Source organism: Acomys russatus, chromosome 13 (assembly GCF_903995435.1).
Source record: "Acomys russatus chromosome 13, mAcoRus1.1, whole genome shotgun sequence".
Lineage (NCBI taxonomy): Eukaryota > Metazoa > Chordata > Mammalia > Rodentia > Muridae > Acomys > Acomys russatus.
Genome location: NC_067149.1, coordinates 50,930,013 through 51,066,031, shown reverse-complemented (window position 1 = coordinate 51,066,031; position 136,019 = coordinate 50,930,013). Strand labels below are relative to the sequence as shown.

Genomic DNA, 136,019 nt, shown 5'->3' with positions numbered 1-136,019 from the left:
GAGAAATTGTGTCTGGAAATAAACAAACAAACAAAAGGCCCGGCATGGTGGCACACGCCTTTAATCCCAGCACTCAGGAGGCAGAGGCAGGCGGATCGCTGTGAGTTCAAGGACAGCCTGGTCTACAACATGAGACTAGGACAGTCAGGGCTACAAAGAGAAACTGTCTCAAAAAACCAAAAATAAATAAAAATAAATTAAAAAGTATTGGTGGGCTGGAGAGATGGCTCAGCTGTTAAGAGCACTGACTGCTCTTCCAGAGGTCCTGAGTTCAATTCCCAGCAACCACATGGTGGCTCACAACCATCCACAATGAGATCTGGTGCCCTCTTCTGGTATGCAGGTATACTGTTTACATAATAAATAAATAAATATTAAAAAAAAAAAAAAAAAAGGTATTGGTGTGCTCCAAAGCAGTTTCCATCAGTCTTGACCAAGAGGCACATTAAGAGCACTTTAGCGTTCCTGTGAGAGAAGAGCCAGGAAGGCACCAAGGCTGTGCTTCCCAACCTTCCTAATGCTGAGACCCTTTAACACACTTCCTCCTGTTACGGTGACCCAGCCATAAAATTATTGCATTGCTATTTCATAACTGTAATTTTGCTACTGTTATGAATTGCAATGTAAGTATCTGCTATGCAGGATATCTGATTTGTGACCCCAAAGGTGTCATAACCGCTACCCCAAGGGCTGAACTTCCCCAGCGGCTTCCTGTGTGAAAGCCTCCTTACTAAGCCACGGTGCACTCACTACAAAAGACACAATTGCTTACCCAGGACCACCAAGAGGTAGACAGTTGACAAGATAGGGTCTTAGAGCCCCACCTCCCTCATGTGCAAAAACCACAGGAGCCACATTCCCATCCCTGACTGGTACTCAATTTGCATGTGTGTTAGGATGAATATAACTTAATCTTTGCCATTTTTTTTTTTCCTTTTAGACAGAGTCTCATAAAGCCTGAGCTGGCACCAAACTTGCGGTGTAGTTGAGGTTGACCTTGAGCTTTTGCTCCATGCCCCCAAAATACTAGGATTACATCCTCAGCTCTATCTTTACTTTTTACATTTTATTTTACTCTTTTTTTTTTTTTTTTTTTCTTCTAAAGATATAGTCTGACTATGCTGCCTGAACTGGCTGGCCTGAGTTCCAGGGTTTCCAGGCTCTCTCTGTCTCAGGTGGGAATATAAGCATCTCCCACCACACCCATCTCTAATATCAAATTTATTTATTTATTTATTTGGTTTTTCTATGTGTAGCCTTGGCTATCCTGGAACTCACTAGGCAAGGCTAGCTTCGAACTCATAGAGATCTGCTTGCCTCTGCCTCCAAAGTGCCCAGCAAGGTATTATTATTATTATTATTATTATTATTATTATTATTATTATTAATAGTAGTAGTAGTAATAATTTTGGGATTTTTTTTTTTGAGACAGGCTTTCTCTGCATAGCCTTAGCTGTCCTGGAACTCACTCTGTAGACCAGGCTTGTCTTGAACTCAGAGATCTGTCTGCCTCTGCCTCCTGAGGGATGGGATTAAAGGTGTGTGCCACCACTGCTCAGCTTTCCTTATTTTTTTTTATGTTTGTGAATGTTTTGCTTAAATGTATGGATGTGTATCATATATGTGCATGGTCCCTTGGAAGCCAGAAGAAGACATGAGAGCCCATAGAACTAGGTAACAGAGGTTATGAGCAGCCGTGGGGGTGGTGCTAACTGAACCTAGGTCCTCTGCAAGACCTAAGTTTTGTGTTTTCCTATACAGGATTTCTCTGTGTACTTCTGGCTGTCCTGGAATAGAATCTCTCAGTGTAGCCCTATCTGGTCTGGAGCTCACTGTGTATGTAGACCAGGCCGACCTCAAATTCATAAAGAGGTCCTATGTCTGCATTCTGAGTGCTGGGATGGAAGGATGCACCCAGCTCTCCATGTCCTTGTTGTTACTGTGTTAATTACATGTGTCTGTGTACGGGTTTGTGCATAGAGTACAGTGCCTGAGGAGGCCGGAATCCAGGATCCCCCAGAGCTGGAGCTACAGACACTATGGGCCACTTGATGGGTGCTGGGAACCAAACTTGCATTCTCGGGAGGAGCAGCAAGTGCTCTTAACTGCCGAGCCATCTCTCTAGCTCCTCATACTAATTTTTTAAAAAGTGTATTTATTTAGTCATTTTATTTATTAAGTATAGTGTTTTGCCTGGAAATATGCCTGCAGGCCAGAAGAGGACACCAGCTCTCATTACAGATGATTGTGAGCCACTATGTGGTTGCTGGGAATTGAACTCAGGAACTTTAGAAGAGCAAGCAGTGCTCTTAACTTCTGAGCCATCTCTCCAGCCCTACTTATATCAATTTTAAGAGTAGAAGGCCAGGAAGTGGTGGTGCACACCTTTAATCCCAGCACTTGGGAGGCAGAGGCAGGTGAATTGCTGTGAGTGTGAGGCCAGCCTGGTCTACAAAGCAAGTCCAGGACAGTCAAGGCTACACAGAGAAACTTTGTCTCAAAATAAATAAATAAATAAAATAAATTTAAAAAAAGAAAAAAAAAAAAGAGTATAACTCTGTCATTAATATATAATTCTCCCAACAATTCATTCCCAGAAATAGAAAATTTTCCTATGTCAAACTCATGAAACAGTACTGCCTGCTTCACCCGTTCCCCAGCCTCTGGTACCCTCTTCTCTACTTTCTGTCTCTGACTTGTCTGTTCTGGATGCCTCATGGTAGTAGAGTGATACAGTGCTTGCCCAGTGTCTGGCTCATTTCGCTTAGCATCCTGTTTCCGTGGCCTTTCTCCAATCCATCCTTCCCCTCATCCATCCATCTTGTAGTGCGTGATAGGATCTTTTTTTCAGTGCTGGTAAGGGGTGGAACCCAGGGCCTTATAAACCCTCAGCATACCCACAGGTGAGGGTGCACACCTGCAATCTAGCCCCTGGAAGCTGAGGCAGGAGGAACAGGACTTCAGGGTCATCTCAGGTACATAGAAGTTCGAGGCCCGCCTGAACTACTACTTGAGAACCTGTCTCAAGTAGACACTCAAAAGCTGAGCTTGCTCTCTTCCACTAGATACAAACCCAGCCTGCGTGACGGAATGTGCACCGCACATTTCTCTCATCAGTCACCTGCAAGTGGGCATGGGTTATCTCTACATTTGACTGCTGGCTAATATTGTTGAACAGAGGTACCTAGAAAGGATCTCTGGGAAAGTAGCTGTCTTTGGTTCTGAGGTGTTATCTCCAAGATACTAACCTAGGGCTGGAGGGATGGCTCAGCAGTTAAGAATACTGGCTGTTCTTCCAGAGGTCTTTGGTTCAATTCCCAGCATCCACATGGCAGCTCACAACCATCTATAACTGTAGTCCCATGGGATCCTGTGCCCTCTTCTGGTGTGCAGATATACACTCAGACAAAACATCCATATACATAAACAAAACACTAAACTAAGTCTTTTCTAAAGGGGCGGGTGCAATGGCTCAACGGATGAAAGAAGCTGTCCCCAGGCCTGAGCACCTGAGTTGGATTCCAGGGTCTCATAACGTGGCAGGAGAGAACCAACTCTTTTTTTTTTTTTTTTTTTTTTTTAAGATTTATTTATTTATTATTGTATATACAATGCTCTGCCTGCGTGTATGCCTGCACTCCAGAAGAGGGCATTAGATCACATTATAGATGGTTGTGAGTCACCATATGGTTGCTGGGAATTGAACTCAGGACCTCTGGAAAGAGCAGTCAGTGCTCTTAACCTCTGAGCCATCTCTCCAACCCCTGAGAACCAACTCTTGAGAGATGTCATCTGATACATGTGTGTCTAGAGACTCATGCATGCCTGTCTGTATTCGTATGCAAAATAAAAGTTATATATTAAAAGGCACTATTGAAATTCTTGCATTGGGATTGTGGCTGTGGCTCAGTGATAAACTACTTGTCTACTTTGTCAAGACCCTGGTTTTTGTTTTTGTTTTTTGAGACAGGATTTCTCTGGGTAGCCTTGGATGTCCTGTATTCACTTTGTAGACCAGGCTGGCCTTGAACTCACAGCGATCTGCCTGCCTCTGACTCCCAAGTGCTGGGATTAAAGGCATGCACCACCATGCTTGGCTTAAGACCCTGGGTTTTATCTCCAGCATTTCAATAAATAAATTAGCTCATGGAGCTAAGTCCTAAGGCTGGCTATATCAAGGTATGGGGCCTTTTTTGGTTCTCCCTCCAGAAACCAACTTCTCAATATTTGTAGGAAGCATAGTAAAAAAGTTAAAAGGGAATAAATATTTTCTTTATAAAGTACCAACTTTGATAATGAAAATGCTAGCCAGTCATGAAGGTGAACGCCTTCAATCCCAGCAATTGGAAGGCAGAGGCAGACAATCTCTGTGAGTTCGAGGCCAGCTTCGTCTTCAAAGGGAGTCCAGGACAGCTCTTTTACACAGAGAAACACTGTCTCAAACAAACAAACAAAAAAAATGGATCGCTGTGAGTTCAAGGCCAGCCTGGTCTACAAAGTGAGTCCAGGACAGCCAAGACTACACAGAGAAACATTGTCTCAAGAAAAAAAAACCCAACCAACCAAACAAAGAAACAAAACCAGAAAGTGTTGCCTCAGCATGACACCCGTAATAGCTATGGGCCACAGTACCCCAGCCATGCTATGCCTGTAGTCTCTAATCCTTCCCGTAGTTCTTTGAGTAGGTGTTTGTCTTCATTGTTATGGGAAAGAAAACAAAAGCACAGGAGCTGGTCCCTGAGGAATGAAGGCAGCACCCAAATCTAGGACTGCCCAGGTCCAAAGTGCACAGCGTGCATTGCAGTTCCAGACAGGAATCAGCAGGAGGGTTTGTGGATGGGCGCTGTGTACAGCACCTGCTTTCTTATAATTGCCCGTATGCTATCTATGCCCATGGGTAACCTGTTTCATTTCCTCATTTGTTCAATTTCAGTAACTCACTTCCTTTTTAATGGTCCCAGACTAGAATGCTAGTAGCATACACCCATCTCTCTTACACACACACACACACACACACACACACACACACACACACACACAGAGTTGATGCCTTCCACAGTTTATCCTCTAAGTACTTAAGCACTCAAGCGAGGGATACTAGTGCATTCCTGAAGTCCTAGCTACTCAGGAGGCTACAGTAGGAGGAGCCCAGGACTGAGGGCCAGCCTGAGCCAAAAGGGACGCCTGGGCTTAAAAAGAAAAGCCATTTAGCTTACTGCTTTTAAGTGCTTTTAACCCATCAGCTGTTCTGCTTATTTCCCTCAACTACATGGTAAAGCCCTATGGTGAGGATCACATTGTTAGACTGTACTTCAGCCCCTGCACTTTAGGTCTCCTGAGTGAATCTCTCTGACCACTTGGAAGGAAAATGGTTCCCACCCAACAAATGATTAACCCATTCTTAGGGCTACTGTAACCACCTAACCATTTACCACACTTCTGCCTCTGCTCCATTACTGATCTTGAACAGGCCATATGGAAAACTCTTGCATTACAGTTTCAGTAAATGGGGCTGGAGAGACGGCAGCTGAGAGCTAGCACGCTCTTGCAGAGGACCAGAGTTCACATCCCAGCACTGATGTCAGGTGGCCCACAACCTGGAATCAAGCTCCAGGGACTCCAATATTTCTGGTCCCCTCAGGCACCTGCACATCCCCGCATACAGACAGATATATGTATGTACATTATTTTTTAAAATTGGTAGGGTCAGAGAGATAGCTCAGGAATTAAGAGTACTGGCTTTTCTTCCAAGGGACCAAGGTTCAATTCCCAAAGCCCAGATGGCACTCACAATGGTCTGTAAGTCCAGTTCCAAGAGATCTGACACCCTCACACAGATATACATGCAAGCAAAATACCAGTGCACATAAAATAAAAAATAAATACATTATAAAAAATTAATAAGTTGGGTATGGCAGCACATGCCTTTAATCCCAGAACTAGGGAGGCAGAGGAAGGCTGTGAATTCAAAGCCAACCTGGTCTACAAAGGGAGTCCAGGACAGAAAACTTTGTCTCAAAAACAATAACAACAGATTAATAAAAATATTTTTCAAAATTTGTTTTTGAGAACACTTTATAGGTAAAACAACAAGATCTTAAAATTTTTAACCATTGCTTGTAAAATCAGTAACTCCTTGCAATTAAGAAGAACATTCTAGACACTGAATGAGTGCAGGAATGCATTCTTTTCCAAGAATTCCAAGTCTTTCTGCTAAAACAAGTCACAAGGTTTAAGCAGACAAACATGGATTCTTCGAGCAGATGCAGGGAGGGGAATCGCTATGCCCAGGAAGGAGCCGGTGAGGCGGAGGGTGATGTTGCGAAGGATAGGAAGGTTCTGGTGTGGAGAGAAGATGAAAGCAGAATTTTGGCCTTTTCCCCTGGAAAAGGAAATGGCAATGCTCTCACTACCCATTCCAAGGAGACGTTCCTGGGCTTTTTTTCCACAGAGGAGCCTGTTTGTGAAAAAGCTGCCGCTTTCCAGCAGACAGAAAGGCCAAGCTGCCAGGCCCCTTACCCCGTTTCTCTCTTTCCCTGAGCTCTGGGCTCCTGGCTCCAGAGCTGCATGGGCACAGTGCCAGGCCAGATGGCAAAGATGGGGAAAACTGCCAAAAAGGAGGCAAACTGTAAGTGAAAAGAGGGGTGTAGGTGTGGGGGAGAGGTAGCACAGACCCTCTCCCCAACTCCTGTCTTGAAGAAGAGGCCAGGTTGTGGGGCAGATGGAAAAAACAAGTCAAGTAGCTGCTGTCTCCAAAAAGAAGGAACAGTGGTGTTTCATTTCACCAGCTAAGAGGAGGGCGGTGGAGGCCTACATAGGCCTAGTAACATGGACACGGGTGTCGCATAGGCACACCATGACACACATATTCATGCACAGACACATGGAGGCATGCATACATTAGCATACAAATCAGTGTCTGTGTACACATGGCTCCACATGCAGAGTCATATGGGCCAGAGGAGGGAGGAGAAGCCCGGGCTCCTGCCTTAGGGAAAAAAATCTTGCACAGATGCACATAGAACCAGCTTCCTTCATAAGCACATGCTCATACAGACATATGCAAAAAATATCCCACAGGCACGGAGAGCCAAAGAAACCACAATCAACATAGAGGAACCTGAAGTGCAATGGTCTCCGCCTCCCCAACCCTCACATTGCCCGCTGTTCAAATCACGGCGGCAGCAGCGGACCCATTGCTCAAGGTGTTTCTTTCTTGAAGTTTCTGCGTGCACATCTGGGGCCCGTGTGTTCCTTACCTCCTCGGGACCTCCGGAACCTGTCAGGTTGCCCTCTGAGCTGGGCTGGGCGCTGCTCTTAGCTGAGATAAGGGAGGGGGCAGGGCCACTTTTCTGCCACAGGCAGGAAGTAAGAACTAAAAGTGGGGCAGGAGGCTAACTAAAGATTCTGTCCCTGAACACAGCTTCTTGTGCTGTGCCGGGGGTGGGGGGGATGGGGGGTGGTTCGTGGGGAGGAAGGGGGTTGGGGGTAGGGGGAGGGTGTGGGGGGGAGCCACTGCCCCCAGCATGTAGCCAACAACGTAGAAGATGGCTGTGGACGAAGGACTTGCAGCAAGAAAGACAGGAAGCACAGCGCCTGCCCACCACTGTCTCTCTGTCCCCACCACCTTGCCCCTCTCACGTATGCAACAAATGCCTTGCTCTGTGCTTCCCTTTGCCAAGTCACATCTTCCTGCCCTATCCACATGGCCAAAATTCAGGTCTTTGCTAGGTAGATGCTTTTCCTCTGCTTCTGTCCCAGCAATGCTGGGCACGTGCCCCTCTCCCCTCACCTGGGTTACAATGCAAAAGCGACATCACACCCATTTGTGAAGCTCCCCACAGGGGCCCTGGGTATTCTGAGAACCATGCCTTACTTAGACTTGCTAGTTCAGCCCCAGCCTCAGGTTGAGCTGGTATTCACTTGTAATGCCAGCACTTGGCAGGCAGAAAGTGGAAAGAGCACCCCAAGTTTCAGGCCTGGTCTACACACCCAAGTCCAGCCCATCCAGGGAAATTCTATGGGGATAAACAAAACAAAACAAACAACACAACAACAACAACAAAACAAAACCCAGGATGGTGGTGCACACTTTTCTACATAGTAAGTTCAGGGCAACAGAATTACATGATAAAACTTTCTCTAGCAACAAAACTAAACAAAAAGGTGTGTTCCAGAACTTTCCTGTGCACGGATTGATCCTGCCAGTCAGCTTCCCCTGAGATGGAGGGCCAAGGGAAAGAGGGGGAAGGTCTGGGCTCTGGGAAATCCAGAGTGAGGTCACCTAGCCTTGAGGGAGATGGAGTCACCTGAAAGAGACTAGAAGCCACCTATGCCCCAGGTGGCAAAGATAATCATTCTGCAGTTTCATGCCCAGGTACCCTGGCTCATCACTGGGGTCCAACATCACCCTCCGCCTTACTGGTTCCTTCCTGGGCACAGTGATTTCCCTCCCTGCATCTGCCTCACTCTCTTCAGTGGCTTATCCCCTCTCCTCACCCCTCTTTCTTCTTTCTTTCTTTCTTTCTTTCTTTCTTTCTTTCTTTCTTTCTTTCTTTCTTTCTCCTGGAGATAGGGTTTCACCACAGATCTCTTGTCATGACTTGGAAGTCGTGACAATTCTCCTGCCTCGGGGCTCCAGGAAGGCTGAGAAATGTGCTCATCCCTCATAATGCTTTTCTGGGAAAGACAGAAAGTTACAGGTGTCCCGTCACTCATTAATTAGTTTGCGGGATGTGCAGATGACAGCTTACCCATCTCTCCTTCCACCCTAACCCTTCCAAAGCTGGAAAAACAGGAAACAGTTCCAACCAAGGCAAGTCGGTCGCTGCCATGGGCTCAGCTGAGCTGTACCCTGCCTGTCTTACCCTTGCTTCAGGCTTGACAGGTCCTGCCCCTTCTGGATAATCTCCTGGAGCCTTCTAGGCTGGGTGACCTTACTCTGAACTCCCACCATACCCCTGGCCTCAGAGGCCCACACCCTTTTATTTTTGGTGTTGGGAGTGAACAGCAGGGCCTCGTCCACACCCGACCAGCACTTTCCTCTCAGCTACACCGATATTCCCAATAGTTGTCCCCTTTTCTGCTGTCTCCTCCTTGGCTTTATTTTTATTATTAGAGTGCCCCTGGACATAAGAGATCTCTGTGTCAGTGGGATAAATACTTGGGGGTGAGCAGTGTGGGGGAGAAACTCATGCCCCAGACAGCACAGCCTGGGCTGGCCTCTGGTGTCTCTAGCAGTTTGGGAAGTGAGGTTTACTGTCCCGCTCACTTGCCTCCTCCATTTTCCCCAGGGCTACGAATTCAGCTTCCTATAAGCAAGGAGTAGAAGTCCGTGCGAGTCCTTTTCTTGTCATTGAGCCCCCATAACCATAGGCAGTGGGCAGGCAGTAGCCTGCACCAGTATGGCACAGGTCCCAGACAACCTTCCACAGGTTCTCACATAGGCACAATAGCTTCATTTCCTCCCTTGTAAGCTACTCATGAGCCACATTCTGTCAAAGCCACGAGGACAGAGAGATCACGCAATCCAACACCCTTCTGTTACTGATAACCATTTCAGGTTTGGGCAGTGCTTCCTAGAGACCCATTAAAATACACCTGGAAGGGCCGGGGGTAGCTCAGCGGTAGATAGCTTACTAGCAGTCACAAGGCCCTGGGTTTAATATCTAGCCCAGCAAAACCAAAACCAAAACTAAAAACAACAAAACAAAACAAAAAACTCAATAGATCTGAGCATCGCAGCAAGCACACATGTGCAGTTTCTGCTCTCAGGGAAGCTGAAGGGACGGGGAAAACGTAATTGAGACCTCATTCCCCCCCAAGTGTCAGAAGACTGGGGTGCAGCTCAGTCGGTAGACTGCTTGCCTAGCATGCTCTGGGCTCAGCCTCCAGCACTTGCATAAAGCTGGTGTGGTGGTCTATGCCTGTTTTCCCAGGACTCCAGAGGGAGAGGGCTCAGGAGTCCAAGGTCCTCCTTGGCTACATACAGATTTTGAGGTCAGCCTAGGGTACATGCAGAAAAAAAAATGGGTACTCAGTGGTAGGGCAAGTGCTTAGCATATACAGTGTCCCATCCCTGGCACCAATAACCAAATAAAACATACTTTGGTGACCTGGGAAAGGCATCTCTCCCAGTAAGCTCATTAGTCAACATTAATCAGATCATCCGTGTCAGGACCTGGCCATGGAGGATGAGTGGGTATGAGGGGAGCCCTCCTTGGGGAGTTCAGGGTCAGCATGAAAGCAGGAGCCTAAAGATTTAGGGGATGTCCCTAAGGCAGCCCACAGTGTGGCTTCAGCCTTTCAGGTGTGTCAGGCACGTTGGCTGCCTCTTCAGGGTCTGTGGGGAAAGAGCTATCCACACGGGACAGCCCTGTTTGCCTTTTCGCTTCATCCAAAAGGGTTTCCCAGAGTCTACAGCCCACCCACATTCTCCACCCTCATCAATGTCCCCCACACTTCTGGTGGTGGGGCCCCACTTGTCACCCCCCCTCCCATACCTGGGTTCTGTTGCTCTTCCTCTGCCGTTGCCCCAAGCCTGCGTCCACTGCCACTCTGGGCCGGGCTGAACTGTGCTGGTAGGACCTGCTCCTGGGCGGGCCTGACACACCCACCTCTGCCAGATCTCAGTACATCCCTCCCAGCTCTGTGCACTCACCCAACCCCACAGAGTCAGAGGAGAAAAGCCTTGAGGACCCGACACCTTCACAAACAGGCCTGAGAAGCCAAGTCCTAAGCGCTGGTGAAAACCCCAACACTAAACTCTTAGTCACCCAACTCCCCATTGATGGCTCACAGACTTGCAGTTTCCGGGAACTCTGGGTGGCACACCCCCACCGATGCCTGATGACTAACCCTCCCCCCCCCCAACCCCACCCCCAGTGCTGGTCTCACCTGTCTCCTCCCTGCCTCTTCCTCTCTCGGTCAGCTAGGTGGTTTAGCCTATGTGGCTCGTGGTTGAATCCTTCCCTGCCTGGGGCCCATGGGTTTGCCAAGTGTTTTCCGCTCCTTGCCCGCCTGCCAGTACACACCCAGTTCCTCCATCAAAGCAGTTCTCTGGCTGGATGCTTTCTCTCTTCTTCCTCTGTCTCCCACAGGCTGGGAGCTCCTGGAGGCAGGGAGCCTGTGGCTGTCCGTTGTGTGCACCTTTGGGCTGAACAAAGCTTTTCCATACATGTTAGGAGACTGTTTGGTGGTAGCTATTGTGGTTAAGTGAGTTCAGCCAACACTGGGGAAAATGCAGCACTAACACTCTGCTGAACCATAAGCCTTGGGTTCCTCACTCCTGATGACTGAAGGTGTATGATGCTGCTCTCTCCTGGTTGTGTTTTCTCCTTTGTGAGGATTGAGTCTAGGATCTCCTGTGCATGTTAAGCAAGCTCTCTAGCACCAAGCTACACCCCGGGGCTACTGTTTAGGGCGTGCTTCAACTTTTTTTTTTCCTTTGAGACAGGTCTCATTATGTATCTGCCTAGCTTAGAACTCACTATGTACACCAGGTTGGCCTCAGACTCACAGAGACCCTCCTGCCTCTGCTTACTGAGTGTTAGCATTAAAGGCGTATGCCACCATGACTGGCAGTCTCTTGTGTTTTTTTTTTTTTTTTTAAAGAATATTTTTGTTCTTTTGGTTTTTAGAGACAGGGTTTCTCTGTGTAGTCTTGGTTGTCCTGGAACTCAGTCTGCTGACCAGGCTGCTCTCGAACTCACAGAGATCCACCTGCCTCTGCCTCCCTGAGTGCTGGGATCACAGGTGCGCACCACCATGCCCGGCTAAGAGTGTTTCTACTTAGGTTTGAACCCTGGACCTCCAGACCTAAGATCTGCTGCTTTTACCAACTGAGCCACCTGAGGTGTGTCTTCTTCTTCTTCTTCTTCTTCTTCTTCTTCTTCTTCTTCTTCTTCTTCTTCTTCTTTCTTGTTCTTCTTCTTCTTCTTTCTTCTTCTTTGTCTTCTTCTTCTTCTTTCTTGTTCTTGTTCTCGTTCTTTTTTTTTTTTTTTCGAGACAGGGTTTCTCTATGTAGCCTTGGCTGTCCTGGACTTGTTTTGTAGACCAGGCTGGCCTCAAACTCACAGTGATCCTCCTGCCTCTGCCTCCTGAGTGCTGGGATTAAAGGCATATGCCACCATGCCCAGCTCACTTGAGGCTTCTTAAAGAAAACTTTATGCTACAGAAAACCACAATTGATCACAATGCAAAGGCCAACTGAGGCTGGCATATCCTACAGTACACCCCCTTCACCTATGGTTCAGGGAACATCTCTGAAGAGGAGCAGAAAGACTATAGAAACGAGAAGAACAGGAAGTCTAGTGTGAGAATCTGTCTTCTAGAAATGACAGGAAGTTGCACTTAGGGTATATCAGCAGTTTTGGCTGCTTAGATAAGACCTGAACACCACCTGAGGTCATGCGTGCTGATGGAAGGGAGAAGGCTCACCAGGGTCCCACCCTAGACAAAGAACTGCTGGCCACTAATGACTGCTCAGAGAGGGAGAACTAGTCTTTCCCAGGGACAAGGCCCTTAATTATGTAACTGCTACCTAATAAATGGTCAGCCCTGAAACTACATATACAAGCAACACTAAATGGACTCGGCAGGTGGTAGTGATCTTTGTCCGTGTGTGTGTGTGTGTGTGTGTGTGTGTGTGTGTGTGTGTGTATGTATGTGTGTGTGTAACAATAAGTCAAAGAAAAGAGGTCATTAATTTGAGAAGTGAGGAGGAAACATGGGAGGAATTGGAGAGAGAAACAAGGAAGGGGATAAATTTTATATATATATAATACAGAAATCCATCTGCATGTGTGCCTGCACTCTAGAAGAGGGCACCAGATCTTATTATAGATGGTTGTGAGCCACCATGTGGTTGCTGGGAATTAAACTCAGGACCTTTCGAAGAGCAGCCAGTGCTCATAACCTCTGAGCCATCTCTCCAGCCTCAAGTAATTATATTTTAATTAAAATAAAAATATTAGCTGGGCGTGGTGGCGCACGCCTTTAATCCCAGCGCTCGGGAGGCAGAGGCAGGCGGATCACTGTGAGTTCGAGGCCAGCCTGGTCTACAAAGTGAATCCAGGACAGCCAAGGCTACACAGAGAGACCCTGTCTCGAAAAACCAAAATAAATAAATAAATAAATAAATAAATAAATAAATAAATAAATTGAAGCCGGGCGTGGTGGTGCACGCCTTTAATCCCAGCACTCGGGAGGCAGAGGCAGGCGGATCGCTGTGAGTTCAAGGCCAGCCTGGTCTACAAAGTGAGTCCGGGACAGTCAAGGCTACACAGAGAAACCCTGTCTCAAAAAACCATAAAAAATAAATAAATTGAAAATATTTTTATATGTGTTTGAGAGTGTCTGTGTCGAAGACTCATGCAGGTACTTGGGAGGGCTGGACGATTGTGAAGGCAATTAGACCTTCTGGCACTGGAGTCACAGATGGCTGTGAGCCACCAGCCATGAGTGCTGGGAACCAAATCTAGGTCTTCTGTAAGAACAAGAAGTGTCTGTAACCACTGAACCTTCTCTCCATCTATCTGATTTTTTGGGGGGAGCGGTTGGCTTTTTGAGACATGATCTATTATATAGCTCTGGCTATCCTGGAGCCTGCTATGTAGACCAGGCTGAGCTGGAACTCACACTCACACAGATGTATCTGTTTCTGTCTCCCCAGTGCTAGATTAAGATGAGCATCAGTACATGCAGACTTTTTTTTTTTTTTTTTTAAGACAGGGTCTCAAGCCTGATGATGGTAGTGCACACCTTTAACCCCAGCACGTGGAGAGGCAGAGGCAGGCGGATCTGTGAATTTGAGGCCAGCCTGGTCTACAGAGTGAATTCTAGGATAGAGAAACTCTGTCTCAAAAAAATGAAGAAATAAATAAATAAATAATAAAATTTAAAAACCCAAAACAAAAACAATAATGACCAAAGACAGGGTCACATGTAGCCCAAGCTTGTTTTATCTCTACCTCTCAAGTGCTGGGATTACCCGCATATGTCACCACACGGGTTTTATTTATGAAGATGCGTGTGTGTGATGTGTGCACGCTGCATGTGTGCGCGATCTGTGTCAGCACTGTGGCATCAGTTCTTTCCTTCCAGCTTTTACATGGGTTCTGGGGTTTCAACTTAAGCCACTAGGCCCACTCATCAAACGCTTTTATTTGCTAAGCAATCTCTCTGACACACCCCCTCAAACTACCCCCTTCTTTTAGAGTCAGGGTCTCATATAGCCCAAGTCGACTTCAAAATATACAGCCAAAGATGACCCCAACTCTATCCTCGAGTCTCCACTTCCTTTGCGTGCTGGGATTAAAGGCATGCGCCACCACGCCTGATTGAATCCAGGGCCCTGTCCATGCTGGGGCAAGCATGCTACCAAGTGAGCCACCCCTTCCCCCACTACTGTTTTGTTTTAGTTAAAATGCTGTTAATAACAGTTAGCCTCCAGAAGACACTGCAGTTTCCCCAGCTGTACTACTGTTTTGTGAGCATCCAAATTACTCAAGGCCGGCGCCACAGTGACACTTCAAGGTGCTTCATCATTGAGACCATCTGACAAAGCAGCCATTGTCAGGGACTTCTGGGCTCCAGGATGCAGTTTTTTTTTTTTTTTTTTTTTTTTTAGTTTCCTCCCTCCTAAGAGAGGGAAGTGTAAGCTACGTCACACTTTCTGGGGTTGACACAATCTTGAGGCTTTGGCTGTGAAAATCCCAGAGCTTCAGAGATGAAGGTCCTCATGCCCTCAAGGTCCTTCCAACCCGTCGAGGACCCCAGCCACAGCCCTCTCAGTGCAACTCCGTGACCTCTCAGGCCTGCTGTGGGGATGTTTTCCTCAGTGTTGCAGGCGGAGCTCTGACACTGGCAGCCTGGAGGTCGATTCCTAGGGAGGGAGGTGGCAGTGCTGAGGAGCACAGGGATATCCTGCTAAACAGAGCAAATGGGCTGAAGATCAACATTTTATTTGGAGGCATCTTCAAGGCACATGGAGCTTCCATCATGGACCCCCTCCACCCCGGACTGCTGTCCCAACCCAAAGAAAATTTGAGTAGGAGCCAGATAAGAGATCTTGGAAGCCACCCAGCAGGTGTAGTGTAAGAGCGGTGGAGACAGTGGAAAGACAGGGCTGGGGTGGGGACAGCACGCACCCCGGTTCATCCAAACCGTCCTAGAGCCAAAGTGCTGAACTCTTGGTTCCAGCGAAGTATAATCTCCTCGCTTTTAGCCGGGCTCAGCACGTTGTAATTCTCATTCAACATACATCTGACGCGAGACACCTAGGGAAGGATGGCAGATACAGGACTGTGGGGGTGAGGGGGTGGCAGAACCAGGGGGCAGAAAGGAATGTGGATGGGGTTTCAATAAGCCAAGCTCCTTTCAGATGGAGGACTAGCCTCCGAGAGGAAGTACTTTACTCTATCTAGGCTGCCTGGGTGGCCAGACTGAAGCTCAGAGTCCAGTTTTCGGGCCAGCTGAGGTTCTCCCTCTGGGTCCTCAGGGCCCACCCCTCCCTATCTGTCTGAGCCTGCCCTGCTCATGCCTGCACCGAGAGGGCCTGGCTCACTCTTAGGCTAGGAAAAAGAGGAGGCTGTGTGGAGCCTCTGCCTCAGAGATGCTGACAGGGAACTGTTCCCACACCCTGGCTTCTGGAAGAGAAGGGCACGGAACAGACCTTCCCAGGGGCACTACGGAGCTGGTCGGAGGGTGAGGGCTGGGTGGGGTCTCACCTTTCGGTTCTGGTTTTTCATCAGGCATTGTTGGCTTTTGAAGGAACAGTAGTTCGGGTACTGGACATAGTCTGTGTCACAAATCTATACCAGGAGAGCCAAGGAGAGTGGCAGAGCATCAAAATCCTGACAGGACACTGGTCTCTAGATTAAGGCTAGTGATGGCCTGCCCTGGATGGGACAGGGCCATACAGAAGCAAGCCTTACATAGCTGGGATGCACCCCAATGTGCTTCCTCTTGCTTTCTCCTACCTTCAGTCTTGGGTCCCTGGTGAGAACCAGGAGTTGTCTGCCCTATTGGTCAGCTTACTGCAGATGCAGAGGGAGGTGGGTAAGGAGGCAGCACATGAGCGGCCAAGGGCTTGCTTAGCACATATAGGCCCTTGGTACCATCCCTGGCACCACACAGATACACATAGACACACACACAGACACACACACATGCAAATACACATACACAGACACAAACTCACAGATACAAACAAATACATGTACACAGATATAAACACATACACAGATATTGATATTACTAATGTGGGAAAGCACTGGACAAGATGGGGAGAGGGCTTCAGGCAGAGCTAGGGAGGCAGGTTCCACAGGGCTGGGCATTATCTAGGCTTCCACTGTAGCAGTGAGCATAACTGCGGTGTGGCGTGGGCAGTGACCGCCAGGGCCGCAGCCATAACCCTCCATCTCCATCTCTTGCTCCCCAGGTTGGAGCTGTCTCACTGGGCAGCATTCCTACTGCTGTGTTGAATGTCATCTGCTTTACTGGGGGTGGGGGAGGGGAGGGTGTGTAGTGCTCTGTGGAAGAATGGCAGGAGAGGCCACCAAGGATGATGGAGTCTCAGGGCCAGGATCCCCAAGCCCAGGCTTATCCAGAAGAAGTACCTAGAAAGAACTGGGGGTGCCTGCGGAGGCTCTGACCTTTGTGGGGAGATCCCCATCCTGGAAGCTAAGAAACTCAGCCTTGAGCCAGTTGGAGACCCGGTCATCTTCACAGCCTTTCTTGGCGAGCCGGTTACACCAGAAGTCTGAACTGAGTCCTCCATACATATCCAGCCCAGCAAAGCGGCCTTTTTCTGGGAACCTTGCCTATGGAAAGGAGACATGTGAGAGGCACGGGCCACTCCACCCCCAGGCCCCTCCACTTTTTTTTGGATTTTTGAGACAGGGTTTCTTTGTGTAGCCTTGGCTGACCTGGACTCGCTGTGTAGACCAGGCTGGCCTAGAACTCACAGCGATCCACCTGCCTCTGCCTCCCGAGTGCTGGGCGTGCGCCACCATGCCCAGCTGCCCCTCAGCACTTCTGGTCACAGGCGTCCCAGCTGAGGTACCTGGTTGCCGGTGGATATGCTCTGGGCCGAGAGCAAGGGGCTGATGAAGGGTATCTTGTGCGACGCGTCACACCGCTGTCGCAGTATGTTGCCCTCAGTATGGCACTGCTCCAGCTTCAGGGAGCAGAATGCACAGAGGGGACAGGCAGCTGTGTGTCGACGTCCAAGATTGTCACAGACCTGGGACAGGAGTTTGAGTGAGAGGCTGAGTCTGGGTGGGGGAGGGGCTGCTCTTTCTCTTGCATCAGACCTCCAGATACAGCACGCTGGCTGACGGTTTTTTTTTTTTTGCCCTACAGCCTTTTGTGAGGCTTTCTTCCCCATTCTTTCTAAGAAGCCTTCAGGGACCTTCTCTCAGCTCTGTTGTGGCTTTTCAGCTCCTAGGTAATCTTCATCCGTAGACAGCACCCACATCTTTATTATGAGCTATGAGTTCTTCTGCAAGCTCTAAATTCTCCTTGCCGTGTTAGATGCCTAACTTGGGCGAAGGTAATCATCCTAGCTTAAGCAACCCCCAAAGGGATTAATTCTCTCGACTCCATTAACAGCAGTGCTCATATTTGCAGATAGGACAGTGTGGACCAGCAGAGGCAAGGGCGTCATAAAACCGAGACCTGCCTGAGGTACCTGGCAAGGCACTACCTAGAAAAACAATAAGCAGTCAGGGATTTACCCAGTTGGAAGGCAGGATGATCAGAAGTCCAAAATTCTCAAGTTCCAGGCCAGCTTGGGCCACACAAGTCCATTATTATTTATTTTATTTTATTTTTGGTTTTTCAAGACAAAGTTTCTTTGTGTACCCTTGGCTGTCCTGGACTCGCTTTGTAAACCAGGCTGGCCTCGAACTCATAGCGATCCACCTGCCTCTGCCTCCCAAGTGCTTTTTTTTTTTTTTTTTTTTTGAGACAGGATTTCTCTGTCTAGCCTTGCCTGTCCTAGACTCACTTTGTAGACCAGGCTGGTCTTCAACTCACAGCAATCCGCCTGCCTCTGCCTCCCAAGTGCTTTTTTTTTTTTCTTAAGATTTATTTTTTTTTAATTTATTTATTTATTATGTATACAGCATTCTGCCTGCAGGCCAGAAGAGATGATTGTGAGCCACCATGTGGTTGCTGGGAATTGAACTCATGACCTTTGGAAGAGCAGTCAGTGCTCTTAACCTCTGAGCCACCTCTCCAGCCCCTTTTAAGATTTATTTATTTATTTATTATGTATACAGTGTTCTGCCTGCATGTACACCTGCTTGCCAGAAGGGGGGGCACCAGATGTCATTATAGATGGTTGTGAGCCATCATGTGGTTGCTGGCATTTGAACTCAGGACCTCTGTTTTGTTTTATTTTTATTTTTTATTTTTTTATTTTTGTTTTGTTTTGTTTTTCGAGATAGGGTTTCTTTTGTAGTCCTGGCTGGCTGTCCTGGACTTGCTTTGTAGACCAGGCTGGCCTGGAAATCAGAGAGATCCATGTGCCTCTGCCTTCCGAGTGCTAGGATTAAAGGCATGTGCCACCACGCCCGGTTAACTCAAGACCTCTGGAAGAACAAGACAGTGCTCTTAACCTCCGAGCCATCTCTCCAGCCCCAGAAATCCATTCCTAAAAACCAAAATAAACAAATAAACCCCCAGCCAGGGGTGGTGGAGTCTGTCTTTAATCCTGGCACCCCGGAGGCATTGGCGAGTGGATCTGAGTTCCAGGCTAGCCTGATCTTATGTAGTGAGACACTGTGTCAAGACAGAAAACACCAAAGAAGCACAGCTAATCCCGTAAGTACTGACATGTAGTATCAGCACTTACTCAGAAAGTGAGGCTCCCTCCATGTGGCTAAAGATCATTGTGCAAAATTGGCCATGGATCCGGGTCTTTCTATCTCTCAGACCCATTCTCTATCCAGTGCCTAGTTCCAAACCCACCACCAGCCCTTGTAAGCTCTTCCACAGAGTGGAGTTCCCCATCTCCTGGCTGAGTGCCAGTCGTCCGAAGCACAATCAGAAAGATCTGGCCAAATGCACGTTCAGGGGATCCCACGCTCACCCAAAGTGCAGCCTGAAACAGGGCATGGGCTGCTTTTCAGCCCTTGCTTACCCTGCAGCGAGCGGCAGGCAGCGGGGGACAAGAGCATAGCCCCGGCCCCGCAACCTTCGTCAGTGTTCCCTTTCCTGCAGCATTAAATGCCTCGGAAGGCACCAGGGCTTTCCATACTGGTGCCTTATCTTTTTCACTCTGTCTTCTGCTACTACGCTCTCATTAAAAAATGGACTCTGTTCCCTTATGCAAGCATGCCACCCTGAGTCTCTGTGACCTCTGAACTTACATGTTTCTAAAAAACGTCTGTCTGCCACACCCTTTCATATATAATGCTGCCGACTCAGCGTCAAGCTCCTGCATCAGGCTCAAGCCCCTTCACGAACTTCCGGTTCTTCCAGTCACGGAACCTTTGTGTATACTAGTCTCTCTACCAAGAACCTCCAAGTGGGGCCCTTCTTCTGCCTTAAGTCCTTTCAGGTCTCAGTTTAAACTTGAGTTTCGCTAAGAGCATTCATTCTCTGGTCATTGCAATCATGGAGAGAGTTCTCGGAACTCTCTCCTTTCCTCCATCACAGTGGTCATCTCCTCACAAGGCTCAGCTCTGCTGCTTCTAACATCAGGTACCAAATCTGAGTGCCTCGGATTGAGCACACCCTAGCCTTGCTTTTTCTTTTCTTTCTCCTCAACTAGTTTCCAAGAAAGCAAGCATCGAATATACCGTTAGCATCATCTCAAGTGCCTATCAGGCAGTTGGTGCCCAGTCAGTGTTTGTTAAAGAAACAGATGAAGCCGGGCCATGGTGGCACACGCCTTTAATCTCAGCACTCGGGAGGCAGAGGCAGGCAAATTGTTGTGAGTTCCAGGCCAGCCTGGTCTACAAAGTGAGTCCAAGACAGCCAAGGCTAACACAGAGAGACCCTGTCTCAAAAAAACAAAACAAAACAAAACAAAACAAAAAAAAACCAAACCAAACCAAACCAAAAAAACAAAAAAACAAAAAAAAAGAAGAAAGAAAAGAAACGAAACAGATGAATACATGGTAGATTGGTGCCCCATGGTTGTTTGCTAAATTATACTGTTTCAAAAGCAAGGAACTGTGTGGGGTCGTGTGCACCTGTATACCCAACTACCAATATTGAGAGAGGACCACTTGTGCCCAGGAGCTCCACAGCAGCCTGTGCAACAGAGACCGTGGCTCAGACAATGACAACTGAGAAACACTTAAGAGTGTATCTTTCATTGGGAGGTGGTGGAGCACACCTTTAATCTCAGAAGTGGGGGGGAAGATGCAGGTGGATCTCTGCGAGTTCAAGGCCAGCCTGATCTACAGAGTAAGTTGCAGGACAGCCAGGGCTATGCAGAGAAACCCTGTCTCGAACAAACAAACAAACAAACAAACAGTACATCTTTCTGGGAATGGACTTGCTAAGTTGGAAGAAATGCTGAAACTGGAATCTTTACAGATCCCCTGAGATGCTGTGATGCTAGTCTTGATTGTCAACCTGGCTAGCTCCAGAATCAACTAAAAGGCGAGCTGCTGGGCATTCCTGGGAGGGACTTCCTTGGCCAGATTATCTGAAGTGGGAAGACCCACCCTAAATGCAGGATGGCAGCCCAGATAAAAGGGAGATGGAAGAAGGAAGCTTTGCTTTTTGCCTGCTTGCTTTCACTCTTGCTGGCAGGTCCATCTAATCTGGTGCCTGCCTTCCCTGATATTAGAACCTACTTTGGGATTCCCCACATCGACTGAAGACCAGCTGCTCTCTAAGGACCCTCCATGCTTCAGTACCTGACTGAGACTGTTGAGCCATCCAGCCCCGGGGCTTCTCTAGTGTGAGACAGCCATTGCTGGCTTACCCAGGCGGTATCATGTCACCCTATCTAATAAATCCCCTTTACTATGGTCATTCTTGGGTCTGTTCATCTAGAGAATTCTGGTACTGATTATGGTACCAGTCCCCTGGGTGACAGCTGCGACCTCATGGCAGGTGGCATTGTGGAAAGTAGTGTGTTTTCCTTATTTGAACAACTTATGGGCTTTCCTTTCTTGTACATAACGGTTCTGCTAAAATTATTGTGCTCAGACTTGCAGAATGCCTTATCCACCATCATGGTATTCCACACAGCAATTAAGTGGCCAGTTTGCCTATGCTCACAGAATTCACTGGTCTTACCATGTTCCCTGCCATCCTGAAACAGCTGGCTCAATGGAACGGTGGCATAAACTTTTTATCTTTAAAATTGTTTCATGTAGATGGATGTTCTGTGTGCATGCATGTCTGTTCATTACCTGAGTGCCTGGTGCTCTTGGAAGCAAGAAGAGTGTCAGATCCCGCCCTGGAACTAGAGTTACAGATGGTGTGAACCACCACATTGGGGTTTAGAATTAAACCTAGGTCCTTTGGAAGCAACCAGTACTCAACCTTGAGCGATCACTCCAGCCCTGGATTTGGCTTGTGTGTGTATGTGTGCGTGTGTGTGTGTGTGTGTGTGTGTGTGTGTGTGTGTGTGTGTGTGTTTTGATTGCATGTTTATCTGTGTGAGGGTGTCAGGTATTGGAGTTATAGATGGTTTGGAGCTGCCATGTGGGTGCAGGTGCTGGGAATTGAACCCAGGTCCTTTGGGAGAGCACTCAGTGCTCTTAACCACTAAGCCATCTCCTCGGCCCCCTTGGATTTGGCTTTTTAAAGATAGTTACAGGGCCAACCAGATGGGAGTAGCCTAGAGGGCTGGAGCAGTGCTTTCCAGAAGACTGTATATGCTCTGAATCGACCTCCAATACACAGTACTATTCCTCCTATAGCCAGGATTCATGGTCCAGGGACCTGGAGTGGGGAATGGTCGCATATATTTTGATGGTAATTAATAAAAAGCCATCCCACCTGGGCAAGGCAACTGAGATCAGTGTGGCTAAGGTTCCCCAGCTTAGAGAGGGACTGAGAGGATCCTGGGAAGGAGAAGAAAGACAGGGAGACCCGAGGAGGAAAGAGAGAAGAAGGCTACCATAGGTAAGATGGAAGAGAAGCACATGGCCAGCGTGGATGGAGATTTGGCCCAAATGAAGAACATTAGCAAGTATTTGGGATATGGATGGGAGGTAGCTTAATAGAAATTATTAGAAACAGATGACATGGGATTGGGGAAGGTATCCTATACCTGCCCCACTATGGGAAGTAGTTTAGGGGATTAATGTCTGCCCTGCCCCAGGTTAACTCAGGCTATTTTAAAATATGACAGGTGTCTGTGTCTTGTTTGATTGCTGGTGGGTATACTGAAGTAATAATAATTTAGGCCAGATAATAAACAATTGTTAGATTGCATTGGTTATTTTAAAAACAACAGGATGGGACCTCTAGTGACCCACTAGGAACAGTTTTTCCTTCCTGCCTCTTGGACTTCATGTTTTGCTTAGCCTAGAAGTTTGGGCTCCATGAGGGAGAGCACTCCTGTCAGTAGTCACAATAAACATCCCAACTGGATTCCTCCTTCACAATGGAGTTAAGGTTATGGCTGGAGTGTAGGAGCTCCTTTAGGGCAGTGGCTCTCACCCTTCCTAATGCTGCGACCCTTTAACAGAGTTCCTCATGTTGTGGTGACCCCAACCACAAGGGTTAGGGTTAGGGACACCACTAGTTCATAACTGTAGTTTTGTCAGTTACGAATCATAGCGTAAGTATCTGATATGTGACCCCCCCCCCCCCCCGGAGGAGTCAAGACCCACAGGTTGAGAAGTGCTGCTTTAAGGCATCTCTTGGTGTTACTATGCCCTGGGATTAAGAAGGACAATGGGAAAGTACAACCACCCAGTCCAGGCAGGACGAGAAAGGGTCCAGACCCTTCTGGGATAGAGGAATGGATTACCCCTCCAGGGAAAGCCCCGAGGCCTTCCGAGGAGCTGCTTCCTGAGGAGAGGAATTACAGGGTGACTAATACAAGAAGGTAGTTATAAATACCAGCTAAGGCCATGGGACCAGTCACAGAAGTAAGGATTGTAACTGACATGAGAGTTCCTGTCCTATTTTGTTAAGAACGTGTGTGTGTGTGTGTGTGTGTGTGTGTGTGTGTATTCACACAGATATTAAGCAGATATTTGTGTTTTCTTTCCTCTACTTATCATGTAACAGCCACTGAGGTAATCAGTGTTATATATTATCACACGTCAATATGTACTTTGCATAAATATATTATTATATGTAAATTATGGGACTCTAAAAAGCCTCAAGGGATTTTGACACCCATTTTTAAATAACGTGTTTAGTTATATATGGAGTAGTTGTTATCACATGTAGGCAGAATTACAGTCTTGCCATTAAGCATGACATAGAGAGCGGCTGTCGGTTGACAAGCTGTGAGTTTCTGGCGGTTAATCTTGGTTGTCAACGTGACTGGATTTCAAACCAACTATAAACAAGGCACTGGGAACCCCTGTGAGGGATTTTCTTCACCAGATGTTTGAAGGGGAGACTGACCCTAAGCGTGGGCAGCATCTCCCCAGATGAAAAGGGAAGAGGAAGGGGGAAGCCTTGCTTTTCGTCTGCTTGCCTTCGCTCTTGCTGTCTGCATCCCTTACTGGCACTATTACCAGCTTCTTCCGGCTTCCAGTGCAGGCTGAAGCCCAGCAGCAATCCAGGAATCTGCAATCCTTTGGGGCCAGTTGGGACTGCTTGGGGGCATCCAGCCTCCCAGATTTAGCAACCTCTCCAGTGTGAGGCAGCCACTGTTGGACTACGTAGACTGTTACCATGTAAGTAAAGCTAATGAATCCCCCTGTGATATAAATCCACTGTCAGTTCCGTCTTTCAAGAGAGCCCCAATACAAACGGTTTCTGTCATACATTGGTTTTGGGTACTGGGGATTGAATCTAGGGTCTTCTGAGTGCTAGGCAACTGTTCTACCACTGGCTTCATCCTCAACCCTCTGTTTACTTTGTCAAAGTCTTGAGTCTGGATCTAAGCTGAGCTCGTTCTGCTGCCCGTTCCACAGAGTGAACCCGAGACTCCTTTGCTTCAGCCTCCTAAGGAGCTGGGACTACAGTCTGCACCACCTGCTCAACAGGAAGCGGCTCTACGAACCTTCTGGAAAGAAAGAGGGCTGAGTGAGTCTAAGGCACAGCTAGGTACTGAAGGTGCTGAGCGGGCCTCAAGGGGATGGCTCACAGCCTAACAACTCAACTTGAAGAGTTGAAGGACCCATTCCAGACTAGGCCGTGAGCCTTCCTCTGCAGTAGGCTGGAGGTGTCCTTCCAAGGACTCTCCTCAACGGTGTCTCATGCTCTCCTTGCCCAGCCCCCTCACCCATGGCTCACACAGTTCCAGGCCCATGGGATGTCCAGTGGCATGTATCCATTAAATAGCATGGTGGACATACCGAATCCCCGAAGCCAAGGATCTCCTCCTCCATGTAGCTCCAGGCCTTGGCTGTGGGAGTCATGGTGCAGGTATTCTCCATAATGGAGTAGCATAGCACCATCAGGGTCTCCGTGTGGGGCAGCTGCAGGAGGCTGCAAGAAGACAGTACAGGCTAGTGGGGATGGGCTAGAGGGCGCGGCCGAGAGCCACACCTTCCGCTTCCCCTCCGCTCAGAGCCTCTCTTGGCCATACGCATTGAGCACGCCTACAAGAGGCCCTCCATCCTGGGCCTGAGAGGACCTTGGACCAACTGCCTACTTTTTACAAATGAGGAACTGAAGTCCAAAATGGAGAGACAGTGGCCGGAGAGATGGCCCAGTGGTTAAGAGCACTTGCTGCTCTTCCAGAAGACCCAAGTTTGGTCCCCAGGACCCACTCATGCAGCTCAGAACCACTCATTTACTGTAGTCCCAGGGGATACGACGCCCTCTTCTGGCCTACTCAGACACCTGCACACATGTATACACACACACACCTAAGTAAAAATAAAATAAATATTAAAGAACAACAACAACAAAACGGAGCAATAACTTTCTGAAGGCTTTAGTGCTAATCAAGACCAGAGATAAGACCAGAACCCAGGGTGGGACTTAAAACAAGGATGGGCACAGAACAGGAGGGGCCCGCCATTGCTAGCTGTGCCTGAAGCCTCAGCAGGTCTGAGTGGGTCTGGAGACCCAAGCTGGTAAGTGGGTTTTGCATTTCCAAAGAAGGCAGCCGGGATGGCAGGGCCCATGAGGAAGTCACAATTTCCTGTACCTGCCGGTGCTTTGGCTTCTCCAGGAATCATCGTATAGTTCGTTCATTTTGTCCATCTGTTGGGCTGAGCGAATGAGCTCCTGGATATTCTCCATCATCAGCGGAGCAGAGTCCACTTCCCGGACCCGGGGGGTAAAGGAGGAGGGGTTGGAAGACAGGGACTCAGATTGCAACTTGGGCTCAGAGTCTGACTGCAGGCTGGACACGGACTGCAGCCCCTCCTCTGTCCCTTGCCCCTCTTCCTGCTTTGCTTCCTCCTCTTCCTCCTCTTCTTCCTCCTCCTCCTCTTCCTCCTCTTCCTGCTCTTCTTGCTCCTGTTCTTCATCTTGCTTGCTCTCTTGCTCGTGCTTGTGCTGACCCCGTCCCAGCTTCTGGCTGCTCTGTTGCTCCTTGCCTCCCAGGGACAGGGACGACTGCAGCAACTCTTCCACGTTGTTGTTGAGCCTTTCGGGCCAAGACTGGAAGGCCTGGTGTTCGGTGGCTGCAGCAGGTTTAGGAGAGACCAGGAAAGAGAAGAGAAAGAAAGCATCAGACTTCCTTCTTCCGAAGAAACCATGTTTCTATATGCAGGGTGACGGTTCAGGACTGGACCCTCAGGAGCTGGGAGGTGGAGGCAGGAGGACCAGCAAAAGTCCAACCCTCTCAGCTACATACTAAGTTTGAGGCGGGAACTGCATGAGATCGGGGCTGGGGAGACAGCTCAGTTGGTAATGTGCTTGCCAAGTGTGGAGACCTGAGTTCAGCCATTAAAATCAACATAAAATCTGGGTATGGCAGCATGTGCTTCTAATCTCAGTGCTGAGAAGGTAAAGACAGGAGAATGCTGAGGACTTACTGGCTTGCCAGTGAGACTCAGCTTTCTTCCTATTAATTATTGTTATATATATATTTTTTGAGACAAGGTCTCGCTATGTAGTCTGGAATTCACTGAGTTCCCTTGGCTTCCCATGTGCTAGGCCCAAAAGCATGTACAGCATGCTCAGCAACTCTGAGGTTTTCTTTTTAATAATTTCTTTATTTTTATTTTATGTGCATTGGTGCTTTGCCTGCATGTATGTCTGTGGGTGTCAGCTTTTGGAGTTACAGACAGTTATGAACTGCCATGTGGGTACTGGGAATTGAACCCGGGTCCTCAGGAAGAACAGTTAGTCAGTGCTCCCAACCGCTGAGCCATCTCTCCAGCCCAGAGTTTTTCTTTTTTAATGTGTTTATCTTTTTTATGATTTGTTTATCTTTACTTATTGTATGTGCATTAGTGTTTTGCCTCATGTTTGTGTGAGGGCACTGGAGTTCCTGGCGCTGGGATTATAGACAGCTGTGAGCTGCCAAGTGGGTGCTGGGAACTGAACAGGAAGAACATCCAGAGCTCTTAACTGCTGCACCGTCTCTCTAGCCCCAGCTCCAAGCTTCTTGAAAGAGCCAGTCTCAAACTATAAGGTGGTCTAAGCTGGGCATAGGGGTACATGCCTTTAATCCCAGCATTCTGGAGAGAGAAGCAGATCTTTGTGAGTTCTACATAGTGAGGCCAGCTAGCACTTCATGGTTATGTACACACAACCAGTAAACTAATATAGCAGAGTGAAAGGACAACCCCCTTAATGAATGTGTCACCCTTCCACTTGCCTTACAAGTGTGCTTGCTCCCTAACTCCTAGAGCAAATGTTGCCTTTTATCCACCTCACCTGGAGAACACCATGTCCTCTAAGGAACTGGCAAATATTTCCTTCTATTTGAATAAGGGGACCCTAGGAACCAAACCCAGAGCCTCGCGCATGCTAAGTATATGCTCTACCATTGAGCTATACTCCCGTTCCAAATACTCTCTAAGGTGAAGATATTAATTTACAAAAGGCTCAGAGGGCTTTTCTTTTGTTTTCCTTTTTTTTAACATGGTATGAGATTTATTGTAGAAGCATGGGAAGAGAAAGAAGAGGGATGTCCCAGGGGGGAGGGAGAGAGCGAGTGAGAGAGAGAGAAAGAGAGAGAGAGAGGGAGGGGGGAGGAAGGGAGGGAGGGAGGTTTTCTTTTATGTGAATAGGTGTTTTGCCTGAATCTATGTCAGTGCACCATTCATGCACTGCCTGTGGAGGCCAGAAGAGGGCGCCGGATCTTCCAGGACTGGAGTTAAGGACTGTTGTGAAGGGTCATGTGAGGGCTCTCACCTATGGCCCGGGATGCCGAGGAGGTCATGGTCGTGGGAGGAACTGCTGCTGAGGACTCAACCTCCTTGAAAGTGTTGGGGGATAGGATGGCGACTGGCTGGGAGCACCGGACCCTCTGCAAGAAAAGAAGGGAAAAGGGAATGCCCTTTCCAAAGAGCAGCCACTCCTGCCCTAGCAGATGCCTCAGTTCCCTTCCAGGCAAGTCATAGCTCTCCAAACTCCTGGGCAGGGATGAAGAAGGAATGTAGTTCCTCTTGGGAGCTTCTAATTCTAAGTAAGGGCATTTGTGTGTTAGGCTACGGGCCTGCCTTCACTCTCTTCTGGCTGACTTGAAGGATAAAAAGCACAGAGCCTTTGAAAACAATGGAAGGGCACAGTGGCTTGGTCTTTCCACCCCTCTTGTACTCCGTATTCCTTTACCCACAGTAACAAGGGTTGTTCAGACAGTATGAGTGCCTGAGGTTAAGACTGTGCTTACCTTGGCAAACTGACAGGGAGCATCAACTAGGCATGGCCTTCTGGAGCCCTTCCTCAACTTCCCACTCCCACCACTTTACCTTGGCCCTGGACCACCAGACCCAACCTCTCTCACCTTGGCATAGTAGACGTGGTTGGAACAACGGTACTGTGCAAACTGGCAGAAGGACTCAAACCAGGAAGCATATGGGAGGTCAGAGCAGACAGCACCTGGGGAAGGACAGGCCCCACGGAGAGGGTGGTTACAGGAAAGCCAGGGCTCAGTCAAGGTCTCCAAGAGAATAGATTGTGGGGTGAGCTGCCAGCTCTACTTCCCCCTGACTCCCATATGAGCGCCAAGCTTTTGTCCTGAGCCTACGTGACCTCTGGCTCTCACCATCTGGTACCAATCCGTGGTTTTCATATTGGTCCAACTGGACAAGCGTGGGGTTCCGGCAGCCGTGGGTTGCCCGAAGGCGGCAGGTGGTCTCTGCCTTCCAGGTTGGGGTCAGCAGGGCAAAGAAGCGTTCATATTCAGAGGGTGAGAGAGGGCTGCCTGGAGTGGAGGCCGAAGTTAAATCCTCAGCTGGAAGAGGTGTTACAGGCGGGAGCCACACTGCAGGCAGGGGGATAGGATAAGACCTTAACCCGAACGCACTCAGTGCCCAGTGGTCACACCCAGACTAGGAGAAGACCCCCGCCTCCATGAACTAAGAACTGAGCGGGAGGCTTCTAGGGACAAGAGATAAAAGTCCAACCTCTCCCACGCCGGGAACTGGTCCAACTCGACCACCTGAGACAGCTGTCTCAGAACCCATAAAAAGAGCTCTCAGGAGGCGGGGACCCTCAAGCCCTTTGGGAGCATAAGGAAGTTCCAGGTAAGATCCACCCACATTTTCAGACCAGGGCAGCCTCCAAAAGGCCAAGTCTAGCCTCTCACCTTCCAGAAGCAGCAGAAGGAAGCTAGCAGCTAGTTTCATCATGGCCCGGGTAGATCCACCCGCGTTTTCACACCAAAGCGACCTCCAACGGGCTAAGCCTCTGAGAGCGTGGCTCTCGGGGCTGCTACCAAGGAGGCAGGAGGCGTGGCTGCTACGTCACACAGGTGAGGGCGGGGCCAGGCCAGGCCACGAGGTGAACTCAAGTGTGATGCGCCGGTTGCCTTGGACCGAAGTCAGAAGCCACAGGCTACAGCAGACCCTCCAATCCTTCTTCAACAGAGTAGGCCCTCTGTCGCTCGGTAATACTTCCTTTGGATTTATTTTTGCGCCGCCGGGAAATGAGCCTAGAGCCTCGCTTCTCCTACTGCAGAGCTATAACCCAAGCTCTGTCTATGTACTACTTCCTGCCACTTAACCCCAGACCCAGGAGGTGTGTACTATCACCCCATAAAGAACATGGGCTTAGTAAAGCAACTACCCGTCTGCGTGGAGACCTAGCTGTTGAGTATAAGCAGCACTATGGGCAGCAGAGCAAAAATGTCTGAAATAAAGGCAGGGATGAGGAGGAGCCAGGGTGGACACAGCTAATTAAAAGGAGGGCGGGTCGGCCAGGGTTGGCACACATGTAAAGACGGCTCAGTGGTCCAAGAGATACTGTTTCTAAGAGGGAGGTGACCAACACAGTTCGCTGGGGGATGGGAAGAAAATATCTGTCTTATATCTCGTTTGCTTTTTGTTTTGTTTTTGTTTTTGTGTTTCAAGACAGGGTTTTTCGATGTGCAGCCCTGGCTGTCCTGGAATTCTCTTTGTAGGCCAGGCTAGCTTCAAACTCAAGGAGATCAGCTTGCCTCTGCCTCCCAAGTACTGGGATTGAAGGCTCTATTTTGCTTTTAGAAGAAGAAATCAAGCTAATACTATTCACAGCACACACATGTAAAGCAAAGACATGATTTATTGGAATTAGGTGAAAGAGGTTTCGAGGACAGCAGCCGCACCATTACAAAGTTCTGAGTCCCCGATGCAGGGCGCCCCTCCAGGAGGACAAGTACCATTCTGGGTCTCGTGCCTTGTCCTACCTCTGGCAAGCCATCCTGCTGCCTCTCATCCAATTCAGAGGATGCAAAAAGGATGCTTAGCACATAAAAGGAAACAGTCTCTACAATAAACACAGCAGGCTAGCATGGATAGCTTTTATTCACCTACCCCAACTCCTTTTACATGGGAGTTCCCTGTGTTCCACCTAGCCCCTCTCCCATTCAAAGTCAGGATAAACCCCCAGGCCGCGGAGGAAGGGGTAACTACTCAACTAGGCTAGAGCCCAAATGATCTAGACCCCTCACCACAGGAAAAGGAGAGAATGGAGAGGACAGTTTCTCCTACCTAGCTCCCGGCGGGGGAGGGGGGCTGGGGGACTGGGAGAGCGCCCTACTCCACTGCCCCAGTCCTTAAATACAAAGCAAAGGGAATGACAAGGGCCCTCCCTCTGAAATACAGCACCAGCCTCACCACAGAGGCGAAAGGTCAGTGAGCGGGACTACTTCCTCTGAAGGACAGGGCGGAAGGAGAGCACATACCATCAGTGGCTGTGGCACCCTCCCTACTGGGGTTTGGCTGCAGCCTCAGCACCAGGAGTGGGGGAAAGGAGAAGGGATGACGGTACTGCACTGTCGGTATCTCCCTGGACCCCCAGTCCCCAGCGGGGGCATTCCTCTCTGTCCACTAGCCCAGGTCAGGGGGATTCAGAAGAAATCTGTGTCGGAATCCAAGGAAACCTATTTCTTCTTCCGTTCTTGGGAGCAGCGTGGGCAAAACCTAAAAACCGGCATAGAAGAAGCAGGGCAAGCGAAAAGTAAGTGAAGCCTGTGTGCTCTCCTCCATCCTCAGCTTTGGGACAGTCCCTGCAGCTCTTGGCACAGCTCTGTCACTTACCATTTCCCTCGAGGCTTGGTTGTCAGCCCCACACAGGCAAAGTGGAACCACTCGATGGAACACTGGAAAAGGAAGATGGAACACAACAGGCAGGGATCTGAGTAGGGTGGAGAGAAAGAGGACCACCTGTAGTTTCCTGAGAGGAGTCCCTCTAGTCCAGCCTTGGAAACTTCCCGAAGTCCCAAGACAAGCCAGTCCAGCTAGCATCCCCTTCTGCAGTCCCTCCTCCTCCTCGTAGGCCCCTCAGAGCTCCTCCCCCAATCCTGAGGCAAACAGTTCTCACATCTGGGTTGTCACAGCCGATCATCTCTCCATAGGAGACCTGGTGACAAAGGCAATATGTGGGTTCGTTGGGATCCACAGGCATATCCAACACATCAGAGGGGTGGACACTGCCAAAGGTCACTGAGGGCATCCCATAATCAGGGCTTCTGCATGCCAAGAGGAAGACAAATGTCATCGCAGGAAGGGAAGCTACAACCTGAGCTCTGAGGTGGCAGAAGATCACGGTGAGGAAAATGATCTGTGGCAGCGTCTCCTTCCAGCAGACACCAAAGTGACAGAGAGAGTTGCTGGCACAGAAGACAGGGGAAGTGGCAAGAGGCAGTGCTGGCTGGGAGGTGGGTGCCCTGATAGACTCACGTGCGCACAAGTTTTAACTTCTTCTGGGCAGCCTTGGGGGCCTCTTCGTCTGAGTTCTTCCCTTTGGAACGGGCTCGGGCAGCTTTTTTCTCCTTTTGGGTCCGGCCTTCTAGGAAGAAAGGGTAAGCCGGAAGGCAGAGACAAAGAGATAGGTTAAGTCCTCCTTGCTCCTGTTCCAGGCAGTGTTGCGCCCTCAGAGCTGGAGTTGGCCTCTTTCTTCTCCCTTGGAATCCTTGCCCGCATCGCACAGCCCCACCCCCCTCCTCACTCTTTTTGCCTTTGCTGGAAGAGCTGTCATAATCACTTGACTCGATCTGCTTCTCCTTCAGATCAGCCTCAAAACGGGCCAGGTCTGTGTCCAGCCGCCGAATGTGTTTGTCCACCTGTGGGGGACAGGAGGAAGGGAGAGGTACAAGGCTGGCTCTGACGAGAGCAAGCAGCAGAGGTGGACTGGTGGATCTCCCAGACCCCAAACAGATCCCACCACAGCAGCAGCAGGAGGGCTCTAGGACCCGGAGGGTTAGCTGGGAGCCGGGTGGGAAGGCTCGGACAGGGCCATACCATCTCATAGGTCTGCATGGCAAGCTGCACCTTGTCGTCACCAAACTCCTTGCACTTGCCATAGGCCTCCTGGATCTGTCTGAGAAGGGCCAGTTTCTCCTCGGAGCTCAGGCTGCGGGCGCTACTCATGTATTCAGTGGCCAACTTGTCAATTTCAGCCTTCAGGTCTACAACAGAGACAGAGGCCTGGGTCACAATGGCCCCTGGTGGCCAGGTGAAACACACTTCTTCTTCTTGTTCCATAGGCCATCAAAACCTTCCAACTGAAATGTACTGAACCTTCACAGGTATTGGGCTTTGTATTCAAGAAATGCAACATATTGAAATTATTTGGCCCTTTTTTTGGGTTTGCTTTGAAACAGTGTCAGGACGTAGCTCAGGCTGGCCTTGAACTTGGAATATCATCCTGCCTTGGATTCCCTAGTACTGGGATTATAAGCCTGGGCCACGGTGCCTGCTGAGACTGTCTTAAAGTGTCTTCAAGGTGCAGAAAACATGGCTGCCAGAGCTGGAAATGAAACTTACCACAAGGACATTGTGGGATTCTCTGTAGGACACATTACCATGAAGTACATTTCTTTTCGTTTGCTTTTCAAGACAGGGTTTCTCTGTATAGCCTTGCCTGTCCTGAACTCGCTTTATAGACCAGGCTGGCCTCAAACTCACAAAGATCCACCTGCCTCTGCCTCCTGAGTGCTGGGATTAAAGGCGTGTGCCACCATTGCCTGGCATGAAGTACATTTCTGATGACTCTTAAGATGCTTCTTTGCAGGGCTTGCTTGCTGCTTGCCTCATGAGTCTGGTCCCAAAGGCCACCTTGTTTCTTGGCCTAACAGCACTTCCAAAGAGCCCTGCCCTGAGTGCTGCAAACCAGGCTGTGTCACTCACTGGTGCTCTGGCCTCCAGGTTTCTCTCTCTTATTTTGAGATAGGGTCCTGCCCAGGCTGGCCTTGAATTTAATACTTCTGCCTAAGCCACCAGAAAGCTGGATCTGAATTATTATTAGAGACAGTTTCTCTGTGTAGCCTTGGCTGTCCTGTACTCTCTCTGTAGACCAGGCTGGCCTCCAACTTGCAGCAATCCACCTGCCTCTGCCTTCCAAGCACTGGGATTAAAGACGTGTGCCACCACTGCCCAACCTGAAATTTTAACATTAGGTCCTAATTCCTTCAAGGAATGCTGCTTCTGCATCCGTACTGTCCACCCTACTTTCTTCTGTTTTTTTTGAATACCAACTCTTGACTCTGTAGCTCAAGATGTCTTAGAACTTACTATGTAGGTCAGGCTGACCTCAAACAGAAGCAAATCCTCCTGCCTCGGCCTTCTGAATGTTGGGATTACAGGTGTGAGCCACCAGATCCAGCTTGCTCATCTTACTTTGCTCATTGGTTGTAACTTGCTTACAATTGTCATTTTCCCTTCTGTTTGCTCATGTTAGATACTGCTCAAATACATCACCACTAGAGAGCGGGTGATGACGTCCCACAACACAGGCTTGAAGGGGTCTACCCCCTAGCATTAGGTAGGGCTTCTACAAATGTCAATGGAAGGAGGGGAGATTGTAACACAGGTGATGGGAGCATTGGGAACATGCTATGCCATTTCCTATGGTATCCCAGGCCTTTAGAAGTGGGGAGGTATTCAATCCCACAATCTCCAGCTGGTCTCTGCACATAGAATCAAGAAATCCAGCTGATTCTAACCATCCGGCAGGCAGTTGTCAGAGGCAGATGTCCAGGGTGTTAGGTGATAATCATGTTCATGAAGACACGTAGCCAAAGCAACTTAAGACATGGCTTCACGTATCCCAGCCTGTTATGTCTTTGAACATGGCTACATAGAATGGCATGAAAGACTGACAGGTCTTCAGTGGGTATGGGAAACACCTTCAACATGAACCTTAAATCTGGAGCAGACCAACCCGAGCAGTCAATGCAGCCTTCCTCAGGCTTCAAGTGGAGAACTCTGGGTGGACAACTCAGCTGCGCGTCCAGGACTGAGATGGCACATGATGCAACTGTGAGTTCAGGAATACAATATGGCGCTCCTGATGTTTTTGTTTTCTTTCTTTTGCTTTTATTATTGGTTAGCTTTTCTGTTTGCTTGAGAAAAAGTCTCACACAGCCCAAGCAGACTGCAAACTAGGATATGCACCCGAGAATGAGCTTAGGGTTTTTTATTTGTTTGTTTTTCAAACGTTGCAGTTTTATTATGTAGCCCTTGCTGGTCTGGAACTCAAACTTACAAAGACCTACCTACCTTTGTGACCAGGCCCAGCCCTCCTTTCTTCTTTTTTTTTTAAAGATTTATTTATTTTATTTATTGCATATGAGTGCTTTATCTGCAGAAGAGGGTATCAGATTACATTATAGATGGTTGTGAGCCACCATGTGGTTGCTGGGAATTGAATTCAGGACCTCTGGAAGAGCAGGTGGTGCTCTTAACCTCTGAGCTATCTCTCCAGCCCCCCTCCTTTCTTCTTGAGAGTTAATCAGCAAAATTACTGGCAACTACAAGAACTAGTCTAAAGCCCCGTGTATTCTGTGATAACATAAACAATGCAGTGAGGTATAATTTGAGGTTTTCACACAAAGGCAACAAACAGAAACAGTAGAAATGTCTATGAGTTCTTGACTAAGGTACAAAAACCGTACCATGACTGAATCTTTGCTTATCTATTTTGTGCATACTTTGCATGTGGGTGGATGAATGTGTAAAACAGTTCAAAGGTGGCGGTCAGAGGACCAACTTCCAGGAAGTTCTCTTCGTCTACTCCTGGGAATCAAACTCAGGTCGTCAGGCTTGGCAGCAAACACCTTTACCCACCGAGCGGCTCAGCACCTCTGGATTCTTAAGGCATCCTCTCAAGGTTCCATTCCATGTGGAAAAGTCGAGACAGAGTTTATCTCAGTAGCCTTGGCTGTCCTGGACTCACTTTGTAGACCAAGCTGTCCTCGAAATTACAGAGATCCACCTGCCTCTGCCTCCCGAGTGCTGGGATTAAAGGTGTGCGCCACCACCTGGCCCACTATTATCTTTTAAAAAGTCTGTGAAAGTCAGGCTGGAGAGACGGCCCAGTGGTTAAGAGCACTTCCTGTTCTTGCAGAGGACCTGGTCTTGGATCCTAGCACCCACACAGTGGCTCCTAACCATCTTTAACTCCAGTTCCAGGAGAGCTGATACTGTCCTCTGATCTCTCTGTGCACCAGGCACACACATGATACACAGATATACATATAGGTAAAACATGCATACACATGCAAACACCCCAACATCAGCTGGTCCTCCAGATTAAAACAGATGGTGTGGTAACAGAAAGTACAAAAACAAATGGCCAACAAGAGCCTGTTATTCTGTACGTACCCTCTGTCCTTTGGTCTAGGTCCCTCATCAACTGAAAGTTTCTCTGTAATTCAAACGGGAGGTTTTCAATACCTGGGAAGAGAAGGGATTAGTTACTGGGCTATACAGAAGTCTCGGCACGTGCTTTACCATCAGCTGGCTACTGCCTGTATTTTAACTAACTTATTTTTATTTATTATTTATTATTTATTATTTTTGTGATGCTGGGGATGGAATCCATGGCTTTGAGTATGCTAGGCAAATATGCTCCCTCTGCCTTGTATCCCTAACCCTACAGGTGCTTTTTTAAAAAAAGTTTAAGCAGAGGTAAGCTGGCCACAGCAGGCATTCAAACACCATCCCTTTGTATCTTTCCCTAAACTGGCACTAGGAACAAACTCTTGTGAACTATTTTCTTCTAGGACCTCAAGCAGCTGGGAAATGACGTGAGAACCATTAAGTTTTAGAGAGGCTTCAGATGGTCCTGGCAAAGTAATAATAAACATTTTGTGAAATTAAAAAAATAAAAATAAAAAAGTTCAAGCTGGAAACAACAGGAGGAGGCAGGGGAACTAGGAACTCAAGGCAGCCTCAGCCACATAGGTAATTTGAAGCCAGCTGGGTTTCATAAGATATTGTTTTAAAAGGTAAAACAAGGGCTGGAGACATGGCTCAGAGGTTAAGAGCACTGACTGTTGAAGTCTTTAGTTCAATTCCAGCAACCACATGGTGGCTCACAACCATCTATAATGAGATCTGGTGCCCTCTTCTGGCATACAGGTGTACATGCAGGCAGAATACTATATACATAATAAATTTTTTTCTAAAGGCAAACAAAACAAAAACCAGATAAATAGACAAAAATAAAGTGCAGGGGCTGGAGAAATGCTCAATAGGAGCACTGGCTGCTCTTCCAGAGGACTAGAGTTTGGTTCTCAGTGCCCATGTTAAGTGGCTAACAAGTGGCTTTAACTCCAGCTCTTGTGGAAATACACTGCTTCTGAGTTGCAAGGGGACCTGCACCCACGCAAACACACACACAGACACCACCCCATAGACGTACAATTAGAAATTATTTTAAAAATCCTTTTTGTTTGTTTTTGTTTTTCGAGACAGGGTTTCTCTGTATAGCCTTGGCTGTCCTGGACTCACTTTGTAGACCAGGCTGGCCTCGAACTCACAGCAATCTGCCTGCCTCTGCCCCCCACCTCCAACTGCTGGGATTAAAGGTGTGCACCACCACACCTGGCTAAAAATCTTTTTCTAAGAAAGTGCAATTCAACCTTCAACAGTAGTAGTTCAGTTTTCCCTCATTTGACACTGGAGGTTTTCGTTTCTTTTGTTTTTGTTTTTTTCTTTTTCAGGGTCTCTGTAGCCCAGGCTGGCCTCAAACTTGCTTTGTAGCCAAGGATGACCAATGAATTTCTGATCCTTCTCAATCTACCTGCCAAGTGTTGAGACCTAATAATCCTGTGTCAATATGTCAGGTGTATGCAGTGTTGGGGATCAAACCAAGGGTCTTCTGAATGCTAGCTAGGCATCATCCTCTGAACTACAGCCCTGGCTCTGAAAGGATGGATTTATCTGTGACAGGACTCATCCACCCTTTCTCAAAAGAGAAGACTCACCTCTCTTTTTCTTTTCGTTTTTTGGAGACAGGGTTTTTCTGTGTAGCCTCAGCTACCTGGACTACCTTTGTAGACTAGGCTGGCCTCAAACTCAGTGATCTGTCTGCCTCTGCCTCCCTGAGTGCTGGGATTACAGGTGTGCGCCGCCTTGCCCGGCAAAGACTCAACTAACCTCTCTGTGCAACCACTCCATTCCTCTTCTGCTTTGGTGACCTTATTCTAGAAACTAGCTTTCCCTTTATTTTCAGCTTCTGCCCCCACTTCCGTCCTGGTTCCTTTAGTGATCCTCATGCACACCGTAGCTTTCCAGTCACCTACTGCTCTTCCTTCCTTGTCAGCTCACACAGCCAGGCCATCTTCCAGCTTCCTCAGCTCTGATCACACTTGCCAGGACTTCTGTCTTCCTCGGATCACTCACACTTTCCCTGCTCTCCTACTCGATTTCTGCTCATTCTTCAAAGGTCAGCTCAGAACCCGACTTTCCCAGACTCTGACAACTGTTTTATATAGACAGGCTGGCAAGGTGAACTAGCTAATATTTTCAGTATTTACCCAACCCCAACTAAACAATTAATATAGTTACCCCATGTCTGTCTTCCTAACCTTTCCCAGGATAGGTACATGTCTATCATTTTAAATTTCCCCCATGTTTAGAATTGCCTTGTATACAGAAAGTATCCAGTAAATACTTGAATAAACACATTATTAGTTAAGCTTCCACATAGAGTCTCTTTCCACACCTTAACCTCATTTTTATCCTTTTGCTGGTGAAGACTTAACCTCAGGCCCAGGGTCTTGCCCCTGCTAGGCAACTGCTCTACTGTCACCTCCTCAAAAAAAATTTTTTTTTGAGACAGGGTTTCTCTGTGTAGCCTTGACTGTCCTGGACTAGTTTTTGTAGACCGGGCTGGCCTCGAACTCACAGCGATCTGCCTGCCTCTGCCTCCCAAGTGCTGGGATTAAACTCAACTCAACTCAAACTTTAAAAAAAGTTTCTACTAAACCAGGCACTGTGCCACATGCTTATAATCACAGCACTGGAGAGACAGAAAAAGATTTCGGAGTTCAAGGTCATCCTCAGCTATGTATCAAGTTTGAGGTCAACTCGGGCTACATTAGTCACAAAACAAAAAAGGTGCTTCTGCTATTTGAACTTCTCAAGTCTGCCAACACCACGTCACTAGAGTTACCAACAGATTACCAAAGCAAATGACTCATCTTCCGCCCTACTCTAAAGAAAAGTCTGGAGCTGGGCTGTGGTGGCGCACGCCTTTAATCCCAGCACTCGGGAGGCAGAGGCAGGCGGATCACTGTGAGTTCGGGGCCAGCCTGGTCTACAAAGTGAGTCCAGGATGGCCAAGGCTATACAGAGAAACCCTGTCTCGAAAAACCAAAACAAAACAAAAAACAAACAAAAAAAACCCAAAAACAAACAAGCAAACAAAAAAGTCTGCAGCAGTTGGTACTATTGTCTCTTTCAAGCAGCTTCTTCCTAGTATTGTGAACACTAAATCATAGACCTTTTGGTAACTTCAACACTGAAGCCTTGTCCTTTACATGTTTTTTTCTTGAGATCATTGTCTTTTTTACTTTCCCACTCACTTTTCCCTGAATAATCTGTTACAGATTTTATGCCTAGTCTCTTTATTTGTTTGTTTTTCCAGACAGGAATTTTCTGTGTAGCCTTGGCTGTCCTGGACTAACTCTGTAGATCAGACTGGCCTCGAACTCAAAAGACCTAACTGCAACTACCTCTGCCTCCCTGAGTGCTGGGATTAAAGGCGAGCCACCACTGCCCAGCCTTATGCCTATTTCTAAGGCAAAGATGAAATATATTGCTACTACACCTGAGTCTCCAAGCTAGTAATGGTATAGTTTATTTTCCAAGCAAAAGAATTCACCTTAGATTTCCCTTCTTGCTCAATATATATATATATTTTTTTTTGAGACAGGGTTTCTCTGTGTAGCCTTGGCTGTCCTGAACTCACTTTGTACATGAGGCTGGCCTTGAACTCACAATGATCCACCTGCCACTACCTCCCCACTGCTGGAATTACAGGCATGTGCCACCGCACCCGGCTTCTTGACATGTATAAGATCTAAAATTTTCTGTCCTTCTCTAAGACCAGGTCTGCATTTCTGACTTGGATTGATACCATTATTTGATTACTTTCCTCTATTAAAACCAACACTCTAGTTTAAGTTTATTCTGGCATATAAAACTGTCTAATCTACCTCCAGCGTATTTCTCACTTGCCAGTCTCTCGACACATAAACACTTCATTTTATGAGGACTGGATTTGGTTCATGAAGTAAAGCGTTCCAGTTTATCGCTCCATTCCATCTACCCAGCTTCATGAGAAACCACTTTTGAGACATAAGTGCTAAAACGAAAATAGATGAACTATTTGCAGCTGCTCCAAATGGCAGTGAGGGGTAAGTACCTGCACAACAGAGGAGAGAAAAATCTACAGAGTCAGCAAATACCTTTCCTGCCTCCTCTATCCCTTCAAAACACAGCCCTGATCCCACGGGGCAGCCCTTCCCTCCTCTACAAGAGCGAGGTCTCTATTTCCACTGCCCCGCCCCCTCCTACTTCATCCTTGAATAAATCCTCCCACGGAATCCTTTCCCAACTGTGAGCTTTAGGCCACCAAGACCTCGCGGCCATAGATTCTGTTAACCGGGACCCTGCACACCACTCTATGACCCATGATCCCCTTCTCCAGTCGGCTCTTACTGTCCAGATAATGTTCCAAATACATCCCAGCAGCCATCTTGAAGCAAAACAAAGCAACTTCCGCTCCGCCCCGGAAGTGACTCAAACAAGACAGACGCTGGAACCATTCTTGGATTAGAGCCTTTCCGTACCTGAAAGAAACTTCCGCCCTTACTAATTTATCACCCTCAGACACATCCGCCCGACTTTGAACGTTTTTGAAGGGTTAGTCACGGTCGCCCACAGCGAAGCTGCTTCAGCTTGCTTCCGCCCTTAATTACTCTCCAGTTTGTTACTGAGACGACTCTGACGTCCCGCGAAGTCGCCATTTTGCATTCTCTAGCAAACTTTTTTCCCTCCAAAACAGAAACGTTTGGTAAATGGGGGAAAATTGTTCTGTCTAGAATTATATTCTGTAAATACCCGCTTTCAACAAGTAAGGAACCCAGCTGTTTTGCATATTATGAGTTTGGTCACCATCCAGCTGAAGCTGAATAGTATCCGAGGCCGATGCTTTTTTTAATAAGTTGTCAGGCTTTGCAAAACTTAACCCTTTGCATCTCTGTTCACGCAGTCTTGTAAATCACAGGGTTTCTTTTTTGTTTTTTGCTCTTTTGAGACAGGGTTTCTCTGTGTAGCCTTGGCTGTCCTAGACTCACTTTGTAGACCAGGCTGGCCTCGAACTCACAGCAATCCGCCTGCCTCTGCCTCCCGAGTGCTGGGATTAAAGGCGTGCGCCACCATGCCCGGCTCCACAGGGTTTCTTTTATGTAGCCCTGGCTGTCCTCGAACTCAAAGAGACCCAACTGCCTCTGCCTCGCAAGTGTGGGAGATGAAAGGAGTGCACCACGGGAGACCCCATGTTTTTTTGGTGGTGGTGGTTTTTGAACTCAAGTATGATGCTAACATAATCAGAACTGGGTCATCAAAGTTTATGATAGACATCAGCCTTCACCCTAGTCAAAAGTATATCACCCATTGTACAAAAGCAAGAGCCTGGCAGGTTACTATCTTAGGGAAACAGAACTCGAAGCACATTATGCGCACATTATGTGGCAGATGCTTGCAAATAGCTGTCAGCTCCAATTCATACACCTTTCATAGTAATTACAACACACAAGGCTTTTAAGATAAAACTTTAGCCCCCTTAGACCAGATACGTAAATAAGAGCCCAAGTTTACGACTGAGCAGATGCTAAAGTACAGCAGTAGAATGTGGACTCCATTCTATAAAACAAGAGCATGCTTTCGGCTACCGTAGTAGTCTCTGCCCACTCTTTTTACACACAGAATGGTAGTAGGCAACGTCATCACCCGGTAGGAGTGCGTAATGGTCAACCACAAAATGCTGACTCCCACACTTGTGACGAAGACAGTTGTCAGAGACTGTGTAGTCACTGACAGGAGGGAGCTAGCCAACAATGGCATACTGAGCTTCTGTCCTGATGCCTAGTCTCAAATGGGACGTATTTATCCACCTCACTAGGTAAGGACTGTCTATCAGTTCTCAGATGTGAGAACTTTGTCAGTTTTTCTAGCACTGTATGAAAGACTTAATCTTCATGAAGCAGTCTTGGGAATTGAATGGAATCCTTTCACAGGAGACTGAGAAGTCTTAGGGTTCTTCATCATGCTCTGTCCAGTCCAACTGTGTTCCACTGTTACATGCACATATCCATTCTATCATGGGAAGCTCCCTGCATGTTCTTCAGGACTAAACCTAGTAGCTGGGTATGGGTTCCACCACTGGAGACCTGTGGCCTTAGGCAATGCAGTCTAATCAAACTCGTATGTACACAATGCCCTCTAGATTCTGGACAAAAATAAAGGTGGCACGGGTAGTGCCGGCCCTTTCAAGCAGCCATCTGACCACTTCTGCCCCTTCTGAGTGCTAGGAGTAAAGGTGTGCATCACCATTGCTCAGCTCCATTTCGTTTTTCTTTTTTAATGGTGTGTGGAGAGCAAAAGGTAAAGAATATACTTGTTAAACGAAACCTTGTCCCACATGGAGAAAACCAAACTCCCGTGGCAGTATTTGTGCACAAATGTTCCTAAACTAAAAATGGCTTAAGGACTGTACCCATGGACTTAACACACAAGCGCTCGTTCTTCATACATTCCAGGCTAAGTTCTTAACGCTGTCCTGAAGTATCTCCCCAAATAAGACTTTTCCCAAGCTAGCTTACATCAGCAGCTCACTGCCTCTCATCCTTAAACATGAATTTATTTCTATACAATGTTCTAAAAACACCCCTTAGTTTGTACATAAGATTTTTTCATTTTTAAATTGCTTTATAACAACTGTATAATTCCTGATTATTGTAATTTTCTTTTCTCTTAAATTTGCCATGATTTTAAAAAATTAAAAGGCAAAATTAAAATGCCATGGCCAGAGGACAAGATGAAAAAAAAAAAAAAAAAAAGACAAAAACAAAACATCAATATGAAAATTCTCAGAGATAATGCATTTATAAACACAGAAATGGTTACAACAAAGATGGCCGTGATGAGCAGGTATATATATATATTTATATATATATATTTATATATAAATCCATGTCCGGCATCTGACCGTGGCACCTAGGGAGCTAAGTCCAGTCCTGCGTGTGCCCTGAATTCTCCCTTGTCTGCAATACCAAATTTGGGGCTTTGCAGAGAACACAGCCAACACAGCTCCCACAGCTCCTTGGACTAGGGTGGTGAGACTGAGAGTATATAGGCCCTTTGTTGGCAGAGAAGGAGGCTACAAGGAAAAATCATAACTCACTCTTAAGCCACCGTTGGTCACCTGGGGGAAATCTCTGGCACCTTGGTGACCATGCATCAGCTACCGCCCTTTTACATATAAAAAGATAGAATCAACACCCAATATGAATCGTGAGGCCTCGTGAGGGGAAGAGAATGGCTCACAGGGGTCAGGCCACGTGCAAAACCTGTTCTTCTACAGGTAAGCATAGAACAGAAGGCTGGCTACATTTAGACCTTCCTTCTGTTTTCTGGGAGGGCCAGCTACTAGTCTTCTATCAGCCCCAACTTTGAAGATGAGTAAGAGAAAGGTAAGCGCCCACACTGGACAAGATGTGAGGTCACAGCAGATCCTTCTCTCAAGCACCAAGCCCCAGTTTTAAAAGCTCTTCTTGGATGGGGGCTGTTGGATAACACTTATCAGCTCAGGTTTCCTTTGCCAATCAGGAGCAGCTGAGATTAAGGATGGTTATCTTGCGAAGGAAAGCCATGCCTGAGACCCAGGGAGCTGGAGACAGGACTTGTCAAGGATGAAGAGAACTTTCCCACCAAGAGTTGACAAAGGAGGGAGCAGAACTTCTCTCGTCTTTCCAGTGGATGGCAGTACGGATCTCTAAGAGCTGGCCAGGTGCTCCACCTGGATGGTGCTGGTGGTGACAGTGAGGCAGATGTCTTTATGATGCTCTGCCGTCTTATAGGGGGTCAGGTCAAAGGAACACTGGGGTGGAGGGTTTGGGTTGCTGTCCCCACCACCCCCACCCTGGGGAGCTGCCCCAGGGGACTGGAAGTGTGGTGGTTGTGGCGGTGGCTGCTGCTGCTGCTGTGAGGCTTGGGAAGCCTGGGCCTGGGCCTGGGCCTGGGCCTGGGCCTGAGCCTGAGCCTGGGCCTGGGCCTGGGCCTGGGCCACTGCCGCCGCTGCCGCCGCTGCTTGTACTTGTTGTTGAAGGTCAGGAGGGTTGTGTTTGCGCATGTGTTTCATTAGATATGTTTCCTGAGGGAGACGGTAAAAAGAAGTTAGAATGAAAGAAAGGGAAAAAGATGACCTGCAACTATCCCCTTAGGCCCTTACTCTCCAGTGTCTATTGATACAGGGATGTTCTGGAGTTGGGGAACAAGAAAAAGACCTTTAGAGGTCACTGGAGACACTGAGCTGGCAGAAGGAAAATTATTTTTTCTTTTTTTGGGGGGGTGGGTGGGTAAGTTGAAGACGGGGTTTCTCTGTGTAGCCTAGGCTATCCTGGACTTGCTTTGTAGACCAGGCTATACTCAAATTTAGTGATCTGACTGCTTCTGCCTCCCCAATGCTGGGATTACAGATGTACGCCACTGCACCTGGCTTGGAAGTTATTTTTCTAAGATCTCTGAGTGAAGCTGTTTTATATCCTTACTCTAGAATCTCATAGAAAATACCTGAAACCTTTCTCTCTCACCCAAGTTTGCCTTATATGTTTAGAATAAAGAGTCACTGCTTAAGGTGCTATTTATCTCTCAACACCGACTCCAACAGTGAGAGCAGGGAAAGCACATGACAAACCATGGACCAACAGACTTCCATCAAAAAGGGACACAGTGATATAGGCGAAAGAAAGGGAAAGCACCAAGTACTTACCGATGTATATGCCCGACTACAGATTGTACAGGTGTACACCTTGGCATGTTTTACTGTGTGTGTAGATAGGTGAGCCTCTAGTGAGGCTGCATCTGTATATGCTCGGTGACAATTGTGGCACTTGAAAGGTTTATCTTTGTTGTGCTGCCGTCTGTGAGACTGCAAAACAAGAAAAACCAAAAGAAGTTGTTATAAAAAACAAAAACAAAACAAAACAAACAAAAAAACAGGGACTAGAAAGATGGCTCAGAGGTTAAGCACATTGGCTGCTCTTCCAAAGGTCCTGAGTTCAACTCCCAGCAACCACATGGTGGTTCACAACCATCTATAATGTGATTTGATGCCCTCTTCTGGTTTGCAGGTGTACATGCAAGCAAAACATTGTATACATAATCTTAAAAAACAAAAACAAACAAAAAACCCCAACCCAATCATTCAATTTTACCAACAAAGCCTCAGGAGCCAGATGTAGAGGTGAAAACCTACTAGCTCAGAGAGTCAGAGAAAGCACCCAGGGGACCTTCCTACTTAGCCCAGAAAGAAGCAGCCCCTTCTCCTTCTCCAAGCTGTCTTAAACACCCTTCAACTCAATGTCCCTCTCCTGTTTCCTGTGCATCTCTCCATCAGCCCTCCAGAATTCCTCTCACTATGGGCTTTTCCCCATGTTCACTTTGTGTCAAATGGATGCTTGCTCCTTGACCTAGGGTTAACTATTTAATACTGTTTACAGATAGCCCTTGGGTTAAAGGTGTGTGACAGGGCTGAACTACATCACAAGGGGTGGGGGGTGTCCAGTTCACAATGGGATCAAATATCCTGCTACAGTGAGTGCTTTTTCTTCCTTGGCTTTATGGAGAGACAGCCCAAAGGTGAGCCCAGGACAGCTTAGCTTCCCTTTCTACAAGAGCTGGAGACTGCTTTGAATGAGACTTCAGGACCAGTGGCTGAGGGAGGAAATAAACCTCACATGGCATACAACTAGGGGCCTAAAAGTTACAGTGACTTACACCAACTTTTCTCTCTCTTCCAGCGGTTCTTAAAGTGAGGTATAGGGACTATCTGGCCCTTGCCAGAGGCTCAGAGAATCAAAACTCTTCAAAGTAATGACACATGGGCTGAGAAGATGACTTATTGGGGAACGTGTGTGCTGTGCATTAGGAGCCTGTGTTCAGATCCTCAGTACCCACAGAAGAGCCGGGTGAGGTGGTGTGCATGGTAACCCCAGGGCTAGGCAGGCAGGGGTGCAAGCAGGAGGACCCCAACTAAAGCTTCCTGGTCTAGTCAAAAATGGAGACCTCTAGATGCAGTAAAAAATCTCAAAAATAAGGCAGAGAGCTACAGAAGCAGATATCCAAGTGTGCCAATACTCATGCATAAACAGCCAGCACATATCTACACATACAAAAGAAGCCAAGTGTTTGCCTCTGCACTCTTGCGCTCTCAGATTCTAGACTGACAAGAGCAGATGCATGTTCAAGTTCAGCTGAGCCACAGAATGCAGAAACTTGCAAAAATCCTGGGCGTGGTAGCACATGAAGGCTGAGGATTAGGATGGTAGGTTCCAGGCCAGCCTGAGTTGCACAACACACCATTTTCAGTGTAACAAAATCACCAGAGCTGGATGCATAGCTTGGTGGTAGTGTGCCTTACCTAGAGTAGCCTATGTAAAATAAACCAAGCCTTGCAAAATAATATCATTCTCCCATTAAGTCCCTTAAGTGGGATTTGGGATACTTATGCTAACATATAATTGGCTTATATATTATTGCTGCTTTGAGGCAGTTTCACGTAGCCTAGGCTGTGATATATTTTATTTTTATACACATATTTGTACAGGTGCCTGGAGTGGCCAGATGGGGCACTGGATTCCCTGAAGTTGGAGTTACCCGCAGGTAGTTGCTGGCTAGCTGGCATGGAGATTGGAACATAAACCCAGGACCTCTGCAAAAACAGCAAATGTTTTGCTCTTTTTTAAGATTTTATTTATTATGTATACAGTATGATCAGATCATATTATAGATGGTTGTGAGCTATCACGTGGTTGCCGGAAACCGACCGAACTCAGGACCTCTGGAAGAGCAGTCAGTGCTCCCAACCACTGAGCCATCTCTTCAGACTCCCAGCAAATGTTCTTAAATGCTAAGCCATCTTTCCAGATGCTAATTTTTTGTTTAGAAAAAAATTTGTCTTACTATGGAGTCCAGCGTAGGCTGGTTCCAGGCACGTGCCTCCACTCCCAGACAGCTAAGGGTTTTGTTTTTTGAGTTATTTTATAATGTGGTCCGCACCAGGGACTGAACCAGACAAGCACTATCAGTGTCTATCAGAACCAGCCTTTCTTCTATTGTGCGTGACTGTGTGTACACGTATAAATGCATTGTGTGTGGGTGTGCACACCTGCCATGCACATGGATAAAAGATAATGGCAATTTTTAGAGTTACTTCTCCCCTTCTACTGTTGGCTGTAGGGGCTGATCTCAGGTCGCCAGGCTTCTATGTTAAGTATGTTTAACCACGAGCCATCTTACCAGCTCCCTGTCCTTAAGAAAAAACTTATTTTTGGGTGTGTGTTCAGGTGCACAGGTATACACAAGCACCCGGAGGCCAGTGATGATCTTGGTGTCATTCCTCAGGAGCTGCCCCCTTGTCTCCTCAGACATGGTCTCTCACTGGCCTGAGGCTAGCCAATAGCCAATTTGGCTAGACTGGCTGGCCAGTGAGCTCCAGGGACCTGCTGGTCCTATTTCTCCAGTGCTGTAATAATAAACACGTACCAAGATGCTGGTTTGTTTTTAAGGTTTTTCAAGGAAGAGTTTCTCTGTGTTGCCCTCGCTGTCCTGGACTCACTTTGTAGACCAGGCTAACCTTGAACTCACAGAGATCACCTGCCTCTGCCTCCTGAGTGCTGGGATTAATGGCGTGTGCCACTACACTCATCTAGGTTTTTTTTTTTTAAGTGGATTCTAAAGACTAATTTCAATGCTGAGCACGGTAGCACACACCTTTAGACCTAGCACTGGGGAGGAAGAAGCAGGTGGAGAGTCCAAGGCCAGCCTGGTCTACAAAGCAAGTCTACAACAGCCAAGGCTACACAGAGAAGCCCTGTCTCAAAAAACAAAACAAAACAAAAAACAAACAAACAAAAACAAAAACAAAAACAAAAAAAAAAAAAAAAAAAAAAAAAAAAAAAAAGAAAAGAAAAGAAAAAAGAAAAAGAAGAAGAAAAAGAAAAAGAGCCGGGCTTGGTGGCGCACACCTTTCATCCCAGCACTCGGGAGGCAGAGGTAGGCGGATCGCTGTTAGTTCGAGGCCAGCCTGGTCTACAAAGTGAGTCCAGGATGGCCAAGGCTACACAGAGAAACCCTGTCTCGAAAAACAAACAAACAAAAAAAGAAAAAAGAAAAAAGAAAGAAAAAGATTAATTTTAAGCCTTCGTGTTTGTGGCAAGCACTTTACTGTCTAAGCTAACTCCTAACACTTGTTTATTTCTAAATTTTCAGACCTTGTTATCATTAAGTTGCCCAGGCTAACCTGAACTCATTTTGTAGCATAAGCAGGCCTTGCACTCTGTATCCTCTGCCTTAGCTTTCCAAGCAGCTGGGATTAAAGACGAGCAGGTTTGCTTCACCTCAAAAATCTTTAAGAGAATTAAGTTCTCCTGAAGACCTCTGAGAATCAGAGTTCTAGCTAAATGGTACTTCCAAGTCTCAGGCTCAAGGTCTTATGTGGAAACAAGATGCTTACCTGCAGATTGGAGAGTTGTGTGAAGGCCTTCTCGCAGCCCGGGTGTGCACATTTGTATGGTCTGTCACCGGTGTGGATTCTGTACAGGACGAGAAGAGGAGGAAGAGTATGGACATCAGCAAGGTCAGTTAGAGACCAGCTCCATACCAGATCTCAGGTTCTTCAGGTTGCCTCCTGAGGAAGCTCCTCAGGCACATCTGCACGAGGTGCTAGCGTTAGCTCCTCTCTGACCTGAAAAGGTCTCTAGTGCCTGACTTCTGGTCATTGTCTATAGCACTCAACTCAAGGAGAGCCTCATTCTGCTGGGAGAAGAGGGACTGAGGTGTCAGCATCCCGGACACAGGCAAGTCATGATTTGACATATAAATCTGCTCCTATAACAACCATCCCAGTCAATGTTCAGAAACAAAAGGTAAATACAATTATAAGGAAAAAGAAAACTATACACTTCCTCCTTGGTCCCCACCCTACAGGCACAAACTGTCCCCTCAACCTTGAGCACCATATCCAGAGATAGTTCTGTGACCAAAGACCAGGTTACAGTGACTACGGAAAGTAGCAGTGACTTTAGTGGAAACTCATGGAAATTCCTAGGGATTTCCCACGCCAGTCTAGGTCCTTAATGATGAGAAACCCTGTGGTCAGAGCCATTTAACCTCTCTCCCCAACACCACAGGGCCCTCTATCTTCTAAGATAAGCCGAGGATGTGAGGGCACATCAACACCTGCTCCTTTTTAGGGGTTTCAGAACCATCTGTAATCAAAGCCTCAAATACACGAAGACTGAATACTCCTCAAGGCAGAGCGTGGTCACTTTCGCGGAAAGCATCACATTCACAAGAGGCAGGGTGAGAGAGCCGATCACCAGGAGTCTGGACTCCTCTTCATCTGGAGATGTCACCACAAGAAACTGTCAGCCCTTCAAGCGCCGGATTCTCTTCTCCCTAGTAACTCCACACCGACGGACAGACGCAAGCATCCTACTTCTGAAGTAGGAGCTTGGTGGTTTGCTTCCAGCTCTCTGTGAATGTTCAGGTCATGTTTCCTTTTGTGCTCTAATCTTGGCATTCCTTGGAATCTTGCTTGTTGCTGATGAGGGTATCCAGGCTGGTGCCAGCTTACAATTGATTATATCTCCCATCCTTAATTGGTGCCCTGAGGACTAGAAGTAGGTCTTCTAAAATCAAATGTCTGCTTTGGCACCAAAGAAATCTGGTTAAGATGTGTGCTTGGTATTTGCAGGAAGGAAAACGAAGGCAAGAGTCATTGTTCCGAGTTTGTCTCTGTCTTTAATCAATCAGGAAATACCACACAATCACTGTCTTTTCAATACAGTTTGTGTTCGACAAAGATTCTCTTGGCATCCACTTCTTTTTTCCTCTGTTTGCCAGTCATATGCTCCTCCAGCCAGGTCTCACCTCCAGCCAGGTCTCTCCCCCGCCCCCCGCATGCGGGTAGTTGTGTGTGTCCGGGGCGGGGGGTGGGGAGGGCATGCCAGCGGGGCGGGATCAGTAGCCCGCCCCTCTCCCTTACCGTGTGTGCTGCTGGAGGTGGGAGAGCTGGCGGAAGGCCTTCTGGCAGTAGGAACAGTTGTAGGGCTTGGCCCCCGAGTGGATACGGAGGTGCTGAGCCAGGTAGGAGGTGTTGGCGAAGGTCTTGGAGCAGTGCGGGCACTTGTGGGGCTTGATGGTCTCCGTGTGCATCTTGGAGTGGATCCTGCCGGAGAGGAGAGGAGGGGAGGGAAGGGGGGAGGAGGAAGCAGTTCGACACCACGGGCTCAGCTCTCTGCTGGGTGAAATGACGTTGCTTGACGGATGAGAGCACCCCCTCCTCCCTCCTCCCAATAAAGCTCCGGCTCGAGAGGCTAATGAAGAGAACACCCGTGTCTAGGTTGTTGCTGACTGCAAGTCGGTGGCTAGAATGGCAGTGAGATGATGAAGAGCTGCAGCCCATGGCTCTTGGTAATCTTACAGTATTCAGTCTTGTCAACCCTTGGCCTTTTCCTAAGGTTACACACTCACCACAATTACCCTGTTTCCAAATAGCAATTTGAACATAGGCCAATACCGCCTGTTCCCCATGGACCTGAAGTGGAACGCACACCATGGCTCTGAACTGAAGCACATAGTAAAAGCAGGGTCTGCTCTGTAGAAGATTTCCAAACAAACACAGAGAGAAACCACAAAAATCGTTCCAGAGTTGGGGATGGACATCACAATTTTCAAGGCCCCCAATACTGCTAGGATACATAGTTTAATTTTCAGACAGTAACAAAGGAGAGTAAGATTTCAAAAGGCAAAGGAGAGAACAGTCGGCACAGGCCACATGGCCTTAGGGGTTTTGTAGCTAGGAAGTGGGAAAAAGCAGCCTTACCGGGTGTGCTGCTGCAGATGGGAGAGCTGGCGGAAGGATTTCTCACAAAAGTTACAACTATAGGGCTTGGCCCCTGAGTGGATACGGATGTGCTGGGCCAGGTAGGAGCTGTTGGCGAAGGTCTTGGAGCAGTGCGGGCACTTGTGGGGCTTGGTCTCGGTGTGGGACTTGGAGTGGATCTGCATCTCCGACTTCGAGTAGAAGGTCAGTGAGCACATCCGGCACCTGCCCAAGCAAGGGCAACATTAGAGCCTTCCCACCCGGAGGTGCTGCTGAGCCTCGAGACCCTGCAAGGGAAGCCCACCTAGCTGACCTCATTTTCTGTTCCAACTACAGTGAGGCTTGTAGGAGCCTTTTCTACTTAAAGAAAGGGTCTCATGTAGCTCAAGCTGGCCTCGAACTCATGATGCTCTTATTTCTTACCTCCCAAATGCTGGGATTATAGCTATATGCCACCAAGCCCAGCCTCTTATTTCTCTACTTGCCTAAGCTAACACAGTGCCCAGCACTTAGAAATACCCAATAAATGCTTAGTAAGTGACCAGATATCCTAAGTGTAAAAAAGCATTCAACCCTGATAAGGCAGAAAATACTATGAGCTGGTGAGTACAGGTCAGTGGTTGCCAGCCATACAAGTATTTTGTTGCTACCTCATAGCTTTAACTTTGCTACTGCTCTGAATCATAATATAAATGTCTGTTTTCTGATGGTCTTAGGCGACCCTGGTGAAAGGGTCATTTGACCCACAGGCTGAAAACCACTGATAAACATCTTCCTGGACCAGTTAAGTTTTCACTTTTCAAGTTAACCCCTATTCCTAGCTTCTCTACTTGTCCCTTAGTATTCACGTCTCTATGCAGTAATGAAGGAAAACTGACTCGATGAGTGAGACCTTCAGATAATTATCTCCTCAGTAATTTCCCCTCCTTTTGGTAGTGACTGTTAAAGAAATGAAGATGGAAAGTACCAGAGTTACTTGGAGGGGCTTTCCCAGCTGCTCTCTGCTCTCTACCCTGTAGCTGATGTTCCATTAATCACTTGCCCCTGCCCCAGGCTCAAGTCAATCAAATGACAGCCAATTTGGAAACAAGCCAAGGTAATGGTCAGGAGTGGATGGTAATTTCTAAGTCCTAACAAGAAAAAATGCTTGAAAAGCAATGATGAGCCATACTAAACCTTTCCTTTTTCTTTCTTTTTCTTTTTCGGTCTTTCAAGACAGGGTTTCTCTGTGTAACAGCTCTCTTTGTCCTGGAACTCGCTCTATAGACCAGGCTGGCCTCGAACTCAGAGATCCGCCTGCCTCTGCCTCCCAAGTGCCGGGATTAAAGGTGTGTGCCACCACTGCCCGGCTTCCTTTCCTTTTTCTTAACCCTTGAAGCCAATGCTGGCACTCCTAAGTGACATCCATAGCACCTGAATACATTCTTACAGGTCACCTGACCCAGTGGATTCTTCCTGCTCTGACACTCTGACACTCTGACCCTTAACTCTGTGCAAGTTAAGCCATATGCCCTTAGATGGTACTGAGTAAAAGCTATCTACACATGACCTAGCAACAGCCTGCCAGAGCACACTGTGAGTTAGCAGAAAGGGCAGTGGTCTGGGAGCCAGGCCCTAGGGTAAGCTATTCTCCTCTCCACCATATTTTTGTCAGTTGGACATCAAGGGGTATGGGGAGATTCTTGTGTTCATTTTAGAATTTTAAAAAATAGCTGACATTAAGACTAGAAAGAAAGAAAGAAAAAAAAAAGACTAGAAAGAACAAGTTCCTTCTGAGAAAATAGTATTTGCTGTAGTCTCTATATTAATGCTTTCACTAAAATCCTAGTAACTTGATAACCAATTTTCATTCTTTAACTCTCTAACTCTGAAGGGAACTCTGACTACCAGTTTACCAGTAGCTATTGGCGGAGACACGCAAACAGCACAGGAGAGCTCAGCATGGAAAGGCAAGCAGTCAACAGGAGTCTAGGTACTTGGGCTCTACTCAAAGTTCAGTTACAAGCTGCCTGTTAACCTAGACCTCAATCTTCTGGTCTTTAAAATGAAGATGTTTTCACCTCTAGAAAGGCCAAGCAAGCACCCAGGACCATCAAAGGTAAACTAAACATTCTTTATTAATAAGACAGCAGCATTGCTTGCGGCCTCAGTATTGATTGGGAAGCCAATGGTGATACAAGTATTTTCAAAGACTGAAGTCAGCAACTGGACATAATGCCACGTGGACGACACCAAAGTAATGTTGTAAGATTAAGTTCCTTTGATAACTAAAATTTCTCAGTCCATTGTTCATTGTTTTAAAAGGACTGTTTTTACAGTGCTGGGGCTAGAACCCAGGCCCTGCCTCACACCAGGAAAGTGCTCTATTACTGGATTGTGTCCTCAGTTCCTGCATACATTTTAATTCAAATCCCATCCCCCTTGAGATGAAAGTTAATTATAAAAAAGAAGATAATTCTAGCACTTGAGAGACCGAGGCAGGCCTGCAATGGGCTTGTATCCCAGCTTGGGCTACAGTGAGAAGGCCTCTGTTGAGAAAGAGGGACTGGACTCTGTATGGGCAGGGATCAGACCCAGGCCTCCCGCATGGCAGGCGAGAACTCTACCACTCAACCACCAGCTCAGAGGCTAAGAGCACTGGCTGCCCTTCCAAAGGTCCTGAGTTCAATTCCCAGCAACCACGTGGTGGCTCACACCATCTATAGTGAGATCTGGTGCCCTCTACTGGCCTGCAGGTTTACATGCAGGCAGAATACTGTATAAGTAATAAATATTAAAAAAAGAAAGAATCAAAGCCTTAATTATAGAAAAACCTGAAAAACTTAACTGAAAATAGCCTGGACAGATTGGCACATGCCTGCAATCTTAGCACCCAAGAAGTGGAGTGGCGACAATGAGGCGATCAAGGCCAGCCAAGCCTGATTGAGACCCTGTCTCAAAACAAGAAACAGACGGGCACCAGAGTAACCAGTCTCAAAGATGGTGGGGTATGATGGCAATGATGGCGACCTTAACTGCTGCTCGGTGCTGCCCGGGACCGGGGTAGGTACTTTTTAAGCACCTTTGTTTCTACTCAAAATAACCTGGCAGGTATTCTCCAATTTCTACAAAAAGGAAGCCAAGGGCTCCAACAACAGGAGATTTGTCAAAGGGCTCGCCATGATATGTCACAATGCTAACCTCATACACAGGTTTAGCACAAGAAGTATTCATGCTGAGGCTGAATATCCACCTGCCAGGGGAAGGCGCTGACCTTTGGTGACCATTTAAGTGCCTCCCTAATCCAAAACTGAGACTTCAAATGCTCTAGTATCCAGAACGTTCTAAGCACCGACAGCACACCGTGAGTAGAAAATTCTGTTACTTCACAGGACACATGGAAGTGTCCTCCATGGGCTCCCTCAAAATACTATGTAAAATTACTGTTAGGCTATCTATATAAAATATATTTAAAACAAATAAATTCCTTTCTCATTTAAAGCTTGAACACAATTTTATTAAAATTTAAAAGAAAAACCACAGGGAAGGCAAGCTGTAATTTTGGCAGATGCCTGGAGGAGGGAAACAGAGAAGAAGAAAGTCACACCTTTTTGAGTTAGGCGTGAAGGTTCAGCAAGCAGTCAGGCCTAGGACAGCCTAGCAGTTACCTGGGTTGAAGAAACTTCAGAGAAAGAGTCCAAAGCGTTAGGGAGAGCCCTCCTAGGCTTGAGCTACTACCCAGAAAGGGGAAAGTTAGGGTAGCTATGCCTTTCCGAGTCCACAGTCTCACAGCAGGTCCACAGCAACTCACTCTCTTTTGAGGCTATGTGGACCAGGCTGGCACTGAATTCCTCATCCTCCCACTTCATCCTCCTGAGGGCTGAGACTGCTGGTGCCAGCCACCACATTCAGCTTAACAAATTTCATGTTCAGACTCAGGCCCTATCCCCAAGGTATTTCCATTATATATGTGCAAATATTCCAAAATTTGAAAAAAGCTGACGTCTTAGCCACTTTTGGTCAGGAGATATTCAACCTACATTTAAAAACTCTGCAAGTCTTAGGAAGCCAAATAAATGCTTTACTGTAAGGTCCTGGCTGTTAGAAATCTGATTCAGGCCAGCTGTGGCAGCGGGAAGGGAAAGCTGGCACCCCACATCATTTAGTCCATTAGTTCAATGGACACCAAACATATCAGACACATTAGGAATGGTATGCAATATAGTGGCCTTGGATCCAATGATCACTTTGAATTTCCCAGTTTTTCTCTAAGATGCTAAAAACAATTTCACATGTTCAGACTTCCTAGATCAGTCTGATTGACCTATTGACCTTCCCATTTATTTCACAGATGGGAACAGAGAGATGAGTCGCCTTGTCCACAGTAGCAGCACCTAGCTCCTCTACTACCCAGTCATGCTGCCGACAACTGGGATGGAAGGAGTTGACACATACATGCACCAAAGTCAGGGGTCTTTCTTTTTTAGCCCAATCGCACAATAAGAAAGAAGGCTAGAATTCTCTGTGACTTAGAAGATGTCTTTGGATTCTAGAATTTTAAGTTCTTGAAGGAATTTTTTCATCTAGGATATAGTCACTGTCTAGTTTTTTTTTTTTTTTTCCCCAAGACAATGTCTCTTTGTGTTAGCCTTGGCTGTCCTGGACTCACTTTGTAGACCAGGCTGGCCTCGAACTCACAATGATCCGCCTGCCTCTGCCTCCCAGAGTGCTGGGATTAAAGGCGTGCGCCACCACGCCCGGCTGCCACTGTCTAGTTTTAAGATCCCCTTTAGTCATCCAAGTGTGGGGGTCTTCAAGAATTCCAAAAACGCTGAGGGCAAAAGGTCCTAGAAGGCTTCCTTCCAACTGTGTACTCACAATTCTTTACATACATATCCATGTGTGTATCCATATTTAGCTGAGAAATCCAGAATAATTTTAGCATGGAAAAAAAATTAATCTGGCAGAATTGAGGATCCTGGTCAACCAGAAGGGCTGCCTCCACTACTTTAACATGTTATAAAATGCATCTCATGTCACAATGACCTCACTTTAAGCAAATACATTAAAAAAAAATCCAGGTATTTACACAATCGAGTTTAAAGGGACTTGCATTTAAGTGACATAATAAAAGAATGCCTTTAAATGAATCAAACTTGTCAGGTACCTTTATAATATGGTATGATGTAAACATTTTCCAGGAACACTTATTGTATAAAGTGGGGTACACCTGTAATAATAAAGCTACAGTGAACTTGTGGATTATGGCTGGAACTCTGCAGTGCTCAATATATTCTGCATAGCAACACCGCCCTCTTCTTCTCATATAAAGAGGTATTTCAACTGCACTTGTGGACACTCTCCATAGAAGAACTATGCAATTCAAGTAAATAATGCTAAGTAATGATCAGCTCTCAGCTTTCTGAATGTCCCAACATTTTAAGATTATCTATACTCCCAACAAATGGGAGGCATACAAAGAATTCAATTCTCCCCATTTTACAGATGAGGAAACTGAGGCGCAGAGAGGGGAAAAGGACTTGCCCAGGGTCACACAGCAAGTTCGTGGTGGAGCCGGGAACTGAATCCATGAGCCCAAGGCTCTGTCCATTTCCTGTGCCGCAGTTCCCTTCGCTCCTAAAATGGGAACAACATTGCCCATCTCGGTACACTAAGGACAGAACCAGTCTCCCAGCCATGCAAACCTGCCCCTGTCTACATCAAAGCTGTGTTAACAGTTAACCCATTCTGCACATTGGGACCAAGTGCCCAGAACCCACTGGAACCCTGACAGCTCTCAAGGAGATTAAAGTTATTTCAACTTTCAAAGGGTAAGGAGTTTCTCTGTATACAGTGCACATGCAATTATGCATGTGCCTTTTTGGAATGGACAATATAAGAGAAAGGAGGATCAAAATGACTTCCATGAGTTAGAAAGTGAGCAAACAGTCATTTTATAGGTATACTATTCCTCCCACCTTTTCATATAGACTCCTCCCATCCCAACCATGCAGGGACTGATGGGTCAGTGCTCAACACAGCCCAAGAGATGGGGGATGGCACACAGGCTACGTTAGGTGCTTACCAGAAGGATTTCTTGGAAAAATAAGAAACAGAAAGGGGGAGGGGGAAGCTGCAGACATTGTCTGGAACCCAGTCTGAAGCCTTATTACAAGAGAGAAACTCTCCTGACACTAAAAAAAATCAGTCAATGACTCTGACAAAACCTGAGTTTTAAAAGGGTGCAGTGGAAGAAGGGGTCTAACAACTACACGTGCCAGTAGCTCCACCTTCCTATCACAATACATGACACCTGGACATGCAAATGGCTCTCAGGTAGACAGCTGCTGAGAGCACAGAGCCTGACTTGGGGCAGGACCCAAAGAAGATAGGGGAGACTTCAGTGACCCTCAACCCATCCTGCCCCTGGCTCTGATTCCTACCTGTAGGTCTTGCCATCTTTCTGATGGTCATCGTCATCAGGGGCAAGGACGTAGGGGTCATTCATCTCAGGAAGCCCTGACTCCAGCATCCGCTTCTTCTTGCGGCCCCGAGGAGGCTTAGGAGGAGCCACGGGACCACCTCCACCACCACCTCCGCCTCCTTCCTCAGTTAGAGTAGATGCTACCTTCTTGGAGAGGTCAGGGACCACCTGTAGGGCTTGTGAGCCAGGGGGGAGAGCTGAGACAATCATGGGAGCCGAAATAGGGAAGGTCTGAGCTGCCGAGGCTGTGGTCACAAGAGAGCCTGACGGGGATGTGATTACCAAACCAGGACCTGGGGTTGGAAGAAAACAGAGATGGAGTCATGCTGTTCACCTCTGACACTGATCTATTTCATTTCCCCCACAATCGTCTAATTAGCCCCTTGCCACCACCCTCCAGCCCACAATATACAGGAAATCCCAAACACTATATAAAAACAATGGTTTCCTAACCCTTGTCCCCAGCCCCCCTGGTAACAGTGAGATTTACCCCTTGATTGACTCCCTTCTCTTCTCCACCTCTGAGAACAGGAGACTCCTTGATTCAGAGAAGGAAAGAATGTCACCTCCTCAAAGGCAGGGACCGCATCTTCTACTTCTTTGTATCCCCCACAATGCCTAGCACATTGCTAGGTACACAGTAGGCACTTAATAAAAATCTGATTGAGGAATTAAAGACATACCCCACTCCCCATGTCCTCAGAGCCCTCCAGACTGGGGTACCGACCATGGGAGATCAGCACCTCAGAGTGGAGAGGAGCAGGGGTGCTTACCCGCAGTCATCAGGCCGGTAGACGGCACGGGGACCACTGTGATGTTCTGGGTGACCGACGCCTGACTGTGTGGAGTCAGCTGCTCTGACTTGGACTCTGTGTCCATGCTGATGCCAGAGGACAGGGACACTGAGGCAGGCACTGTCAGCAAAGTGGGGTAGTGAGGTGGTGCCAGGCCACAGCCCTTCTCTGGCAACAGCTGGTCCTTCATCTTGTTGATGAACATAGTGTTTTCAATCTGAAAGAGAAGAAGGGGAGAGGAGCACCCTCTTCAGAAAGAGCTCACCGGGGGTCAAGGAGCAAGGGTTGGTATCTGTGTTTCTGGACAGGAGCCAGAGCCGAGCACTATGTAACGCTCAGTAATAACGGATTCAGTGAAGTAGTATGTCTTACACTGCTTCAGGCCCCATACAGCAGAAACGACAGCACGAAGGAAGAATGTACTACTCAGAGCTGAAACAGATACTGGAGAGAACAGCAGCACACAGCACTTACCTGCCCTGAGACGGTTGGGATAGAAGGCCAGAAGTATGGGTTAGAATTGAAGTGAGACTCTTCCATTCTACCTGAGAAGAGACAGACCGCATGTCACACCTAGCAATAACTCCTGAACGGCAGTAACGGGGCAGAGCAGCTGGCGGGATTCCAGTCTCTGGCACCCAACCACACAACTAGGAATTAACAGTCATGACTTCAATGTCTAGACCAATGTGGCACAGAGCTGTAATCTCAGCACTCAAGGAGCTGGAGTCTGAGGCCAGTATGAAGTACTTATTGAAACGTTCTTTAAAAATAATAAATTAATGGAAACAACCAGGGAGCAGTACTGGCCCACCCCAAAACACAATTTTAAATGATTGACAAAATATACATGCATCCCATTGAGCCACAGAATGTTTGCCAACCTGTAAAAAACCACAACTGGCATTTTACTTTGAAGAGAAATGAAGTTACAGGAAAGAGATGTGCCCAAGGCCCCGCAGTGCCAGTCACTCACAGACTGGAAAACAGCCATGGCATCTTTCATTGTTTCCCCATTTCCCTTATTCCTAAAGTCTATTTTCGTTGAAAAGCTTTTTTTCCCCCTTCCAGACTTCCAACCAGCACATCTATGAAACTGCAATTCACAGTTTGAAAAGGCTTAAAACTGGCAGACACCTGAGCAGTCTGAACAGCCTAAGATCTTCTACCTCAGCCTCTTTTCCACCTGGGGCTACAGGCATGTACCACCACACCTGCCTATAAAGCCATCTTTGAGTATTAGACGGGACCTGGAACAACACTACATGAGTATCACCAAGAACTGAAGAACATCCAGGGTCATGCCGGGCTGGGCAATGTGAAACAAGGAATTACCAGTAAAAAAAAAAAAAAAAAAAAAAAGAAAAGAAAAAATTGTAGGGACTGGAGAGATGGCTCAGAGGTTAAGAGCACTGGCTGCTCTTCCAGAGGTCCTGAGTTCAATTCCCAGCAACCACATGGTGACTCACAACCATCTATAATGAGATCTGGTGCCCTCTTCTGGCCTGCAGGTGTACATGCAGGCACAACACTGTGTACATGGTAAATAAATAAATCTTTTTAAAAAAATTGTAAAGGTTGGTGTGTGTGCGCGCATTCATGCAGGTGCCCATGGAAGCCAGAAGAAAGGATTGGAATCCTTGCAGCTGGAGTTGTGAGCCACTCTATGTGGTACTGGGACATGAACTTGGAGCCTCAGGAAGAAAAGAAAATACTCTTCAAACAGGTTACCAGCTTTTAAAAGGAGTTGTAGCCAGGTGTGGCGATGCACGCCTACAATCCTAGCACTCAGGAGGCAGATTTCTAGTGAGTTTCAGGGTCTGAAGAGATGGCTCAGAAGTTAAGGGTTGAGAGAGCTTGCTGCTCCAGTTCTGGGAAACGCAAAACTCTCTTCTGGCCTCTGCAGGGGATCTCATGGAAATGTGTGTGCAAATACACAAACACATGCATACATATGTATAAAGAATAAACTGAGCTGGGCACGGTGGTGCATGCCTTTAATCCCAGCACTTGGGAGACAGGCAGGAGGATCTCTGTGAGTTCAAGGCCAGCCTAGTGCCGAATGAGTTCCAGAACAGCCAAAGCTACACAGAGAAACCCTGTCTCAATAAAACCATAAAACCATAAGTAAATACTAGTAATGATAGAACAGAAAAAGGAACAGCAGGAACAAACATTACCACCAAAGATAAGTATTTTAAAGAGAAAGAAATGTCAATTGCCCTAATTTGATTGTTAAAATACATGTATCAAATTACCACATTGTCCATAAATACGGCCAATTAGTACATGTCAATTAAAAAACAAAGCAAAACAAACCACTATGCTGAGCCAAGAGCAACCAGCTTTCAGGAAAATAAAGGCTGTGAGCAAAAGCTGAGCTGTTTCCAGTGCTGGGTTTAAAGGCGTGTGTCAACCACTGCCTGGCTATTTCCTTTATTCTACAGGGAGAAATTAGACCTCCCTTTTATTTGTTGTTTTTTTGGGTTTCAGAGCTTTTTTTGGGGGGGGGGGTTCTCTGTGTACCCTTGGCTGCCCTGGAACTCAGGCTGTAGACCAGGCTGACCAAGTTTTTAATAACATGCAGTTCAAGATCATACTTTCATGAAACTTCACTTAGGTACCAATATAATGCATTTTAGAAAGAATAATGAATAAAAAGCACCAATCTTAGCTGGGTGTGGTAGCGAACACCTTTAATCACAGCACTCAGAGATGCAGAGGTAGGTGGATAGCTCTGAGTTCAAGGCCAGTCTGATCTACAAATCGAGTCCAGGACAGCCAAGGCTACACAGACAAACCCTTTCTTAACAAAACAAAACCAACCCCCCCCCAAAACAAACAAAAGACCCAGCCAATCTTAACCAAGTGTGATGGTACATGCCTATCCGCACAGCACTTGTGGGAGGCAGAGAGAAGAGGACGCCGAGTTCAAGGCCATCTTTCTCCTTCAATGCTTGAGAGTATCCAAGGCCAGTCTGGGACATATGAGACTCTTGTCTCAAAAACCAAACAGCCAAGGGCTAGTAAGTTGGCCCAGCCATATAGTTTTCTTGAAGAGAGAAATGGCCAGATGTGCAATTAATTACTGATTCATGGGCTGTAGCCAATAAACTGGCTGGAAGGCCAGGGATTTAGAAAGCGCATGATTAGAAAATTGGTGAGGACAGGCGTGGTGACACATACCTTTACTCACAGCACTTGAGAGGCAGAGACAGGTGGAGTTCTCTGTGAGTTAAAGGCCAGCCTGGTCTACAAAGAGAATCCAGGACAGCCAAGGCTACACAGAGAAACTCTGTCTCAAAAAGAAAAAAGGAAGGAAAGAAAAAATAGACAAGACAAGACATCCGGGGAAGAAGTATGTGGAGGAGCTCTGCAAATGAGCAAGGATGTGAAGATACTCAGTATGTCTCACGTAAACACTCATCAAAAGGTGACTTCAACTGAGGAGTTCACTAATCAAATAAGACGAGCCATTCTGTAAACAGTGCCCCGCGCCCCCCGCAGCCCTATCACTGTCCAATGGGCCCATGAACAAAGTAGCTATGGTGGCAGAGATGGGAGTTATGCATGGGCCTGCCAACAAGGATTTCCACTCACTGCTGACTGCCTACAGCTGCTGCTCACCCTAAGGCACCATTTCTGGTCCCAGCCAGCAACCTGGTGGCAAGTTGACCCTATGAGGCCACTTCAGAAGAGGAGAACACTCTGTCCTTACTAGAGTGGACACTTGGTCTGTCTTTCTGCTTCTAACAAAAGTACCATCCGTGGACTTCCATACTTTATCTGTTAAGTTTCAAACCTGGGACAAGTGGCTGAGGTGCCTGCCTATTTAACCCAGCCCCCAGGTCCTCCCAGCACCCCACCTCAGTCCCTACACTACAGGATATGGCTGGCATACTCCACCCTCTACCCTAAGTCCAGGGGTCTCAGAGGCTCTTCCCAAAATCCAGGCATTTTGGTTACCCAACCACTTTTATACACTTAAAGAAAAAAAATATCCAGCCTGGTCTACAAAGTGAGTCCAGGATGGCCAAGGCTACATAGAGAAACCCTGTCTTGAAAAACAAAAAAAAAAAAAAAAAAAAAAAAAAAAAAAAGAAAAAAAATATTTTTTTTTTGGTTTTTGAGACAGAGTTTCTCTGTGTAGACTTGGCTGTCCTGGATTCTCTTTGTAGACCAGGCTGGCCTCGAACTCACAAAGACCCACCTGCCTCTGCTGGGATTACAGGTGTGCACTACTACACCCAGCTTAAAATAATTTTTTGTTTTTCGAGACAGGGTTTCTCTGTGTAGCCTTGGCTGTCCTGGACTCACTTTGCAGACCAGGCTGGCCTGGAACTCACAGCGATTCTCCTGTCTCTGCCTCCTGAGTGCTGGGATTAAAGGATTAAAGTTGTGAACCACCACGCCCGACTTAAAATAAATATTAAAAAAAAAAATTAAAGTAACAGAGGGCCAGAGGATAATGGTACTTCCTGCCAAGCCTAGTGACCTAAGATTAATCCTTAGGATTTAGACAGTAGAGAGAACAGTTTATGACAAAATACACTCTGAACGCCACATGTGATCTATGCTGCACCCCATATGAAAATTGTAAATTTTTTTTCCAGGATAGGGTTTCTCAGTGTAGCTGCTGTCCTGGTACTTGCTTTTTAAACCAGGATGGCTTCAAACTCTGAGATCTACCTGCCTCTGTATCCTCAGTGCTGGGATTAAAGGCGAGCACCACCACGCCCAGCTTTAAAAATATATTAAGTGTTTTTTGTTTGTTTGCTTGTTTTTTCAAGAAAGGGTTTCTCTGTATAACCCCAGTATTATATACAGTGTCCTGGACTCCCTCTGTAAACCAGGCTGGCCTCAAATTCATAGAAATGTGCCTACTAAATGCTGGGATTACAGATGTGTGCCACCATGCCCAGTTTGTAATTAATTAAAAACAAAATAAAATCACAACCTGCCAATCAACACAACACATGCTTTTTAATTTCAGGATTGGGGAGGCAGAGGCAAGAAGGACTTGTTGAGTTCAGGGCTAGCTTGTTCTCCATAGTTCCAGCCAAGGATTCATAATAAGACTGTCTCAAAATAAAATAAAGAGCTATTTCTATAAACATGTCAGCCCAAACCCAGGCACATAAAAATTACTGCTCACAAAGCATTAATATTTAGCTATAAAATGACACGTGAGAAAAAAATGTTGCCATTTGTAGGACATAGTAGCTCTTGCCTAGAACCTAAGCACTTGAGAGGCTGAGACAGGACTATGTGTTAGAGGCTGGCATCTGCCCTACATAGTTGCAGGCCAATCTGGGTACCAAGTATAATCCTATTTCAAAGACTACAGACGGGGTAACATGTCTTAGCAGGTCAAAGTGCTGGCTGCCAAGGCTGACAACCTGAGTTGCACACGGTGAAGGGAAAGAACCAACTCCTGCAACTCGTCCTCTGACCTCCACAGGTGTGCTATGTCTCACATTTGTGCACACACATACACAAAAGTACAAAACAACCAAAAGTATACTATCCTTCTACTGAGAATTTATCCTAAACCCATATATTCCCTAACATGAGACCAGCTGGGGAGCCAAGAATGAAGGCATGGCTAAAATAAACGCAAATGGTGCCCTAGAAGTCGTACCACTCAAATTCTCACTTCCCCCAACATTCTCACAACCTAAAGAAGTCCACACAAAGCCGGGCGTGGTGGCGCACGCCGTAAATCCCAGCACTCGGGAGGCAGAGGCAGGTGGATCGCTGTGAGTTCGAGGCCAGCCTGGTCTACAAAGTGAGTCCAGGACAGCCAAGGCTACACAGAGAAACCCTGTCTCAAAAAAACAAAAACAAAAAAAAAAAAAAAAAAAAAAAAAAGAAGTCCACACATATTACAGGGAAACCGTCAGTTTTAATTATGCTGATGCATTTATTTTTTGGTGGTGGTGGTGGTTTGGTTTGGTTTTGTTTCTGAGACAAGGTTTCCCTGTGTAGCCTTATTGTCCTGGACTTGCTTTGTAGAGCAGGCTGGCCTCGAACTCCCAGAGATCCACCTGCCTCTGCTTCCCTGAGTGCTGGAATTAAAGGCATGCGCCACCACACCTGGCATATACTGATGCATTTAAAAAACAAAAAAAGTGCTTAGTGTGGTGGCTGGCGCAGCCTTTAATCCCAGCACTCGGGAGACAGAATCAGGAGGATCTTGTTGGGTTGGAGACTAGCCTGGCCAATGTAGTGAGACCTCATCTCAAAAGTCAATAAATAAATAAGGAGCAGGAGAGACGGCTCAGTAATTAAAAAGCACTTGCTGCTCCCTCCTGGGCTCACTACGCAGCATCTCCACAACCATCTGTAACTCCAGTTTCAGGAAATTCAATTGCCTTCTCCTGGCCTCCACAGCCACTAGGTATGCGAGTGATACAGACATACACGATGGCAGTAGTCCATGCTTCCAATCCCAGCACTCAGGAAGCTGGGGCAGGGAGATTATGATTTCAAGACCAATCTGGAGCTGTCAATACGGCTCAGTGGACAAAGGTGATTGTCACCAAGTACAATGACCTAACTTTGATCCTCAGACCCCACAGGATAGAAGAACTGACTTCCACAAGCTGTCATCTGACCACTATACTTGAAGCACAGCACATACACCCACATTTAAGTTCTTTCAGTCCTCTACCATGCCTCCCACATGCATGCAGAAGACCAATCTGGGCTACAGTGAGACCACGTCTCAAAAACAAAACAAAGAACAAGAACGAAAGGAGAAGAACTGGTGAACTGGCTGTAATCTAGAACCTGGGAGCAGGCAGCGGACTTCTCTTACAGCCCCAGAGAACAACAAAAGGGAAAGCAAGCAGTAAGAAAGTTTTCAGATTAAAAATGAGTTTCAACTTTGCTACTCCATCAAGCCTCAAGTATTTAGTTAGTAAGAAGGGAAGTCTAAGTTCACAAAAAGGAAAAAACAAAAAGACAAAAAAACCCAAAATGGTCATAATTTAATTAGCGATTTTATTTCCAGTCTCCAATCTTGGCCTGGTGAGGAGGCTCGAAAGAGAAAGCGCTTGCTCACTACACACAAAGCCCTGGGTTTTATCTCCAGCACCTCATAAACCTGGGTGAGGAAAATCGCTTGTTGCAGTAATTAGCATCAAAATACAGGTCATCCTGGGCAACATGAGACCTTATCTTAAAAAATAATGGGTGCACTCAGGGGTGTAGGTGTGTGTGTCTGTGTGTGTGTGTGTGTGTGTGTGTGTGTGTGTGTGTGTGTGTGTGTGTGTACACGCACACACACATGTGCCTTTAATCCCAGCACTTGGGAGGCAGAGGCAGGTGGATCTCTGTTGAGTTCGAGGCCAGCCTGGTCTACAAAGTGAGTATAGGACAGCCAGGGCTACACAGAGAAACCCTGTCTCGAAAAACCATAAACAAACAAATAAGAAAAAGTAAAAAGAGAGCTATCAAGATGGCTCAGCAGAAAGTTACTTGCCACCAGGCCCCAGCTTGAGTTGAGGCCCAGAATCCCCACGATGGAGACCCAACTCCTTCCAGTTGTCCTCTGGCTTCCATGTGAGGACAAACATACACAAAATAAATAAATCACAAATAAAAAACAAAACAAATGATTTCTGATTTCAAAAGCAATCACTGGAAGTGAAAGAGGTGTTAACAGGGGGGCGAGCACTCCTGCACCGTTCTGCCCCTCCGCCCAAAGGCACAGGTGTCATAGCCTTGGCTGATATGATATGGTGAGGGCCACCACTTTATATAACTTGCTATTTTGTCCTGTGTGTGTGTGTGTGTGTGTGTAATAAACAGAGACACCAGAGGACAACCTCAGGTGTCACTCCTCAGGTGGCATTACTTTATTTTTAGATACTGAGTCTCTCACCAATTCGGCTAAGCTGCCTAGCCACTCTGCCCAGGGACCTGACTCTGCCTCCCTGGCGCTGAGCCTGCCATGCCCAGGTTTCTTACATGGATTCTGGGGACCAAGCCTGGGCCCTCCTGCATCCATGGCAAGTACTTTACCAGCTGAATTATCTCCCCAGCTCCTTATGGTTGATGTTTTTAAAAGCCTGTTTCTTTGTGTATTGTAAGTATATGGGTGTTTCATCTGCATAACAGAAGAAGAGGGCATCAGATCCCGTGGGACTACATATGCCTGTAGTCCAAGCACTTAGGTGGCAGATGTAGAAGGATCACCTCAAGTTTGAAGACAATCTGGTTTACTTAGTGAGTTCCAGGCTAGCCAGGGCTACATAGCAAAATCATGTCTCCAAAAAAACACAGTACAACGGTTTCACTATTACCATCAGGTCTTACAGTTTGACTTCTTGCAGACTTACTACTAGAGCAGACGCTGTGTAATTTAATCCCTTTTATTTAAACTCTCCAATAAGTAGTGTTCCCCCTGAAAGACATTACCCGACACATCAAATTGAAAAAACCCCACGTGTTACAGTCTCATCGCTCAACACAACCACTCAAACATGCCACTGGGCACTAAGACCGGGGGACCTCTCCAAACCTGGCTCTGCTTGTGTTTGTAAGCTACCCCATAAGGACTGTACTGACTGTACTAACAGTCAGGGTTCTTGGGTTTCCACAGCAGAATAAATTTTTCTGACAAAATGTAACCTCACTCAGTGGCTTCACCTGAGCATTTCACATTTCATCCCTGCTGAGTCCCAGTGGCTGTGAAAGGTAACAAAGGTACAGTGCCAACTTTGTACACAAAAACTTCCTGGGTACCACAAGAAACAAAAAGGAAGCCCCCTGCCCCGCAAGCAAACACCAGTATCACAAGTGTTGATTACTTAAATAATTCTGTCATACTGTTAAGGAAAAGAAAAGAAAAAAAAAGACCATTTGACTATGACCCCATCTCCTCCCAAATCATTAAACCAAGATTGTCTTACCCTCTCTCTCTCTTCCTCCTGTCGTCTTATTCCTTCTCCTTTCCAGGGCTCCTGAACTTTCTGGAAACAAATTGTCTAGGTTACAAAGGCCAGTAAGGAGAGGCCACTAGAGAACTGTGGAGCACCTCAGAAGTTCTTTGACTGTCAGCAATCTGGAAAGCAGGCAGCTTCCTCAACTAACCATCCAAGGATGGGACGTTCAGGGCCACCGACTACGTGAATATAAGGGAAATAAAGCCAGTTCCCCAAAACTAAAGATGAATCCTATCGCCAGCATTTGGGTTCCACTCCTAGGCTCAGACACTTATTCTTCTTTGCCCAGGGCTACAAGTAACCAGGAGTCAGAGAACGGAAGCGATGAAGGAGGGTCCTCCTCCTCCTCCTGAGAAGTGGCCGGCTGTAGGGGGGATACCCAAGCCCCTGTGTCAGGCACAGTGCCAAGTTCAGGCCCAGCCACTTCCTCTAGCCTCGCCCCCCTCACTCCCCACTTCGGCGAGGACTTCGCCCCCTGCCTACCCAAGGCCTTGTACCAAGAAGTACCTCCTTCAACCTTCAGTGGTCTATATATTGGAGACTCCCAGCTGTCCCCCTAAAACCTTCGCTCCCTTGAGACACCCAACTGGGTCCTTCCTCCCGATGTCAACTCCCACTCCTTCCTCAAAGACTGGTCTTTGGGACGTCCCTCCTTCACCCCTCCAGGGAGCTGAACTCTGCCACCCACCAGACAGGCACCCGCCCCCTAAGCTCCCCCCCACTCCTCCTCAGCGCCCGCTCCTCCACAACCACTTCCGGTTCCGGGACAGACACACTTACAGTCACATCGTGGAACACCCCCCCCCCCCCGCTTGCCCAAGGAAAAGGGGAGGGGGAGGAGCAAGGAGCTTGGCGCGCACCGACCGCAGCGGCGCGAGACTCACCCGGCGGCGGCGGCGGCGGCGGCGCCAGCGCCAGAGCCAGCGCGCAGGAGGGGCGGCGTTTGCAGGGAAAGCGGGGAGCCGAGGGAGTGGGAGGGCCCGCAGGGCGCGGGATGGTGGGAAACGCAAGGCGGGGCGCACGGGCATGCACTGCGAGCGCGAGACGGACCCCCACACTCGCACAGGCTGCGCGAGAGACACCCGCAGGGCGGGGGCGCAAGGCAGCGTGTGGCCCCCCGCCCTCCCTCCTGAATACTCACCCGGAAGTGGTGCTGCGGCTCGTGCTCCCGGGAACCCCAATTCCTCCACGCCCACTTCTACCCCCCTTACCCCCCCAACAGTCTCAGTGAGGAGTCGTTTTATCGGAGAAGGCGGGAGAGCCGGAAACGAAAAAGGGGGGGCATAGACATGGGAGGGCGGCAGCAGGAAGGGGGGGTAAAGAGTTCAGAGGCCGAGTCACTTCCGGGATCGGCTAGAACACATCCGGCGCTGTTAGGGCGCTGGTGTAGTCAGGGCGGAAGTTACGACAAGTAAGGGCGGAGGTGAATCCTACCCGGGGAATTGTAGAGCGATTGGTGGATGTGACGCCCTAACGGAAATGAAGGCAGGTTCTGTAAAGGGCTGAAGCTGAGCATTCGAAGATCGCTTCCCAGCTTCCGGAAGAGACTTCTGGGGAAGTGGGAGGGTGGAAACTGGACAGGCTTCATGAATTATGCATCAAGACACTAAAGACAGTTTAGATTTCTCCCCTTTTTCTAGATTTAATTTTAGTTTTATATGTATATACTTGTGTTAATGTATGCTATGGGTGCAGGTGATCTCAGAAGCCCACTGACAGCGGCGAACTTTCCTGCCTAGGTGCTGGGAACCGAACCTCCGAAACTCCTTAGGGCTGCGCCAACTAACTCCAGCCCCGTAGAGACCGTACGGATTTTTAAAAGACAGAGGTCACGGCTCATTTCTGAGTGGACTAGGCTGTTGTACGCAATTAACTTTTTTTTTTCGTGTAATTTCACGAATGTCTCTTTGCTGAGCTAGGATGGAAAAATCTAATTTCTTTGAATATTCAAGAAAAGGTAGAGCCGGGCGTGGTGGCGCACGCCTTTCATCCCAGCACTCGGGAGGCAGAGGCAGGCGGATCGCTGTGAGTTCGAGGCCAGCCTGGTGTACAAAGTGAGTGCTGGGATGAAAGGCATGCGCCACCACGCCCAGCTGAGACAAGTTCTTACATAGGTATAATTAAAACTGGCCTTGAATCCTTGATCCACTTTCCTCCGCCTCCTAGGTGATGGGATTTTGAACCTCCTCTCTAAGTCTATAGCTTTTACTGTTAATTATAATGAGTTCGTATATCTGAATCCCTAGTAAGATTGTCAAGGAAGAAACTGTCCACGGTAGAGACGGAAATAATATATGTGTAGAGTCACAGAGATGCTGTCCCATAGAGGAGCTCAGCTTCCTTCTGTCCTATCTTGTACCTTCCCTATGCTGCTAAACTGCTGGCATGTAACAACTCCAAGGTAGGATGGGACAATGGGACTAACTCCCTAAATGCTCGCTTTATATCCCATCTGCTGCCTTCACTGATCTGCTAGGCTCTGAGACCCCCTACTCTCATATTTTTGGTTGTGAACCTAGCCTTTAAGAGCTGAGCCATCTCTCAGCCCAAGACACCCCACTCTCTAAAGACTATACAAGTAATTTCCTTTGTTCTGCAAGTGCCTGTTGGGTCTCCTATGCCAGCTTCTTCTACTTCGAGTGGCTGGTGTGCTTAAAGTATGTGGTAACCAGAAATCCACCTCAGTACCAAACCTGGACAGAATGTTTAGTATTTAAAATAATGGTTGTTTACTTATGTATGTATTTATGTATTTAGTAAATATATTTAACCACAAGGCTGTACAACATGATCTGGCTAGAATCTCTCTGAGCTCAGGCCTGTTTTGGCTAATGCAAAGTTGAGTCCCCTTAGTGAGAAAGCAAAATTACTCTAACAAAGAACTATGATCTTATTCTATAGATAATTAAAGTGGGACTGTCTAAGTGACTTTCCCCTCAAAGTCACAGCACGGAATAGCAAAAGATATATTTGTTGGTTAGCTAGCCTGGGATTCACTGTGTAGATCAGGTTGACCAGCCAGCCTTGTCTACTTTTTGAGACAGAATCTCTTGTGGCCACAGACTTGCTAGGATAGCTTTGAACTCCCAATCCTACTGCCTCAGTCTCCCTTCTCAGTGCTGGACTACAGGCATGAGCCACCACACCTTTTTTTTGTTTTAATTTTTGTGTGTATGAGGAAGCTATACACATCAGATGCCTTCCTTAATTCCTGTGGGTTTTTGTTTTGTTTGTTTGTTTTGTTTTGAGAAGGGGTCTGGAACTGAACATAAAGCTCACCAATTCAGCTGGGCAGTGCTGAAATTACAAATGTGAGCCATCATAACCAGTGTTTTTATGTGAGTGCTGGGGGTCAGATCTCCATACTTATGGGGAAAGCATTTTTACAGACTCATCTGTCACCCATGCACTGGTTTGTTTTGTTTGGTTTGGTTTTTGGTATTTTGAGGTAGTGTCACAGAGCCCAGACTAAGCTCAGACTTAGCACAGAGCTAAGATAGCCTTGAGCTCCTCTTCCTCCTATCTCTGTCTCCAAAACACTGGAATTAGAGCCATAAGCCACTATGCAAAGTCAGTCAGTCAGTCAGTCTGTCTGTCCGTCTGTCTCTCTTTCTCTCTCTCTCTCAAGTACATTTCTGAGCCCAGCACTGAGTCTGTGTTGATTTCAGTGGGAAATCCAATTATCATGTACCTGTAATCCCAGCATTCAAGGATGAAGAGCCCGGGTTAGAGAGACTCTGCCTTCCAGAGAGAAGAAAGAGAAGAAAGCGAAAGAAGGGAGGAGGTGGAGGAACAAAATACGGGAGAAAGATAGTAATTCCCCCCACGTCCTCCAGCTCTGCCTCCTCCTGTATACATCCATCAGTTCCCACCTGAACCGGGGCCTCTGGCAGCCCACCTCCTGCCTTTGCTGTAAGAAGCACCTTCTAAGTCCCAGAACAAAGCTTTAGAGCAGTGAATGTGGGGCGTGGTGGGGCGGAGGGCTGTTAATCTTAGCCCGGGGCTCTCCAGCTGGCACAGTTTCCTTCTTGAATCACTTCCACACCCTGAGTTCTGGTAGGAGATCCCTCCTCCTGGGGCTTCCCCATCCCCTGCTTTGGGTCTGCCACAACGGTAAGCATTCCAGAAATGAACCTAGGAGGACCTTGCCTGAGTCATTTGATGTACTCCCTCAACAAAGAGGGTTTGCTGATGGCAGATGATTTCCTCCAGTCAGGCTTGTGACTTGTGGTCTCCGAGATACTCAGTTCTCAAGAGAGCAGCTTGGTCCTTGTGTTGTTGTTTCTCCTCTATAACTCCATTACCTGAAGCCCCAAGTCGCTGTTTGAGTTTTAGGAAAGAGAAAAAATTAAGGTCTGTTCCCTGGGGCCCATGAGTTGTCACGGTTGGCAAGACACTGACCCAGCCTGGCATAGTTCCTCTAGGCAGTCCAGATGTCCAGATTGTCACTTTCCTCCCATCTTCCTGTCCGACTGCCTTTCCAGGGGAAGAGGGCATAGGGAAAAGGGGACAGGGGAGATTTCCAGTGTCTCACTAGTGTGTTTAATGTATTTAAATTTAGGAGTACTGCAGTCTAATCAGACAGCAATTAATTCCTTGTTCATTAGGGGACTTCACGTGTACCTCTTGCATATGGATGAGCTACGGGGTCACACTGTCCCTCTAAAGGGAGAGTTGTTGAAGGTGAGAGCCCAGGGAGCTCTCCAAACACCCTTGCCCCGGGTGCACCCAGTGTGCTCTCATTCCCTCCTCTGGCAAGGACTGCAGCCCTGCAGGGACACTGGAGAGGGGAGTAGGCTTCTTCCCTTCCCATGCCTTCCGGATAGCCCTTCCCTAGCACAGCCTTGGGCACCTCACCCTGCACCTTCCTTTCCTCCTAGCCCTCTCCCTTCCTCCCACTACCTGGAATCTCTGGGTGCCTTATATTGACTATTGACAGCCCTCTGCGGAGGGCTTGCTGCCACATCCCTCTGCTGGGGGTTTGGTACTCTGTGGCCCAATGCTGCTTTCCTCCGGAACAGTCTGTCCTGTGCACTGCTCTTGTCCTTAGAAATATATTCCTTCCTTCCCGCACTCACCATCATGTGCTTGAGGGGCTCAGCCACACTTCCCTCAATATACAGGACAGTTCCCCAGCCTCTGAAACATACCTATCAACACACACACACACACACACACACACACACACACACACACACACTCATTCCTATTTATAACATGGAGGCAGATACATCCTAGGCAGCCCACACTGCCCTCTTGGATACTGTATTGTCTCCTACTTCCCTGGGGCTACCCATTTCCAGAGAGCAGGTAAAGCACAGAGGGGGCTAGGGGATACCAGATACAAGACCTAGGTGGTTACCACAGCAACAGAGCCTAGCAACAGCTGAGAAAATGATGTGTGGGCTTTACTAGGGCTGTTAAAGAGCCAAACCTAGAATTGGGACCTTAGAGGTGACGTTCCCTCCCAAACACACCCCTGGTTCCACCCCCACACCCTAGCAAGTGGGAAAAGCTAATGAGCTAACCACAGGCTTCTGGTGCAGCCCAGCTTTTGGCGGGCAGTTGTGGGTGGGGGCATGTTAAGGAGCAAGGATGAAAATAAACCAAGTAGAGTACCCCCTCTGCTGTGGCTCACTCATCCTTTTTTGTTTGCTTTCTCTCCTTTTGACCCTTTATCCTCTGCCTTAGCTGTCTTGCTCAGTGTGGTGACTCATGCACTGAGGAGGCTAAGGTGGGAGGATCTACTATCAGCCAAACTGGACCACAGGGTGAGAGACCCTGGCTCCAATGAATCAGCTGCTTTTTCTGGCTTGACCCTATTGCCCATCCTAAAAAATGCCCCCCCCCCTCTCTGTCTTTTCTCTTGGTCTCTCCTGAGCCTCACTAGTACGGAACAAGCAAGCCATACTTGGAGATTCTAGTTCCTCTCCAGCAGGGCTCTGCCTCCTGCAGGCCGACCCTCTGCCCCTTCTTTCGTCCTGTCCTAAGTTAAGGCATCCATCAGTCTCCAGCTTCAGGTAGGGGATGCCAGGGGACAGTCTAGTCAGAAGAAGTTCCCATCTCCCCTTTCTTTCCCATTCTCCATCCTGCCCATCCTCCTCGTGTGTGTGTGTGTGTGTGTGTGTGTGTGTGTGTGTGTGTGTAGGGGGGGTGGGTTATAAGCCAAAACAGGGAGCTCAACTCAATTATCTTGCAAAGGCTTTATTTGAAAATTTTGAAACTTACATCCCACAAGATTATCACCACAAGAAGAAAGAGATAATACAAAAATATATATCACAGCATAGGAGCCAGGGAGGAGGAAGAGGGCAGTGGAAAGACCAACAAGAAAGAGGGAGGAACCTGAGGAGAGGAAAAGGGTGAGAGGCAGGAGAGGGGGAAAGAGGACATGAAAGGACAAAGGAAGAGAAGGGTGAATGTGGAGGCAGAGCTCGCAATGGCCTTGAACCAGCTGGCTTCAGTCCCTGGCAACCTAGGTACATTTTAGGGAGGTCTTAGGGGAGGGTGGGGAGTGGAGGACCTGTTCAGGGGGCTCTGAATTCCTTAGACACACACACACACACACACACACACACACACACAGACAGCCAGGACAGACAAGACAAGGGACTTGGGAGGGAAGGGAGAATGGGAGCCCCTTCTCGTGTAGTGCAGCGGCTGACTCCCCCAAACCCATACCATACTTCAGATGGCAGAATTTAACAGTTGGGCCTCAGTAATGCCAGCAGCCTTGGAACTGGATGGAAGGACAGTGAAACATGTGACAGATGACACAAGGAGCCCTTAGCTCACCTCCCACCCACCTCTAGGGCAGCATGCAAGGGCAACAGAAACTAGACCAATGGGTGTTGATGAGGCAGAGCGGTCACACTATGCCATATAGGGGGAGGAGGGGGGCAGGAATGCACACCCCGAGTCTCAGATGGGCACAGAGAATGTCAAGGGGGCAAGACATGTGCAACAAGAGGGAGAGCGCTAGGAGCCAGCTGAGCAGACATGGATGGGGACACAAGCAGCATGGAGAGCATGGCTGTGCTATGGCCTGTGAGGGTGGAGGTGAGTGTGCAAGGCTTTCATGTGAATGTGCAAGGGTGGGAATGGGAGACCCCCAAACACTGGAGGGCAAACAGTTGGGCTTGCCCATGGGATTAGTGAGTGTGGCAGGTGGTGTGCAAGGGCAGGAGCTAGGAGCCTCCCCACCATGGCCCCAATTCCCCACGGTTGCCCCACCCTCAGTGGATGGTGGCTATACCGGCCACTTGGCCTCCTGCTTGGCAGCACCCCAACATGGGGGTGGGGGCATCACAGATTCACCAGGGGAATCCTGAGAGGAAGAGGGAAAATGCACAGTCAGGAATGAAGGACTAGGCTTTAGTTGAAGGAGAAGCCCAAGACAAAGGGTACTCAGGGTTAAGAGGGCAGAGGTGGGATTAAAGGGTAGCGGGAGAATGGGACATAGAGCCTGGGGCGGAGCAGAGAGCCCCCTTCCCCCTGAAGAAGATCTGACCAGCCCCCTTGGGAGGCCGGGAAACCAGGTCAGGAAGCTGAGTCATGGAGTACAGTGGGGAAGACCACCCACCCAGGGAAGACCCACTGAAGGTCTGGAGACCTAAGTTGCCTTCCCTCCCACCCTCCCACCCATTGGTCCCTGCCCTCACCGGTTCAACTGGAAGGCTGGAGCCCCCTTAGGCTGGGGCATCCCAGGCCGGGGTCCCCCTCGGGGTTCCTCATGGTCAGGGGTTGGGGTAGGCGAGTCCCCAAAGGCCCCCAGCACAGTGACTCCAGCAGGGGACAGGTCTGTCAGTGGTTGCTGGCTCTCCTCCTGCCTCAGGGCACCTTGCTGCCCTGAGGGCCTGCGTCGCTTCTGGCTACGGTCCCAGCTAGTGCATCAGAAGGAAAGAGGTCCTCTCTCTCACACACTTGAGTACCCTCTCTCTTAGGCCAGCATCCCTGGTCAACCCAGCTTCTCCCTTCCTGACACATCCAACTTCTCCACAGCAAAGAAACTGGCTTCTGAGACCATGCACCCATCAGGCTATTCCTTCTGTTTCCCTCTCAACCATCTTTGGAGAGCCACAAGCTGAATGCCTCCTCCCCACCGATACAAAGCCCCTTAAAAGTGCCCCTTGTTAGCCAGGCGTGGTGGCGCACGCCTTTCATCCCAGCACTCAGGAGGCAGAGGCAGGCGGATCGCTGTGAGTTCGAGGCCAGCCTGGTCTACAAAGTGAGTCCAGGATGGCCAAGGCTACTCAGAGAAACCCTGTCTCGAAAAACCAAAAAAAAAAAAAAAGTGCCCCTTGCCACCCTGATATCCAGGGGAGCCATTTTCCTCCTCTGCAGGGACCTGGCAGATTGAGTTCAAGTTCAAAGTCAGCTAATGAGCTGGGCACCTGAGTCTAATGGTTCTCTCAGTAAAGTGTGAAGGACTGTGTGACCCTCTATTAAATGTGTACAAAGAAAGCTCCAAGAAAGGGTTCTGTAGCCTGGTTTAGCTCTCCCTGTCTTGGACAGCTGCCCGCCAAAGCCTCCAGTATAAATAAAACAATCCCCCTTGCCTCTCACCACCCTTGTATTTTTCTGGAGGAACCTGCTCTGATTTCTTTCAGCCCTCCTCCACTCCAATTAGCTTTCCTCGAGCTCTTCCTTTCATCCCTGGGTCCAGCCGTCTCCCCCAGCTTACCAGAACTTGAAGATGATGCCGGTCGCCACAAGAACAATGATGATGGATATGGTAATTGTAACGTAAAGCTGAGGGTCCACACCTGATGAAGGGGGAAGACAAGGGTTGGGAAGCCGGAGGCAGGGCCAAAGTGGGGTGCGGCTGAGTACTGCCGCGGGAATCCACCTCGCCTGTCTACAGCTCTGGGCTCTCCCTCTTCTTCTGTAATCATCAACTTTCTCCCGAGCTGTCGGCTCTTCTACTTTCCCACACATGTACCAAACCTTACACATACATGTCATGAGGACGGGGCTGGGGCTCCAAGGTCAGAGAGAGCTATCCTCCTGTTTAGAAAGAGGCATCAGAGCCGGGCGTGGTGGCGCACGCCTTTAATCCCAGCACTCGGGAGGCAGAGGCAGGCGGATCGCTGTGAGTTCGAGGCCAGCCCTGGTCTACAAAGTGAGTCCAGGATGGCCAAGGCTACACAGAGAGACCCTGTCTCGAAAAACCAAAAAAAAAAAAAAAAAAGAAAGAGGCATCAGATGGTCTTCCCTGACCAACCCTAAGCTACGTCCAGCACAGTATGTGCTAACGCATTCCTGGTAGTGACTCTCCTCCATAGCATCCCTCTGCCTCAAATACCTCATTTTGGTTTTGGGGGGTTGTTTTGGTTTTTTGTTGGTTTGGTTTGGTTTTGGTTTCTGAGACAGGGTCTCTCTGTGTAGCCTTGACTGTCCTGGACTCACTTTGTAGACCAGCCTGGCCTCGAACTTACAGAGATCCACCTGCCTCTGCCTCCCGAGTGCTGGGATTAAAGGCATGTACCACCACTGCCTGGCTTCATTCTGTTTTTAAGATCTATCTCCCATGTCAGTTGTTTGATCCCCAGGGTGAAACAGTCTCTCACTTCTCTGTTTTCCTAAAAACATGTTGCTGTGCGTGCTTCTTTTAGGGTGTTTATTATGTTGACTCATCCCCAAGTGTTTAAACATCTGTCTTCAGCGGTGGACCTGAACTCTTCCAGCGTGCAGATGGCAGTTCCACCTCTGCATCCTTGCCAGCCTAAGAGCTGGCATGTTTGCTGAAGACACTCCCAGCTAAGGCCTCAATTTCATCGTCTTCAACCACCCTCCCTATCCCTCGCATCCCCACCAGCCTTGCTCACTCACCTTCTCCACGCCCTCCAAACAGGAAGGGCCTCAAGGTAGCAGGTGTTTCCCCAAGGATGAGCCCATCTCCATCATCGCGCATGGAGTCCGAGTTGGGATGGGGAGTAGCCAGCCCATGTGGGGCTGCAAAACCATAGTCCAGGGGCAGAAATCCAGGATTGACAGAGTTCGGGTCCCCTCCGTCCTCCCGAGATACTGTGGGACCCCACACGATAGCCCAAGGATACTGAGATGAGGGAGGCCCCTCCTCAAAGCCTGATGGGGTGGCAGGCGGTGCAGTGCCTGGCAGAACTTGCCGACGTGATCTTGGGACCCGTGGGGATCGGCTTGGTGGAGGCGCCCGCTCCCAAACGCACACGTGGCGAGGGGCTGAGGGGCCACCCCGGACGCAGGGGGGACGGGCTGGGGCTGGTGGGGCTCGAGGGGAGGAGCCCTGAGCAGGCGGTGGGAGGGGTAGCAACAGCAGTGGCCAGAGAGGGAGGAGTTGGGACAGCAGTAGAGCAGGCCTATAGGAAGGAAGAAAAAAGCAGGTGAGTCTTGGTCCACTATGCGCCCATGTACGAGAAGGGTAGGTTCACTCCATAAATCTTGGGTACCTCCCTCCAGGTTTCTCTGCTAAGCAGGTGTGTATTAGGGGGCCAGTCCTGAAGAGGCCCTGAGTTGGCCTAGGCAGGAAAGAGCCCAAATCCCCCAGAGAAAGTGGTCTCTAAGCTCCCCCTGCTGGGCCAAACTCACCACATTCTGCACTCCGTTTCTGAGGTCTTCCTCAGCCTTGACCCAGATTTTTGGCCTTTACTGGAGGAAAAATGAGGGTGTCACATCCCAATGTGCCCTGTAGACTCCTCCAGCTCACCGGTCCACCAATTCTGCCCCTTCCTGCCCCACCCCAAGCGGCATAGTTACCAGCCAGGCTGCTGCTTCCCAGCATCCCCTGCTTCTTAGCATCCTTTTAGGGGAAAACTCCCTAAACTAGTCCCCCCAGCCCCACCTACAACATCCCAGATGGGTCCCTGTTACCTCCTGGCCCCGGTGTCTGTCTACTCCTGCCTCTCCGGCTTCCTTCCTTCTCGCTTCCTCTGCCCACAGCTCCAGGCTTCTTGGATCTTAATTTAGAGCCAAGAACCTTGTGATTCCCTGAGCACCTACCGCTAGGGAGGGAGTTTGAGAGTGGGGGAGGGAAGGGAAGTCAATCTTAGTGAGTGTTAGGGGGCGGGGATGCTAGAAGCCCCTCACCAGTTGTGGTGCCAGGCACTTCCCTTGCAGTGAAGCCTAGAAGCTTGCTGCCTTTTCAGACAAAATGGGAGGAAACAGTAAGTGGGAGAAAAGCTAAGGAACATGGGTTTTGCTCTTGATGTTTAAGCATTCAAACGCATAGGTGCATTCTGAAAGAAGGCGGAGCTCAAAGGAAGCCGCCCCCTCAACTGTGGCTCTTCTGGGTAAAGTCTTAGGAGAGTCTAGATGGTTGGTTCTGAAAGGAAGTGCACAGTCTCCAAGCTGAGGGTGGTGAATCCCAAGGGGCTAGGAGCTCCAGAAAAAAGGCGCATGTGACAGCCTGTGTCTCCTGGATTCTTGGTCTATATTGGCATGTTGAATACTCCCAGGGAACAAACCGGGGAAGGGAAGGGGTAGTGGGCAGTAGGTGTGAGAGGTGAAGGTTGGTCTAGAGTGAGAAGAAAGGTAACAGCAGCTGGGAAGGGAGGCATGAAGAGGGACGAGGGGCCTCAGAAGAAGCTCAGAGGCCGCTGAGGGGAGAATAGGGCAGGGAGGGGAAAGTGAGAGACTGGGGGGCGGGAGGAAGGATGGAAGGGTCTGGCCAGCACAGAAGCAAAGGCAGTGGAAGGGGAAAGGAAGGCTGGAGATCAGAGACGAAGAGAAAGTCATTGTGATAGAAAAGAACCTGATGTCGAAGGCAAAACCAGAAAAGGGACAGGAAAAAGGGGGACAGAGACGGAGACAGGGACAGGGAAAACAAAAAACAAAACGGCACAGCAAAGATGGAGGAGTTAGGAATTGTTTCTTGAAATTTAAAGAGACACGGGGACTGAGCTGGAGGCCAGGTGAAAGAGAAGCGAAAGGAAAGAGCTAGGCCTGGGGGCTTGGTGGGAGGAGGTTAAAGATGGGAGGAAAGAAATGGTAGCCGAACCAGTGGAGCGGATAACGGCTCAGAGACACCAGTGGCCTGCTACTCCAGGACCCACCTGACCCCTCGTCTGCTACACCGGACCCGCCCCCTCCCCAACGTCAACTACAGCCCCTTTACACACACCCGGTACCCTTCTGTCACCCCCTCCAGGAAGTCCGCAGTCCCCAAGCTGGCGCGCCACCCCACCCCCTTCGAGCTCCTCACCGACCTGTTGTGCGCAGAAGACAACTGGGGGTGGGGTGGGGGAGCCGGGCCCCATCCCTAGAAGAGCTCCCCCAATCCCGCTAACCCCACAGGCCTGCGCTCCCTGGACAGGGCTGGAAAGCGGCGCAAACAGGGGAAAGGAGGAAAAGATCAGCCAGGGGAGCACTCAAGGCGAAAAGGGGACCGGAGGCAGGAGGATGCCCGAAGCTGCAGGATGAGCTAAAGGCGGGATGGAGGCAGCCACGGAGACGTAGACTGCTGCACCAAGAGGGTAGGATGTAGTCAGGACAGCGGAGGGATGGAGGGCACGGTGGAAAGGCGCTCTAGGCGGCTGGAGTCGGGCGAGGGACCGCGCCAGGAGGGGCGAGAAGCGAAGGGTGCGGAGCTGGCTCAGGGGAGGGCAGAGCCTGCTCCCTCCGGATAGGGGCTTTGGGTCCCGTCCCCCCCCGACCCCCCCCCCCCGCTCACCTGCATGTCTGGCGTGGCGGCGCGAGGACTGCAGACGCTCCTAGCTGCGCGGAGCTGGGGGGTCGCAGAAGCGGGTGGGGCGCCGGGCATGGTCGGGAGGTTTGGCTGGCAGCGAGGCGCTGGAGCCGGAGGGGGGCGGGCGCCCGGGGCGCGGGGCGGCGGCAGCAGCAGCGGCGGCGGGAGATGCTCTCTTCGGCTGGGCTCGGCTGGGCTCGGCTGGGTTCGGTGGAGGACTAGGACCACTTGGTCTCCGCCTCTCCTTCTCACGTCTATAAACCACGCGCGATTTAACCCTCCGTTTACCACAATGTGATCCCAGCTTTTGTCCCAGGTGCAAGGTTGGGGAGGGGACCAAAGATGGGTCCCACGCCCTCCAGTCCTTCGGGTTGTGATGGCACATTCCCTCCTCCACCCAAGCCCAGCTCCACACAGACCCCTTGATTTCTGACCTCCAAGCAGTTCTGAGATTCTAAGTCACCCATACATCTGAGTCCCTAACTCTGGCCAGAGTAGCAAGGGACGAGAGTTCAAGACCATGGGTGAGAGGACCAGGGAGGGGTGCGAGAGAAGACTGCATACACAGATTAGAGTGGCCCAACAGATTAACCCCCTGTTTCACCGTGGCCCTGCTATATATTCCATTCTCTCTGAAGCAACACAAACAGTCCTTACATGATTGAAGAGCCAATGGCTGTACTTAGCTTTTCCAAGAACCGAAATATCCAAACCATTTACTGTGGTTCACGGAGGCCCTGTGAGGTTCCTGCCTCTAAGTATCTAGGTGTTTTCCTTCCTAAGGTTATCTCTGTCTCAGCCACAGTGTGCTCCTAGAAGGAGGCAAAAGGACCCTGCCTTGGGGCTTTGCACCTGCTATTCCTTCACAAATGGCCACACCAATCTCACTTAGATTCAGTCTTCCTAATCTCTTTAAAAAACTCCCCTGACCTGGGCCCATGGAGATGGCTCAGGGGACAAAGGTGCTGCTTGCCACCAACCTGACTACCTGAATTTAATCCCCAGGACCTACATGGTGGAAGGGAAGAACTGTCTCCTTCAAGTTGTCATCTGAACCAGCAGTGTGACACATACACACACTAAATAAATCTAAAAAAAAAAAAAAAAAAAAAAAAAAATTCCTCTGACCTTATCCACTCATATCTAATCCTTTTCCCTGTATTAACCCTACCCCCACCCCACCAACCTGCCTCACAAACTTCCACACTCTCCTGGTTTCCCTCCAACCTCCCTGCCTGTTCTTTGTTAGTTTTCCTCAGCTCTGACCTCTAAGTGTTGGAGCCTCCTAGGGCTTAGTCCTTGGCCTTCTTTTCTCTCCACATTCTTTGTCCAGTGATCTCATCCAGTCCCAGGGCTTAAATACTCTGTAAATGTCAGTGAGTCCTAAATTTATTTCCATAGTGCCAGACTCATTTGTCCAACCGCCCACTTGACATATCTACTCCGATGTCTAATACCCATGCAAACCTAATGTGACTCAAATAGACATGTTGAGCTATCCCCGCCCCCAATCCCTTTCTGTCCACAGCCCTTCATCCCGGGACATGACAACTCCTTGTTATTCAAGCTGAAAAAAAAAAAAAGTTTTGACTTCTGGGCCCTTCCCTGTGTCTGCATCACCAGCACGTGCTCCAGCCTCCACTTTGAGTGACTGTCCGGCATCTACCCACTTCGTCTTTATTGTTAGAGTCCTGGTCCAAGCTGTCATCTCATCTAGAATTACTGTAGCTTCTCCGATGCTCCTTCGTTTCTGGTCTCATCTCTTACAAAATACTCTACAGCTGCAGCTAATGTTTTAAGAATTTAAATCATTTCCTGATCTTCACTTTTTAAATCATTCATGGCCTGGTGAGATGGCTCAGCAGGTAAGCAAGCCTGGCAGCCTGAGTGTGATACTCAGGCCCTACAGGGGGGAAGAAGAGAATCAACCCCTACAAAGCTGTCCGGCGGCCGACTGCCCACCACGTGTGAACATGTGCGCACGCACACAACATTAAAGGCCCGCAGCCTGTGCTCCCGTCACACACAGTGCTTCTGCCAAGTGGGACGTCCTGTCCTTCCCGCCAATGCTTTCTTTACTGTCTCTAATTTTGCCTCGCCGACTCTTCACATTCTGCTCTCAGCCCAAAACCCAAAGGGGTCTCCACTTCATCCATGTTTCATCATCTTTTCCGAGCCATTGCTTTCCGGCATGGTTTTCTATTTGTTTGCCATTTATTGTCTTCCCACGAACACGGACAGCAAACATCTCCCTGGCCGGCTTCATCTACACCCTGCCTGCAGTGCTCTGTCACTCCACCCTCGCTGCTTGGTGAACATGGTCTGGGAGCGACCCCTGCCCACTCTAACTGCCTTCCATTGCTCTTCCTTTCCGTCCGCCTGCACGCTCTCACCCCTGCGTTCTGCGGGGGGGCAGGGGGTGTTGAGTCTCTGCCCTCACGAGCACCCCTCCTGGCCATCCCTCCCCCTCCCTCTGTCCTCAGCACTGTCATTACTCTGGTGTTCCCGCCTCTAGGAGGAAAGCCCGCTGCTGAGACCAGCATCTGCAGCAGTTACTCTCCTTGCCTGTCCCTGACAGCCTTTCATTCCAAGTCAAAACAGCAGTGAGTCAGTGCGATACCCTCCCAGGGTCTTCCAGTGGCAAGAGAAAGACAGTGCACAACAGATAAAGAGCCGGCTATAGGGCCAGGTAAGGGAGCTTGCACAACTGTCACCTCCTAGGCTTCCTGGGAGCCCAGGATAGGCTCTAGTGGACTCATTATAACCCGGTAGGGACCACATTTATCAAATGGATTTTTTTTTTTTATTCAGTAAAATAATGCCTTGTGTACATGAAGCTTTGCATTGAGATGAATTCTTTTTAGTGTTTTTTTTTTTAATTCCTTTCAACAAATGTTTGTTTATGTTAGATAGAGTATCATATGGTCTGTCCTAGCCTTGAATTCACTATGTAGCTGAGGGTAACCTTGAACTCTCGACCTTCTGTCTCCATTCCCTTAAGTGCTGGGGATTTCAGAAATGTAGCGCCATACCTATACATCAGCAAATATCTTTTGAATATTAACTACAAGCTGGGTGGGGCCCTGGACCACGGCATACAGCGAAGAGCAAGAACAAAGTCACTACAATCTTTGTGCTTACAATTTAGTATGGGAGAAAGTGAGCCATCACGTGCTAGGCTCGGGGTGTGAGTCACTGGTGGAGCACGTGCTTAGCATGTGCAAGGCTCTGGTACCTCTGTTGCTATTGCTGCACTCAGACAGTGTTCCCAGGATTTGTCTGAGTGAATTTCTGTCTCTTTTGTTTGTAGCCCAGGCTGGCATTGAACTTGCAATTCTCCTACCCCAGCATCCTGAGTGCTGGTGTTATGGGAATGCATCACCACAGCCAGGCAAATTTCCATGATTTCCTTTAAAAACAATTATGTATGTGTCCTTGTGCCCCACTTCCCTATCCCTGTGCATGTGTGGAGATCAGGGGACAGTTTACAGGAGTGATATCTCTCTTTCCATCACGTGGGTCCCAGGGATCAAATTCAGGTCATAAGGCTTGGTGGCAGGTACTCTTACCCATTGAAACACCTAGCTGGTTCCACGTTCCCTCAAATGCCCAGTCTTCGCCCCCCCCCTCCTTTCTCTTATTTTTGTTTTTTGTTTTTGTTTTTGTTTTTCTTTCTCTCTTTTCAAGACAGGGTTTCTCCGTGTAGCCCTGGCTGTCCTGGACTCAACTTTGTTGACCAGGCTGACCTCGAACTCACAGAGATCCGCCTGCCTCTGCCTCCTGAGTGCTGGGATCAAAGGCGTGCGCCACTGCGCCTGGGAAGCAGAAGCCGGTAATCAGTCTCACCGCTGCTCTTTTGATGGACCCTGTCACCACCCAGAGTTGTCATTGCAGCAACTGGCCCTCCCTGTCCTGAAGCCTTCCTCTCTTCTTCTCTTCTTGGTTGTTGCTGGCAGTGTGCAAGCACGTTGAACTTTTTTAAGACAAATCCTCCTTGGCTGCCTTTCCCTGCTTCCCATCATGGGAGGGCTTTCTCAGAAGATGGCCTCTACTCACTGGCTCCTCCACTTCTCCCCCCTCCCCCCGCCCCCTTTTCTCTTTCTCTCCTACAAACTCACATCTACTGGGTTTACATTTGTAATTCATTACCTGTTGTTTGTGAGATAGAGTCTCTCGCTCTAGAGCCCTGCCTAGCCTGGAACTTCCTATAAAGACCAAACTGGTCTCAAATTTGCAACCATCTTCTTGCTTCTGCCTCGCATGCTCTGGGATTGCAGGCAAGAGCCACCACTCCCCACTCTGGATTCGCATTCTTTGTGAAAATCATTTTACGAAGTGGCAGGTTTCCGGACCAGGCGTGGTGGCGCACACCTTTAATCCCAGCACTCGGGAGGCAATGGCAGGTGGATCTCTGTGAGTTCGAGGCCAGCCTGGTCTACAAAGAGAGCCCAGACCAACCAAGGCTACACAGAGAGACCCTGTCTCGGTTTCTTTGTGGTATATTCACATGTGCCTCATGGTGATTTATTCTCCTTTTGTCTTCCTGCCCCTGCTTGGCCCCTCTGCACCCTTCTACTTTCATATGTCATCTGTCCTATTATTCTCTCCTCCCCCTCACTTAAAGCCTCCCTCCCTTTTTTAAAAATGTTTTATGGGCCTTTTCTGGTTTCCTAGCATTTACCCACATTTACTCCCACTACATGCATTTATTTAACAATTAGCAGCTAGAATCCCCATCTGAAAGAGAACATGCTGTGTCTATCCTTCTGAGCCAGAGTTTATCACAATTAATATATGTTTTCCAGTTCCCATGATTACCCTGCAAACTCCATACTTTCATTTTCCTTTGTGCCAGAATAAAATGCCATTGTTTATATGTATGGCATTCTCATGGCCCATTCATCTGACAGACATCTGGGCCGAGTCCACTTTCTCAACGTTGTGAGAAGAGCAGCAGTAAGCATGCATGAGCAAGTGTCTCTGTAGCGGGATGCAGGACCCTGTGTCTCTGTAGCGGGATGCAGGACCCTGTGTCTCTGTAGCGGGATGCAGGACCCTGTGTCTCTGTAGCGGGATGCAGGACCCTGTGTCTCTGTAGCAGGATGCAGGACCCTTTGGGTTTGTGCCCAAGACGGTATAGCTGGACCACGCGGTAGTTCTAGTTTCATTGCTTTGAGAAGCCGCCACATTGATTCACACAGTGGCCACTCCAGTTTATGTTCCTACCAACAGTGGATAAGGCTTTCTCTTTCCCCACATTATTGTCAACATTTGCTGCCTTGCTTTCTAGGTAAAAGCCATTTTGACAGGGGTGAGATGAAGTCTCATAGCATCTGTGGACTGAGCTCAGTGCTTCATTCAGGCTTGGGAGTAAGCACCTCTACCCCGTGAGCCATCTCATCGTTGTATGTGTGTGTCTATATGTGTCTGTATGTATGTCCATATGTGTGTCCCTGTATGTGTGTGTCCATATGTGTATGCCTGTATGTGTGTGTCCATATCTGTGTGTCTGTATGTGTATGTCTGAATGTGTGTGTCTGTATGTGTGCCCATATGTGTGTGTCTGTATGTGTGTGCCCATGTGTGCCCATATGTGTCTGTATGCGTGTGCCCATATGTGTCTGTATGTGTGTGCCCATATGTGTGTGCCTGTATGTGTGTGCGCGTATGTGTATATCTGTATGTGTATGTATGTGTGTGTGTGTTTGTATGTTTGTGTCTATATGTGTGTACCATACACATACACGTGTCTGCAGGTACCGATGCTCACACACATGGAGGCCAAAGCAGGTCATTTGAAGTCTTCCTTTATTCATCTCCACCTCATTGCCTTGAGACAGGGTCTCTCACTGACCCTGAAGCTCGCCATTTCGTCTAGGCTGGCTGGCCAGCAAGCTCTGCTTCACCCCAACTCCAGCTCCCCAGCACACACAATCATGCCTACCTTTTTATGTTGGTGCTGGGGATTTGAACTGAGGTCCTCATGAGTTTAAAACAAGCACTTCCCACTGAGTCATCTCTTAGACATTTGAATACTTTAAAAATATTTTTTGGTCAGTGATACTTTTTTTATTTAAAATAATATTTCTGAGGCTGGAAAGATGGCTTAGCAGTTGAGAGTACTGGCTGCTCTTCCAGAGGTCCCAGGTTCAATTCCCAGCACCCACATGTCAGTTCACAACTGATCTGTCACTTTCACACAGATATACATGCAGGCAAAACACCAGTGCACATGAAATAAAGAAAAAGTTTTAAAAACTGTTTCTTAAAATCAACGAAATGATTGCTAATGATAGTCTGGCACACTCACAGATGGGTGCCCTTAGCCCAGTAGTCATCGGAAAGGCTTCCTCCGGCAGCTGATAGGAGCAGATGCTGAGACCCACAGCTGATCATTAGGCAGAAAGAGACCCCAAATTATAGATCATCATTGGATCCCCTGCCCTTGGAGCTCAGAGATCCCAGAGGAAGAGGGGGAGGAAGAATTGTAGGATTCAGAGGCATCAAGGATGTGACTCAGGGTCAACTAAGCAGGCTCACGGGGCTCACAGAGACAGAGTGGCAATCGTGGGGGCTGCTAAGCTATCTCTCAAGCCTCCCCTCTGTCCCTCTCCTGATAGCTGTTTATTCAGTTCATTGACCCACTTACTGATGGGCATGTGTGTGTTTAATATTTACAGTTACTTATATATTCTAAGTAACCCCCTGTCTGAAGTATAACTGACAAAGATTTTCTCTGATTCCATAGGCTGCCCCCTTTGTTGATAGGGATTTTTTTTTCCATTTTGTTTAATTTTGGGGGGGGTGTATTATTTTGTTGTTTTTTTTTTTTTCCCCAAGACAGGGTTTCTCTGTGTAGCCTTGACTGTCCTGAAACTCACTTCTGTATACCAGGCTGGCTTCAAACTCACAGACATCCTCCTGCCTCTGTCTTCCCAGTATGAGATTACAGGTGTGCACCACCACAGCCAGCTGATTGTTTTTCTGTGCAGAAGCTTTTAAATGTTACACAAGCCCATTTCTCAGTTCCCAGGACTATTTCTTGTGCTAATGGGATCCTATTTGCCAGTCTCTTCCCTGTGTCTATGTCCTAACCTGTTTTCTCTGTGCTTTCCTTTAGTGGTGTCAGTGTTTCCAGTTTCAGATTAAGGTCACTGATCCATCTTGAGCTGATTTTTTTTTTTTTCAGAGTAAGAGATTTCACTCTTCACACTTGTCAAGGCTTGACAACATCATTTGTGGAAATGGTATCTTTTTTCTAGTGTATATTTTCAACACTTTTGTGGAGGGGGAAAAAAAAAGTGGCTTTGGTGCATGCCTTTAATTCCACTAATCAAAAGGCAGAAGCGGTGGATCTCTGAGGCCAGCCTGGTCTACAGAGTAAGTTCCAGGATAGCCAAGGCTACACAAAGAAATCCTGTCTCAGGTTTTCATCACTGTATGGGTTTATCTCTGATTTTTGGTTGGTTGGTTGATTTGTGTGTGTGTGTGGGTGTTGTTTGTTTGTTTGTGGTTTTTGTTTGTTTGTTTGTTTGTTTTTGTTTTTGTTTTTTTGAGACAGGGTTTCTCGTGCAGTCCTGGCTGTCTTGGACTCGCTTTGTAGACCAGCCTGGCCTCAGACTCAGATCCTCCTGCTTCTGCCTCCCAAGTGCTGGGATTAAAGGCCCGGCTACCTCTGGTTTGTATTATGTTCCCTGTTACATGTGTTTGGTTTTGTTCCACTACCGTGCTCTGTTTGTCACTATGGCTCCATAGCATAGGTTAAAGTCAGGTAATGTAATACCCAACTGTGTTCTTTGCCTATCCACAGTCTTTTGAATTTCCATGAGAATTGTAGTATTATTTTTCAAGTTCTGTGAAGAATGTCACTGGAATTTTGATGAGGATTGCATTGAATCTGTAGACTGCTTTTGGTAGTATAGCCAATCTGCCCATCCAGGACTATGGAAGATGTTTTCAATGTCTTCTTCCAGTGTCTTAAAGTCTTTCTTATAAAGGTTCTTCCCTCTTGAAATTCACTATTTTGAATTGGTAACATATGTCCAAAGGAAACACAGAGGTTTTCATTTTCATTCCACCTCTCATCCCCCAGCTCCTACCCCTGACCGCAGTATGGCTCATTGTATGTATCTTAGTGTATATAAAAGCAAATAACACTATAAAATTTTTCCTTAGGGGCTGGAGAGACAGCTCAGTGGTAAAGTGTTGTTAGAAAGAAAGTTAATCCCTACCGTTCCACGTCACCAATTAAAACTCAGGAGCCAGGTATTGGAGTGCAAATCCGTTAGCTCAGAGGCAGAGAAAGCACCCAGCTGACCTCCCCACTCAGCTCACATCTCAGAGGAAAAAGCCCAAAAAGCTCATTCATTCTGCTCACAGCCCAAAAGGAAAAGCCAAAAAACTGAAAGTCAAAGAGCTTCACAGTTCACAATCTCTAGGTTCACAACGGAATCGAATATCCTGCAACAGGAAAGAGTGCCTGATGTTCTCGCAGAGGATCTAGGTTTGGTTCCTAGTGCTCACATGATAGCTCAGAACCATTTGTAACTTCAGGACCAAGGAATCCGACCCCCTCTTGTGGCCTCTGCAGGTATTGTGGTGTACATTCATGCGTGAAGGCAAACACTCATATACATAAACATAAAAATAAATGAACCGAGCAAGGCATGGTGGAGCACGCCTTTAATCTCAGCACTTGGGAGGCAGAAGCAGGCAGGTGAGTTCAAGGCCAGCCTGGCCTACAAAGTGAGTACAGGACAGCCAAGGGTACACAGAGAAACCCTGTCTCAAAAACCAAAAAACGAGGCTGGAGAGATGGCTCAGTGGCTAAGAGCACCACCTGCTCTTCCAAAGGTCCTAAATTCAATTCCTAGCAACCACATAGTGGTTCACAACCATCTGTAGTGTGATCTGATGCCCTCTCCTGGCCTACAGGTGTACATACAGGCAGAAACACTGTATACATAATAAATAAATAAATCTGACTGACTTTCCTATCTTTAGTATTGTTTGTTTGTTTGTTTGTTTTTCGAGACAGGGTTTCTCTGTGTAGCTTTGGCTGTCCTGGACTCACTTTGTAGACCAGGCTGGCCTCAAACTGACATAGATCTGCCTGCCTCTGCCTCCCGAGTGCTGGGATTAAAGGCCTGTGCCACCATGCCCGACTGACTTTCCTATCTTTAAAAAAAGAAAAAAGAAAGAAAACCAAAAAATATGAATAAGTAAATGAACCTTTTTTTAAGGCTTTTTGTTTTTTCAGAGCTGAGGGTATAACTCAGAGGTTGCCTTAGAATGTCCATGACTGGTTCAATCTTTACTCCACAAAAATACCAATGAAATAATAAAATGCCAGATGTGGTGGTGCACAACTTTAATCCCAGCACTTGGGTGGTGCACGGCTGGTGCAGCTGGAACCTTGACTGAGGTGTCCAGGGAATGGAAAAAGAATATACACAAACACAAGAACAGAAAATGAGGGGTCAGGTGGGGTGTGTACACTCTAATGGACTGGCACCAACTATCCAACAACCTCAGTGCATTTATTACATAGGGCACAAGGGGAGGAGGTAGCTAGCTGGCATGGGAGGTCTCTGTAAGAGCAGTCTGGGCAAACATCCTCGAAGGAGAAGCTGGACTTGGTGGATTTTACATAGACTGTCAACACTAACATTCAGGCCAGAGAAGGCTTTGCCATCCCTTGGAGCTTCATCTCTTCTTATTACACATTCACTCAGGGTTCCACAGATCCTCACACTCAGGAGGCAGAGACAGACAGATCTCTGTGAGTTCAAAACCAGCCTATGCTGCAGCATGCTCCCCGATGTTGGCATACTTTTTAAAACTTTTTTTTTTTTTTTTTTTTTTTGTTTTTTGAGACAGGGTTTCTCTGTGTAGCCTTGGCCATTCTGGACTCACTTTGTAGACCAGGCTGGCCTCGAACTCACAGCGATCCGCCTGCCTCTGCCTCCCGAGTGCTGGGATTAAAGGTGTGTGCCACCATGCCCAGCTCTTAAAAACTTCTTATTTTGGGTTCCTTAAATCTCTTTTTCCCTGTTCCTCCCCAATCCCTTTCAACACCAGGTAGGAAAGAAAGGTTTGTGGGGAGAAGGGGCGTAGTATTTCTTAGCTACTTCCTGCTGTTTAGGGTCATCGGGGCCAGGCTAATTCCAAGATATCTCTGATATCGCCTATCACACTGCATCAACGGCGAACAGGAGCAGTAGTGGGGGAAGCACCAGCAGCTGCCTTCTTTCTCAGAGCTCCCAGTGCCCCTGCCCTCCTTCTTTCTCTCTCCTCTCTCTCTTTTCTTTCTCTATGTCTCTGTCTGTCTGTCTCTCTCTCTCTCTCTTTCTGGGTCTGGCATTTATTCCAACCCGCGAAGATCGCGCCCTAGACACGAGGCAGTTCCCAGCTGATCACTAAATCTCCCATAGAGCAGTTCTCAGCTGTAGACAAACTGAAGCAGCTCCCATATTCCACACCTGGGATTAAAACAAAAACAACACCCCAAGGCCTGCTTGCTATCTTTTATGAGCATACTACCACGTAGCTGAAATGTCATTTGTGAACATTGCCTCCAAAAATAGCCCTGATTGGCTAAATAAAGCTGCCTACACACCTGGGCAGGGCAAAAGTGATGTAGGCCGAATGAAGGTTCTCAGGCTTGGAGGAGAGAAGGATTATGGGAGGGGGAGAGACAGGTACAAGAGAGGAGGAGAAGGAAGAGGAGACCGCCATGGGTTAGCAAGGAGGCTGGAGAGGAGCGGCCCAGATGGAAAGTATGTGCAAGGATTTATATCATTTTGCGTCAGAAGTAGCCCAGATGGGAATGATTAGAGCAAACAGCATGGGCTGTGGGACTGGAAGATAACAAGGTAGTTTAGGGGGTTAATATCTGCCCAGCCCTAGGTGAAATAAGGCTTATTAAAAATCTATCTGCTGAAGCCAGGCATGCTGGTGCACGCCTTTAATCCTAGCACTGGAGGCAGGTGGATCATTGTAAATTCGAGGCCAGGCTGCTCTAGAAAGTGAGTCTAGGACAGCCAGGACTGTTACACAGAGAAACCCTGACTCAAAAAAAAACCAAAACCAAAACCAAAAGGATGGCTGGAGAGATGGCTCAGAGGTTAAGAGCAGAGGTCATGAGTTCAATTCCCAGCAACCATATGACTCACAACTATAATGTAGTCTGATGCCCTCTTTTGGCCTGCAGGTATAGGCAGAGCACTGTATACATAATAAGTTTTAAAAATCTTTTTTTTTTTTTTTTTTTTTAAATTTTTGAGACAGGGTTTCTATGTGTAACAGCTCTGGATGTCCTGGAACTCACTCTGTAGCCCAGGCTGGCCTCAAACTCACAGAGATCCACCTGCCTCTGTCTCCCAAGTGCTGGGTTAAAGGTGTGAGCCACCACCGCCAGACAAATCAATAAACCTTTTTTTAAAAAACCAAAACAACAACAAAAAACAATGAAAAAAATTAAACAAATCACAAAAAACAAACAATGGCTGGGTGGTGGTGGCTCATGCCTTTAACCTCAGCACTGGGGAGGCAGAGGCAGATGGATCTCTGTGAATGTGAGCCCAGCCTGGTATACAAAGTGAGCTCCAGGACAGTCAGGCCTACACAGAGAAACCCTGTCTCCAAAAACAAAAACAAAAACAAGCAAGTAAACAAACAACAAGGGCTGGAGAAAATGCTCAGAGGTTGAGAGCACTGTGTGTTCTTCCTAAAGGTCCTGAGTTCAATTCCCAGCAACCACATGGTGGCTCACAACCATCTATAATGAGATCTGGTGCCCTCTTCTGGCCTGCAGACATACATGCAGGCGGAACACTGTATGCATAATAAAAGAAAGAAAGAAAGAAAAAAAGAAAGAAAGAAAGAAAACCAAACAAACAATAAGCTGGGCATGGTGGTGCATGTGTTTAATCCCAGCACTCGGGAAGCAGAGGCAAGCAGATCGCTATGAGTTCGAGGCCAGCCTGGTCTACAGAGTGAGTCTAGGACAGCCAGGGCTAACACAGAGAAACCCTGTCTCCAAGAAAAACCAAACAAACAACAAACAATACAAAACAAAAATGGCTTAGCAGTTAGGAGCACTTGCAGTTCTTCTAGAGGACCAGAGTTAGCTTCCCAGCTCCCACACGGTGGCTCACAAATGTCTGTAAGCCTAGTTCTAGGTCACTAACACCTTCTTTTGGCACCAGGCACACCTGTGGTACGCACACATACACTCAGGCAAAATGCTCACACACGTAAAATAAAAATAAATCTAACAAAACAAAACACAGAGGTCAAAAAACGCAAGTAAATGGGGCTAGAGAGATGGCTCAGTGGTTAAGAACACTGGCTGCTCTTCCTAAGGACCTGGGTTCAATTCTCAGCAACCACAGGGCAGCTCACAACTGTCTATAATTCCAGTTCCAGGGGATCTCACACCCTCATAGTGAAAGGGAAAATTTTTAATTAGCATTAAAACAACCAGAACAGCAGAGCTCTCAGCTCTCTGACTCATTAAGAGTGCAGGTCGGCAGGTACGCCAGCCCAAGGCCCCAGATGATAAGTCACAAAGAATACGGAGCTAGGAGACAAAGGCCTATTGAGTGTTCCAGGGACCGGCTGGCCATAAAAGATAGGGAGGATACACAAGGACAAATTCCTGAGAGAAACAGGTACCACAGGTACCAGACATGGTCGAGTAAGTAATGAGCCAAGACCCCTCATCCGATCTTATGGTGTTTGCCTAATTCCCCCTTGAGGCCCGCACACAATGTTCCAGGTTTGAGTTTAACCAGACGTTTCGTTAGCTCAGATAAACATCTACCCTCGGGTTCCGAGAAAAACAGGAACCAAGGACTGTTCCCGTGTGATTAAGTCTGACCTTACCCCAGATCTGCCTATGCAATTTGCTGATGTTCAAATGTTTGAAACAACCAATCATGTGTGGCCACGCCAAAACTTACCACCCCCCCCCCTTGCCCATATAAACCCTAAGCTCCTGGGCTTCTGGGTCGACCGCTCTGTCTCCTGCGTGAGATGCGTGTCGACCCAGAGCTCCGCCAATAAACTGCCTCATGTGTTTACAGCAAGATGGTCGTTTGTGTGTCTTTGGGTGCGCGCCTTCCCGAGGCTTGAGTGAGGGTCTCCCTTCGGGGGTCTTTCAATAGCAATCACATAAAATAAAATAAATTTTTTTATTGATAATATTTTTTAAATTCTCCTTTTCAGGCTGGAGAGATGGCTCAGAGGTTAAGAGCGCCGCCTGCTCTTCCAGTGGTCCTGAGTTCAATTCCCAGCAACCACATGGTGGCTCACAACCATCTATAATGAGATCTAGTGCCCTCTTCTGACCTACAGGCAGAACACTGTATACATAATTTAAAAAAAAAAAGTTTAAAAAAAAATCTCTTTTTCTCTCTCTCTCTTTCTCTGTTCTGAGGACAAACCCAGGAGCCTCACACAAGCTAAGCAACAAGTGTTCTATCACTGAGCTGTAGTATGGGCACTAAAGTGTAAATGCGCTTTAAAAACTTTGATATATTTATGTGTTGGGAGTGGTGCTCATGCCACAGAATATGTATGGAAGTTATAAGATAACTCCTGAGGGTGCTGTCTCCCCTTTAACTATATGGATCACAGAGATCTAAGGTCATCAGGATTTTGCCTGAATGAGCCATTTCATAGTCCCTGCTGTTTTTAACAAGATGTATTTATTATTTATTTTATGTGCATGGGTGTTTAGCCTGCATTTAAGTGTACTATATCTATGCAGTGTGCGCTGAGACCAGAAGAGGGTGTCTAATCCCCGGGAACAGTAGTTACAGGAGTTGTGAGCTATCATGTGAGTTCTGGGAGTTGGTCCAGGCCCTCCAGATGAGCAGCCAGTAGTTATAACTGCTGAGACATCTCTCCTACCCTTAGTGCTCTTTTTTTTACTCAGCCATGGGTCTGTGAGATCTTCCCATATTGATGAAAGAAACCACTGGTCCTTTTATACGTTCAGAGAATTCTGAAGTATGGATTCCACTTTCAAATCTGTCTTCGATCCATTCTCAGGAAGGCTTCTGCCCTAGCTCTCTGCCTGAAATCTCTCTAGTGAAGACTGCCCCTGATCTCCATGTTACCATACCCAGAGGTCAATCAGCAGGGTCATTTTACTTGGTAACTGGCAACCTTTCCTATGGTTATCCTGGCCCATTCTAGAAACCCTTTCTTTGCCTGACTTTTTTTGACACCCTCCTATTCTGGTGTCTCCACTTCTTCTTGCTACGTCTCATGCTGGTTCCTGATCTGCAGTCAGGTGTCTTGTTCTATCTTATGCCAATGTTCACTTCCCAGGAGGTCACTTAGTTTCTAGGTTCTAAATATAATTTGTTTCCTGATAACTTTCTAGTTTTATTTTCATCTCTATGATTCAGCTTCAAGTAGTCTTTCTGCCCAACTATCTACCTACCTCTTCTTAAGCATTTCCTCTCTTTAAAAAAAAAAATTGGTTTGTTTCTGCCCCCGCCACCCCCCAGACAAGGTTTCTCTGTGTAGTCTTGGCGGTCCTGGACTTGGCTTTGTAGTTCAAGCTAGCCTTGAACTCACAGAGATCCTCCTGCCTCTGCTGGGATTTAAGGCCATGCCAGGCTTGTTTTTATTATTTTAAATTATATGTATGGAATCAGTAGTGGTATTGTACACCTTTAATCCCAGCACTTGGGAGGCAGAGGCAGGCGGATCCTTATGAGTTGAAGGCCAGCCTGGCCTACAGAGTGAGTCCAGGACAGCTAAGGCTATGTAGAGAGACCCTGACTAAAAATAAATAAATAAATAAATAAAAATAATGCAAGATAGAGAGCAATTGAGGGTGTCACTAACATTAACCTCTGGAGTCTACATGCATGCACATGAGCACGCACACACACATACACACACTCACACTCCAGCTAGAGAGATGACTCAGCAGTTAAGAGCTCTGACTGCTCTTCCAGAGGTCCTGAGCTCAATTCCCAGCAACCACATGGTGGCTCACAACCATCTGTAATGGAACCCAATTCCCTTTTCTGATGTGCATGAAAACAGAGTGTTCGAGCCAGGCGTAGTGGCGCACGCCTTTAAGCCCAGCACTCAGGAGGCAGAGGCAGGAGGATCGCTGTGAGTTCGAGGCCAGCCTGGTCTACAAAGTGAGTCCAGGGTGGCCAAGGCTACACAGAAAAACCCTGTCTCAAAAAACCAAAGAAAGAAAAGAAAACAGAGCGTTCATCTACATAAAATAAAGAAATAAATCTTTTTTTTTTTTTTTTTTTTTTTTGGTTTTTTCGAGACAGGGTTTCTCTATGTAGCCTTGGCCATCCTGGACTCGCTTTGTAGACCAGGCTGGCCTCGAACTCACAGCGATCCGCCTGCCTCTGCCTCCCGAGTGCTGGGATTAAAGGCGTGCGCCACCACGCCCGGCTAAATAAATCTTTTTAAAAGTCTTTTGTTTGTTTGTTTTTTTGTGTTTCAAGACAGGGTCTCTCTGTGTAGCCCTGGCTGTCCTGGACTCACTTTGTAGACCAGGCTGGCCTCGAACTCACAGTGATCTGCCTGCCTCTGCCTCCCCCGAGTGCTGGGATTAAAGGTGTGAGCCACCACGCCCGGCTTATCTTTTTTAAAGTTAATACACAAGATACTATTATATATGTTAGGTATTATGCCATAAATACTCCTTGTTTTCCAGTTGAGATAGGATCTTCCGCAGCACAGGCTCCTCTCTGACTCGCTACTTGAATTCCTGATCCTACTCCTTGCACTTCCTACTGTTGGAGGTTGGTCTGATGTATTTTGATGCTAATTTACTGCTTCCTGTCTCTGTGACCTGCCTGTACCTTGCCTGGAGCCATCACACCTGGGCAAGGCAAATGAGATAGGTGTGGCTAAGGTTCCCAGGCATGGAGAGTCAGGGAGAAATTTGGGAGAAGAGGGACCAGAGAGAGAAGAAGGTTGAACCATCTTGGGTTAGATGGAGGAGAAACACATGGCCGGTGTGGATGGAGATTTGGCCCAAATGAAGAACATTAGCAAATATTTGGGATTATGGATGGGAGGTAGCTTGATAGAAGTTATTAGAAGCAGATGGCAGGTACAGGATACCTGCCCCACTATGGGAAGTAGTTTAGGGGATTAATATCTGCCCTGCCCCAGGTTAACTAAGGCTATTTTCAAATATAGCAGGTGTCTGTGTCTTGATTGATTGCTAGTGGATTAGAAAATACTGCCATAATAATAATTACAGGCCTAATAATAAATGTTATTAGGCCATACTGATAACAGCAACATCCTAGGTATCGGGATTATGGGCAGACACCACCGTACTCATTTACAGCTTTCCTGAAAACGGATAAGTGTAAATACGCTGTCTGCTTTCACTTATTGTCAAGCAAGATCCATAAATGTGGCAACATATTTGTTTTCACTCAATATAACATTTTCACGATCCATCCACATTATTTTATGAAGCTGAAATTCTCACTCTGTAGACCAAGCTGGCCTTGAACTCACAGAGATCTGCCTGCCTCATGCCTCTGAGTGCTGGGATTAAAAGTGTGCACCACCATGCCCAGCCATCTAAGGTGATGTTGTTTTATTTTTAGAGACAGGGTTTCTCTGTGTAGCCTTGGCTGTCCTGGAACTAGCTCTTTAGACCAGGTGGGCCTCGAACTCACAGCCTCCCAAGTGCTGGGATTAAAGGCACGTGCCACTACCACCAGGCTGCCAGCTGAGTTTTTGAAAACAGGATCTCTCACTGAATCAGGAGGTCACTGATTGGGCGAGATTAGCTGGCCAGTGGGCCCAGGGATACTGTCTCTGCCTCCTCAGCATGGTATTACACGTGAGCACCTTCTAGTGTTGGACCCTCACGCCCAACTTGGGAAGGGGGTCGCCGTGAGAGACCACACGAGGGACAACACACTGATGCAAAAGCAAAGGTTTATTGCTGATGCGTCAGGGTCCTACAGCACTCGAGAGGCTAAGGACCCTGAGTGACTGTTACAGGCTAGTTTTTAAAGGCTAAAACCGCAAAGCAGGTCGGGTTGCTTATCAAGCTAGACCATATGGGCATTGGCGTTGGGAGACCTCTTGTGGGGACTTGGGTGTGGGTCCCTAGGGCGGTTGCTAGAAACCGTATGAGACCTTTGATAGTGGGGAGCTCGCATGTAGCTATTCTGGGAACTAGGGTGGAACTCCTGAGGCTAGCAGTAACGAGAACTGGGAGAAGCCTCAGGTCTTACATTTTATAATTTTATAATTTCTCACAAGCTAGGCTATTTTACCTAGGTGGTGGATGGCCTAGTCCTGGAAGCTTCTAGCCTCTATAAAGTCTCACCTAGGCCTAGAGTGTTTGGAGCTTCTGGGACTTACTGCTTAACAAGCTTACCCTTTTTTGTTCTTATTGAGCTCTGGGCTGGCTGGTTCAACTCAGATGTTCTGGCTCAAGCTCCTCTCCCAGCTGACTTAGCCACTGTGTAATCACCTTATAAAATAGTTTTGTATGTAGTTCAAAAGATAGTGTGTCTCCACCCAGTGATATACTCATTTCTCACCACTGGGAAGTAGAGTAATGATTTTTGTTAAAACTACTCCTCTCTTCTCTCTTCTTCCCCGCCCCTCCCTCCCCCCCCTCTTCCGCCTCTCCTCTCTCTCTCCCTCCTCCTCCCCTCCTCTCCTCCCTCTCTCTCTCCTCGCTCTCTTCTCCTCTCTCTCTCTCTCTCTCTCCTCCCTCTCTCTCTCTCTCTCTCTCTCTTTCTCTCTCCCTCTCTCCCTCTCTTTCTCTCAGTTTTTCGAGACAGGGTTTTTCTATGTAGCCTTGGCTGTCCTGGACTCGCTTTGTAGACCAGGCTGGCCTTGAGTGAAAGCTTCTCTTATTCTGACTGGATCTTTAACAACCCACAGTCTTTCATCACCTATAGCAATATAGGCAAAGCCTCTTCCCCAATATAACATACTCCCTGAGTTCCCTTGTGATGTTAAAACTTCTTTAAAGTATACTGGTTGAGCTAATTCAGCAGTTTTTTTTCACCATCCAGTGTCTCTCAGCTAATCTTATTCCCCCTTTCTGTTTATCAAGGTACAATTATATCTTTATGACTCCACACATAAACTAGACATTTAGGTACTTTCATTCCATGCCAATAAGCTGAGGTCCACTCCAGCGAGCTTGGCTTCCTACCCATCATCAATAGGCTGTCTACCTGGATCCTCAATTTCATTAGGTACCATAGGTTCACAACTAAACATTTTCTGTTCTCTTTGTGTTATAATACAAGAATTGCCACACAAACCACTTGAGCACCAATCTCAGTGCCACACCCCAAGTGCCACACCCCAAGTGCCACACCCTAAGAGTGACCATGGCCAGAGACACAGTGGACTCAGAGAGCTAAATTGTGACATTGGTCTGTTTCTAAGGCAGACTTTTTACAAGAAAAACCATAACCAGGTAGCCAGGTGTGAAGCAAGGGAAGGGCAGCATTACATCACTTTGGTTAGCTAAACAGAAGAAGAACCAACTTTGTTCCAAGTACACTGTAACCAGGTGGCTAGACAAAGCATTTGAAACTGATTGGCTAGGATATAGACTTTCTAGTTCCCCACTGTTGTGGGAGAAAGGAACATAGCCAGGTATTGTCGTTTTCTTTACATAGACCATAACTCATTAATTCAGGCAGAATGTTTCAACAAGTATTGAGTTGTAAGTAAAAGACTATTCAAGTTCCTAGGCAGGTAGAGCCTGAAAGCCTGAACTTAATCTTACTCTGTGACCAAACTGGAGACTTTGAGACAAACTGGCTCCTGATAGGTTAAAAGCGACAGCAAGTATTAACAGAGGAGCCACAGTTATGCTCAGAGCTAAAGTAGGTCTCAACAGAGGGACAGGCGTTTAAGCAGGTTAAGCAGGTGACAACATTAGTTCCTCTGTCTCTTGTCTCTCAAACCTTTGTATTATCATAGCTAATTTTTCTTGTTGTACAGCTATTTGTTTCAACCTTTTTTTGAGAGGAGAAATATAAAGATTGCAATTGACAGTAGCGAAAGGCTTACAGTGAGCACTGCAATGGCTTTTTCAAGCAACATTTCTATCCTCTCCACTCCCACCCTTGTTCTCAAGAGATCTGAAAAGAAGTTTCCTGTTTTTCTTTAATGTGAGACAGGGTTTCTCTGTCTGGCTGTCCTGGACTCCCTTTCTAGACTATGCTGGTCTCAAACTCACAGAGATCCGCCTGCCTCTGTCTCCCAAGTGCTGGAATTAAAGGCATGCGCGAGCCCTGCCTGGCTTGAATTTCCCTTTTTTCTTTCTTTCTTTTCTTTTTTTTTTTTTTTTTTTTTTTTTTGGATTTCCTGAGACAAGGTTTCTCTGTGTAGCCTTGACTGTCCTAGACTCACTTTGTAGACCAGGCTGGCCTCAAACTCACAGCAATCCACCTGCCTCTGCCTCCCAAGTGCTGGGATTAAAGGCGTGCACCACCATGCCCAGCTTAAATTTCCCATTTTTAATGCAGGAAAGTTCTGTCTATATAATTAAAATTGTCTTTTGGGGTGGCTTACTATGGTTCACTGTCTCAGAGGCTCAGCTAGTCAAGACTAGCTAAGAAGTCACTATGTAGCTGAGGATGACCTTGAACCTCTGACCCTCCTGTTCTGCTTCCTGAACAATGGGGTTACTGGCATTGGGCAACAGCTAGACTCTATTCAATGACAGGAATAAACCCAGAGCTGCACACATGCTAAGGCAGAACTCTGCTGAGCTATGTTCCCAGTCCGTAACCACTTCTTTTGATATTGAAATTTCCTGATACAGTCTTGAGCTATCTTTCCCTTTACTTGGGCCTTCTCGGTTTTGTTTTGTTTTACAATTTATGTATTTACAATTATGTGTATGTGCACCTACACATTTGTGAAAGCCTGTGGAGTCCTAAAAGGGACATCAAACTCCCTAGAGCTAGAGTCACAGGTCGTTGTGAGCTACTTGATGTGGATACTGGGAACGGAAGTCGGAGGAGCAGGAAACACACCTAACTGTGGGGCCATCGCTCCAGCCCTGTTAAGGGTCTTCTTTTATTTTTTTTTATTTTTTATTTTCTGAGACAGGGTTTCTCTGTGTAGCCTTGGCTATCCTGAACTCACTTTGTAGACCAGGCTGGCCTCGAACTCACAGCGATCCACCTGCCTCTGCCTCCCAAGTGCTGGGATTAAAGGCGTGCGCCACCACGCCCAGCTTTAAGGGTCTTCTTACCTGTCTTTCAGTGATGTCTAATTTTTTTTCGCATGGATAATGTACATCTTCTGCTTTATTTACAACTAGGTCCTATTCTGATTGTCCATTGTAATGTTTTTCAGGATTGCATTTTCAATGGTTTTATTTGTTTGGTTGTGCTGATACATAACCACACAATTGTTCTGCAGCAGGGTATTAGAGCTGACAACCTTGACTCTCTGTGTCTAATAATTTTTCTATTCACTTTTTTTGCATTTTCCACAAAAGCAATCATGCCATCTGCAAGACAGTAGTTGTTTTTTTGTTTTTTGTTTTTTGTTTTTTGTTTTTTTTTTTTTTTTTCCTTCTTTCCAATGCTGTGCCTTCAATTTCCTTTTGTTGTGTAGGCCAGGACTACTGCAACATTGAATAGAAGCAGTGAGGAATGGTGCTTTGTTTGCCCTTGCTTTTAGAGAAACTACTTCTGATATGGTCTTTACAGTACGATACCCTGGATTCAATGCCCAGCACCACAAAATAAAGGAATGAATAATCCTTTTCTTTTCTTTCTTTTTCTTTTTTTTTTTTTTTTTCTGAGACAAGGTTTCTCTGTGTAGCCTTGGTTGTCCTAGACTTGCTTTGTAGACGAGGCTGGCCTCAAACTCACATCGATTCACCTGCCTCTGCCTCCTGAGTGCTGGGATTAAAGGCATGTGCCACCACGCCCGGCTTCCTTTTGTTTTGTTTTGTTTTTAAGATTTATTTATTTTTACAATGTTCTGCCTGCATGTGAGCTTGCATGCCAGACCAGAAGAGGGCACCAGATCTCAGTATGGGTGGTTGTGAGCCACATGTGGTTGCTGGGAATTAAACTCAGGACCTTTGGAAGAGCAGGCAGGGTTCTTAAACCACTGAGCCATCTCTCCAGTCCTCCTTTTCTTTTCTTTTTTCAAGACAGGGTTTCTCTGTGTAGCCTTGGCTGTCCTGGACTCACTTTGTAGACCATGCTGGACTCGAATTCACAGCAATCCGCCTGCCTGTGCCTCCTGAGTGCTGGGATTAAAGGCATGCGCCACCATGCCCGGCCTCCTTTTGTTTTCTTAAAGACACATTCTCATTAAATACCCCTGGTTTGCCTAGAACTCACTATGTAGACCAGGTTGGCCTCAAACTCAGAGATTCACCTACCTCTGCCTCCCAAATGCCTAGATTAAAGACATGTGACACCATGACAAGCCCCAATAAACTGCCTAAGCCAGCCAAGGCTACATAATGAAATCTTGTCAAAAACAAAGAACAAGGAGCCGGGCGTGATGGTGCATGCCTTTAATCCCAGCACTTGGGAGGCAGAGGCAGGCGGATTGCTGTGAGTTCGAGACCAGCCTGGTCCATAAAGCAAGTCTAGGCCAGCCAGGGCTACATAGAGAAACCTTGTCTCGAAAAACCAAAAACAAAAAATCAAATGAACAAATAAACATGATTTCTACAAACTCAGGAAGACTCTTCTACCCCTAGTTTGCTAGAATTTTTGTCATGTAGGGTGTTGAATTCAGTGGTTTTTTGTTGTTTTTTTTTTTTTAAGGCTTGTATCTTCCTTTTTAAGAAGATTTTTTTTTTTTTCCCAAGAGAGTTTCTCTGTGTTAGCCTTGGCTGTCCTGGACTCGCTTTGTAGACCAGGCTGGCCTTGAACTCACAGTGATCTGCCTGCGTCTGCCTCCGGAGTGCTGGGATTAAAGGCATGCGCCACCATGCCCAGCAAATATTTTTATTTAATTTTTAAATTTATGTGCATTGGTGAGGCTGTCAGATCATGGAGTTACAGACAGTTGTGAGCTGCCATGTGGGTGCTGGGAATTGAACCTGGGACCTTTGGAAGAGCAGACAGTGCTTTTAACCACTGAGCCAACTCTCCAGCCCTTAAAAATATTTTTGTTTGTTTTTTCATTTGTGTGTCTCTGTGTGTGCCGTGTGCATGCAGGTACCCACGGGAGTAAGAAGAGAGCATCAGATCTCTTGGAAATGGCAGCTGCCAAGCCTGCTGATGTAGATGCCTAGAACCAAACTCTGCAAGAGCAGTCAGTGTCCTTGACTGCCAAGTTGTCTTTCCAGCCCTGAAGTGAATGCTTTTTAAAGCCTCTCTTGGTTTGAAAGGTAATAGACATGAATGTAAAGGTAGCAAGACATAAAACATGAGCACTTACAGAGGGAGTGGTTATAACCTAGCCACATCTGCTCTGTGTAATCACCTTATAGAATAGTTTTGTAAGTAGTCTAAACGACAGTGTGTCCCCGCCCAGTTACATTACTCATTCCTCACCACTGGAAAGTAGTGTAATGATTTCTCTCTCTCTCTCTCTCTCTCTCTCTCTCTCTCTCTCTCTCTCTCTGTCTCTCTCTCTCTCTCTGTCTCTCTCTCTCTCTCTCTCTCTCTCTCTGTCTCCCACTTTCTCACCAAAGACGAGAATCTCACTATATAGCCCTGGTTGTCCTGGAACTTTCTCTGTAGACCAGGCTGGCCTTGAACTTACAGAGATCCACTTGCACCTCTGCCTCCCAAGTGCTGGGATTAAAGGTGTGTGTACTATATATATGGCTTCCTCCCTTCCTTCCTTTCTTTTTTAAAGACAGGGTCTCACATAGCCCAAACTGCCTACATACCTCAGAAGGATCCTCTGCCTCCACCTCCTGAATACTGAGATTACAGTCATAGGCTGCCATGCTCGGTTTACACCATGCTGTGTCTTGAACCCATGCATGCATGCATGCTAGGCAAGTACTCTACTGAGCTATATCCTCAGCCTCCTTATTTTTAGTCTTGTTTGTTTGTTTGTTTGTTTTTTCGAGACTGGGTTTCTCTGTGTAGCCATGGCTGTCCTGGAACTCACTCTGTAGACCAGGCTGGCCTTGAATTTACAGAGATTCTCCTGCCCCTGCCCCTGCCCCTGCCCCTGCCCCTGCCTCTGCCTCCCTGAGCGCTGGGATTAAAGGTGACCACCCCTACCATCCAGCCCCGTTTTTCTTAATAGTTTCTATGAATGGGTATGCATTCTTTAACATTATAGTTTTAATTTTGGAGATAATATATGTAATAACATCATATGTGGTTTCTATATACATAGGAGTTAAATTATCCCACCTTATTAGATGCTAGACTCTTTTTTTCCAAAGTGGTTTAAGTACCCAGGCATGGTGGAACATCCCTGTACACCAATACTCTGAGTCAGGAACCGCTAAGTTTGAGACCAATCTGGGCTATGTAACTAAGGACAGTCTGTTTAGGAACAAACATTTAACCCCTAGTATTCTTTCTTACTGTCTGTGTAGGAGCACCTCTTTGTTCTGCACAGTCAGCATTCGGTGTTTTCAGGCTTCAGTTTTAGCAGCTCTGGTGTGGACAATGCCACTTATTGTGGCTCGAATTTGCATTTCCATCATCACAAATGAAGTCGAGGAAGTTTTCTTCTGTGTGTTGACCTTGCAGATTTCTTTTGTGAAGTGTTGGCTCAAACCTTTAGTTCACATTTATAACTTTATTGTTATAGGCATCCAGCTTTGTTTTTCTTTTTCCTGTGTGGTTCTTTATGCATCCTAGACACATCTTTTAAATAAGTATATTGAAGCATTCTCTCTCTGTCTCTGTCTCTCCTACTGGTGACTGGCCATGGAGCCTCTCACCCTGGCCACATATTTTGTTAGTCCCCTCCACCGCCCCCCTGCACATATATGCCTGCAGAAAACAACCCTGGGTGCCATTCCTCCGGAGCTATCCACCTTGTTTTGAGATGGGGGTCTCTCATTGGGCTGAGACTTGCCAGTTCTGCTAGCTTTAACTGGCCAGGGAACTCCTGTCTCCCTCTGAATCCCCAAGACTGGGATTACAAGTGTATGCTATTGTGCCCAGCATTATTTTACATGGGTAGTGGGAGTTGATATAGGTGAGTACTTTACTAACTGACCCATACACCCTTTTGAAGAACAGCGTTGCCAAATGTACCGATCTTCTCAGCTTACGTTTAGAATGAGTATTAAATACTTCTCACCTGGTTTATATCCCAGACTATAATCCAGAAGCAGAGGAAGAGATCTAGAACGATCCGTAGAGAGGACCTGTCTGTGGTTCTGCGCTCTGCTCAGTCCCTCTGGGTGCTACACACCAAGCCCGGAAAAACGAAGCAGAGTCTGGAACGGCTGGGATCTGCAGGCTTCCAGATCCAGCTAAGGGTGCGGGATTGGGGGGGGGGGGGGGGGGCTGGTAGTGGGGAGGCGGGAAAAGGTCTTCTCCAAGGAGTGTTACAAGTCTTTCGTGAGATTATAGCCCTTCACCAAGAGGGATGCGAAGCGGAGAGGTCAGGTGGCCAGCCAGAACAGCAAGCAGTGCGGCTGGCCATAGTGGCACTTCAGTCCTTGCCGGTAAGGATCCCCCGGTAAATGTCCGGAAAGAGAAAAAGCCCTCTCTGAAACAGCTCTTCAAGTGTTACAGCTCAAGTGAATCAACTTGTAGACTGTCTTCTGTGAAGCAGCTTATGTTGTTTATTCCGCGTTGAACAAGTACTATTGGGGGGGGGGGGGGGGGCGGGGTGAATACATTCTATTGGTTGTGGCTGGCATGCTGGTGATGCTCTATTTGCATCCAGACACTGGCTTCGTGGCTACCAGGGACTACTTTGGGAGTTGGGCGTGGCCATCCTATGTGCCCGGGGCACTCAAGGAGGGATCGGTTCTACTTCTACCGGTCTCCACTTTGTGATTTTTAGGGTTTGGACAGGTCTCTGGCCTCACTCTGGCTCCATGCCTGTTGTCCCCAGTCACGTAGCCTATGTGCCCCACATGTCTCTTGAATTCATGGATATACTCTTCTAAATTATCTCCCAGAGCTGTTTATATTTACTCTGTAGTGTACTGGTGTTGGGACACATCAAAGGTGAATAGTGTCATTGGGAACTGTGAGAAGCTCCAGGAAAAAAGACAGAGGGCCTTTTACCTCAGGGGCATTTTGTTCCTTGGTTGTTCTTAGACAGGATCTCGTGTCTCCTGTGACAAACTGTTGTAACTTGCTTAAAATGGTAGCTCCTCCATTAATGCCTTTTGTCTTTAGCATAACAGAAGCCATTTTGTTTTTAAGCCTCCATTTTGATCATAAGGTAAAATTAAGATCAGGTTCTCAGGCCCTACCTGCCTGGGAGCTTGAGCAGCCTTTTACTTACAACTCAATACTTGTTGGACATTCTGATTGAATTAATGATGTTTGTTCTATTTCAACAAAACCACAATAGCGGGCGATGTTCCTTTCTCCTGGAATGATGGGAAACTGGAAAGTCCCCAAGCCTATACCCTAGCTTTAAATGCTTTGTCTAGCCACCTGGCTACAAAGTACTTGTTTTTTTGTTGTTGGTGGTGGTTGTTTTTCTACAGGATTTGTCTGTGTAACAGGCCTGGCTGCTCTGGACTCCCTCTGTAGACCAGGCTGGCCTCGAACTCACAGAGATCTTCCCCAGTACTGGGATTAAAGGTGTGCGTCATCAACGCCCCGCCCCCGTTTTTTTGTCTTAGTCCCGTGTGTGGGATACAGAACTGCTTTTAGTTTATCCACAGCTAATAACTGCCTCATGAGGCTTGGAGAGGGGCATGGTCTTTGCCAGCTGCAGGTAGCTGAATTCTGAGGACTCTGGTGTAAATACCAGAGCACAGAGAGGCTGGGAAGAGAGGGTGCTTCCAGGGGATGGATGGAGAAAGAAGGGGGCACCTGTGTTTGCTGGACATCCTGATGACTGAGGTTGGTATTTTCCCAAAGAACCTGAGGACCCTAACCAGCCAGAACTGAGTCTAAAGAGACCCACCTCTCCTGTCCCTTCTAACCTTTCTCTTCTACATAGGGTTGGGGGGTTGGAAGGGAGATAGAGGCAGTAAGGAACCCCAAATTTAAGTTTAAAATGGCAGTTACAAGGTTGTCTACAGCACTGGACTGTAGTCTATCCCAGTCTTTCATGTTCTCAGCTCCCAGGTCCACTATTAAGGATTCAGTTTTATGTCTACATATATATCCAGTTCTCAGAATGTTATTTCTTTCCTGCTCGAAGATGCAGCCACAAATCAAGTTGTTAATATGTGAATCTGTTTCTGGGCCATTATGGCCCCAGTGGCCCATCTGTCTATATGTCTATTAATACTAGGATTTCTTTTCATACTGGAGATTGAACCTAGGGCCTCACATATGTTAAACATGTGGTCTACCATGGTCTTATATATGCCATAATATGTCTTGGAATCTGATAAAGCTAGTGTTTATATCTTGGTCCTCTTTGAGACTACCTTCTTAGGACCTGGTGAGATGGCTCAGTGGGTAAAGGCACTTTCTGATGACTCCAGTGTAATACCAGGACTTGGTGGAAGGAGAACCAACTGCTGAAAGTTGTCATCTAACTTCTACACATGCGTCCATATGTACACACACACACACACACACACACACACACACACACCTCACAGTGTAACTCAGAACAATCCTCCTGCCTTGTCATCCTGAATGTTGGTATGATAGGCATATGCCATCATGTCTAGTTTTGAGACAGTTCTGAAATAGTCAGTTTTCCATACACTTTGGGATTCAATTCACAAATATTTTTACTGATAATTTCAGTATTGGTTACTGAGTGATGCTGACCTATAAGGTTCCAATCTAGTTTTGCCTTTGATTTTATCAAAATAGTTCTGGCTTCACAGAATAAGCATTCTATCTTTTCCCACTTCCTGGAAAATGTTATATAAGATTTATGGTTGAAGAGATGGCTTAGAGGTTAAGAACACTGACTGCTCTTCCAGAGGTCCTGAGTTCAATTCTCAGGAAACACATGGTGGCTCACAACTATCTATAATGTGATCTGATGCCCTCTTCTGGCCTGCAGGTGTACAAGAAGGTAGAACACAGTATATGTAATAATAAATAAATAACCTAAAAAATTTTTTTGAGTGATCTGCACTCTTTTTAGTTGTCAGCCTAGTCTTTAACGGCTGAGCCATCTCTCCAGGCCATGTACCCATTTCTTCAGTACTTGAAAAGCTTTGTGCAACTCATCTTGCATTTTGTTGTCCTATTTTAGCCTCCTAACTCTTGGGGCTATAGGTTTAGGTCACCATTCCTAACTGTAATATTATTTTTTTCTTTTCTTTCTTTCATTCTTTTTCCTTCTCCTTCTCCTTCTCCTTCTCCTTCTTCTTCTTCTCCTCCTCCTCCTCCTCCTCCCCTCCTCCTCCTCCTCCTCCTCCTCTTCTTCTTCTTCTTCTTCTACCTCTGGCTGTCCTGGAACTTGTTCTGTAGACCAGGCTGGCCTGGAGTTCAGAGATCTACCTGCCTCTGCCTTCTGAGTGCTGGGATTAAAGGAGTTTGCCACTATGCCTAATTTGTCATTTTCTTTTGAAGATTTTAGGCAGGTGTGGTGGCACATGCCTTTAATCTCAGCACTCAGGAGGCAGAGGCAGGTGGATCTCTTAGTGTTGCAGGTCAGCCTGGTCTATACAGTGAGTTCGAGGCCAGCCAAGGCTACACAGAGAAACCCTGTCTCAAAAGACAAAATAATAATTTTTATGTGCATGAGTATTTTTCTAAACCTATGTATGTACATCATGTGCAGTCCTGTGGAGGCCAGATGAGGGCACCAAAACTCTCTGGAACTAGAGTTTGACAGTTGAGCCATTATGTGGGTGCTGGGGACAGAAGCCAGGTCCTCTGCAAGAGCTCTCAGCCACTGAGCCATCTCTCAGCCCCTATGACATCATCCTTAAAACTCCTTTCCTGGGCTGGAGAGATGACTTAGAGGCTAAGTGCACTGACCACTTTTCTGCAGGTCCTGAGTTCAATTCCCAGCAACCATATGGTGGCTCATAACCATCTATAATGTGACCTGATGCCCTCTTCTGGCCTGCAGATGTAAATGCAGGCAGAATACTGTATACATAATAATAAATAAATCTTAAAAAACAAACAAACAAAAAACTATTTTTCTTTCGCACCTTGCATGCAATCCACTATTCATTTCTACAGCTTCTGCTTGGTCCAAACCATAGTTCTGGTTACCATGTCCTGGAAAATGTTATATAAAATTTAGGGCTGGAGAGATGGCTTAGAGGTTAAGAGGATTGACTGCTCTTCCAGAGGTCCTCAGTTCAATTCTCAGGAACCACATGTCAACCATAACAGTCTCTGGTTGAACTTATGGCTTCTGTCTGTGAGCTATCACAATAGTGTTTTGTTTTGTTTTTAAATGTTTAGACACAGGTGTGATGGTGCATAACTTAATCCCAACACTTGGGAGGCAGAGGCAGGTGGATCTCTTATGAGTTAAGAGGATAGCCCACTCTACCTAACTAATTTCAGGATAGCCAGAGCTATTTAGTGAGATCCTGTCTAAAAAAAAAAAAAGCTGATTTGGTTTTCTTTGGGGATAGAGGCTGGCCAATTTGGCAAAAGCTAGAATGATCTGGAAAGAGGGAAATGACCCTATCATATTGCCTGTAAGTAAATCTGTTTTCTTTTCAAAAACTTATTTGTGTTTTGCCTGCATGTATATATGTGCACCACATGCATGCCTCATGGTCCATTCAATCCCCTGAAACTAGAGTAATGGATGGCTGTGGGTGGTGGGAATTGAACCCAGGTCCTCTGCAAGAGCAACAAGTGTTCTTAAATGCTAAGTCACCTCTCCAGCCCTAGGGTTATTTTCTTGATTAATGATTGATGTGGGAGGGCCCAGGCCATTGTGAGTGATACCACTTCTGGGCAAGTAGTCCTGAGAGGTGTAAGAAAAGTGTTGATGCCGGAAGGTGGTGGTGCACGCCTTTAATCCCAGCACTCGGGAGGCAGAGGCAGGCAGATTGCTGTGAGTTTGAGGCCAGGTCTACAAAGTGAGTTCCAGGACAGCCAAGGCTACACAGAGAAACCAAAAAAAAAAAAAAAAAAAAAAGGGTTCAATGTGAGTCCTAGAGAGCAAGGCAATAGCATTCCTCATGGCTCCGCTCAGTTCCAGCACTTCCCTTCAAGATAGACTGTGATCAAGACCTGTAAGCCAAATAAAATCCACCCTCAAGGGCTGGAGAGATGGCTCAGAGGTTTAAGAGCACTGGCTGCTCTTCCAAAGGTCTCGAGTTCAATTTCCAGCAACCACATGGTAGCTTACAACCAACCACCTGTAATGAGATCTAGTACCTTCTTGTGGTCGGCAGGCACACATGTAGGCTGAATACTGTATAAATAATAAATAAATCTTTTTAAAAAAAAAAAACCACCCTCAAGCTGTTTTTGACCAGTGTTTTATCACAGCAAAAGAAGGCAAACCAGGACAGGTGGTTTAAGGCAAATCAAGACTAGACCTCAGATCACTTCTCATTTCTCCTTCCTTGTTGCATTTTTTTTTCTAGTCCTTTTCTCCCCCTCTCCCCAACAATCTCAGATCAATCTATAGCACCTTGGTGGGCTTGGAAGTGATACATACACCACTATGCAGCCAGACTGCCTTTGAACCTAAGATACTCCTGCCTTTTTGTTTTGTGAGACAGGGTTTCCTGTGTAGTCTTGGCTGTCCTGGACTCACTTTGTAGACCAGGCTGGCCTCAAACTCATGGAGGTCTGCCTGCCTCTGCCTCCCTGAGTCCCGAGATTACAGGTGTGCGCCATCAAGCCTGGTTTAGATACTCCTGTCTTAGCCTTCCAAGTGCTAGACTACAGGCACGCTACCACTATGCCCCGCTTTCTTTAGAAGAGTGATGGAATCAGGCAGGCATGCACTGGATCTTATGTTCCTTTGTCTCACAGGTTACTTAGCAAACTCATGTCTTTTTAAAAAAGATTTATTTATTATTATGTATAAGGTGCTCTGCCTGCACATACACCTACAGGCCAGAAGAGGGCATCAGATTACATTACAGATGGTTGTGAGCCACCATGTGTTTTCTGGGAACGGAACTCGGAACCTCCAGAGGAGCAGTTAGTGCACTTAACCTCTGAGCCATCTCTCCAGCCCCGAAACTCATGTCTTTAGGCCTTTGTCTTATGTATGATACATGGTTTTTCTACGAATTTTCAATTCTCCTGCCTTGCCTCCTGACCCTTTTCTCCTTGAAGGGTTTCTAGTAGGATTTTTGTGCAGAAAATGCTGGCTGATCCAACTCAGGAACCCACCTGTCTTGCTTCCTAAGAATTGGGATTAAAGGTGTACACCACCATCACCATGGGATTTAAAATCTTTTGAAACAGGATACCTCACACTATATCCCAGGCTAGCCTCGAACTCACAGCAATCCTCCTGCCTCAGCCTCCTGGATTTATAAATTTCCTCATCTGCCTTAGTTCCACTTACTTTTCTCCTGCTGAGATTCAAGTACTCTCAAAACATAACTATTATGTGTTCTAGCCATGGCCAAAACCAAAAGTCTGGTCACTAAGCACAGCTCTGAAAACTCAATAGAGAAAACCTCAAGTCTGACCACCCCCAACCCCATCATTTGGTGTTTTGTTTTCCTTTGAGACAGGTTCTCTCCTGTAGGCCAGATCGGCTTGGAACTTGCTAGTTACCTGAGGCTGGTTTTGAATTCCTGCCTCCTCTAGCTCTTAAACTTTTCTTCCGCTCTTTAAAAAAGATGGTTAGCCGAGCGGTGGTGGAGGACGCTCGGGAGGCAGAGGAAGGCAGATTGCTGTGAGTTCGAGGCCAGCCTGGTCTACAAAGCGAGCAGGACAGTCAAGGCCACAGAGAAACTGTCTCGAAAGACTTAAAAAAAATGAGTGGTTGAGCTACCCAAATTATTTCTACCGCTAACTTCTAGTCACGTTTCCTTCCTCTTTCCCCATTTTTCTGTCTTCTTGCCTTCCACTAAAGCTTACGTCGCCGTGGGAGCTCCGTGCCTGCTTCCCCTCCTCTCCCGCACCTCCCGGGAGACCGGGCTACTCAGGACCTCCACGGAGCTGAGGTTTTCTCTGCACCCCGCATCCACCGCTCTTGCACCAAAAAAGCTTTATCTACAGGGAGGAAAGTACGCTCCAGGCTCGCATCTCCGGCGGACGGAAAACGGAAGTGAGCCATAGCCGCCCGGAACCCGCCTCCCGGCAGCGGAAGTACGGCCGGAAACTGGCCATAGAGCGAGTGGCTAGAGCGACCTTGTAGGGAGGGTGGCAGGAAAGGCGGGGAGCAGCTGCCGGAGGTGACGGAGAGGCCGCCCCGCCCCGTGCGCTGGAAAACGAGGCTTCCAGGTAGCTGTCGGTCGCAGTCTGTCCCAGGGTACGACCCGGCCTTGGGCACGCACTCGCTCTCCCTGGGCTACCTCTTTAAGGGAGGGGGTGGAGCCACGAGTGAGGAGCGTGGAGGTGAGGTCACGTGGTTGCGGGCACGTGCTGGACATGAGTTCGGAGCTGGGGGTGCGTCGTCGTCGTTGGGGTGGATACAATGTGTCACCGCTTGCCTCACCGCCGCTTCCGTCTTGGAGCTCAATGGGGTGCACGTGGTGGGGCTTGGGACTAGGGCCCCCTAATCGGGGGAGAGGGTGGGCGTGGCAGCCAGGATGTGGCTAGCTTTAAGGAATCCTAGGTCCATTTTTAAGACCTTTTGACCTGATTTCTCACTGCAGAAATGGCTTAGTACCTTTTGAGTGCCGTTCCCTGGCTTTGAGCTGACCACCGTGGCAGGGTTCAGGGACCTCTAGTTTCACGTTCCTCTTTCCTTGCAGCTCCAGGCAATTCGAGACCAGAGCCCCGCCCCTCCGTGCAGCCATGAGTGCGGAGGTGAAGGTGACAGGGCAGAACCAGGAGCAGTTTCTGCTCCTTGCCAAGTCGGCTAAGGGGGCAGCCCTGGCCACACTCATCCACCAGGTGCTGGAGGCCCCTGGTGTCTACGTGTTTGGGGAACTGCTGGATATGCCCAATGTTAGAGAGGTGGGTTACTTGCCTGGGTAGTACACAGAGAACCTTGGAGCCACGGTTTCCCCCAAGAATGGATGGGATGGTTTTGTAACCACCAACCAACCACCCAGGTGAACAGGGAGAGTAATGATCACCAACTCTCAACGTGGAAAAAAAATAAGTAATCGAGGCTTCCTTTCTCTTCAGAGGCAAGGGGTCTGTAAATGTGGTTGTCCCCCTCCGTTTACACACAGCCTTTTTGAGACAGGGTTTCACTGTGTACCTCTGGCTGCCCTAAACTAGCAGTTGTCATCATCTGGACTGTCCTTGAGCTTGGGGCAATCCAGTTTATGCCGTATGCAGATTTTTGTTTTTAAAAAGAATATAGGCCTGGCAATAGTACACACCATTAATCCCAGGACTTGGTAGGCAGAGGCAGGTGGATCTTAGTGAGTTCGAGGCCAGCCTGGTCTACAGAGTGAGTTCCAGAACAGCCAGGACTACACAGAGAAACTGTGTCTTGGAGGGGGGAAAAAAAAAAAGGAGGAGGAAAAGAATATGGAACGATTTCCAAATGTGCATGTCCCCTTTGTTTGGGGGCCATGCTATTCTCTGTATTGTTCCAATTTTAGTATATGTCCTGCTGAAACAAGCACACATGTTTAATTATTAAGCAAAAGATCATGTCCTTCAGAATACTTGGAAGTTCCAGCTTGTCCACCAGCATGGTACCTCTTAATATCATGTCATCAGCATTCGAGGGGCAGAGGCAGGCGGCTCTCTGGGTTCGAGGGCAGCCTGGTCTATGGAGCAAGTTCCAAGGCAGCCAGGGCTACACAGAAACCCTGTCTCAAAAACCAAAACAACAAGAATAAAAAAAATCATGTTACCTTGATCAGAGAAACCTTGTAAGTCTCAGGTTTCTGTTAAAAATGATGATGCAAACCGTCCCACAGCTCCGCTGATAGTGCTTGCCTGGCACTTGTAGCACCTTGGGCGCCGTTTCAGAGCTTGGAATTAAAAGATAGGGGGATCATAAATTTTAGTTCAGCCTGGGCAACTTAGACTCCATCTCAAAAAGGAGTAGGTTTGTATCTGAGTGAAAGAGCCCTTGGCTCTAGTATGGAAGGCTCTCAATAGGTTCCGTTCTCAGAGCTGCAAAGAGGAAAAACACTAAAAAAGCACTTCCCTCACAATTACAGAAGTAAAACTGTGAGAAAGTCTAAAGTCTAAAACTGGAAAGAATTTTCACACTATGTTACCTCCCCAAGTGTCACTTACACCAAGTCATTTAGGGTAAGTACTGAAGACACTGTCTTCTTCCCAAAGACAAAGTCAATCTGCTACGAACACAGCAAAGAGAACCATTAACAGAAATGGCCGGGTCAAGAGCTTAAAGTGTAGAGCAAGTGGACTGCCGATACTGAGGCGCCAGCCTGTGTCATGAGAGGCTGACAGCTGCATGTGGCTAGACTGAGTCAAGTGTTAGCGCGTGGCTGGACCGGGTGATATAATGTTTTTTGGATTGCTTCTCAACAGAAAACTGGCTATCTTTTGCTGCCAGTTTTATCTACAGTGGAGTAAAGCTTGTCATTAAGGCAAAGCAAAAGCATTCCTAGCTTGCATTCCAGTTAAAGAGATCAGATAAATGGACAGAAATGTAGGTCGGTCATTTAGCAAGGATTTACTTTGAGGGCTGTAGCTCTGCTGGTCCTTACAGGCGAGCAGATGCTGGGTCTATACCTTGTTAAAAGACACTGTTAGGGGAGACCCTGCAGAGATGACGGACTAGGATGAGTGGGCGGTGATAGGAGAGAGATGCTAATAGATGGCGTAAGACCACCTCACTATGAGGACATGGAGAAGCAGAGGCCACAAACTATACCCTCCAAGGGCCACAACAACATAGTTTACAGTGTCTGGTGTGGGTGTGTGGGTATGTGAGTGAGAGAGAGATACTCTGAACACTGAATGTTCTCAACGCTGACTCAGTAGGAATTAGATGCATAGCAGTGCAAAGGCCTAGAGGCAGACATGAGCCCTTGATGGACGAGGATAGGTACTGTTGGGACGGATGGGGTCAGAAAGTTGAGTTCACAAGAGGTCCTTCCAGCCAGTGTGGTGGTGCACGCCTTTAATCCCAGCACTCGGGAGGCAGAGGCAGGCCGATCTATGTGAGTTTGAGGCCAGCCTGGCCTACAAAGCGAGTCCAGGACAGCCAAGACTACACACAGAGAAACCCTGTCTCAAAAGAAAAGAAAAAAGAGAAAGAGGACCTTCCTGTCACTTCTTCCCCTGTGTTCTTGCAGTTGGCAGAAAGCGACTTTGCCTCCACGTTCCGGCTGCTCACAGTGTTCGCCTATGGGACCTATGCTGACTACTTAGGTAAATAGGGGCCAGAGCTGTGGAGCTATGGAGACAGGAAAGGGTGGTTTTGGGAGAGACTAGGAAGAAATTTCCTGGCATGCCCTACTTAGACGCCATAAGTGAACCTGGGCAATGTGAGACCGTATTGGTGCAGACAACTTATAGGAAGCTGCTAAAACTAAGATTCCGGGTCTTCTGTCCCTCTGCCTAGCTGAAGCCAGGAATCTTCCCCCACTTACCGAGGCTCAGAAGAACAAGCTTCGACATCTGTCAGTCGTCACTCTGGCTGCCAAAGTCAAGGTGAGTGACAGTCCTGCGACCTACCAGTCCAAAACTAGATGCATTTTGTTTTATGTCTGGCCCAGAAGAGCCATTGCCCCCCCCCCCTTGACTAGGTGTCAAACAGAACCCCACTGCTGCAGTCATTCACGCCAACAGTCACTCAACTTGAACTTAAGTTCTCATTTATCCTATTTTGTGTTTGGGGTCAAAATAGCCAGTAGGAGGCTGATCCTTTCTCACTTACCATAGAGAATTCCAGGCCAGCAAAGCCTCGGGGCTGGAAATGGGGTTCTTTTCCTGTGCAGCAAGCGCTGGGCTTGTGTTTGCTAGAATGAACCCTGTGTGAGCAGATGCACCTGTGTGTGCTGTGTGCCCTGCCTGTCCCTCATTACATTACGTCACCCCAGTACTAAGTAGATTGAGGCCTGGTGATTTCTGCTGGTCTCAGGTCCTGGTGGTGGAGTCCTCAGGGGCAATGCCAGTTTGCACTGTTGCTAAGTCTAAGCGCTAAACAGCAGCTGAAGACACCATGATGTAGAGCTGACCTAGTACAGCACCCTGAGTTGTGACCAGAGGAACGGCACCAGCAAGGTGTCAGGCTCCTCACTGTGCTGTGGAGGGAGACACAACAGGGGAACATCTGTCATGTTCTTAACATTGTCCTACTGAGTGTGGTGGCACACGCCTTTAATCCCAGCACTCAGGAGGCAGAGGCAGACAGATTGCTGTGAGTTCGAGGCCAGCCTGGTCTACAAAGAGTCCAGGACAGCCAAGGTTACACAGAGAAACCCTGTCTCAAAAAACAAAAAAACAAAAGAGAGAGAGAGAGAGAGAGTCTTTTTTGAGTCTGGTGTCTTGTCTCTTGGAACCCAGCACTTGGGAGTCTGAAGCAGAAGGATTAACGTGAGATCAAGTCTAGCCTAGACTACATAGTGAGTTCCAAGCAAGTCTGGGCTGTAAAATGAGACCCTGTGTCAAAATACCATAAAACAAAAGAAAGGAAAACAAAATTTGCCCTTTTCTGATGGTGTTTTTGAGGCTCTAATACATTTTGCTTTAGAACCAACATCGTCTAGGAAATGGTTTGGGTATAGGAGTGGAGGAATGGGGAAGAAAGGGAAGAGGATTCTGGGAAGTCCTTCTCTGCTTTTGAACCCCACAAATCCTGGTCTGACCCCTGGACCCAGTGTATCCCGTATGCAGTGCTACTGGAGGCCCTGGCCCTTCGGAATGTGCGCCAGCTGGAGGACCTTGTGATTGAGGCTGTGTACGCTGACGTCCTTCGCGGCTCCCTGGACCAGCGCAATCAGCGGCTGGAGGTTGACTACAGCATTGGGCGGGACATCCAGCGCCAGGACCTTAGTGCCATCGCCCGGACCCTGCAGGAGTGGTGAGAACTTGCCAGACCGTGACTGGGCTGTGGAGGATCAACCTGGGAGGAGAGAAGAGAAGCCAGTGCTCTCCTCCAAAGGCTTCTGAGGGAACAGGCTCAAAGAGGGCCTTGTTTACTTATTTATTTATTATGTACAGTGCTCTGCCTGCATGTACACCTATAGACCAGAAGAGGGCATTAGTTCCCATTATAGATGGCTGTGAGCCACTGTAACCTCTGGAAGAGCAAACAGTGCTCTTAACCACTGAGCCATCTCTCCACCCCCCTCCCCCTTTTTTTTTTCAAGACAGGGTTTCTCTGTGTAGCCCCGGCTGTCCTGGAACTATATTTGTAGATTAGGCTGGCCTTGAAGTCACAGAGATCCTTCTGCCTCTGCCTCCCAATTGCTGGGATTAAAGGCGTGCACCACCATTGCCCAGTTTCTTGAGGGTTCCTAATGGGAAGCTTGTCACTGTCTTAGGCTAAATTTAGTAAAATGGCACCACAGGCCATGGGTCTCATTTTCCTTTTCGTCTTTGTATTCCTGTCTAACTTTATTGTGATTTCACTACGTAGCCCAGGCTGGCCTTGAACTCAAAATCCTTCTGCTTCTGCTTCCCAGTACTAAGATTATAGGTGTGCACCGCTGCGCACACCACCATATGTGCACCGCTGCGCACACCACCATATGTGCACCGCTGCGCACACCACCATATGTGCACCACTGCGCACACCACCATATGTGCACCACTGCGCACACCACCATATGTGCACCGCTGCGCACACCACCATATGTGCACCTCTGCGCACACCACCATATGTGCACCGCTGCGCACACCACCATATGTGCACCGCTGCGCACACCACCATATGTGCACCACTGCGCACACCACCATATGTGCACCGCTGCGCACACCACCATATGTGCACCACTGCGCACACCACCATATGTGCACCGCTGCGCACACCACCATATGTGCACCGCTGCGCACACCACCATATGTGCACCACTGCGCACACCACCATATGTGCACCGCTGCGCACACCACCATATGTGCACCACTGCGCACACCACCATATGTGCACCACTGCGCACACCACCATATGTGCACCACTGCGTACACCACCATATGTGCACCGCTGCGCACACCACCATATGTGCACACCTGCGCACACCACCATATGTGCACCGCTGCGCACACCACCATATGTGCACCACTGCGCACACCACCATATGTGCACCACTGCGCACACCACCATATGTGCACCGCTGCGCACACCACCATATGTGCACCACTGCGCACACCACCATATGTGCACACCTGCGCACACCACCATATGTGCACACCTGCGCACACCACCATATGTGCACCGCTGCGCACACCACCATATGTGCACCACTGCGCACACCACCATATGTGCACACCTGCGCACACCACCATATGTGCACCACTGCGCACACCACCATATGTGCACCGCTGCGCACACCACCATATGTGCACCACTGCGCACACCACCATATGTGCACACCTGCGCACACCACCATATGTGCACCGCTGCGCACACCACCATATGTGCACCTCTGCGCACACCACCATATGTGCACCCCTGCGCACACCACCATATGTGCACCGCTGCGCACACCACCATGCCTGGCACTTAGTTTGTTTCTGGTTCCTAGTCTCATCTTGCTGTTTTAATTTATGTTCACTATTTTTTTTTTTTTTCCAGACAGGGTTTCTCTGTGTAGCCTTGGCTGTCCCAGACTCACTTTGTAGACCAGGCTGGCCTCAAACTCACAGCAATCCGCCTGCCTCTGCCTCCCGAGTGCTGGGATTAAAGGCGTGCGCCACCACGCTCGGCTCTATGTTCACTATTGTTAGGGGGTGTGTGTGGTTGAGAGGTTGGTTTGCTGCAGAGTGCAGGTGCTCACAGGGGCCAGAGGTGGCAGATCTCCATGGAGTCTGATGGGGGTGCTGGGAATCAAACTGGGGTTTTCTGCAAGAGCAATATATGTTTTCCACCGCTGAGCCATTTCTGCAGCACACATCCCACCCATATTGTACTTATCACTCAACTACTTCTTGTCCTTTTCTTATCCTGCTCCGGGGTTTTTGCTGATGAAAACGAAGACTGTTGTAGCTGGTTCCCAGGTGCCCTGGTGAGGGCTCCCAGCTCAGGCAAGGGTTTCCAGTCTAGCTTCGAGGTTGCTTTTGAATTGTTTGAGTCTGATCACAGCCTCCTCCTGCTGACACGTTTCATCTGCCCTGGTTCCCACAGGTGTGTAGGCTGTGAGGTTGTGTTGTCAGGCATTGAAGAGCAAGTTAGCCGTGCCAACCAGCACAAGGAGCAGCAGCTGGGCCTGAAGCAGCAGATCGAGAGTGAGGTAAGCAGGCAGGGAATGTGCTGGGCTGCTGCTCCCCAGCCTGGCACCTGCGCTGTGCCTGAGGCCGACTGATAAAATAACCAGGACCTGTCAGGTCTGTAACCTCCTTTTATCCTGATAGGTTGCCAACCTTAAAAAAACCATTAAAGTTACAACAGCAGCGGCGGCTGCAGCCACTTCTCAAGACCCCGAGCAGCATCTGACAGAACTGAGAGAACCAGCTTCTGGCACCAATCAGCGCCAGCCCAGCAAGAAAGCCTCAAAGGGCAAGGGGTGAGCCCATGTGGGAGCTGCTTGTTTCTGGGTACCCCACTTTTACCACAGGGACCTGGCTGCTCCACTTGCTTTAGTCATTGCATGGGGTTGGGAATGGGGGTGTCCTCCAGGAATTAGGGAACCCTTTGCATCCCCTCTTTCTCTCTTCCCCTTGCCAGACTCCGAGGGAGCGCCAAGATTTGGTCCAAGTCGAACTGAAAGGACTTGTTTCTTCCCTGGGAATGTGGGGTCCCAGCTGCCTACCTGCCTACCCCTTAGGAGTCCTCAGAGAGCCTTCCTGTGCCCCTGGCCAGCTGATAATCCTAGTTCATGACCTTTCATCTCCTCTACCCCCAAGCATAAGGCACATCCTCCTAAGGGAGGAGGCCAGCACAGGTCACGTTATGTTGGTACTGTGAATGTGTTCCATTGCCTCTCCCCCACCACGCTTGCTCTTATCTTTCTTCCCTCAGCACTGTTTCTGCCTATTCCCATCATTGAGCAGGTTGGCAGTCCTGTGGAGGGTGCTGTCTCCACCACCCACGGTGTCTCTGCCATGCCTACCCCTGCATGCCTGATCTGCAGCTCCTCCTCCTTCCCCTTGCCTATTGGGCTGCATCTGAAAAGCCGTGGGGAAGGGGGTCTCCACCTTCATCCCAGCCTTAGAGCTCTGGAGCCAGTCTGCCATTCTGGGAGTTGCTGGACATTATCATCCCAGAACCCATCGCACTACAGTTGTTTCTTGTCCTCTCTCGTCTCCTTGGGCCTGGGAGTACTGCTGCTTCAGACCCCGGGGCCTGAGGACAGTATTCTGGGATGTTAAGAAATGTTTCTTTGTTAGCTGATCACCTTAGGAAGCCCAGTGGAAATCCTGGAAGGATTTATGTCTCCTCCTGTAGTTTTGGTGGGGAAGGGAATATAGATTGTATATTGAAAAAAGGTATATATGAATAGGTCTATATATAACATGACACAGAAATAAATCTATGCGAAATCTATGTACAAAAATGCCAGGAACTGGGCCTCTTCTGTCTTTGATGTTTGTTAACAGGGAGAAGACTAACCCCCAGTCCACTCTGCAGCCAAGTGCTGGAAAGTGAAAAGAACCAGACACTGTTGCAGACTCTTGGCCTAGCAGCCAGGAGGCCTAGACCCTGGACAGATTGCTCCATACCTCAGCCCATGTTCAGAAGTAATGGGCACCTACTGAGCACCACCATGTCCTAACAGTGGAGATGCAGACTGACCGTCACTGTCCCTGCTCAAGGACCTGCAGTGTAGTCGGTTTTTTACCTCATAGAATTTCAAGGGGAGGTGTTGGTAGTGGACTTGAATTTTCACATTGAAAGCACATAAAACTATTAGATTTGTTGGTCTCTGTCCCTTTTGTCCAAATTAGAGTTTCCCAAGATGTATGTAGGCCAGAGACTGGCCTGGAGCGCTGCTTGCTTCCCAGACGGGAGTGCTAACGTGGGGGCAGTGGAACCCTCGGCCAAGTGTGAAGGCGGGCTTTGAGGGGCCTAGTGGTCCAGTATCACCTGGGCCTGGCTCTTCTGTAGCTGGTGATTTAGGACAAATTCCTCTCTTTCTCTCCCTTCTCTGTTTGGTTTTTTTGTTTTTGTTTTTTGAGATGGGGTCTCTGTGTAACCCTGGCTGTCCTGAAACTCACTATGTAGACCAGGTTGGCCTCAACTCACAGAGATCCACCTGCCTTGCCTCCAGAATGCTGGGGTTAAAGGTGTCTAGTTATCTTTTCTTGGAGTTTGGTTCCAGATCCTGCTTCTACATTTAACAGTTCTAAAATCTCAAGTTGGGTTTGAACTGTCTGACTTCATTCCTAAGGAGGGAAGGGTCTGTCCATATCCCTCAGGAAGAGCGCAGTGTGGTTTTGATGCACCAAGAGTTTCTTCTTTCAAAGCACAAGGAAAGGGAGGGAAATAGTGAGGGATCAGCTGGGTTTTGTTTGGTTTTGTTTTTCAAGACAGGGTCTCTATGTAGCCCTAGCTGTCTTTGGAAGTCTCTATGTAGGCCAGGCTGGCCTCTGCCTCCCAAGTGTTGGAATTAATGGTGTGTCACTATGCCTGTGTAGGGCTCAGGTTTTAATCATGAAATTTGTTCAAAGGTTAAGGATTCTATGTCCTCTAAACAAGAACCACACCAACTACACGCATGTGCACATGTGCTGACCCCTCCTGTGTTGCAGTCTTAGGTGTCCCACTCTAAATCATCATGGAGTCCAGAGCTCACACGCATGATGAAGCCGGGGCTGGAGGGAGGCGTGGCTCCGTGGACATGTCTGTGCAAACTTGAGGGCCAGCGTTCAGATCCCCAGAGTCTACAGTAGATTCTGTAGGGTGTGGCTACAGTCCCAGTGCTCCCAGGAGATGGGAGGTGACAATGACTACAATGCTGGAGGCTCATGGCCTGGGGGAAGGAGGGAGTGTGGTGACAAGAGACCCTCTCAAACAAGGTGGAAGGTGACAACTAACAGCTAAGGTCCGCTGTCCTCCCAGGCTCTTGTGGAAAGACAAAGGCTAAGCCAGTCAGAGGCACTTGTATATCCTTCAGCTTGGCAGGCTGAAGCAGGGGGTTCTCAAGTTCAAGGCTGGCCTGAGTTACACATTAGGGTCCTCTCTCAAAAGACAAAAACAAAAAACAAATAGGCTAGAGAGATGGCTCAGAGGGTAAGAGCATTGACTGCTCTTCCAAAGGACCTGAGTTCAGTTCCCAGCAACCACATGGTAGCTCACAACCATTTGATTCTCTCTTCTGGCCTGCAGATGTACATACAGACAGAGCACTGTATACATAGTAAAGGGGTTCTCTACGTTATCTTGGCTGTCCTGGACTTGCTTTGTAGACCAAGCTGGCCTCGAACTCACAGAGATCCACCTGCCTCTGCCTCCCGAGTGTTGGGATTAAAGGCGTGTGTCACCACGTCCAGCTAATAATAAATCTTTTAAAACAGAAACAAACAAACAAAACAGGCAAGAGAGATGGCTCAGCAGTTAAAAGCTCTGTCTGTTCCTCCAAAGGACCTGAGTTCAATTCTCAGCAACCACGTGGTGGCTCACCAACCATCTATACCCTCTAATGCCTTCTTCTGGCCTGCTGGTGTATATGCATATAGAGCACTCATACATAAATAAAATCTTGTAAAACACACACACACATGAGCTGGGCCTGTATAGCTCACTGGTGGCATCTTTACCTGCTGCTTAATGCCATTACTGATCCCCAATGCCACCACCCTGTGTAATAAATACCTACCCCCTTTAAGTTGGCAAAGAAGGCTCAAACATAAGGATCTCTTGACTCTAGGTCCACTCATGAGTCTGAGCCCTGAGCCCCGCATGGAATGAGAGAACTGCTAAGTCTTGGCGAGTTGTCCCCTGGTTTGTGTATGTTGGGCAGGGGGTGGGGATCCATGCATAAATAAAGAAATATGACATTTAAAAACAAGCAGAAGCCAGGAGTGGTGGTGCATGCCTTTAATCCCATCACTTGGGAGGCAGGAGATCTCAGCCTAGTCTACAAAGCTCTGGACTATTACACAGAGAAACCCTGTCTCGGAAAGCCAAAATAATAATAATAATAAATAAAATCAAGCAGAATTCTGAAGACAGAATAGCGAATGGTACACTGAGATTATGTCCAGTCAGGTTTGAGGAGGGGGATTGGTTTTGCTTATATTTGTATTTAAATTTTTTAATATATGTGTTTGCCTGTGTATGTGTCTGTACCACATGTGTGTGCCTGGGTGGTGCTTGCAGAGGCCAAAAGATGGCATCAGATCCTTTGGAAATGGAGTCACAGAAGGTCATGAGCCAATATGTGGGTGCTGGGCCTGTCTAAGAGTACCTCTCCAGACCCTAAAAATCTTTTGAAATGTTAAAAATAAAATAGAAATGAACTTCCAGAGTAATGGGTTTCCTTTGTTTTAGTTTTCCATCCTTGGTTTTGGTTTTACTCTGTGTTATGGTGATTGCTCCCCATCCCTCCCTGCTTATTTTTCTTCAGTTTGTTTTGGCTTTTGGAGACAGAGTTTCTTATAGCCCAGGCTGGCCTGGAATGTCTCTGTAGCTGCAGGTGACCTCCAAGTGTTGGGATTACAGGCATAGACCATCAGACATACCTATAGTTGGTGTCTTGTAGAATTTTTGGTTTGACTTATTTTTTAAAGATTTTATTTATTTTATGTATGACTGCTCTATCTGCATGTGTGCCTGTACACCAGAAGAGGGCATCAGATTCCAGTATAGATGGTTGTGAGCCACGGTGTGCTTGCTGGGAATTGAACTCAGGACCTCTGGAGGAGCAGACAGTGCTTTGAGGCCCCTGGCTTTAACTTTTTGAAACAGGATCTTGCTATGCTACAGAGACTGAATCCCAGGGTCTGGGGAGATGGCTTGGTGGTTAAGAGTGCACACTCCTCTTGAAAAGGACACAAGTTAGATTCCCAGCCCCCACAGTAAAAGGCTTACAACTACCTTTAACTTCAACTCCATGAAGTTGGCACCTGCGTTCACTTGAACATACCCATGCACAGATGCACACACCCTCCTAATAATAATAACTCAAGAAAATCCAGTGGAAGGAATACATGAAAAGGTTACCAAGCCAGGCATGGTGGTGTGCCCCTTTAATCCCAGCACTCGGAAGGCAGAGGCAGGCAGATCTTTGTGGGTTCCAGGACAGCCAAGGCTACACAAACAAACAAAACAGGCCACTAAACCTCATGTGGTAGGGAAATTTTTGGTGAGTAATCTAACGTGGAGAACAGTTTAGGGCTACATAAAGCACTGTGTCGCTGCTGTGCAACAAGCCAGTGTGACCCTCAGAGGCTTGAGGCAGCATGCTCCTCCATGGCGGTGTGTGCCTGTAATACCAGAATTTGTGATGATAAGAAAGAATTGTTAGGAGTTTAAAGCCAGCCTAGGATACATGGCACCAAGCTATCCAGGTCTATATAATGAGCCTTTGTCACAAAACAAAATCCCCAGCATATTGTCTTTGGTTGTTCTGGGAAGGAACTGAGCTGAATCCCTTCAGGGTTTCTCACAAGGCTACAGTTAACCTGTGAGCTAGTGGGCTGTGAGTGTGACTCTGTGGAGCGCTTGCCTGTCATGCATCTCCAGCACCATAAAAGGAAAAGGTGTTAAATAAGGTCATGGTTCTCTCAAGGCTCAACTTTGGCAAAGTTGCTTCTAGACTCAATGGTGTTCTGCAGGAATCACTTCCTGGGTGACTGGACGGAAGATCTTACCACAACCCTGTCCAATGGTTGGTGGCCACCATCATAGCAAGAATGAGAAAGGGGCTGGGGAGATGGCTCAGAGGTTAAGAGCCTTGCCTGCTCTTCCAAAGGTCCTGAGTTCAAGTCCCAGCAACCACATGGTGGCTCACAACCATCTATAATGTATCTGATGCCCTCTTCTGGTGTGCAGGCAAAACACTGTAAACTTATTAAACAAATAAAACTTTAAAAAACAAAAAGAACGAGAAAGACTACACCAGCAAGATGACGTCACAGTGAAAACTAGCTCATCATTTCCACCACTGAGCAATCCAGCCTGTGCACAAGAAAGTGGGATTTTTTTTTTTTTTTTTTGGTTTTTCGAGACAGGGTTTCTCTGTGTAGCCTTGACTGTCCTGGACTCACTTTGTAGACTAGGCTGGCCTCGAACTCACAGCGATCCGCCTCCCTCTGCCTCCCGAGTGCTGGGATTAAAGGCATGCGCCACCACGCCCAGCTCGAAAGTGGGAATTTTTTACACAGGGTAAGCCTGGCAGAAAACAGGGGGCATTGATAGCCATGATGAACCGGGTGTGGTGGCGCATGCCTTTAATCCCAGCACTTGGGAGGCAGAGGCAGGTGGATCTCTGTGAGTCTGAGGCCAGCCTGGTCTACAAAGTGAGTCCAGGACAGCCAAGGCTACACAGAGAGACCGTGTCTCAAAAAACAAAACAAAAAAAAGATAGCCATGATGAAAACTTCTCTGGCAGTATTTCTGTGGACCACCAGCATCAAAATCCCTATGCAAAAAAAAAAAAAAAAAAATCCCTATGCAAGCAAGGCACGGTGGTGCACGCCTTTACTATTAGCTCTTGGGAAGCAGAGCAGGCGATCCCTGAATTCAAGGCCAGCCTGGTGTACAGAGTAAGTTCCAGGACAGCCAAACTACATAGAGAAAAATTGTGTGTGTGTGTGTGTGTGTGTGTGTGTGTGTGTGTGTGTGTGTGTGTTTTAAGGGACTTTGAAATGGCTTAGTGGGTAAACATCCCTCAAGTTGTCCTCTGATTTCCATAAACTCACAAGCACATGGTATGCACATGCCCACATGAGTCTACATGTACATACTAATAGGTAGCGATCTCTGGAGTGTGTTTTCTCCACTCTCCGTGGCTCTCGGCTCTAAGCTGTGAAGCCCTGGGTGTGACGCTCCCTTGCCCAGGTTAATGGCAACCTGGAACTAAAGGCTGATGCTGAGGAGCTCCGGAGAGCAGGGAAAGGCCAGGCCACCATCTGGGAAGGATGACAAAGGTGAAGTAAGCAGAGGGCAGGTGAGCAAGATGGGACTTGTCTTCTTTCGGTGTTAAGTGTGTGGTTATAAGAAGGCTATGTGCTGAGAAGTATTGGATGAGCTAAAAAGTGCTTGACCAGGAAGCCACATCTTGCCTGAGGTTAAAGGAAAAACAAAACAGAAAAACAACCCACCCGCCACAAGGATATGACTTTTAAACAAATTAGAGTCTGAAATAGGGGTGAGCTGATTAAGAGGGAAGGAGCCATCCTAGGACAAGTTTCTGGACACAGAGGCATTAACCTTCAACCCACTGCTCCTCTAACTATGAAATACCTGGTATAGGATATACAGCCATTTTTTTTTTTTTTTTTTTTGAGACAGGGTTTCTATTGTAGTCCAGCTGTCCCGGATTCGCTTTCCTTGAACTCACAGAGATCCGCCTGCCTCTGCCTCCTGTGCGCTGGGACTAAAGGCGTGCACCTCCATGCCTGGCTTATAGTCCATTTTTTCAATAGTTTAAAGCTGAAGCAGAGGCCAGCTGTCTCTTTAGCTCTCCAGATGGAATGCATGGAGCAAGTACCAGGGGTCTCAGAAAAGAAGAAAGACCTAGGACTCCGGATTCTATGGCCCTTTCTCCTTTATTATTGCCCAGAACTGGACTCAAGGACAGCCTGATTGTGAGGGTACAGGAGACACAGGACAGCCTGACTGTGAAGGTACAGGAGACACAGGACAGCCTGATTGTGAGGGTACAGGAGACACAGGACAGCCTGACTGTGAATGTACAGGAGACACAGGACAGCCTGACTGTGAGGGTACAGGAGACACGGGACAGCCTGATTGTGAGGGTACAGGAGACACAGGACAGCCTGATGGTGAGGGTACAGGAGACACAGGATAGCCTGACTGTGAGGGTACAGGAGACACAGGACAGCCTGACTGTGAAGATACAGGAGACACAGGACAGCCTGACTGTGAGGGTACAGGAGACACAGGACAGCCTGACTGTGAGGGTACAGGAGACACAGGACAGCCTGACTGTGAGGGTACAGGAGACACAGGACAGCCTGACTGTGAGGGTACAGGAGACACAGGACAGCCTGACTGTGAGGGTACAGGAGACACAGGACAGCCTGACTGTGAGGGTACAGGAGACACAGGACAGCCTGACTGTGAACATACAGGAGACACAGGACAGCCTGAATGTGATGGTACAGGAGACACAGACTGAAGGAGCTCTGTGAGGAAGCCACTCTTGCAGGTTTCCCCAGCTGGGCCTGGAAATCATGGTAATAACAGCACAGCGGCTGGGCAGGCACTTGAAGTTGTGAAGAAGGAAATGTGCTTACAAGGGTGTGTGCACACAAACATGCATCCACACTCACCAGAGATACATGAATTGTAGAACAAAAAAGAACCATTGGGCCAGGTGTGAGGGCGCACGCCTTTAATCTCAGCACTCGGGAGGCAGAGGCGGGAGGATCTCTGTGAGTTCTAGGCCTGGTCTTCATGGCAAGTTCCAGGACAGTCAGGGCTACATAGACACTGTCTCAAAGAAATGAAAAATACATTTAAAAAATAGCAATAATTAAAATTTTAAAAATTAACCAGTCATGGTCACATGGCAGACAGAGGCAGGAGTTATTTCTAAAAATTTGAAGCCAGGGCCAGGTGTGGTGGCACACACCTTTAATCCCCGCACTTGGGAGGCAGAGGCAGGTGGATCGCTGTGAGTTCTAGGCCAGGCTGGTGTACAAAGCAAGTCCAGGGCAGCCAAAGCTAACACAGAGAGACCCTGTTTCGAAAACCCAAAAAAAAATTTTTTTTGAAGCCAGAAAGATCTACAGAAATTCAAGCCAAGCCGGGCTTAGTAGGCTATGCCTGTAATCCCAGCACTCAGGGAGACAGAGTCAGGCAGATCTCTGTGAGGCAAGCTACACAGAGAAACCCTGTCTCAGAAAACAAAAAACAAACAAACAAACAAAAACAAAGAAGAAGAGGAGGAGGAAGAAGTTGTTCAAGCCAGCCTAGGCTACAGAGCAAGAGCTTGTCTCGAAACACCAAGATAAAAATAAGAATTTTAATAGATTTAATAGTAGAATGAGGAAGACAGAGGAAAGAGCTTGCAAGCTCAAGACATGATCAAAAGTCATCTGAACAAGATAAAAATAATTCAAAATACCAGAGCCTCAGATGTCTGAGGGAGTACCAAGAGTCTGACAGTTATGTAAACAGACTCAAAAGGAGAGGAGAGAGAGAATATAAAGGAGAAAAGATTTTTTTTTTAAAGGCAGAGTTTAAGACTTCCAAATTTAAAGCCACGTGTGGTGACGCACACCTTTAATCCCAGCACTCGGGAGGCAGAGGCAGGTGGATTGCTGTGAGTTTGAGGTCAGTCTGGTCTACAAAGTGAGTCCAGGACACCCAAGGCTAACACAGAGAAACCTTATCTGGAAAAACCAAAAAAACCAAACAACAACAACAACAAAAGACTTCCAAATTTGACACACCTACATAAACATATTTTCAAACGTGTCTGATTTGAAAATATATTTCAAAACAAATAAAAACATACTTTCAAAAAGACTTCCAAATTTTTGCAAAAGGATTGATCAGTGAACAAGATATACTCAATACAATCTACATTTAGATACAGCATGTTCAAACTTTGGAAAATGAAAAACAGAAAAGAAAAAACAAAACAGAAAAGCCTGTGCATTTCTTGGAGGGTAACTAGGACAGGTCATTGCACATTTCTCATCAGAAACTGGCCTCCGAGAAGAACTGGAATGCTTTTTTTTTTTTTTTTTTTTTTTTCTTTTTTCTCTTTTTTTAGACAGGGTCTCACTATGTAGCCCCAGCAGGAACCTGCTATGTAAATGAGGTGACCTGGAAATCACAGATGCAGGGATGAAAGGTAGGTGCCACACCCAGTCTCCCAACAATTTTAAATGGTTGAGAGGAAATAATTCAGAATTCTATACCCAATGAAAACACATTTCAGGAATGGGTGTGAAGTACAGACATTCCTGGATGAGAGGGCAGAAAGTTTTGTTGGCATCACCCATGCATTGAGCATTTGAAGGGAAGGGCTTCGGAGAACAGGGGAATGGCACCGAAGGAAACCGTTAGCATCAAGAACAACATGGGTCCAGAGGAGCTGGAAAATGGGCTCAGTGGCTAAGAGCACTGAGTTCATCCATCTTCCAGAGGACCCAGGTTCAACTCCCAGTACCCACGTGGTGGCTCACAGCCATCTGTAACTCTAGTTCCAGGGGATTTGGTGCCCTCTTCTGACCTCCTCAGGCACCTGCTGTGAACATGGTGCATACACACACACAGGCAAAATACTTTACACAAACAGACATAAAATAAAGCTAAAAGAAATGTTTTTTAAAAGAGCAGGAGCTGGAGAGATGGCTCAGAGGTTAAGAGCACTGACTGTTCTTCCAGAGGATCTGGGTTCAAATCCCAGCACCCATATGGTGGCTCACAACTGTCTTTAACTCCAGTTCTAGGAAATATGACACCCTCACGCAGACATATATGCAGGCACAAAAAAAAATCAATGTACATAAAATAAAAAATATGTATAAAATAAAAAGAAGAGCATAGGGCAGCATTGGAAATCTCTGCACTCGGAAGACTGAGGGAGAGTCTCATGAGTTGAAGTCTAGAATTGGTTATATAGACTCACCTGCATGGAGATCCTGACTCAAAACCAAACCAACCAATTTCCTTCCCTGCCCTCGCTTCTCTCTCTGTATGCTTACCTCCTCAAGATGTGATTTTTATTTATTTTTTCTTGTGGTCCTGAAGATTGAGTCCAGAACCTTAGTCATGCTAGACAAACACTTTGGGTTACATCCCCAGCCCTAATATAAATTATTTTAATTATAATCTGTGCTAGAACTGAGCATTAATGTGGAGTTCAGTATGTGCAGTTTCATCTTCTGTAGTGTTTTATACTTGTCCTTCTAGAAAATACACATGATTGCTAAACATATAAGAAGATAAAGGGACCGGTGTGGTGGTAACTTACTTCCAAATTTCACTCATGGTGATAAAAGGAATTCTAATAGACATTGGTGCATGTATGTTTTGTAATCCCTAGAGACAAACTTGATAAACCATACTCCTTAGGCTGTGTTAAGTCCACTACCTGGGCGGGGGGGGGGGTGTGCGTGCCTGCGTGTGTGCATTAGGTGCGGCATGTTCATGGGCGGGTGGATACATTCCCACATGTATGCATGTGTGGTATAGGCCAAAGACAACCCTGGGTATTGTTCCTCAGGCACTGTCCATGGCTTTTGTTTTAAGTTTGTGGTTTTGGTTTTGTCTTTTGAGACACTTACTAGTCTGTGACTCAGCAGGTTGGCTAGGCTGCCTGGCCAGTGAGCCTCAGGGCTGCTGTCATCTCCCCTCCCCAGCACTGGGATTACAAAGTTTGTGCTGCCCCTGGGTGTTTAAAATATAGGCTCTGGAAAAAAAAATATAGGCTCTGGCAAGCACTTTTACCCGTGGGACTGTCTCCCCAGCCCTCACACTTCTTCTTCTTCTTCTTCTTCTTCTTCTTCTTCTTCTTCTTCTTCTTCTTCTTCTAAAGATTTATTTATTGTGTATTCATTATTCTTGCCTGCATGTATGCTTGCACACCAGGTCTCATTATAGATGGTTGTGAGCTTCCATGTGGTTGCTGGGAATTGAACTCACGACCTCTGGAAGAGCAGCAGTCAGTGCTCTTAATCACTGAGCCATCTCCCCAGCCTCCACACTGCTTTTTTTGATACATAAAATTTTAACATAAGTATGCCTCATTTATTTAGATAGTGCATAATGCTGCTATTACACTACAGTGTGGAAGTTGAGTGTTGAAACAGATATTGGGCCTATAAAGCCCAACATATTTATTAGCTGGCCTTTTATAGACACAGCTTGCCAATCCCTGCCTACAACAACTAAAATATGTATGTGGAGAGGTGATGAAATAACACAGAGGAGTTTACTGAAGAAAAAAAAATCAACACAGGCCTGTAATCCCAACACCTAGGAGGCAGAGGCAGGAGTATCATGAGTCTGGGCTCCAGGAGACCCTGCCCCAAAATAACAAAATAAAAGGGCTGCAGAAATGGCTCAGTGGTTAAGAGCACGTGCTGTTCTCCAGAGGACTCAGGTTCTGTCCCCAGCACGCACATCAGGCAGCTCACAAGCACCAGTTCCAGGGCTCCAAAGCCTCTGGCATCAGCTTCCACCTGCACTCACATGCACATACCACACAGAGACACACATAATTAAAAACAACAAAAACAGGGCACGAGAAATGGCTCAGCCATTAAAGATTAGGCTCCCAAACTGGGAGTGACGGCGCATGCTTTTAATCCCAGCACTCAGGAGGCAGAGGCAGGCAGATCTCTGTGAGTTTGAGGTCAACCTGGTCTACAAAGTGAGTCCAGGACAGCCAAAGCTACCCAGATTAGGCTCACAACAAAATGTCAAAAATAATAAAAGTAAACCTTTTGGGGGGGGTTCAAGACAGGGTTTCTCTATGTAGCATTGGCTGTCCTGGACTCACTTTGTAGACCAGGCTGGCCTTGAACTCACAAAGATCCGCCTGCCTCTGCCTCCTGAGTGCTGGGATTAAAAGCATGCACCCCCTCACCTGGCTAAAAGTAAATGTTAAAAAAATAAAATCGGAGCCAGGAGAGGGGGCACACGCCTGTAATCCCAACACTCAGGAGACAGAGGGAGGTGGATCTCTGAGTTTGAGGTCAGCCTGGTCTACAAAGGGAGTCCAGGACAGCCAAGGCTATGAGAAACCCTGTCTCGAAAGCCAAAATAAATAAATAAATAAATAATAAAACAGAATACTAAAGAACATTCAAATAAGAGACAAGCAGATTTCTGGGTTTGAAGCCAGCCTGGTCTATGGAGTGAGCTCCAGGACACCCAGGGCTACACAGAGAAACCCTATCTCGGAAAACAAACAAACAAGAAAAATAGCCTAATAAACATAAACAAATCTGGAAAGTGGTGACAGGAGTCACAAATCCCATCAATCAATAAATAAAACAATAGAAACAAACTTATTAATAACTCTTAAATATGTCACCTACCTACACATACCCATTAAAACAGACTTTATTGGGCAGGCGTAGTGGCGCAAGCCTTTAATTCCAGCACTCGGGAGGCAGAGGCAGGTGGATTGATATGAGTTCGAGGCCAGCCTGGTCTACAAAGTGAGTCCAGCCAAGGCTACCTGTCTCAAAAACAAACAGAATTCATCAAAGCAAAATTTAAAATATTCAACCATATGCTATTTCCAAAGTGGCTAAAAGTAAATGAGTGGGAAAAAAAATATACCATCAGATGCTAAGGGAGATGAGCTCAGCGGGGCTGGGCAGGATGGCTCGGCCAATAAAAGGATCCCTGTTAAGTCTGATGTTCTGTTTGATCCTCAGGACTATGCAAAGGTAGCTTCACACACACATGAACCAAAAAATTCAATTAAGGGGAGAGACAGATGATTCAAAGCTTAATGACTGGAAACAAGGACACAACTGATTACAGGTTTGGTTGAGAAGAATTTTGGTGTAGATATGAAAAAGAGTTCAGCCAGAGGCATTTGGAAGGGTCCAGACTGAACTGGGCCAAGAGAGGGAGGGGGGAGGGAGGGGAGTGGACCAAGAGCTGGGTCAAGAGGTCAAGAGAGATTGAGTGCGTGGCCAAAATGGCTGGTTTATATATGAAGCAGAAGGTGAGGGGAGGGGAAGCTAAGCCGAGGGCATAAGGTGGGAAGTGACTGGAAGAGCCACAGGGACTTAAAGGGACTTGTCCCACGTTTCTTTGGGATCTGACAGTTAAGAGCATTGTCTGGGGTACTTACAAAGCATCCACTTGGAATTGTTCCAGGGCAATCTGATGCCTGTTTTTGATCTCCACAGGCACCAGCCATCACATCCGTAGTTCATAGATTTAAATTCAGACAAAACACGTGTCCATACACATAAAATAATAAAAAACGTTTTTAATAGAAAGAAAATTGGTTGTAGTACCATCATCAGTTAAAAAGGGACACTAAATAACGATACAAAAGTTTTCCAAGAAAACGATGTCTGCAATGTAATGTCTATAACTATAGAGCTTCAGGCCATAGGAAGACAGATTTTTATTTATTTATTTATTTATTTATTTTTAACATTTCTCTATGGTGTCTGGCCTCTGAGGGTGTCAGATCCTCTGGAACTGGAGTTACAGACAGTTGTGAGCTGCCAGGTGGGTGATGGGAATTGAACACAGAGGCTCTGGAAGAGCAGCTGGTGCTCTTAACCACTTAACTATCTCTCCAGCCAGGGGAAGGCAGATCTTAAGGGAGACAAGAATAGAGCCACAAATATATTTGAAGGCAACCGTTATGAAGAAGCCTTGGAGTTAGCACTGAACCTACCCAGATACCAAATTCTCAGCACAAAGGATATTTTTAACCTGGAGTGGGGAGGACGTGGGAAGGGGTGGGGAGGGGAGGGGAGGGGTGGGGAGGGATGGGGAGGGGAGGGGCTGCCTCCAGATTGGGCAAAGACAGCAGCAGGTGTCTCTGCAGGGAGGGGTTTTAGGGAGAAAAACAGAAGTCAATGTTAGGCTGGGTTGGTGAATCCTGATTGGACGTGTGGACCAGTGTGGCCAAACCGTGGGATTTGATTGCTGGACCTTGGTGTTTTAGTCAGGCATAAGGCAGAGCCCAAATATGGGAAGAGACCTTGGTGGCTAACTTTAGGAATGACATCTAATGGGAGAGGACAAGTATACTGATGCCACGTTGTCATGCTTGGGCCTCTTAGACCTTTGTGTCACAGTTAGCTTTGGCTCCCAACTTGACACACTCTTAGAGCGGCCCGGGGAAGAGGGAACCTCAACTGAAGAATTACCAAGATCAGACTGGCCTGGGACTGGAGCTGTGAGGCATTTTCTTAATTGCCAATTGACCTAGGCCCTTTCCACTGTGGGCGGCATCACCCCTAGGTATGTGGGCCTGGGCTGTCTAAGAACCACAGTTGAGCAAGACTGGTGAGCAAACCAGGAGGCAGTGTTCTCTCCCTCAGGCTCAGTCCTAGCTCCTGCCTCCAGGTTCTGGCCTGAGCTCCTGCTGTGGCTTCCCTTCATGGTGAACTCTAACCTGTGAGCTGAAATAAACCTTTTCCTTCCCCAGGTTGCTGTTGGTCAGAGTGTTTTACCACAGCCACATAGAGAAACTAGAACCCCTGCCCCCCATAGCCAGCAACTAAGCAAACACCAAGATGCAAAACTAAACAATGCCATAAGCTAGCAGGATCAAACTGACCCTTAGCAAACCTTCTGGGGCTGGAGAGCACTGAAGGGCACGGACTGCTCTTCCAGAGGACTGGGGTTCGGTTCCTGAGCACACATACACGGTAGCTCACAATTGTCTGTAACTCCAGTTTCAGGAGATCTGACACCCTCTTCTGGTCTCCGTGGGTACCAGGCACACATGGTACACAGACACACATGCAGCAAAATGCTCAAACACTTGCTTTTTTTTTTTCATTTTTAAAAGGGTCAGACGTAATGGCGCACATAGTGAATACCAACACTCAGGAGGCAGTGACAGGAAGATCACTATGAGTTGAGGTCAGACTGATCTCCAGTTCCAGGCCAGTCAAGGCTGCATAGTGAGACCCCCATCTCAAACAACCACAGCAGCAACAAAAATCCACCATCTCCACTTCCACCACCACATTAAAAAAAGAAAAGAAAAAAAAAAAATACTGCCCTTAGTGTAGCAGGATACACATTTTTCAAGTACACAGGAAACATTTAGTAGAACAATTATATTCAGTCTCATAAATCTCAACAAATTTAAGATAAATGGCTGGACATGGTGATGCACGCCTTTAATCCCAGCACTCCGGAGGCAGAGGCAGGTGAATCTCTGTGAGTTTGAGGCCAGCCTGGTCTACAAAGTGAGTCTAAGACAGCCAGGGCTATTACACAGAGAAACCCTGTCTTGAAAAAATTTTTTTGTTTTTGTTTTTTAAAGATTTATTTATTATTTATACAGTATTCTGCTCACACGTATGCCTGCCCACCACAAGAAGACACCAGACCTCATTACAGGTGGTTGTAAGCCACCATGTGGTTGCTGGGAATTGAACTCGGGACCTTCGGAAGAGTAGACGGTGCTCTTAACCTCTCAGCCATCTCTCCAGCCCTGTTTTTGTTTTTGAGACAGGTTTCTTTGTGTAGCCTTGTCTGTCCTGGACTCCCTTTTGTAGACCAGGCTGGCCTCAAACTCACAAAGATCTGCCTGCCTCTGCCTCTGGAGTGCTGGGATTAAAGGCATGTGCCACCACACCTGGTTCAAAAAAAATTTTTTTTAATAATTAAAATAAATGATACAGAGCTGAGAACGTAACTTAGTTGGCAGAGTGCTTGATTAGCATGCACAAAGCCCTGGGCTCAGTCGCCAGCACTATATAAAACTGGGTGTGGTTGCATCATCTCTAATTCCAGCACTCAGTGGAAAGGTAGAGGGGTCAGAAGTTTAAGGCAAGGCTGGCCTGGAACACATGAGCCCCAATATCTAGGTAAATGAATAAATAGGGAGGGAATGTATTTTAGTGCTAGTGTGCATAGCAGAACATGGTGACCAAGCCTATAACCTCAGTGTCCATCTGGCTCAGGTACAAGGATTGCCACATATTTGAGGTCAGTCAGGACTGCAGAGTGAGACCTTCTCGAACAACAAACATAAAGAAACAAATAAAAAGCAGTAGAGTGCTCACCTAGCATGGATAAGATGGTGGGAGGCTCAACCCAGTATTATACAAACGCCAAAGTGAAATGTGCCTATCGGAATCCTAGTTTGGGAAATTGAGATGGGAGGGTTTATAATCCAAGTCTAACCGTAGCCTCTTTCATTCTTTCAATAATGTATTACTGTATGTATGTTTGTGTGTATGTGTGAGGGTGCTATCCCCTGGAACTGGAGTTACAGTGAGCTGCTGTGTGGGTGTTGGAATTGAACTCAGGTCTTGTTGTTGTTGCTTTTGTTTTTTGTTTTTCAAGACAGGATTTCTTTGTGTAGCTTTGGTTGTCCTGGACTCACTTTTGTAGACCACGCTGGCCTCGAACTCACAGCGATCTGCCTGCCCCTGCCTCCCGAGTGCTGGGATTAAAGGAGTGCGCCACCACACCCAGCTGAACCCAGGCCTTTAGGAAGAGCAGTCAATGCTTTTAACCTCTGAGCCATCTCTCCAGCCCTAAACTGGGCTTCATAGGAAGAACCTGTTTCAAAACAAAACAGAAGTCAGATGGTAGAGGTGCATAACTTTAATCCCTGCACTTGGGAGGCAGAGGCAGGCAGATCTGTGAATTTGAGACCAGCCTGGTCTACAGAGTGAGTCCAGGACAGCCAGAGCTGCACAGAGAAACCCTATCTTGAAACAAACAAACAAAAACAAAAAACAAAACAACAAAAACAAACCAAAACCAATTCTTATTTATAATTCTGTCTGTCTGTCTGTCTGTCTGTCTCTCTCTCTGTGTGTGTGTGTGTGTATGTGTGTGTACATGTGCTTGTGTGTGTGTGCCCAAAGAGGTCAGAAGAGAATATTGGATTCCCTGAGGCTGGAGTTACATGCAGTTGTGAGCCGCCCAGCATGGGGGCCGGTGTCTGAACTAGGCTCCCCCACCATGGCTTCTGAACTTTGGTTCTCTGAAAGAGCAGCGAGTGTTCCTAACCCCTGAGCAATCTCTCCAGCCCCCAGGCCTTGAGATTTTGATTTTCCTGCTTCTGCTTCCTAGTAGCTGGGATTGCAGTCTTTCAGTTCTGAAATTTATATATATATATAAATTAAGTTTTTGGGGCTGGGCGTGGTGGCGCACACCTTTACTCCCAGCACCTGCCAGGCCGAGGCAGATGGATCACTGTGAGTTCGAGGCCAGCTTGGTCTACAAAGCGAGTCCAGGACAGCCAAGGCTACACAGAGAAACCCTGTCTCAAAAATAAATAAAATAAAATAAAATAAAATAAATTAAGTTCTCTCTATCCTGGGAATCCCTTTGTCCCTTCCTATCACATTCTCTATGACTTGGTATTTGTCCGAATCACAAATTCAGAATGGCAATTATATGTATAAAATTTTGTTGACCGTGCATAGTGGTGCATGCCTGTAATCCCAGTACTCAGGGGGCCAAAGGCAGGTGAATCTCTGTAAGTTTGAGGCTGATCTGATCTACAAAAAGGGTCCAGGACAGCCAAGGCTACACAGAGAAACTCTGTCTTGAAAAACCAAAACCAAGCAAGCAGGCAAACAAAAATATTTGTATTGCTGGGCAGGTACAAACTAGGCAAGCCCTCTGCCTACTGAGCTATACTCCTAACCCCAACATTCTTTGTCTAAATTCAAGACAAGGTTTCTGTGTGTATTCCTGGCTGTCCTGAACTCACTTTGTAGACCAGGCTGGCCTCAAACTCACAGTGATCCGCCTGCCTCTGCCTCCCGAGTGCTGGGATTAAAGGCATGGGCCACCATGCCTGGCCAGAACCTGCAGTTTCTATGTGTGACTGGGGACAGGCAAGAGGAGGAATGGATGCTGAAGCTGGGAGGAACAAGAAGAAACGCACCACACCCATCCAAGAGGTGATGCATTCAGTAAGAATGTTAAAGGACAGAGGAAGGGCAAGGAGCTCCAAATGTGCTGACTCTCCTCCCTCAGGGACAGCCACAGGGCCT

The 136,019-nt window shown here is 47.5% G+C and overlaps 7 protein-coding genes and 1 non-coding gene across 31 annotated transcripts in view; 2 read left to right on the top strand and 6 right to left on the bottom strand.

Moving 5' to 3' along the window:
• Nucleotides 1-10,734, bottom strand: part of Lpar5 (lysophosphatidic acid receptor 5) — a 13,935-nt gene extending 3,201 nt beyond the window's left edge. Inside the window, exon 1 of one of the 2 annotated variants that reach the window (XM_051155378.1) lies at nt 10,503-10,734. The gene's annotated coding sequence lies outside the window, so the exon portion shown is untranslated. Of the gene's footprint in view, nt 1-7,259; nt 7,381-10,502 lie in introns of those variants that run through there. The other variant, XM_051155379.1, reaches the window with a different exon arrangement.
• A 4,394-nt stretch (nt 10,735-15,128) lies between these two features.
• On the bottom strand, nt 15,129-29,110 carry Acrbp (acrosin binding protein). The gene is made up of 10 exons (XM_051155377.1): nt 28,817-29,110; nt 28,274-28,492; nt 28,013-28,107; nt 27,421-27,535; nt 25,259-25,739; nt 24,459-24,591; nt 17,066-17,245; nt 16,656-16,823; nt 15,729-15,812; nt 15,129-15,278 (listed from the first exon to the last, which is right to left on the bottom strand). Exons 1-10 carry the CDS (start codon nt 28,857-28,859, stop codon nt 15,156-15,158), a joined length of 1,641 nt encoding a protein of 546 aa, XP_051011334.1. The 5' UTR covers nt 28,860-29,110; the 3' UTR covers nt 15,129-15,155.
• A 1,127-nt stretch (nt 29,111-30,237) lies between these two features.
• On the bottom strand, nt 30,238-39,799 carry Ing4 (inhibitor of growth family member 4). 4 transcript variants are annotated; one of them, XM_051155373.1, is made up of 8 exons: nt 39,660-39,799; nt 35,313-35,384; nt 31,950-32,116; nt 31,657-31,771; nt 31,389-31,497; nt 31,030-31,177; nt 30,747-30,808; nt 30,238-30,629 (listed from the first exon to the last, which is right to left on the bottom strand). In XM_051155373.1, exons 1-8 carry the CDS (start codon nt 39,694-39,696, stop codon nt 30,590-30,592), a joined length of 750 nt encoding a protein of 249 aa, XP_051011330.1. In that variant the 5' UTR covers nt 39,697-39,799; the 3' UTR covers nt 30,238-30,589. The 4 variants fall into 4 exon arrangements, with proteins under 4 accessions (XP_051011330.1, XP_051011331.1, XP_051011332.1 ...); XM_051155374.1 differs by having other exon boundaries at nt 31,389-31,494; XM_051155375.1 differs by having other exon boundaries at nt 31,666-31,771.
• A 1,930-nt stretch (nt 39,800-41,729) lies between these two features.
• Nucleotides 41,730-67,606, bottom strand: Znf384 (zinc finger protein 384). Of its 15 annotated transcripts, none has more exons than XM_051155364.1 (12): nt 67,459-67,606; nt 66,285-66,344; nt 57,841-57,907; nt 57,346-57,583; nt 57,063-57,110; nt 56,532-56,865; nt 55,633-55,725; nt 50,110-50,334; nt 49,270-49,452; nt 47,737-47,815; nt 43,993-44,151; nt 41,730-43,374 (listed from the first exon to the last, which is right to left on the bottom strand). In XM_051155364.1, the coding sequence occupies exons 3-12, from the start codon at nt 57,904-57,906 to the stop codon at nt 42,997-42,999; spliced, it is 1,803 nt and encodes a 600-aa protein (XP_051011321.1). In that variant the 5' UTR covers nt 57,907; nt 66,285-66,344; nt 67,459-67,606; the 3' UTR covers nt 41,730-42,996. The 15 variants fall into 15 exon arrangements, with proteins under 15 accessions (XP_051011321.1, XP_051011322.1, XP_051011319.1 ...); XM_051155365.1 differs by lacking the exon at nt 67,459-67,606 and adding an exon at nt 67,202-67,447; XM_051155362.1 differs by lacking the exon at nt 67,459-67,606 and adding an exon at nt 66,801-67,013.
• Nucleotides 67,607-73,092: 5,486 nt separating this feature from the next.
• On the bottom strand, nt 73,093-79,104 carry Pianp (PILR alpha associated neural protein). Its single transcript, XM_051155357.1, has 7 exons — nt 78,964-79,104; nt 77,166-77,251; nt 76,884-76,943; nt 76,149-76,654; nt 75,001-75,082; nt 73,979-74,200; nt 73,093-73,644 (listed from the first exon to the last, which is right to left on the bottom strand). The coding sequence occupies exons 3-7, from the start codon at nt 76,886-76,888 to the stop codon at nt 73,623-73,625; spliced, it is 837 nt and encodes a 278-aa protein (XP_051011314.1). The 5' UTR covers nt 76,889-76,943; nt 77,166-77,251; nt 78,964-79,104; the 3' UTR covers nt 73,093-73,622.
• Nucleotides 79,105-110,276: 31,172 nt separating this feature from the next.
• Cops7a (COP9 signalosome subunit 7A) lies at nt 110,277-119,114 on the top strand. 6 transcript variants are annotated; one of them, XM_051155355.1, is made up of 8 exons: nt 110,277-110,435; nt 110,909-111,113; nt 113,390-113,465; nt 113,659-113,747; nt 114,917-115,119; nt 117,382-117,487; nt 117,609-117,760; nt 118,794-119,114. In XM_051155355.1, exons 2-8 carry the CDS (start codon nt 110,952-110,954, stop codon nt 118,840-118,842), a joined length of 837 nt encoding a protein of 278 aa, XP_051011312.1. In that variant the 5' UTR covers nt 110,277-110,435; nt 110,909-110,951; the 3' UTR covers nt 118,843-119,114. The 6 variants fall into 6 exon arrangements, with proteins under 6 accessions (XP_051011312.1, XP_051011311.1, XP_051011310.1 ...); XM_051155354.1 differs by having other exon boundaries at nt 110,303-110,463; XM_051155353.1 differs by having other exon boundaries at nt 110,398-110,549.
• LOC127197830 (U6 spliceosomal RNA) lies at nt 111,633-111,736 on the bottom strand. The gene has a single exon (XR_007831786.1). It is a non-coding gene; the product is annotated as a U6 spliceosomal RNA (small nuclear RNA).
• A 5,778-nt stretch (nt 119,115-124,892) lies between the features above and the next one.
• On the top strand, nt 124,893-125,513 carry LOC127197683 (protein PBMUCL2-like). The gene has a single exon (XM_051155655.1). The coding sequence runs from the start codon at nt 124,893-124,895 to the stop codon at nt 125,511-125,513; it is 621 nt and encodes a 206-aa protein (XP_051011612.1).
• The last annotated feature ends 10,506 nt before the right edge of the window (nt 125,514-136,019 follow it).

What these genes read in the sequence shown, in the direction of transcription:
- Pianp (XM_051155357.1), bottom strand. An exon ending in GGCATCATCTTCAAGTTCTG is followed by an intron (nt 74,201 to 75,000) that starts GTAAGCTGGGGG and finishes CTGATGCACTAG; the next exon opens with CTGGGACCGTAGCCAGAAGC. An exon ending in CCAGCCTTCCAGTTGAACCG is followed by an intron (nt 73,645 to 73,978) that starts GTGAGGGCAGGG and finishes TCTTCCTCTCAG; the next exon opens with GATTCCCCTGGTGAATCTGT.
- Cops7a (XM_051155351.1), top strand. An exon ending in ATATGCCCAATGTTAGAGAG is followed by an intron (nt 111,114 to 113,389) that starts GTGGGTTACTTG and finishes GTGTTCTTGCAG; the next exon opens with TTGGCAGAAAGCGACTTTGC. An exon ending in GACCTATGCTGACTACTTAG is followed by an intron (nt 113,466 to 113,658) that starts GTAAATAGGGGC and finishes CCCTCTGCCTAG; the next exon opens with CTGAAGCCAGGAATCTTCCC.
- Ing4 (XM_051155373.1), bottom strand. Translation starts at nt 39,696, where the DNA reads ATGGCTGCTGGGATGTATTTGGAACATTATCTGGACA. An exon ending in CCTAGACCAAAGGACAGAGG is followed by an intron (nt 32,117 to 35,312) that starts GTACGTACAGAA and finishes TCTCTGTTGTAG; the next exon opens with ACCTGAAGGCTGAAATTGAC. An exon ending in ACCAAGCCTCGAGGGAAATG is followed by an intron (nt 30,630 to 30,746) that starts GTAAGTGACAGA and finishes GCCGGTTTTTAG; the next exon opens with GTTTTGCCCACGCTGCTCCC.
- LOC127197683 (XM_051155655.1), top strand. Translation starts at nt 124,893, where the DNA reads ATGGCCCTTTCTCCTTTATTATTGCCCAGAACTGGACTCAAGGACAGC.
- Acrbp (XM_051155377.1), bottom strand. Translation starts at nt 28,859, where the DNA reads ATGATGAAACTAGCTGCTAGCTTCCTTCTGCTGCTTCTGGAAG. An exon ending in ACCACGTCTACTATGCCAAG is followed by an intron (nt 27,536 to 28,012) that starts GTGAGAGAGGTT and finishes CTTTTCTTGCAG; the next exon opens with AGGGTCCGGTGCTCCCAGCC. An exon ending in TCCTTGGCTTCGGGGATTCG is followed by an intron (nt 17,246 to 24,458) that starts GTATGTCCACCA and finishes CTCCTGTCCCAG; the next exon opens with GTCTGTGACAATCTTGGACG.
- Znf384 (XM_051155364.1), bottom strand. Translation starts at nt 57,906, where the DNA reads ATGGAAGAGTCTCACTTCAATTCTAACCCATACTTCTGGCCTTCTATC. An exon ending in AACTTGCTGTGTGACCCTGG is followed by an intron (nt 50,335 to 55,632) that starts GCAAGTCCTTTT and finishes TTGCTTGGGCAG; the next exon opens with GTGCCGGATGTGCTCACTGA. An exon ending in GTAGTCGGGCATATACATCG is followed by an intron (nt 43,375 to 43,992) that starts GTAAGTACTTGG and finishes CGTCTCCCTCAG; the next exon opens with GAAACATATCTAATGAAACA.